The sequence below is a fragment of the Engystomops pustulosus genome, chromosome 8 (assembly GCF_040894005.1).
Source record: "Engystomops pustulosus chromosome 8, aEngPut4.maternal, whole genome shotgun sequence".
In the NCBI taxonomy this organism is placed as follows: domain Eukaryota; kingdom Metazoa; phylum Chordata; class Amphibia; order Anura; family Leptodactylidae; genus Engystomops; species Engystomops pustulosus.
In genome coordinates, this window is record NC_092418.1 from 122,922,096 (window position 1) to 123,051,450 (window position 129,355).

The 129,355-nt window shown below is 48.4% G+C and overlaps 1 protein-coding gene and 1 pseudogene across 2 annotated transcripts; both read left to right on the top strand.

Annotated features, from left to right (window-relative positions):
* Positions 1–44,458: 44,458 nt before the first annotated feature.
* On the top strand, positions 44,459–104,935 carry ACVR1 (activin A receptor type 1). Of its 2 annotated transcripts, none has more exons than XM_072122463.1 (10): positions 44,459–44,717; positions 87,363–87,438; positions 89,501–89,758; positions 90,428–90,642; positions 93,057–93,156; positions 95,418–95,564; positions 96,725–97,000; positions 99,476–99,673; positions 103,414–103,544; positions 104,226–104,935. In XM_072122463.1, exons 1-10 carry the CDS (start codon positions 44,655–44,657, stop codon positions 104,358–104,360), a joined length of 1,599 nt encoding a protein of 532 aa, XP_071978564.1. In that variant the 5' UTR covers positions 44,459–44,654; the 3' UTR covers positions 104,361–104,935. The 2 variants fall into 2 exon arrangements, with proteins under 2 accessions (XP_071978564.1, XP_071978563.1); XM_072122462.1 differs by having other exon boundaries at positions 44,460–44,717; positions 89,501–89,764.
* On the top strand, positions 104,617–114,738 carry LOC140076202 (uncharacterized; annotated as a pseudogene).
* The last annotated feature ends 14,617 nt before the right edge of the window (positions 114,739–129,355 follow it).

Sequence of the window (129,355 nt, forward strand, 5' to 3'; positions counted from 1 at the left end):
ATGTCACAGTACAGAGATAATACACACAGTGATGTCACAGTACAGGAGATAATACACACAGTGATGTTACAGTACAGAGATAATACACACAGTGATGTCACAGTACAGGGGATAATACACACAGTGATGTCACAGTACAGGGATAATACACACAGCGATGTCACAGTACAGGAATAATACACACAGTGATGCCACAGTACAGGGGATAATACACACAGTGATGTCACAGTACAGAGATAATACACACAGCGATGTCACAGTACAGGGATAATACACACAGCGATGTCACAGTACAGGGATGATACACACAGTGATGTCACAGTACAGGGATAATACACACAGCGATGTCACAGTACAGGGATAATACACACAGCGATGTCACAGTACAGGGATAATACACATAGTGATGTCACAGTACAGGGATAATACACACAGCGATGTCACAGTACAGGGATAATACACACAGCGATGTCACAGTACAGGGATAATACACACAGCGATGTCACAGTACAGGGGATAATGCACACAGTGATGTCACAGTACAGGTATAATACACACAGCGATGTCACAGTACAGGGATAATACACACAGTGATGTCACAGTACAGAGATAATACACACAGTGATGTCACAGTACAGGGATAATACACACAGTGATGTCACAGTACAGGGATAATACACACAGTGATGTCACAGTACAGGGATAATACACACAGTGATGTCACAGGACAGGATAATACACACAGTGATGTCACAGTACAGAGATAATACACACAGTGAAGTCACAGTACAGGGATAATACACACAGTGATGTCACAGTACAGAGATAATACACACAGTGATGTCACAGTACAGGAATAATACACACAGCGATGTCACAGTACAGGGATAATACACACAGTGATGTCACAGTACAGAGATAATACACACAGTGATGTCACAGTACAGGGATAATACACACAGCGATGTCACAGTACATGGATAATACACACAGTGATGTCACAGTACAGAGGTAATACACACAGCGATGTCACAGTACAGGGATAATACACACAGTGATGTCACAGTACAGAGATAATACACACAGCGATGTCACAGTACAGGGATAATACACACAGTGATGTCACAGTACAGGGATAATACACACAGTGATGTCACAGTACAGAGATAATACACACAGTGATGTCACAGTACAGGGATAATACACACAGCGATGTCACAGTACATGGATAATACACACAGTGATGTCACAGTACAGAGGTAATACACACAGCGATGTCACAGTACAGGGATAATACACACAGTGATGTCACAGTACAGAGATAATACACACAGTGATGTCACAGTACAGGGATAATACACACAGCGATGTCACAGTACATGGATAATACACACAGTGATGTCACAGTACAGAGGTAATACACACAGCGATGTCACAGTACAGGGATAATACACACAGTGATGTCACAGTACAGAGATAATACACACAGTGATGTCACAGTACAGGGATAATACACATAGTGATGTCACAGTACAGGGATAATACACACAGCGATGTCACAGTACAGGGATAATACACACAGTGATGTCACAGTACAGAGATAATACACACAGTGATGTCACAGGACAGGGATAATACACACAGTGATGTCACAGGACAGGGATAATACACACAGTGATGTCACAGTACAGGGATAATACACACAGTGATGTCACAGTACAGGGATAATACACACAGTGATGTCACAGTACAGGGATAATACACACAGTGATGTCACAGTACAGGGATAATACACACAGTGATGTCACAGTACAGGGATAATACACATAGTGATGTCACAGTACAGGGATAATACACACAGCGATGTCACAGTACAGGGATAATACACACAGTGATGTCACAGTACAGAGATAATACACACAGTGATGTCACAGGACAGGGATAATACACACAGTGATGTCACAGTACAGGGATAATACACACAGTGATGTCACAGTACAGGGATAATACACACAGTGATGTCACAGTACAGGGATAATACACACAGTGATGTCACAGTACAGGGATAATACACACAGTGATGTCACAGTACAGGGATAATACACACAGTGATGTCACAGTACAGGGATAATACACACAGTGATGTCACAGGACAGGGATAATACACACAGTGATGTCACAGTACAGGGATAATACACACAGTGATGTCACAGTACAGGGATAATACACACAGTGATGTCACAGTACAGGGATAATACACACAGTGATGTCACAGTACAGGGATAATACACACAGTGATGTCACAGTACAGGGATAATACACACAGTGATGTCACAGTACAGGGATAATACACACAGTGATGTCACAGTACAGGGATAATACACACAGTGATGTCACAGTACAGGGATAATACACACAGTGATGTCACAGTACAGGGATAATACACACAGTGATGTCACAGTACAGGGATAATACACACAGTGATGTCACAGTACAGGGATAATACACACAGTGATGTCACAGTACAGAGATAATACACACAGTGATGTCACAGTACAGGGATAATACACACAGTGATGTCACAGTACAGGGATAATACACACAGTGATGTCACAGTACAGGGATAATACACACAGTGATGTCACAGTATAGGGGATAATACACATAGTGATGTCACAGTACAGGGATTATATACACAGTGATGTCACAGTACAGAGTTGTTATTATTATTATTAATACATATATATATATGCTAACAGGATTTAAACGTAACACAGCTGGATGAAGTCATGTGATTAAAATAAAATTTTAAAAAACCTACCAGGTCTGACAAGCTTATTGGACTGGGTATAATAGTTACTTTGTCTCGTAAAGTTCAACAAAATGAGTAAAAAAATATTGTAAAACTTAAATTGGTCATTTATGACATTGCCACTAGAGGGCGCTCTCTGCTTGTGATCTTTTGGAGCCCATTGCCCATTGCAACAATCTTTCTAGATGAGTCAGAAATATGTTCTTAGACTTCACTTCTACCTGAGAACCTGAGTATTAGACACCGGACCTGTTCTATGCGGAACTAGAAGCAACTAATGACCAGACCTAATCCAAACACTGCATCAGTTCCCCTACATGTGGAAGGAGGGTCACTTATCCCCTTAGACGCCAATACGAGAGGTCAACCACAACTCCCTCACCCCCTTACAGAGTCAACAGAAAGTTAGATATATAGATAGGTAGGAGATAGATAGGAGATAGGAGATAGATGGATAGATAGATAGATAGATAGATAGATAGATAGATAGATAGGAGATAGATAGATAGATAGATAGATAGATAGATAGATAGATAGGAGATAGATAGATAGGAGATAGATAGATAGATAGATAGATAGATAGATAGATAGATAGGAGATAGATAGATAGATAGATAGATAGATGGATGGATGGATGGATGGATAGATAGATAGATAGGAGATAGATAGATAGATAGATAGGAGATAGATAGATAGGAGATAGATAGATAGATAGATAGATAGATAGGAGATAGATAGATAGATAGATAGGAGATAGATAGATAGATAGGAGATAGATAGATAGGAGATAGATAGATAGATAGATAGATAGATAGATAGGAGATAGATAGATAGATAGTCAGGAGATAGATAGATAGATAGATAGATATATAGATAGGAGATAGATAGATACAGAGATAGATAGATAGGAGATAGATAGATAGATAGATAGGAGATAGATAGATAGGAGATAGATAGATACAGAGATAGATAGATAGATAGATAGATAGGAGATAGATAGATAGATAGATAGATAGATAGATAGATAGGAGATAGATAGATAGATAGATAGATAGATGATAGATAGATAGATAGATAGATAGATAGATAGGAGATAGATAGATAGATAGGAGATAGATAGATAGATAGATAGATAGATAGATAGATAGGAGATAGATAGATACAGAGATAGATAGGAGATAGATAGATAGATAGATAGATAGATAGATAGATAGAAAGATAGGAGATAGATAGATAGGAGATAGATAGATACAGAGATAGATAGATAGATAGATAGGAGATAGATAGATACAGAGATAGATAGATAGATAGATAGATAGATAGATAGGAGATAGATAGATACAGAGATAGATAGATAGATAGATAGATAGATAGGAGATAGATAGATAGATAGATATATAGATAGATAGGAGATAGATAGATAGATAGATAGGAGATAGATAGGAGATAGATACAGAGATAGATAGGAGATAGATAGATACAGAGATAGATAGATAGATAGATAGGAGATAGATAGATACAGAGATAGATAGATAGATAGATAGATAGATAGATAGATAGATGGGAGATAGATAGATACGGAGATAGATAGATAGGATATAGATAGGTAGGATATATGCAACATCCCCCACCGGGGCCTTTTCTTGGGGCCTGGAGTCAGCCGGGCCCGCAGTACCTGAGTGGCTGGCGGTTGCGGCCTAGGCACGCTTGTGTCACGGTGCTTGGTATGGGGGAACCGGAGGGCTGTCCTACAGCCTGGCAGGTCTCCAGCAGGGTGGTGTTGGCAAGAAATGATGAGGGAGAGGCTGCTATAGCGGTTCTCCCTGGGGCCACCCTTTGGGGTCTAGAGTATGAGTCTCTGTGTGGTGGACAGGGTGCCTGTGATGGTGACAGCCGTAGTAGCAGGGACCAGACGGAGGCAGAGGTTGAACAAAAACAACTTACAGTTCTTTATTGGAACCGACAGGAACCGCAGCAATGTGCCTTTAACAGAGTAGTGGAGTGCTGAGATGCAGTTGGAGGGAGCCACAGGATGTAGAGCGCCAGCCTGGATGCAGATGGCAGGCTGGGCGGTAGCTGTGTCCTAGTAGGATGCTTCAGCTTGTCCTGGGTGGCTTCAGGTGTCACCCTTAAAGGTAGGATGATACCCCTTTCCTCACTACTAGCTATTAGTTCCACTCTTCAGGCAGGGGCTAGGCTCTTCCTGCTCTGGTCTGGTATGCTAGCTGTACAGAGTCTGTACTGGAGTAACTCCAGTCTGCTTCTGCAGACTCCTAGGTCTGACTGCTCTCTACTCTCTTCTGAGAGAACTCACTTCTAGAAGTTTCCTGTCCAGGGTTTTGTTACTCCACTGGTCAGGTGGTGGCTGCTCCTCCAATTACATCTCAGCTCACAGAAACAGTGTGTAACACATGTGATTGGCTGACACATATTACATCACACAAAACACTTAACTCCTGCCTTACCAGGCAGGATCTACCACTGCAATGTTCCCCTGTGTCCTATAAGGATGTAGTGTGATGTAGTGACATGCTGTGGGGCTGAGTAGACCCTACACAGGCCGCAAGCTACATGATGGGACGTATTCTCAACCACTCCTCTGCCTTGCATCGGCGAGGGTGTTGCAGATAGGAGATAGATAGGAGATAGATAGGAGATAGATAGATAGATAGATAGATAGATAGATAGATAGGAGATAGATAGGAGATAGATAGATAGATAGGAGATAGATAGGAGATAGATAGATAGATAGATAGATAGATAGATAGATAGGAGATAGATAGATAGATAGGAGATAGATAGATAGATAGAAGATAGATAGATAGATAGATAGATAGAAAGGAGATAGATAGATAGGAGAGAGATAGATAGATAGGAGGTAGATAGATAGAAGATAGATAGATAGATAGATAGATATATTAAAGAAAAAGCAGCAGCACTCCGGTGGTGAATCAAAGCTGGGTGATCTTTATTTCAAGGGTGCTCCTTGAAATAAAGATCACCCAGCTTTGATTCACCACCGGAGTGCTGCTGCTTTTTCTTTAATATATCAAGAATCCTTTGCCACGGATTGCGGATCCTGCACCCGGCTACAGAGGTTGTGCTGCCTTGAATCTCCTTCCTAGATAGATAGATAGATAGATAGATAGAAGATAGATAGATAGATAGATAGATAGATAGATAGATAGATAGATACAGAGATAAATGGGAGATAGATAGATACGGAGATAGATAGATACAGAGATAGATAGATAGATAGATAGATAGGAGATAGATAGATAGATAGATGAGAGATAGATAGATACGGAGATAGATAGATACAGAGATAGATAGATAGATAGATAGGAGATAGATAGGATATAGATAGGTAGGATATATGCAACATCCCCCACCGGGGCCTAGCCTTTTCTCGGGGCCTGGAGGCAGCCGGGGCCCGCAGTACCTGAGTAGCTGGCGGTTGCGGCCTAGGCACGCTAGTGTCACAGTGCTTGGTATGGGGGACCGGAGGGCTGTCCTACAGCATGGCAGGTCTCCAGCAGGGTGGTGTTAGCAAGAAATGATGAGGGAGAGGCTGCTATAGCGGTTCTCCCTGGGGCAACCCTTTGGTGTCTAGAGTATGGGTTTCTGTGTAGTGGACAGGGTGCCCGTGATGGTGACAGCCGTAGTAGCAGGGACCAGACGTAGGCAGAGGTTGAACGAAAATAACTTACAGTTCTTTATTGGAACAGACAGGAACAGTACATAACGTGCCTTAACAGGATGGTGGAGTGCTGGAGATGTAGTTGGAGGGAGCCACAGGATGTAGATCATCAGCCTGGATGCAAAGGGCAGGCTGGGAGGTAGCTGTGTCCTGGAAGGATGCTTCAGCTTGTCCTGGGTGGCTTCATGTATCACCCTTGAATGTAGGATGATATCCCTTTCCTCACTCACTAATTCACTACACTCAGGCTGGGAGCTGGGCTCACCTGCTCTGGTCTGGTGTGCTGGCGGCACTGATTCTTCAGAGTCTCTAATCTGCTCTGTACTGGATTAACTCCAGTCTTCTTCTGCAGACTCCTGGGTCTGACTGACTTCTAGAAGTTTCCTGACCAGGGGTTTTGTTACTCCCACTGGTCAGGTGGTGGCTACTCCTCCAATTACATCTCAGCTTACATCTCAGCTCACAGAAACAAAGTATAACACATGTGATTGGCTGCTGGAATTACATCACAGAAAACAATTAACTCCTGCCTTACCAGGCAGTTTCTACCACTGCAGTGCTCATCTGTGTTATGTAGTGACCTGCTGTGGGGCTGATCAGACTCTACACAGGCTGCAAGCTACATGGTGGGATGTATTCGCAACAACCACTCCGCCTTGCATTGGCGAGGGCGTTGCATACCCTCGGGGAAGTTGAAAGAGCCGCCCTTGGCTCGACTACGGACTTGTTGGGGCGCAGAGGACCAACCGCTGGCCAGCAGCAGGGAACCTCTGGGGGGTCCGTGTAAGCAATGGCCAGTAGAGGTAAATAAGGGCACTTCTGTGAAGTGCAGGCTATGTGATCTGTAGGGACAAAATTGATTAATCCTCCGCCTCTACGTTCATCCACTCCACATTTAGGAAAAAAAGATGCAGTACCTTTCCAACCAGAGATTTTTGGTACTCACGGGGACAGTCCTTAGTCCATACCCAATGTTCTCAGCGTTGCATGCCTAGGGCATGAAAAATCCTCATACAGGGTACGGTAGCTCGGCACGGCGTCCCTACTGGGGATTCTCAAGGTAGCTCGTAGCTTCTGTGCTACTCCTAATTGTTCCCACCTGGGAACTTGTTCCTCCACTACTCGTTCCACTGTCTTCGTTCCTTCTTCTAATTACTATTCGATTTGGGAAGAGAAAGGAAAAAAACGATGGTGCAGTACTTTTTTGATCGTTAAAATTGTTTTAATGGCAATACTCACAAGAGTAAAGATTAAAAAGGCCTTATGGATAAAACAAACACGGAAGGACCATCAGGAAATTGAAGATCTGTAGGGACAAACCGCTCATGGTCCTGAAGACAGGCACCTGGGTTGGTGTCGGACTAAGACAAAGACATGTGAATGCGAAGTGAGACAGTTGGTCGCTGACGCCATTAAACCAAACTGTACAGTAGGAAAGGTGTGGTGTCATGTACTGTAATCCACTCCTTGCACCAGGGCCTGTATATTTGTTATATAAACACTTCTTCCCTAGCGACGAATATATAGTGTAGATATGCATTACATTGGCATATGTGACACAATAAGACATTATACAATGTAGAAGTACCTGCCAACTGACATTCTTACCCTTGTATGAGTGGCATCCAGGTGCTAACTCTGTAACACCCCCGGTCCCCTAAGGACCCGCAGTTTACGGACTACCCCCACTTACAAACTTCGGTTTGAGGCATAAGATGCGGTCAGGGTTTTACATAGAGACGGTCCGACACAGCCACACTACAATCTGGAAAGCCTATAAAAGGTTAGTGCAAACTACTGGCATAACATTGACAGTGTGCAAACATGTTGTAAACCCACAATGGCTTAGGAGCCCAATGGGTACACTTCTTATAACATAACGTTGCAGATGTTACAGAGATAGGCTACTCAGGGTAGCTATATAGCAAATGTCTCTTGACCTAAAAAGGAAAAGGCAATAAGAGTGCAAGCAAAATGTCCGTACCTGAAAAGGAAGGCATTAGTGCAATATAATAATAAGTCATTAGCAATAAAGTAGCAACTTTTCCTTGTAGTTGGCAAAAGTCTCTCAGAAGGTCTTTAATAACAAAGTCCATCTTCTGGGCACAGCCCTTGATGTGGGGAAAAGTACAATGAAGAAGCAAAGGGTCTCCTCTAGGTGTAGAGGGACAGAGTCCTTTGTAGGAATCTCTGCTGTGGCAGAGGAAGGGGTGCTATCATAGCACATGACAGTGGGCAGTTCAAGGAAAGTCTCTTGACTGAGATAATTAAATAGGGGGAGAGTCTCAGGACAGTTTCTGGCTCTATGGGTTAGGGGCGCTCAGCCCAATTGGGATAGCAATAATAAAGAAATAAGCATATTTACAATATTCACAGTACCTGGTAAGGCTTTCAGCCCATCAGGGGTTAATCTTGCTGCTCAAGAGCAATGGCTGCAGGCATGGGAGCAGGAACTGCAGCAGGGACATCATCAGCCTGGGTGAAGAAAGCAGTGTTGAGATCTGTCACCTGAAGACATCTGGTGGTAGAAACTGGAACTGCTGACATGGGACACCCAGAAGCTGGAGCTGGAACAGCAGGTAGGTCATCTGCGGCGGCAGGCATCTCAGCAAAGGAAGGAGACAGGCACTTCTCTGGCTGACCTTCTGTAGCAGGGGGCGCTGTGGAGCGCATGATGATGACCGCAGGAGCTGTAACTTCTTCATTGCTGACAGCTGAAGGATTGCTGTTCCTGGACTGACCTGTAGCTCTTGGGGGCGCTGTTGCGCTGGCGGTGGTAACCTCTGTAGCTGGCAGGGCGTTCTCACCAGACAGCCTGGGCCTCTTAGCAGGTGGTCCTGGATACTCCGCAGGACGGTCAGCAGCATTAGATAAGGGGTCAGGCCCCTTTAAGAGAGTCCCTTTTGTAGCCGGGCCTCCTATGGGGAGATGTTGGCCCTCTGCAGGGAGGCCGGACTGTACCCCAGCCGGGGCTAAGGGAGATATAGTAACAGTCACTGTGATATAGGCCCTGGGGGCCATGGTACTCACATCCGCGGTGGTCCTCTGGAGGTCCGGAATCGGAGGAGGCAGCCGCTGTGGAGAATCCGCCATTGAAGACTGCGTACAGGAGACAGCAGTAAGCGGTGCAGCAGCTGGAGGTGCCCGAGGCTCGTGGGCAGACCATGTGACACTGGGTTCCTCATTTCGGCGGCTGTACGGCATGTCGGCGGGACAGGAGACAGCCCGTGGAGAAATCCAAGATGGCCGATTAACCTCTCTGATGCTGGATGGTGGCTGCGCAGACTGAGGTACCTCGTGGGCTCTCACTGGCGTTGCAGCGCGGGAGAGTTTTGTGCCAGAGGGTGGAGCTTGATTTTTTCCCGCCAGGAGCTGTGGCGGGCTGAATTTTCTCCTGCGCCACAGCGGTCTGAGGCAGGATTCGCACCATAAGCGCAGGGGGCAGAGCTTAGCCTGTGCAGACTGTGGATTCCCGCCAGTGACTTTTGGCGGGCTGGAATTACTTGCTGCGCCACAGTTTCGTGAGGTAAATGCTTCAGGCGCGGCAGCGCCGGATGTAGCAGAGCTGACAAAGTTCTTTGCAGGGTTTAACCTCCTGAGTGCTGGAGCGGTGCTCGACAGCACGTGGCAGCAGTATAACAGTTCAATGTGAAACACACAATCACTTGGGCCTAAACCCGGATGGCAGCAGGGTTAGGCAGCACAGTCTTTGTAATAAAGTACAGTCTATAGTGCCAGTATAAGGCACAGAAGTATAAATCCTGTTCGTGACGCCACTTGCAACAACCCCCACCGGGGCCTAGCCTTTTCTTGGGGCCTGGAGTCAGCCGGGGACCACAGTACCTGAGTGGCTGGCGGTTGCGGCCTAGGCACGCTAGTGTCACAGTGCTTGGTATGGGGGACCGGAGGGCTGTCCTACAGCCTGGCAGGTCTCCAGCAGGGTGGTGTTGGCAAGAAATGATGAGGGAGAGGCTGCTGTAGTGGTTCTCCCTGGGGCAGCCCTTTGGTGTCTAGAGTATGGGTCTCTGTGTAGTGGACAGGGTGCCCGTGATGGTGACAGCCGTAGTAGCAGGGACCAGACGGAGGCAGACGTTGAACGAAAATAACTTACAGTTCTTTATTGGAACCGACAGGAACATTAGCAACGTGCCGTAACAGGATGGTGGAGTGCTGGAGATGTAGTTGGAGGGAGCCACAGGATGGATCATCAGCCTGGATGCAATGGGCAGGCTGGGAGGTAGCTGTGTCCTGGAAGGATGCTTCAGCTTGTCCTGGGTGGCTTCATGTATCACCCTTGAATGTAGGATGATATCCCTTTCCTCACTCACTAACTCACTACACTCAGGCAGGGAGCTGGGCTCACCTGCTCTGGTCTGGTGTGCTGGCTGCACTGACTCTTCAGAGTCTCTAATCTGCTCTGTACTGGATTAACTCCAGTCTTCTTCTGCAGACTCCTGGGTCTAACTGACTTCTAGAAGTTTCCTGACCAGGGGATTTGTTACTCCCACTGGTCAGGTGGTGACTACTCCTCCAATTACATCTCAGCTCACAGTAACAATGTATAACACATGTGATTGGTTGCTGGAATTACATCACAGAAAACAATTAACTCCTGCCTTACCAGGCAGACTCTACCACTGCAGTGCTCATCTGTGTTATGTAGTGACATGCTGTGGGGCTGATCAGACTCTACACAGGCTGCAAGCTACATGGTGGGACGTATTCGCAACCACCTCTCTGCCTTGCATTGGCGAGGGTGTTGCATATAGATAGATTGATAAATAGATAGGAGATAGATTTTCCGAATGGAAAAGGCAGGCAGCACTCCAAGGTTCAAATCAAACGTGAGTGATTTTTATTGAAACGGGTAGCGACGTTCCGGTGTTGGACACCTAGTGCTATATGCACAATGTATTTCAGACCCAGTGTATATATACTTTCATTTTGATGCTGAGATATTTTTCGGACACCTTTTGGATGCATTTCTATTGACCGGCTTTACTCCGTGTTGCTGGGGGGGGGGCCATGATATCACTAGCAGTTGTACAGACTGCCAGAGGACTAACACCGTGGTACCTCACTCTTAATACAAGTACTCCTCACACATTGTCACGGACGTTCTGTTTTTATAATCGTTTGTAAACAAGGTTGTAAATATTTTGCAAACATGTAAACATTTTCGTTTGCCACTCGCTACTTTTTGGCGCGCCCACAGTCACTTTTGCGCATGCGCCACTTGATGCAGATATCCAATCATAGGTGAAATCAACACTTCCACCCTGTATGGGGGTGTTGCTGTATGGGGGCGCTGCTGTATGGGGGTGCTGCTATATGGGGGTATTGCTGTATGGGGGCGCTGCTGTAGGGGGGCGCTGCTGTATGGGGGAACGGCTGTATGGGGGTGTTGCTGTAGGGGGGCGCTGCTGTATGGGGGTGCTGCTGTATGGGGGTGTTGCTAAATGGGGGCGCTGCTGTATGGTGGGGCTGATGTATGGGGGCGTTGCTGTATGGGGGCACTGCTGTATGGGGGTGTTGCTGTAAGGGGTGCTGCTGTATGGGGGTGCTGCTGTATTGGTGTGCTGCTGTATTGGGGGTGCTGCTGTATAGGGGTGTGGCTGTAGGGGGGTGTTGCTGTATGGGGGACTGATGTATGGGGGTGTTGCTGTATGGGGGCGCAGCTGTATTGGGGGCGCTGCTGTATGGGGGGCTGATGTATGGGGGCGCTGCTGTATGGGGGTGTTGCTGTATGGGGGCGCTGCTGTATGGGGCTGCTGCTGTATGGGGGCGCTGCTGTATGGGGGTGTTGTTGTATGGGGGCGCTGCTGTATTGGGGTGCTGCTGTATTGGGGGTGCTGCTGTATTGGGGGTGTTGCTGTATGGGGGGCGCTGCTGTATTGGGGTGCTGCTGTATTGGGGTGCTGCTGTATTGGGGTGCTGCTGTATTGGGGGTGTTGCTGTATGGGGGGCGTTGCTGTATGGGGGTGTTGCTGTATGGGGGGCTGATGTATGGGGGCGCTGCTGTATGGGGGTGTTGCTGTAGGGGGGCGCTGCTGTATTGGGGTGCTGCTGTATGGGGGCGCTGTATGGGGGTGTTGCTGTATGGGGGGGCTTCTGTATGGAGCGCTGCTGTATGGGGGTGCTGCTGTATGAGGGTCAGGGGCGTTGTTAGGGTAGTAAAAGATCTGGGGCACGGGCCCAAATTCTGGGTACCGGATTCTCAGTAGTGTCCAGTCCTGCATCTATCATCATCATACGTGGTTGCATCAAAAACTGTTCTTATGTACAACTACAGAATACCCAGGAGAACATTTAGTGACTGCCTTATGATGCCCCACATTTATTAAAGCCCCTGCCACAGTCAGATCGTGCGCCACATTTATAGATCAGATTCTGTCCAACAGAATTGAATTGCACGCCCTATATTAAAGGTGCACCAAAAAAAAGTTGTGCACTCTGTCGGGGCAGTGCAGGAGGCACCAGATTCATGAAGAACGTGCACCAGAAATCCTGAATCTGGCGCCCCCTGCGCACTACATAGGCAACTGCACATAGCACAGATTGCACTGTTCTTAATAAATGTGCTGCAGTATGCTCTTCACTTTCACATTGTTCCATACATCCTGGTCCCCTGGTAGTGTTATCCTGCAGCTTTCCCCAACACCGCCCCACCAACTATTGCAATTCTGCTACAGAGAGAGCCTCCTGAAAATAGTAGTAACACACAAATAATGTTCCTTAGCATAACATGTTGTAACACCCCCCCCACCCCCCCATTTTATTCCCCACACTGTAAAATGCTCTTTATCATTCCTTTCCTATATAATATCTGTTGTGGCCCTACACAGTATTCTGTCCTGATTTTGACCCCAAGACTTTGTAATGGCCCCTAAATATAGTATGCATATATACTTCACATTCTGGTTTGTGTATAGTACACTGTTCTGTTTGTGGCCCCCACAATTTATAGTGAACCTGCTAGATAACAGCTCCCACACAGCCAATGGCGCCATACTTTACGTTACACCATTACAGTGCCACACATCTAATAACATCTCTAAATGTGGCCTGACATGTAATCATGCCACCCACCACTAATGCCTATGACCCCTAATATGGCCTCTACTAATTCCCACTCATGTGCCCACTCATCCCCTATGTATGATTAAAAAAAATAAACCCCAATACCCCCTTCTCTTCGTCTTGCTGTGCGGGTCAAGGTGTGTTGATGTCATTATATGGCGGTTATGGAGAAGTACTTGAAGCAGGAGATCACATCACCAATGATAAATTCTATAATGTATATGCAATACTAGGCAAAACATCTCCCGGTTTAACCCAGTGTACTTCTGCCTAGAAATTATGCAGGCATGGGGGAGGAATGCCCCTTACATACCCACTCTGCCGGCAGCCTCGCCACATGGCGTCAAGGTGGTGTTTTGCCGGAAAAATAATCACGATTTCTTGCAGTGTGCAAGGACTTGTTATTTTAGTGCTTCTATGACAGAAACTGGCACAGAAGCGCTGATTAATGTCCCCTGTGCATACATGTATGTGTGACATCTCGGGTCACTGATGTGAGGGAGTGCTGAGCTGTAGGTTACACCTGTGCCTGCCTCTCACTGACCTGGAGTGACTTATTTCATGTAGCTGTGAGCAGGGGGTCTGCCTGCAGACTGCACTCACTATCCTGCTCCTTGTTCTGCTCCTCACTATCCTGCTCCTTGTTCTGCTCCTCACTATCCTGCTCCTTGTTCTGCTCCTCACTATCCTGCTCCTTGTTCTGCTCCTCACGATCCTGCTCCTTGTTCTGCTCCTCACTATCCTGCTCCTTGTTCTGCTCCTCACTATCCTGCTCCTTGTTCTGCTCCTCACTATCCTGCTCCTTGTTCTGCTCCTCACTATCCTGCTCCTTGTTCTGCTCCTCACTATCCTGCTCCTTGTTCTGCTCCTCACTATCCTGCTCCTTGTTCTGCTCCTCACTATCCTGATCCTTGTTCTGCTCCTCACTATCCTGCTCCTTGTTCTGCTCCTCACTATCCTGCTCCTTGTTCTGCTCCTCACTATCCTGCTCCTTGTTCTGCTCCTCACTATCCTGCTCCTTGTTCTGCTCCTCACTATCCTGCTCCTTGTTCTGCTCCTCACTATCCTGCTCCTTGTTCTGCTCCTCACTATCCTGCTCCTTGTTCTGCTCCTCACTATCCTGCTCCTTGTTCTGCTCCTCACTATCCTGCTCCTTGTTCTGCTCCTCACTATCCTGCTCCTTGTTCTGCTCCTCACTATCCTGCTCCTTGTTCTGCTCCTCACTATCCTGCTCCTTGTTCTGCTCCTCACTATCCTGCTCCTTGTTCTGCTCCTCACTATCCTGCTCCTTGTTCTGCTCCTCACTATCCTGCTCCTTGTTCTGCTCCTCACTATCCTGCTCCTTGTTCTGCTCCTCACTATCCTGCTCCTTGTTCTGCTCCTCACTATCCTGCTCCTTGTTCTGCTCCTCACTATCCTGCTCCTTGTTCTGCTCCTCACTATCCTGCTCCTTGTTCTGCTCCTCACTATCCTGCTCCTTGTTCTGCTCCTCACGATCCTGCTCCTTGTTCTGCTCCTCACTATCCTGCTCCTTGTTCTGCTCCTCACTATCCTGCTCCTTGTTCTGCTCCTCACTATCCTGCTCCTTGTTCTGCTCCTCACTATCCTGCTCCTTGTTCTGCTCCTCACTATCCTGCTCCTTGTTCTGCTCCTCACTATCCTGCTCCTTGTTCTGCTCCTCACTATCCTGCTCCTTGTTCTGCTCCTCACTATCCTGATCCTTGTTCTGCTCCTCACTATCCTGCTCCTTGTTCTGCTCCTCACTATCCTGCTCCTTGTTCTGCTCCTCACTATCCTGCTCCTTGTTCTGCTCCTCACTATCCTGCTCCTTGTTCTGCTCCTCACTATCCTGCTCCTTGTTCTGCTCCTCACTATCCTGCTCCTTGTTCTGCTCCTCACTATCCTGCTCCTTGTTCTGCTCCTCACTATCCTGCTCCTTGTTCTGCTCCTCACTATCCTGCTCCTTGTTCTGCTCCTCACTATCCTGCTCCTTGTTCTGCTCCTCACTATCCTGCTCCTTGTTCTGCTCCTCACTATCCTGCTCCTTGTTCTGCTCCTCACTATCCTGCTCCTTGTTCTGCTCCTCACTATCCTGCTCCTTGTTCTGCTCCTCACTATCCTGCTCCTTGTTCTGCTCCTCACTATCCTGCTCCTTGTTCTGCTCCTCACTATCCTGCTCCTTGTTCTGCTCCTCACTATCCTGCTCCTTGTTCTGCTCCTCACTATCCTGCTCCTTGTTCTGCTCCTCACTATCCTGCTCCTTGTTCTGCTCCTCACTATCCTGCTCCTTGTTCTGCTCCTCACTATCCTGCTCCTTGTTCTGCTCCTCACTATCCTGCTCCTTGTTCTGCTCCTCACTATCCTGCTCCTTGTTCTGCTCCTCACTATCCTGCTCCTTGTTCTGCTCCTCACTATCCTGCTCCTTGTTCTGCTCCTCACTATCCTGCTCCTTGTTCTGCTCCTCACTATCCTGCTCCTTGTTCTGCTCCTCACTATCCTGCTCCTTGTTCTGCTCCTCACTATCCTGCTCCTTGTTCTGCTCCTCACTATCCTGCTCCTTGTTCTGCTCCTCACTATCCTGCTCCTTGTTCTGCTCCTCACTATCCTGCTCCTTGTTCTGCTCCTCACTATCCTGCTCCTTGTTCTGCTCCTCACTATCCTGCTCCTTGTTCTGCTCCTCACTATCCTGCTCCTTGTTCTGCTCCTCACTATCCTGCTCCTTGTTCTGCTCCTCACTATCCTGCTCCTTGTTCTGCTCCTCACTATCCTGCTCCTTGTTCTGCTCCTCACTATCCTGCTCCTTGTTCTAGGATGGAGGCAGCTCACCCTCACTGCAAACCTGACCAAGAGCAGGACACATTCAGGCCGAGGAAAAAGAGGGGCGGAGCTAAACGGAGGGGCGGGCCAGCACGCTGAGCGTCCCAATTCACGCAGCGTAGGGCAGAAGCACTGAGTGACTAGAGCAGCGCTGTGCCAGGGCAAGTACTCTGCTTCCTCAGCCAGCGGTGCCTCTGTGCAGCTGCTGTGCAGTATATTCGGGGCACTGGGTAAAAGATCCGGGGCACGTGCCCCGGATCTTTTAGCCTAGCGACGCCCCTGATAAGGGCGCTGCTGTATGGGGGTGTTGCTGTAGGGGGGCGCTGCTGTATGGGGCGCTGCTGTATGGGGGTGTTGCTGTAGGGGGGCGCTGCTGTATGGGGGCGCTGCTGTATGGCAGTGCTGCTGTATGGGGCGCTGCTGTATGGGGGTGTTGCTGTAGGGGGGCGCTGCTGTATGGCAGTGCTGCTGTATGGGGTGCTGCTGTATGGGGGCGCTGCTGTATGGCAGTGCTGCTGTATGGGGTGCTGCTGTATGGGGGCGCTGCTGTATGGGGGGGCTTCTGTATGGGGGCGTTGCTGTCTGGGGGTTCTGCTGTCTGGGGGCGCTGCTGTATGGGGGCGTTGCTGTATGGGGGGGCTTCTGTATGGGGGCGTTGCTGTATGGGGGTGTTGCTGTATGGGGGTGTTGCTGTATGGGGGCGCTGCTGTATGGGGGTGTTGCTGTAGGGGGGCGCTGCTGTATGGGGGCGCTGCTGTATGGGGGCGCTGCTGTATGGGGGTGTTGCTGTAGGGGGGCGCTGCTGTATTGGGGTGCTGCTGTATGGGGGCGTTGCTGTATGGGGGGGCTTCTGTATGGGGGTGTTGCTGTATGAGTGTGCTGCTGTATGGGGGGGCTTCTGTATGGGGGTGTTGCTGTATGAGGGTGCTGCTGTATGGGGGCGCTGCTGTATGGGGGCGTTGCTGTATGGGGGTGTTGCTGTATGGGGGCGCTGCTGTATGGGGGCGCTGCTGTATGGGGGTGTTGCTGTAGGGGGGCGTTGCTGTATGAGGGCGCTGCTGTATGGGAGGGCTGCTGTATGGGGGGCGCTGCTGTATGGGGGCGCTGCTGTATGGGGGCGTTGCTGTATGGGGGGGCTTCTGTATGGAGTGCTGCTGTATGGGGGCGCTGCTGTTTGGGGGCGCTGCTGTATGGGGGTGCTGCTGTATGGGGGGGCTTCTGTATGGGGTGCTGCTGTATGGGGGCGCTGCTGTATGGGGGGGCTTCTGTATGGGAGGGCTTCTGTATGGGGGCGCTGCTGTATGGGGTTGTTCTGTATGGGGGTTCTGCTTTCTGGGGGCGCTGCTGTATGGGGGTGCTGCTGTATGGGGGTGCTGCTGTATGGGGGTTCTGCTGTATGGGGGCGCTGCTGTATGGGGGCGCTGCTGTATGGGGGTTCTGTATGGGGGCGCTGTGGTATGGGGGGCTTCTGTATGGTAGGGCTTCTGTATGGGGGTGCTGCTGTATGGGGGCGCTGCTGTATGGGGTTGTTCTGTATGGGGGCGCTGCTGTATGGGGGCGTTGCTGTATGGGGGCGCTGCTGTATGGGGGTTCTGCTGTATGGGGGTGCTGCTGTATGGGGGCTCTGCTGTATGGGGGCTCTGCTGTATGGGGGTGCTGCGGTATGGGGGTGCTGCTGTATGGGGTTGTAGCTGTATGGGGGTGCTGCTTTATGGGGGTGCTGCTGTATGGGGGTGTAGCAGTGAAATGACATTACAGGTGACATTAGGGACAGTCGTCCATATAATTAGCCTGTAAAATGGCGGCCGGCAATAAAACTTTCCTCAAAACTTTTAACGGAGAATAAAGTTTCCGTCTGAGTCGCCTGTAACCACAATCATCCGGAGGGGAAAGTTCTGGAAGGAGAATCTCTGAGGACCGAGCGACGTCTCTTCTCAGTAGGGACACAAGAGGCTTTTATAATGCAGATGACTCACCGTGACGCTGAACGTGACACATGGCGGCTGCCGGGATGTCACTACAAGAAGCCCAGTCAGACCTTATAATAACCGGACGGACGCTAATCGGGGGCTTCATCCTATATGTTCCCGGCACAATGGGGCATTCATGGGGTCCAGGCTTGTGCTTGTCTCTAACTCTAATAAATCCTGACGAGGTGCCTGGTGTCGGAGCTCTGGGTCCTCAGATACATTGTCAGACCTTCCGATTATAGTGATGAGGGTCAGACCAGGGGGTGTCCCCTCCGGAGCGGCAGAAGTTATTAGGATGGGGCTAGAATCATGGCAGATCTTGTCTATGTGGAAATTCCCAATTAGGTTTTTTGTGTAAGTAATATTTATCGTCGGGATCGGGGGTAATGGACCCTCCGGACCCCCGTGGACCATGACGTAAGCCGACACCTGGTAGCGGAGTCTAAGTGCTTCACCAGAGCCGCCGTAAAGCGGGTCGGACTTGTTGCGGCTTGGTACCACCAGGTCGCTTCGTGAGGCAGAGTCGTGGTCAGGGACAGGCAGGAGGTCAGGACAGGCAGCACAGGATCAGAGTCAGGAGCTGATTGTAGCAATCAATTTCTGAGACAATTCTGTTCTTCTCTCATAGGTTCCATGAGCTCCTTCCGATTGGCTACAATCTGGACATTGCCTAAAAGATAAGCCCCTCCCACATTACTTGCTGGGGTATTAGATGTGTTTTTGGCTACTTCTTCTTTTCCCATGATGCAAATCAGTAGCTGATTCTGATTCACTTTCCAACAAGTTGGTGAACACAATGGTGCAACATGATACCAGATTCAGTGGAGATTAGAGAAAAAAGAAATTGAAGTTTTATGAAGTTAAGAAATGTGAAAAGAAGGTTTTTAGGACACATTTAAAATATTGTAGTTAGATATTAGTCTGATAGTTCGGGGTAGTGCATTCCAGACAATAGGTGCAGCTCGGGAGAAGTCCTGGAAACATGAATGGGAAGTTTGAATTAAGGAAAAAAGTTTTCTTAGATCCCTGGAGGATGGAAGAAGCTCGGAGACTGAGATGAGCTCGGAGAGGTAGGAAGGTGCGGCATTGTGCAGAGCTTTGTGGATGAGGGTTATTCATTTAAATTGAATACGGAAGGAGATGGCATCTATTGTTACTTCTATTATCTCTGGATATGTTAGAAGATAAGACAGAATTAAGCAAAGTTTTATTTTTTTGTGATAAATTGTGATTTTTTAAAATATTTGTTGTATTATTAATGTATAATAAATTCTTTGGAAAAGTCAACAACCGCTTAACCCCTTGTTGACCGCTTAACCCCTTATCTTCCAGCTCCAGTGGAAGTGAAAGAACAGTCATCCCCAAATTGATAGTTTTTTGCTACCTTTAGACTTTTAGCTACTCCCAGACGTACCGGATCGTGTTGCTTTTATCTGCATTGGCCTCGGCGTCTGATTTACTCCCCTCGTCTTACGCTGCTCCATTTGGCGCGTCCTGGCTCTTCGCCAGCCTCTGCGCTTCTCTGTGTTTGCAGGTTTTTAGTGACTCCCATCTGAGTCTAATCGTCTTTTCCGAGTATTTTCCTCCTCTATTAAACACATAAACATCGGAGCTTGTCGGGTGCAGGATAAGTGTTATTTCTGCATCATTTGTATCGTAATAACTCAGTCACTCAGCGATGCGCAATATAAAGACTAATTCAGACTGGAAATCGGAGCGATGCATTTTCACATCTCTGCTCCGTGAATTTCCAAGATTCCTTCTTCAACATCAGGAAAGACCAAACAAAAGATTACAAGGTAAATGAAAGCGGCTTATACCAGGAGGGGAGCAGAGGTTCAGTAAGTGGCAGAGGACGTGCACCTACCGCCCATCCCGCGCCAAAGACACAAGCGAGTCCAGGCAAGTCAGCAACAAATCAAGAGACGTAATGATATTCCTGCAGAGGGACAGGTACAATATCTAATCGCTAGCGATCTGTCATTATAAATGAGCCGGGAGGGGGATGAGCTAACACCTGGATCCAAGGAGTGCTGGATCATCTTCTGGGATCAGGATGGGGTACGGAGTGTAAGGGTTGGAGGGACGGACCTCATGGTCACACCAAAATCTGGTCACAGTTATCGTAAGAAAAAAATCTGCCGAGCCCCAAGGAGTTAATGGGTTTGGCCGCCCTCATGGAATCCCATATAGTTCCTAACCACAAGTGATGGTTTTCTTGTGCTGATGCTGCTGTAATCACAGGGCTGTACAACCCCACAGCTTCCAAGTAATAATTAGCTACATATTAGATTTCCAGAGAAGCTTATGGATCTGGAAATCCTTGCCTACGGAAGAGAATTTGAGGCCAATCGGCTCCATTCCAGTCCCAGAAGCTGACCTCAGCGAAGCCTTGGCTTTCTCATAAATATACAGAATTACAGTGTGTGCTCAGCCCATCCCCCACCCGGCTTATTTATGTTATATTGGATTTGCAATTTAATGATATACTGACAGATCGGTAGAAAGCCGAGGGTGTGCTGAAAGTCAGATCCTTGGATTGTGGTGGGGGCAACAAGAGCACAACATCGGATTCTAAGTACCTTCCTTATGCAAGGATTTCCGGATCCATGAGCTTCTCTAGAAGACTAAAATGTAACTAATTATTACTTGGAAGCTTTGGGTTTGAATAGTCCTGTGATCACTGCAGCATCAGCACAAGAAAAGGATCATTTGGGGTTAGGAACTATATGGGATTCCACAGCTAAAAATCTAAATGATCTCTGCTTCTGGGATTGAGGTGGGGTCCATAACATTGGACGATCTTCCCTATGCAAAGATTTCCAGAACCAAAGGCTTCTCTAGAAAACAAGTGATGGGTGGACTGACCTGATCGTCATGGATATTGTCAATAAAGATATGTGCCAAGCCCCAAGGAACTTATGGGGTTGAACGTCCTCATTGACCATTTAGAATTTTTGCTGTGGAATCCTATGTAGTTCCTCTTCTTGTGCTGATGCTGCAGTGATCACAGGGCTGAACAATCACATTGCTTCCAGATTCCAATGAATAATTAGCTAAATATTTGTTTTCTATAGAAGCTTATGGATTTGGAAAGCCTTGCACAGGGCAGAGGATTTCAGGCTGTGCTCCAATCCCTGGGACTGGCTTCATCATACCCTTGGCTTTCATATTCCATTATCCTCTATGCGCAAAACACCGAGAAGTTTCATCTTTGGTTTGGAGGAGAAGGAGCGGCGCGAGGTCTGAAGCTTCTTTCAAAAGAAGGTGACATCTGAGGACCATGATTTATGGGAGGCTGCCCTCCATAGCACATGTTACCCCACATGTATATACTGTGTGTGTGTATATGCTGTCTGTATGGGCTACTGTATGTATATGTGTATATGTGATGTGTATATACTGTATATGTATGTGTGTGTATATGCTGTATGTCTGTGTATGGTATTGTATGTGTGTGTGTATATGTGATGTGTATATGCTTTATGTATGTATATACTGTATATGTGTGTGTATATGCTGTATGTATGTGTGTGTGTGTATATGTGATGTGTATATGCTTTATGTATGTATATACTGTACATGTGTGTGTATATGCTGTCTGTATGGGCTACTGTATGTATATGTGTATATGTGATGTGTATATACTGTATATGTATGTGTGTGTATATGCTGTATGTTTGTGTATGGTATTGTATGTGTGTGTATATGCTGTATGTTTGTGTATGGTATTGTATGTGTGTGTATATGCTGTATGTTTGTGTATGGTATTGTATGTATGTGTGTATATGTGATGTGTATATACTGTATATGTATGTGTGTGTATATGCTGTATGTCTGTGTATGGTATTGTATGTATGTGTGTATATGTGATGTGTATATGCTTTATGTATGTATATACTGTATATGTGTGTATATATGCTGTATGTATGTATATGTGATGTGTATATGCTTTATGTATGTTTGTATATGTGATGTGTATATGCTTTATGTATGTATGTATGTATATGTGATGTGTATATGCTTTATGTATGTATATTTGATGTGTATATGCTTTATGTAATAATAATAATAATAATAATTCTTTATTTATATAGCGCACACAGATTACGCAGCGCTGCACAAGCATGTCAAATTGTATGTATATACTGTATATGTGTGTGTATATGCTGTATGTATGTATGTATATGTGATGTGTATATGCTTTATGTATGTATGTATGTATATGTGATGTGTATATGCTTTATGTATGTATATACTGTATATGTGTGTATATGCTGTATGTATGTATATTTGATGTGTATATGCTTTATGTAATAATAATAATAATAATAATTCTTTATTTATATAGCGCACACAGATTACGCAGCGCTGCACAAGCATGTCAAATTGTATGTATATACTGTATATGTGTGTGTATATGCTGTATGTATGTATGTATATGTGATGTGTATATGCTTTATGTATGTATGTATGTATATGTGATGTGTATATGCTTTATGTATGTATATACTGTATATGTGTGTATATGCTGTATGTATGTATATTTGATGTGTATATGCTTTATGTAATAATAATAATAATAATAATTCTTTATTTATATAGCGCACACAGATTACGCAGCGCTGCACAAGCATGTCAAATTGTATGTATATACTGTATATGTGTGTGTATATGCTGTATGTATGTATGTATATGTGATGTGTATGTGCTTTATGTATGTATATACTGTATATGTGTGTGTATATGCTGTATGTATGTGTGTATATGTGATGTGTATATGCTTTATGTATGTATATACTGTATATGTGTGTGTATATGCTGTATGTATGTATATGTGATGTGTATATGCTTTATGTATGTATATATGGTGTGTTTGTACTATGTGAATGTATACATATGCATATTTTTTAAGGGTGAAGGGGGGCACCAATCAGAAGTCTGCTGTGGGGCCCTTCATCTTCTAGTTACGCCTCTGATTTGATCATCAGACTTACCGGACCTTGGGTGGACGCTCTTATTCTACAGAACAGATTTCCTTGGCTTCCCTATAGAACAGAAATTAGGAAAACCGAATTGGCTGAATCTTCCCCCCAGGAGATGCAAAATGATTGTACCCGGAGAAGCCTCCAGCATCGCACACGACATCCCTGCACCTTCCACGACGAAACCCCCGGGAAATAAACATTCTTTCTTTTGCATTCCGGGAAATGAGTTTTATTATGTCCCCCCCCCCCAGAAATGTTAAACATAACGATCCCTGAACAAAGGGAAATAAAAGCTTTTGTCTGAGACGAGGTTCATAAAACCTCAGGTCTATTTCTGCAGCATCTAGAATCGGATGAGACGTCTGCAGCGGATGAGACGTCTGCTGCGCATGAGACGTCTGCTGCGGATGAGACGTCTGCTGCGGATGAGACGTCTGCTGCGGATGAGACGTCTGCTGCAGGTGAGACGTCTGCTGCAGATGAGATGTCTGCTGCGGATGAGACGTCTGCTGCGCATGAGATGTCTGCTGCGGATGAGATGTCTGCTGCGGATGAGACGTCTGCTGCGGATGAGATGTCTGCTGCGGATGAGACGTCTGCTGCGGATGAGATGTCTGCTGCGCATGAGACGTCTGCTGCGGATGAGACGTCTGCTGCGGATGAGACGTCTGCTGCGGATGAGATGTCTGCTGCGGATGAGACGTCTGCTGCGGATGAGATGTCTGCTGCGGATGAGACGTCTGCTGCGCATGAGATGTCTGCTGCGGATGAGACGTCTGCTGCGCATGAGATGTCTGCTGCGGATGTTCAGTGTTATCTCTGCGGCTCAAAAAGCGCAGATAACACGCCAGCAGAAAACGTGCCGAGCATTCACCCTGCAAAACACCAGCATCTGCTCCGCGCCAGGACAATGCGGATGGAGCAATGTACATGTCTTATATGTGACCTGTAACCCCTCAAAGCGACCTCTCACCTCCAGCGCCAGGTCTAATACAGGAAGCGACAGCTGCTTTATAGCATCCAACCTCAGCAGGAACAACTCCTGCGACCCCCCCCCCCCCCCATCAAGCAATGCAAGATAAGCTACAGGGAATTGTCTGACCATAGTCAGATTTACGGTCGTATCCAAGGGCAAACAAAATTACATATGCAACACCACTGCCAATGCATAGGCAGGCTGGTAGTTGTGAATAGCGCCCTCTCCAGGTCAGGAGCTGTTAGGGAGGTTGAGCACCTCTCTAGGAAGTTTCTAGAACCTGGGATATAGTGTAATTGCAGCTGTAGCTACTGCCTGGCGAGGCAACAGTTAATTGTGAAATGTAATTATCCAATGGTGTTTCTGTAACACAAGCTGAAAGGTGATTGGAGAGATACTACCACCTGACCCGGGATATATACACCCCTGCGGGGCGGAAGCACATGGTCTGTCTCAAGGTCTCAGTCTGTTCCTCAGTGAGAGGATAAGAGTCTGCAGACAGAACCAGACCTCCAGGACTGTCTCCATGCCACAGCCAGGGTCCTAACTTCAGGAACTTCTAGTGCCTCAGGCCTACTGCCTGACACCCAGGACAAGTCTGGAGACTTAAGCCCAGAACTGCAGCTCCATCACCCGGACTCAGCTCTATCTGCACCAGTCCAGCCTAAAACTACTACCAGGCTGCGTGTAACCTTCCTGCGGACCCCTCTCCATGACTCTTCCAGCTTAAGGAAACTGCTGTTTGACCATTCTGGACGTTCAGCTGCTGTTGAATAAAGAACCGCAAGTTATTTGCACAACCTTGCCTCCGTCTGATCCCTGGATACAGCTGTCACCACCACGGGCATCCTATCCATTACACAGGGACTTATCTTACAGACACTCAGGGGCTGCCCCAGGGAGAACCAGTACCTCAGCCTCTCCCTCCATATTTCTTGCACACACCACCTGCTGGAGAGCTGCCAGGCTGTAGGACAGCCCTCCGGTCCCCATACCAAGTACTGTGACCACAGCGTGCCCTAGGCCGCTACCGCCAGCCACTCCGGTATTCTGGGCCCCGGCTGACTCCAGGCCCCAAGAAAAGGCCTCGGTGGGGGATGTTGTAAAAGTCTCCAAATAATTTGCTTAAGAACTTTCAGGACACCCCGTGATCAGACGTTTATCCCGTATCCTGTGAATAAATGTCATTTATCTGTAAATCCCTTTACCTTTTACACCCTGAACTACCCGCCTCCTCCAGTCGGGTATAAAATCTACTTCCCAGAATTCTCTCTTGTAAGTTAAAACTCTTATTAAATATAAAAAAACTGAAAAATCACTCTTAAAGTCAAATAAAAATATTGTGCGGTGAGTCACTTTTCTGCCTGAGATGAGTCACTTTGAGAGGCCCGTTTGGCTGTGCAGAACCCTGATACTGGGTCAATGTAAGGATAAAAATCTCAAATCAGATTCATAGGGGGGATTTATCATAAGGCGGCGCTCGTGTATAAACCTGTGATTGTGCGCAGACACGCGGCAGGAACACCCAGCGCCGGCCCACTCCATCTGCGACTGAGCCCCCTCATATCCGTTCCACGTCCGCATGTCGTGGAGAGGGCAAAGTCGCAAGAATAATCCCAATTTCTTGAAGTGAGTAAGAGATAGCGATTACTGTACAATGTTACTCAGAGAGTCCCCGCTCACAGCACAGAGGGATCATGAAGTGTCTGCTCAGAGAGTCCCCACTCACAGCACAGAGGGATCATGAAGTGTCTGCTCAGAGAGTCCCCGCTCACAGCACAGAGGAATCATGAAGTGTCTGCTCTGAGAGTCCCCGCTCACAGCACAGAGGAATCATGAAGTGTCTGCTCAGAGAGTCCCTTCTCACAGCACAGAGGGATCATGAAGTGTCTGCTCAGAGAGTCCCCGCTCACAGCACAGAGGGATCATGAAGTGTCTGCTCAGAGAGTCCCCGCTCACTGCACAGAGGGATCATGAAGTGTCTGCTCAGAGAATCCCCGCTCACAGCACAGAGGGATCATGAAGTGTCTGCTCAGAGAGTCCCCGCTCACAGCACAGAGGGATCATGAAGTGTCTGCTCAGAGAGTCCCCACTCACTGCACAGAGGGATCATGAAGTGTCTGCTCAGAGAATCCCCGCTCACAGCACAGAGGGATCATGAAGTGTCTGCTCAGAGAATCCCCGCTCACTGCACAGAGGGATCATGAAGTGTCTGCTCAGAGAATCCCCGCTCACAGCACAGAGGGATCATGAAGTGTCTGCTCAGAGAGTCCCCGCTCACAGCACAGAGGAATCATGAAGTGTCTGCTCAGAGAGTCCCTTCTCACAGCACAGAGGGATCATGAAGTGTCTGCTCAGAGAGTCCCCGCTCACAGCACAGATGGATCATGAAGTGTCTGCTCAGAGAGTCCCCACTCACTGCACAGAGGGATCATGAAGTGTCTGCTCAGAGAATCCCCGCTCACAGCACAGAGGGATCATGAAGTGTCTGCTCAGAGAATCCCCGCTCACAGCACAGAGGGATCATGAAGTGTCTGCTCAGAGAGTCCTCGCTCACAGCACAGAGGGATCATGAAGTGTCTGCTCAGAGAGACCCCGCTCACAGCACAGAGGAATCACGAAGTGTCTGCTCAGAGAGTCCCCGCTCACAGCACAGAGGAATCATGAAGTGTCTGCTCAGAGAGTCCCCGCTCACAGCACAGAGGGATCATGAAGTATCTGCTCAGAGAGTCCCCGCTCAGAGCACAGAGGGATCATGAAGTGTCTGCTCAGAGAGTCCCCGCTCACAGCACAGAGGGATCATGAAGTGTCTGCTCAGAGAGTCCCCGCTCACAGCACAGAGGGATCATGAAGTGTCTGCTCAGAGAGTCCCCGCTCACAGCACAGAGGGATCATGAAGTGTCTGCTCAGAGAGTCTCCGCTCACAGCACAGAGGGATCATGAAGTGTCTGCTCAGAGAGTCCTCGCTCACAGCACAGAGGGATCATGAAGTGTCTGCTCAGAGAGTCCCCGCTCACTGCACAGAGGGATCATGAAGTGTCTGCTCAGAGAGTCCCCACTCACAGCACAGAGGAATCATGAAGTGTCTGCTCAGAGAGTCCCCGCTCACAGCACAGAGGGATAATGAAGTGTCTGCTCAGAGAGACCCCGCTCACAGCACAGAGGGATCATGAAGTGTCTGCTCAGAGAGTCCCCGCTCACAGCACAGAGGGATCATGAAGTGTCTGCTCAGAGAGTCCACGCTCACAGCACAGAGGAATCATGAAGTGTCTGCTCAGAGAGTCCCCGCTCACAGCACAGAGGGATCATGAAGTGTCTGCTCAGAGAGTCCCCGCTCACAGCACAGAGGAATCATGAAGTGTCTGCTCAGAGAGTCCCCACCCACAGCACAGAGGGATCATGAAGTGTCTGCTCAGAGTGTCCCCGCTCACAGCACAGAGGGATCATGAAGTATCTGCTCAGAGATTCCTCGCTCACAGCACAGAGGGATCATGAAGTGTCTGCTCAGAGAGTCCCCGCTCACAGCACAGAGGAATCATGAAGTGTCTGCTCAGAGAGTCCCCGCTCACAGTACAGAGGGATCATGAAGTGTCTGCTCAGAGAGTCCCCGCTCACAGCACAGAGGGATCATGAAGTGTCTGCTCAGAGAGTCCCCGCTCACAGCACAGAGGGATCATGAAGTGTCTGCTCAGAGAGTCCTCGCTCACAGCACAGAGGGATCATGAAGTGTCTGCTCAGAGAGTCCCCGCTCACAGCACAGAGGGATCATGAAGTGTCTACTCAGAGACTCCCAACTCACAGCACAGAGGGATCATGAAGTGTCTGCTCAGAGAGTCCCCGCTCACAGACTCTCTGAGCAGACACTTCATGATCCCTCTGTGCTGTGAGCGAGGAATCTCTGAGCAGACACTTCATGATCCCTCTGTGCTGTGAGCGGGGACTCTCTGAGCAGACACTTCATGATCCCTCTGTGCTGTGAGCAGGGACTCTCTGAGCAGACACTTCATGATCCCTCTGAGCTGTGAGCGGCGACTCTCTGAGCAGACACTTCATGATCCCTCTGTGCTGTGAGCGGGGACTCTCTGAGCAGACACTTCATGAACCCTCTGTCCCTCTGTGCTGTGAGCGAGGACTCTCTGACCAGACACTTCATGATCCCTCTGTGCAGTGAGCGGGGAGTCTCTGAGCAGACACTTCATGATCCCTCTGTGCTGTGAGCGGGGACTCTCTGAGCAGACACTTCATGATCCCTCTGTGCTGTGAGCAGGGACTCTCTGAGCAGACACTTCATGATCCCTCTGTGCTGTGAGCGGGGACTCTCTGAGCAGACACTTCATGATCCCTCTGTGCTGTGAGCGGAGACTCTCTGAGCAGACACTTCATGATCCCTCTGTGCTGTGAGCGGGGACTCTCTGAGCAGACACTTCATGATCCCTCTGTGCTGTGAGCAGGGACTCTCTGAGCAGACACTTCATGATCCCTCTGTGCTGTGAGCGGCGACTCTCTGAGCAGACACTTCATGATCCCTCTGTGCTGTGAGCGGGGACTCTCTGAGCAGACACTTCATGAACCCTCTGTCCCTCTGTGCTGTGAGCGAGGACTCTCTGACCAGACACTTCATGATCCCTCTGTGCAGTGAGCGGGGAGTCTCTGAGCAGACACTTCATGATCCCTCTGTGCTGTGAGCGGGGACTCTCTGAGCAGACACTTCATGATCCCTCTGTGCTGTGAGCAGGGACTCTCTGAGCAGACACTTCATGATCCCTCTGTGCTGTGAGCAGGGACTCTCTGAGCAGACACTGCATGATCCCTCTGTGCTGTGAGCGGGGACTCTCTGAGCAGACACTTCATGATCCCTCTGTGCTGTGAGCGAGGAATCTCTGAGCAGACACTTCATGATCCCTCTGTGCTGTGAGCAGGGACTCTCTGAGCAGACACTTCATGATCCCTCTGTGCTGTGAGCGGCGACTCTCTGAGCAGACACTTCATGATTCCTCTGTGCTGTGAGCGGGGACTCTCTGAGCAGACACTTCATGATCCCTCTGTGCTGTGAGCGGGGAGTCTCTGAGCAGACACTTCATGATCCCTCTGTGCTGTGAGCGGGGAGTCTCTGAGCAGACACTTCATGATCCCTCTGTGCTGTGAGCGGGGAGTCTCTGAGCAGACACTTCATGATTCCTCTGTGCTGTGAGTGGGGACTCTCTGAGCAGACACTTCATGAACCCTCTGTCCCTCTGTGCTGTGAGCGAGGACTCTCTGACCAGACACTTCATGATCCCTCTGTGCAGTGAGCGGGGAGTCTCTGAGCAGACACTTCATGATCCCTCTGTGCTATGAGCGGGGACTCTCTGAGCAGACACTTCATGATCCCTCTGTGCTGTGAGCAGGGACTCTCTGAGCAGACACTTCATGATCCCTCTGTGCTGTGAGCGAGGACTCTCTGAGCAGACACTTCATGATCCCTCTGTGCTGTGAGCGGGGACTCTCTGAGCAGACACTTCATGATCCCTCTGTGCTGTGAGCGAGGAATCTCTGAGCAGACACTTCATGATCCCTCTGTGCTGTGAGCAGGGACTCTCTGAGCAGACACTTCATGATCCCTCTGTGCTGTGAGCGGGGACTCTCTGAGCAGACACTTCATGATTCCTCTGTGCTGTGAGCGGGGACTCTCTGAGCAGACACTTCATGATCCCTCTGTGCTGTGAGCGGGGAGTCTCTGAGCAGACACTTCATGATCCCTCTGTGCTGTGAGCGGGGAGTCTCTGAGCAGACACTTCATGATCCCTCTGTGCTGTGAGCGGGGAGTCTCTGAGCAGACACTTCATGATTCCTCTGTGCTGTGAGTGGGGACTCTCTGAGCAGACACTTCATGATCCCTCTGTGCTGTGAGCGAGGCCTCTCTGAGCAGACACTTCATGATCCCTCTGTGCTGTGAGCGGGGACTCTCTGAGCAGACACTTCATGATCCCTCTGTGCTGTGAGCGGGGAGTCTCTGAGCAGACACTTCATGATTCCTCTGTGCTGTGAGTGGGGACTCTCTGAGCAGACACTTCATGATCCCTCTGTGCTGTGAGCGAGGACTCTCTGAGCAGACACTTCATGATCCCTCTGTGCTGTGAGCGGGGAGTCTCTGAGCAGACACTTCATGATTCCTCTGTGCTGTGAGTGGGGACTCTCTGAGCAGACACTTCATGATCCCTCTGTGCTGTGAGCGAGGACTCTCTGAGCAGACACTTCATGATTCCTCTGTGCTGTGAGCGGAGACTCTCTGAGCAGACACTTCATGATCCCTCTGTGCTGTGAGTGGGGACTCTCTGAGCAGACACTTCATGATTCCTCTGTGCTGTGAGCGAGGATTCTCTGAGCAGACACTTCATGATCCCTCTGTGCTGTGAGCGGGGACTCTCTGAGCAGACACTTCATGATCCCTCTGTACTGTGAGCGGGGACTCTCTGAGCAGACACTTCATGATTCCTCTGTGCTGTGAGTGGGGACTCTCTGAGCAGACACTTCCTGATCCCTCTGTGCTGTGAGCGGGGACTCTCTGAGCAGACACTTCATGATTCCTCTGTGCTGTGAGTGGGGACTCTCTGAGCAGACACTTCATGATTCCTCTGTGCTGTGAGCGAGGCCTCTCTGAGCAGACACTTCATGATCCCTCTGTGCTGTGAGCGGGGACTCTCTGAGCAGACACTTCATGATCCCTCTAGTGCTGTGAGCGAGGCCTCTCTGAGCAGACACTTCATGATTCCTCTGTGCTGTGAGCGGGGAGTCTCTGAGCAGACACTTCATGATCCCTCTGTGCTGTGAGCGGGGACTCTCTGAGCAGACACTTCATGATCCCTCTGTGCTGTGAGCGGGGACTCTCTGAGCAGACACTTCATGATCCCTCTGTGCTGTGAGCGGGGACTCTCTGAGCAGACACTTCATGATCCCTCTGTGCTGTGAGCGGGGACTCTCTGAGCAGACACTTCATGATCCCTCTGTGCTGTGAGTTGGGAGTCTCTGAGTAGACACTTCATGATCCCTCTGTGCTGTGAGTTGGGAGTCTCTGAGTAGACACTTCATGATCCCTCTGTGCTGTGAGCGGGGACTCTCTGAGCAGACACTTCATGATCCCTCTGTGCTGTGAGCGGGGACTCTCTGAGCAGACACTTCATGATCCCTCTGTGCTATGAGCGGGGACTCTGAGCAGACACTTCATGATCCCTCTGTGCTGTGAGCGGGGACTCTCTGAGCAGACACTTCATGATCCCTCTGTGCTGTGAGCGAGGCCTCTCTGAGCAGACACTTCATGATCCCTCTGTGCTGTGAGCGGGGACTCTCTGAGCAGACACTTCATGATCCCTCTAGTGCTGTGAGCGAGGCCTCTCTGAGCAGACACTTCATGATTCCTCTGTGCTGTGAGCGGGGAGTCTCTGAGCAGACACTTCATGATCCCTCTGTGCTGTGAGCGGGGACTCTCTGAGCAGACACTTCATGATCCCTCTGTGCTGTGAGCGGGGACTCTCTGAGCAGACACTTCATGATCCCTCTGTGCTGTGAGCGGGGACTCTCTGAGCAGACACTTCATGATCCCTCTGTGCTGTGAGCGGGGACTCTCTGAGCAGACACTTCATGATCCCTCTGTGCTGTGAGTTGGGAGTCTCTGAGCAGACACTTCATGATCCCTCTGTGCTGTGAGTTGGGAGTCTCTGAGTAGACACTTCATGATCCCTCTGTGCTGTGAGCGGGGACTCTCTGAGCAGACACTTCATGATCCCTCTGTGCTGTGAGCGAGGACTCTCTGAGCAGACACTTCATGATCCCTCTGTGCTGTGAGCGGGGACTCTCTGAGCAGACACTTCATGATCCCCCTGTGCTGTGAGCGGGGCAGCACGTTATAGAGCAGGAGGAACAGAGCAGATTGTACATAGTGTCCTATCTGCAGGCAGCATGTTATAGAGCAGGAGGAGCTGAGCAGATTCTGTGAACTCCATTGGACTGGTAAGTAAATGTCCCCAGTGATAATATCGGACGCACGGGATATATTTAGTGGCTTCTCTGGTTCTGGGTCTTCAGAGCGGAGATGAGTGACTGTATTATGAACGCACCCAGATCCTCCATTATTTCCTATCTCTGATTAGAGGATGCAGGAGGGAGCGCGGCGCGGCGTTAGGTGGGGCGACTTTCCGCTGACAAGATCTTCTACACAGATGGAAGTGAATGTGTCACAGCGGCTCAGCCTGAGCTGAATGATGGATGGAGTCAATGGCCGCCACATCAAAGCCTCTCCCCCCATTCAGGGAGTCGGCTCTACGAGACGCCAGGTGACGGACTCCGCGGCCATTAACTTTGTGTGGGAATAAGGAGATTAACAAAGGGAATGTCCAGGACGAGCCGCGATCCCTACAATATCCCAGGAGCCGCCGCACAAGACTATAGACTGAGATATACAGATGTAACGACCCGGGAAAAGCACAAATAACAGATCCATAGATAATAATCCGGATAGAGCGCCACAGCTGGGTGTGACTGGTATTACATCTCAGACCAAGCTGCAATACCACGTCTTACCTGGGAATAGTTGTGGTGCTGTGCTGTGTGTTTATCTACAACCTCATCCAATGGATTATAATGATGGACATAATATCCCTCACAGGAGATGTCAGTCAGTGGGGGACAAGCATCTTTATTGTGATCAGCAGTTTTCTCTTCTTTTTGCAGTTTCTTTTTTAAAAAAAGAAAAATTGGGACTTTTTAGGTGAATTTTTGCGACTATGCCAGGGTCTTAAAGGAAATCTATCATTTATTATTATGCAGTATGAAGCAAACTTACCTTGAGAATGCTGAAGCTACACTGATGCAGAAACATATCTTGTTTAGTCCCTAAACTGAGTGGCTTTGCTGAAAACAAATCTGAAACTATGCTTAGTTCCATACATGCACCTAAAAAGTCGCAAAAATTTTTTAAAAAAACCCACAAATCAGAGACAGAGAAAAAAAAAAAACAGACGTGTATCCCAACAGGAAATTTAGAAGATCCACAGCACTGCTAAAGTATCCGAGCTGCTAAAGGAAAACCAATGATACTTGTGCCCCCATGGCTGTCAGTGTTTTATTTCTCATATAAGTTGTCTTATATATGAAGTGTCGGCCATGAATAATTACTATTAACCCCTTAGCTCATTATGATGTACGTAATCTCATACTTGGTGGGGATTGGCTGCATCATAAGATCTTTATTTATCCCCACGGGAAAATTATTGCACAACAACTCAACACATAAAAAAAAAACAGAAAACATTAAAAAAACATTAAAACAGCAGACAAATAAATACATCCGCACTATTATTCAAAGACAAAGTTATGCAGCAAACACCCACCGCTGACACCCTTGATTGTTAACCATTTACCTACCATCAGAGTGAGGCCGCCGCCTATGATGGGACGTCATCGGGGAGCGACAATCCGTTCTCATGGCAGTCTGGGGTCTGTACGAGTCCTGTGGTATTGCACTATATGGGAGGAATGATTAGATGCTCAAGGGTTAAAGTACACCCAGGGGTCTAAAAAGTAGTAAAATAAAAAATAAAAAATATATACTCAAGTATAAGCCTAGTTTTTCAGCACAAAAAAATGTGCTGAAAACTCAAATTCGGCTTATATTTGAGTAAAAAAATATCAAAACTCACCTTTCTGGCTTCCCCCGCTGCTGGCTATTTACTGGGGCAGGGGGCTGGCTATATACTAGGGCAGGGGGCTGGCTATATACTGGGGGGGGCAGGTGCTGGCTATATACACTGGGGCAGGGGCTGGCAGGCTATATTCTGGGGAGGCTGTGACCAATGCATTTCCCTCGGCTTATACTCAAGTCAATAGGTTTTCCCAGGTTTTTGTGGTAAAATTAGGGGCCTCTGCTTATACTTGAGTATATACGGTATATTATAATAAATATATATTTCACAACTCACCTCCTTTTTCTAGAACTGATATGAAAATAAATCAATAAAATCATAAACACGATAGGTATCACCGTGTCCAAAAAGTCCAGGTCTATCAACCTATACGTTTATTCCCAGTTGCGAACCCCATAATGGTAAACAGCGCCTGAATGTCCGAAACGCCACTTTTTTGCCATTTTGCAACTTGAAATATAAAATGATGAAAAGTTCATAAGTCCCCAAAATGGTAGCAATTAAAACGGCCTCCCGTCCCGGTGTCACATCTCTTATTCTGGCGCACAGGACACATTGGGGGGCTTTTATTCATTTGGGCGTCGGGGGGTGTTGAAAACATAATAAATCTTTCCGTGAAATGTAAGTTTGTGGCGCAAGGGATTAACGATTTGGCGCATAAACCAGAAGGATAAGAACTGTCTCGACAGTCATGGGGTAGCAGAGCTTAAAGGGGTTGTCCGAGAGTTCCATAAACTCAGGAGCGGGGCTGGACGGACAGCGACATCAGGAGCAACGGAGGAGGTGAGTACACAAGCCGCCCATAAGGTGTCACTTTCCCATATGAGAAGACTATTACTATAAACCATACATTATAGTCGGGGGCCCGGCACAGAGTTTGCACTGGGGCCCCTCAGCTTCAGGTTACGCCACTGGTATCTGGGATCACAGTTGGGTTTCACTGCGATGTGTGGCTAAGCTGCAATACCACCCGCAGCCTGTGGAGAGCGGTGGCACCCTGTCTGGATGAGCAGCCGTGTTTTGGATAATCCTGTGTGACCCCTTTAATTTAAAGCCAGAATTTAATTTGAAGGTGTGAAATGTGATGACACGAGGCATTTGTAATGTGCTGAGAGCTACAATTATCATGCTGCTGTGTCGTTACTCGGCTTTCTCACACTTTCCGCTCCGCTTTGCGATCCTGCAGCCTTTGGTATTTGATGTTAGAGTTTTTACGAGCGCCTAATATCTCCAAGTCACAGTCTTCTAGGTCTCTGCTAGGACTCGCACAAACTTGTTGTTACCAAGTTTTCCCTTTCAAGTTAAGGCAAACAGTAGTTACCTACGTAAAATCTGATTATTCGAGAGACATGCCAGACGTGCTTCCCATGAGCGTCACAACGCCCAAAACAAGAAACAAACACTCCGAAGGTTATTGGGTAGAAATGGGGATTATAGGAAATCTCTCATCACAATCCGTCCTGATGCTCATAGATCCAGGCACCGGGACTGTGGCATCTTCTCACGTGTGGTATTCGTGGTCTCCTTCCTTCAGAAACCAACTTATCAAATTATGCTAAAGAGCTAGAAGTCTCTGTTGGGCATTACCAGAGCCTCTCCATGCAGTAGTTTCACAAGCTGTTACACTGTCTCCCACTCCCCTCTGCTTCCTCAGCACCTGCCGGGGGAGACCACCATCAAGGGCTGTAGACCCCTGCTCTGCACAATGGTCAGTGCTGAATGCCTGAAATGTTTTCGGACGAGCTACAATTATCCCCCTCCTATCACCTCCTGTCTGCATTATGATATTTCCTTTCTGGTTCGGATAAAACTTTTTATCTTGATTAATATTTTTCTTCTTGTCTTGTGTCTTCATCCATGTTGTGACTCTTCTCCAGTCATCTGATCTTCCCACTATCCTCCTATGGGAACATTGTATCTCATTGTGCTGGAGGCAGCGGTGGTCAGTTGTCCCCAAGTGTCAGACCTCTGCCGACCTGATAATTTACATTACGGATGGGGCCAATATAGATCCAGCCAATGGGTGTGAATATTACATTTATGTGAGAAATCTGAACGGATTTTACCATTGATTTGGCCTCGTACTACCAGAAAATACTAATCATGTTCTTATAGGTTTTTCAGCATTTGGCAAAACCCATCAGAAACCAGAATCTATACATCTCATCCTTATGGAAGGGGCTACTGCAATGACTCCTCTCCAGCCTCCGTCTCTGATGGACACCAGGCACATCATGTACATGATACTCCTAATGTGAAGCCGATCACTGGTCTCAGCGACAACATCTACACGAACCACACGACAAATGAGGCTGGTGACTCAGCCATCGAGTTCACAATGTACATGATACTCCTAATGCGAAGCCGATCACTGGCCTCAGCGACGACATCTACACGAACCACACGACAAATGAGGCTGGTGACTCAGCCATCGAGTTCACAATGTACATGATACTCCTAATGCGAAGCCGATCACTGGCCTCAGCGACGACACCTACACAAACCACATGACCACTGAGGCTGGTGACCCAACCATCGAGTTCACAATGTACAATCACAATGACCAGTGAGGCCCTCTGGATGGGAGAAGGTGCGCTGTCAGTATTGTTCTGGGTGGTTTTAAATGGTTTTTCCAAATGCTGAACGAGCTTTTCCAAGAATTATGGAAAACCCTTTGGGGGTTGGAGCAGAAGTGGCAAAATAAACAAAAATAATGTACTTGTACCTGCCCCGACTCTTGGTGCACGTGTTGCACTTGTACTTGGTCTTCGGCTGTTGTGCCCTCTTGGACATGCCAGTTGGTCATTGGACCCACTTTGTGTTCCCATTGTCTCTTTGGACTTCACTTCCTCTGATATCACAAATCACAAGGTGGAGGAGGTCTTCCATTTACCAAATCAGGTTCTGCGATACTCTGGCCCTCCGACTGGAGATCAGATGTTCCAGTGCAACACGAGAACCTGAAGACAGCGGAGGGAAGGTGAAACTTTGTGGGTTTGTAGCCAACCCAACATCTAAGTGGTCTACCACACTTCCTTGGGAAAGGGAACCTGTCATGGTGATTTGGGACACTAAACCACCCACAGGTCATTATGGACCGATGGTTTAGTCTCCCAATTCGCCCTGTATCATTTTTAGGCATTTGGGTTAAAAATAAAAGTACTACTTACCTCGGTACCTTGACACCTGTGTGTTACACAAGGTGAAGCCGGAGCCTTACACCCCGGGCTCAATGCACAAGCGCCGTAGTCATGGATACTGCCCCGGCTGCACTTCCCTCATCTCGAGATCAGGTGCCAGCGCGGGGGCTCCCGATGTCAGCCGATGGGCCTCACTGGACTCGCATCCAGGTCAGTATTTTAGTTTATTTTTTTATTTTCCTGTCAAACTTCAAGAAGGTTGGGATATTTGGGGTACAGGCAGTCCCCGGGTTACATACAAGATAGGTTCCGTAGGTGTGTTCTTAAGTTGAATTTGTATGTAAGTTGAAACTGTATATTTTATCATTGTAGATCCAAACAAAAACATTTTTTGCCCCAGTGACAATTGGAGTTTCAAAATGTTTTGCTGTAAGGACCAAGGATTATGAATAAAGCTTCATTACAGACTCCTTAGGCCCGTTCCCCACTTGCGAGTGTGATGCGATGAACTCGCATCACACCCGCAACGCAAGCTGCCGGGAACGCACGGCCTGAACGCTGCACCGCGGGAGTGAACTGACATGCTGAGTTCACTCCCGCGGTGCAGCGTTCAGGCCGTGCGTTCCCGGCAGCTTGCGTTGCGAGTGTGATGCGAGTTCATCGCATCACACTCGCAAGTGGGGAACGGGCCTTACAGCTGATCATTGCAGCCTGGGACTATAGTAACATCCAGAGAGGTCACCAGAGGTCACAGGGGGCAGAGGGGTCTGTCTGTAAGTCTGGTGTCCTTAAGTAGGGGACCGCCTGTATTTGGGATCCTAAACCGCAGGACCTGTAGGTGGTTTAGGGTCACTAATCGACCTGACAGATCATCTTTACGTATATAAAGTATTATTATTCTGCGTGTAGACAAGTAGGTGACGCGGATGAGCGGAGGTTTCGTTTTCCTCGCGCCTCTTTGTTCTGTCCTTACGCACTCGGGTTGTACATGGAGGATGTTATTTGTTTGCTCTGGCAACACTTGGGGATTCATTCTGTTACTTTTACTTCCTGTTCCCGATTCCCTACAGATACATCAAAGAAAACGGGACACACAAAAAACCCCCCTAATATTAACCCTTTCTCAGCAGTGACAATGATTTGCGTCTCCGCTGACGTATTACCTGATAATCCTGCAGGAACTTGGACGTCGCATAAATTCTGCTTTTACTGTTCTTCATTTCACGTCTGCAGCCAAAACATGAATCATTCTTCGTATGCAAATCCGATTTCTATGCAGCTCAGCCGATGGTCTGTGAGAAAGCGGCTGATAGGATCACATCTCCGGGCGCCGCTGATTACATCCAAACACTCAGGGGCTCATTCACAAAGTGCAAAAGGAATGGATTATTTAAATGTTTATTTAGTTTTTTTTATTGTGTTTATTTGGGATCCTTTCCTTAAGCGTCAAAAATATTCAAATACTGACCTTTTGACCTTTTTTTCCATTTGAACCTCGGGCCAACGAGTCACCATGTACGGATATGGTAACGCTGGGTCTTTCCTCTATTCCAATTCCCAGTACATTGCATGAAATATTAAATGATGTCACAAGAAAACAAAATTTGGGCCTCAAAAAATGGCTTTGTTATTGGAAAGATTGAAAACTTTATGGCATTTGAAAGAGGAGTAGTTAAAAAGTACTGTAGCTTCACATGCTGTTACACTGTCTCTCCCCCCCCCCCCCCCTGCTTTTTTGGCACTTTCCCATCCATATTATGTAATCTCACACAGTGGAAAGGATGGAGTGCTCCTGCACAGTGTAACAGCCTGTGAAGCTACAGAACGGATTGTCTCTACCATCAGTGGGACTGGCGGTAGGTTCTATTACTGACCTGCCCGTTTTGACAATCTGCATATCCTAGAAATAGAAGTTTATAAATTGTGTAAATGAGCCGGAGGTGTTACGTCACATGGCGCCTCTTGGCTGCGCCGGCTAATAATTTAACCACACCCCCACTCTGTTTATTGTAGTCTAGCCCCGCCTGTCAATCTTACAGCCAATCAGTGATGGGCGGGGCCAGACTACAATGAACAAGGTAGACACACAAATAACGTGGGTTTCCATAAAAGATTTGATAGTAAAGATACAATTTTGTAGATTTGCACTAATGATGACTCGGGTCAGAGGTTCCATTTCAGTAAGGTGCGTTTGGTGAACCTGGAATAAAAGTTCTGGAAAACCCCTTTAAGGTGTCAATGCAGGAAGAGTGAGAAGGTGTGAACAGGGCCCGATTATCTTTGGAGGTCCCCTTGCTGGCCCCATGATTCTTCCTGTATAGAGAGACCCTGGAGAGAAGCTACAATGATGTCAGAATTTGTCCTCCTGCTTTCAGCTGTATTGGTGGCCTCAGGGGCCGATACGATTGAATGTTACTAAGTTACTGTTTACATTGTTATGTTGGCGTTTGATGTTAATTACGTGGGTTTTGGTTGTAGTTTGGGCACACGGTCTCTATAAGGTTCCCCATCACCGTCCTAGGGGTTAATGGAGAGATTCCCCAGAATGATTTTATCTTATGGGCCCAAAGAATGGGGAGATGATAAATCTGTCCAAGGTGTCACAGTCTATGGGAATAGTCCCTTGGGACTAAAGTCTTGTGGACTCCCTGGGCCACCGCGGGGGATAAAGATGCCTGCCGCAATCCGGGAGCCTAAGTGGACTCCTGGGAATCTTGCTGCGGCGGGGAGCCACCAGGTCGCTCCACGGGTGCGACTAGACCTGTGGAGGCAGCCAAGGTAGGGACACAGGGCAGGGAGGAACACGGGAAGGCAGGACCATCGGAAGGCAGGACCACGGGAAGGCCGGACCACGGGAAGGCAGGACCACGGGAAGGCAGGACCACGGGAAGGCAGGACCACGGGAAGGCAGGACCACGGGAATGCAGGACCATGGGAAGGCAGGACCACGGGAATGCAGGACCATGGGAAGGCAGGACCACAGGAAGGCAGGACCATGGGAAGGCAGGACCACGGGAAGGCAGGACCACGGGAAGGCAGGACCACGGGAAGGCAGGACCATGGGAAAGCAGGACCACGGGAAGGCAGGACCACAGGATGGCAGGACCTCGGGATGGACGGCTGTTAGGACCTCGGTTGACCACTAGGATACCGGACCGCCAGAAAATTACAGGACCGCCACAGGAGTACAGGGCCGCCACAGGAGTACAGGACCGCCACAGGAGTACAGGACCGCCACAGGATTACAGGACTGCCACAGGAGTACAGGACCGCCACAGGATTACAGGACTGCCACAGGAGTACAGGACCGCCACAGGATTACAGGACCGCCACAGGAGTACAGGACCGCCACAGGAGTACGGGAACACCAGAGGAACACGGAGGCATCTGGAAACGCTCAGGAAACTCGGAGGCGTCTGGAAACGCTCAGGAGGCTTTCCCTTCAGAAGAATAACCTGAAGATCCGGCAGGGGATGCTGGGAGCCGCTGGGCTATATAGCAGAGCCGGGAATGCCAGCGCCAATAAGGAGGACACTGGCCCTTTAAATTCTTGAAGAGTCTGGTGCGTGCGCCCTAGAGAGCGGGGGTGCGCGTGGCCTAGCCACGAGCAGGAGCGGGACCGGAGCCAGGGACTGGAGCCATCAGGAGCTGGGACAGGTAAGTACAGGCGAGGGGAGCAGGGCAGCACAGCGGAGCACGGGGGCACCTGTGACACATGTATGGAAGATACAGAAGACACAGTCGCCATTATCAGTCCCTGCGTCTTTCCATGTTTGATAATAGGGGAAGTGACTTTACGCTGCAGGTGGCGGCGGCTCCGGTATAAACGGATCAGTCTTATTATAGTTCAGGAGCCTTTCTGGCCACTTTGGAACAGGAACCTTCCGTGAGATTAGAAATTGAACCTAAGAAACCACTAGCAGTAAGTTGTCAAGCAGCTGAGCAGCTTCTACATGATGTTTCTTCCATGTCCTGGTGCGGTGGCATCATCTGGAAAATCGACATGTAAATTGGTTTTATGAGGTCGAGGAGGCGGAGAGTTTAACACTGAAGTCAAGCTCTCCCTGCCGTCACTGTAATTATGGTCCTGCGTCCAGGGACATCATTGACCAGATCTCCTGAAGTCCAGCACATGGGAGGAGGTGTTTAGAGACAGGAGAGCTTGACTTCAGTGCTAAACCCCGCCTCTGTGACTTTATACAGCCAATTAACATCTCACTTCAGAGTTGATTTTCTGGATGATGCCACCGCATTGGGTCATGGAAGAAACATCATCTAGAAGCTTCTCAGCCGTTTGACAACATACCGGTAGTGGTTTATTAGGCCAATTTTTGATGACGGGTTCCCTTTAACACATATTGGATGACGCGTCCTGTTCATTGATACCATTTTGAGGAAAAAAATTCTTATGTGGAGAAATGGGGGGAAAAGTGACTATTGGGACGTTTGCATTTTGTTTTTCAGTTCAGATTTTTATATTATCTTTTTTTATTATCTCCGGCAGCGGCTAATGCAGATCCTGCTCTGACAGTCATGGGTTCCTACTCTCATAACGGTGCTGCATGATGATGTCACATGTCGTGCCAATCAAAGATGGCGGTACTGTCGCCATTTAAGCGATGCAATCATGCTTGACTATTGCACTTATAGAGGATCTTTCTCCACCTCACACTTAAGGTAACAAACTAAACCTAATGATTGAGGGGCTCCTACGATTTAGGGGGACTTTGAATTCTCCTTCTAGCCCTCATGGTTGCTGAGGTATCAGTCCCAGTATCTGACCATTGTTATCCTCTTCTCTGTCAGAGAGGAGGTGCAGGAGCAGAGGAGGAAACATGTGCTCCAGCACTTCCTCTCTGACAGTGGAGAGGATTACAATGGTCAGATACTGGGACTGATACCTCAGCAACCATGAAAAATCAACCAGAAAAATCAAAGTGCCCCTAAATCTGTGTAGGAGTGTCTGTCGCCCTCTTTTATCTGTAATCTCATCCGTTTACCTATAAATGATTGAAGGCTTGTGGTTCTATGATCTACAGAATCAAAGATACAGAAATGGACAAGAACTGGAACTTTATCTGGTGCTTGCATTTTCAACTATGTTTTTAACTGCCTGCAATCAAAAAGAAGAGATTCTTACCTTTAAAATGACACCAGCACCATGGTACTAGGTAGGATAGACCTGGAGATAGGGACGTCTGAAGTGACACATTGGGGGTCATTTACTAAGGGCCGATTCACATTTTCCCGACCTGTTACCCGAATATTTCCGATTTGCGCCGACTTTCCCTGTATTGCCCCGGGTTTTTGGCGCACGCGATCGGATTGTGTCGCATCGGCACCGGCATGCACGTGACGGAAATCGGGGGGCGTGCGCAAACAAAAACCCGACGGATTCAGAAAAACCTTTGCATTTTAAAAAAAAAAATTGTCGCTCAGCACGCACTTACCTGCACTCAGCCCGGGCCGGTGAACTCCAGCGCGTTCCGATGCTCTTCAGCGCAGCAGCCAAATCTGGTGGACGGCGGAGGAACTGCCTTAGTGAATCCCGGCCGGACCCGAATTCACCGCAGAGAACGCACCGCTGGATCGCAAATGGGCCGGGTAAGTAAATCTGCCCGGCACAGTACTCAGACGCCGCATGGATGCGAAAACTGCAAAGAAAACGGATACGTCATAAACAGCCACACGACAGACATGAGAATAAACCCTCAGAGATAGAGGACTGTGCCTAAGGAAGCAATAAAACCCAGCTTTCCCTATTCCTGAAAGGAAGATGTGCCTAATGACTCTGCAGTGCTATAACGCTCTCCCCCTGGGAAAGCTGGGTGACACTTCCCATCCTCAGTGTCAGGGATGGAGGCTGCACATGTTCTTGTGTCACCCAGCTTTCCCTATTCCTGAAAGGAAGATGTGCCTGATGACTCTGCAGTGCTATAATAGTCTTTCCCTGGGAAAGCTGGGTGACACTTCCCATCCTCAGAGTCAGGGATGGAGGCTGCACATGTTCTTGCTGTCACCCAGCTTTCCCTATTCCTGAAAGGAAGATGTGCCTGATGACTCTGCAGTGCTATAACAGTCTTCCCCTGGGAAAGCTGGGTGACACTTCCCATCCTCAGTGTCAGGGATGGAGGCTGCACATGTTCTTGTGTCACCCAGCTTTCTCTATTCCTGAAAGGAAGATGTGCCTGATGACTCTGCAGTGCTATAATAGTCTTCCCCTGGGAAAGCTGGGTGACACTTCCCCTCCTGTGTGTCAGGGATGGAGGCTGCACATGTTCTTGCTGTCACCCAGCTTTCCCTATTCCTGAAAGGAAGATGTGCCTAATGACGCTGCATTGCTATAACAGTCTTCCCCTGGGAAAGCTGGGTGACACGTCCCATCCTCAGTGTCAGGGATGGAGGCTGCACATGTTCTCGCTGTCACCCAGCTTTCCCTATTCCTGAAAGGAAGATGTGCCTGATGACTCTGCAGTACTATAACAGTCTTCCCCTGGGAAAGCTGGGTGACACGTCCCATCCTCAGTGTCAGGGATGGAGGCTGCACATGTTCTTGTGTCACCCAGCTTTCTCTATTCCTGAAAGGAAGATGTGCCTGATGACTCTGCAGTGCTATAACAGTCTTCCCCTGGGAAAGCTGGGTGACACTTCCCATCCTCAGTGTCAGGGATGGAGGCTGCACATGTTCTCGCTGTCACCCAGCTTTCCCTATTCCTGAAAGGAAGATGTGCCTGATGACTCTGCAGTGCTATAACAGTCTTCCCCTGGGAAAGCTGGGTGACACTTCCCATCCTCAGTGTCAGGGATGGAGGCTGCACATGTTCTCGCTGTCACCCAGCTTTCCCTATTCCTGAAAGGAAGATGTGCCTGATGACTCTGCAGTGCTATAACAGTCTTCCCCTGGGAAAGCTGGGTGACACTTCCCATCCTCAGTGTCAGGGATGGAAGCTGCACATGTTCTCGCTGTCACCCAGCTTTCCCTATTCCTGAAAGGAAGATGTGCCTGATGACTCTGCAGTGCTATAACAGTCTTCCCCTGGGAAAGCTGTGTGACTCTTCTCAGCCTGTGTGTCAGGGGTGGAGGCTGTGACCCAGCTTTCCTCTGTGATGCGGGGGCTGACACTGACCTCATAGCAGGGATCGTAGTATTGTAGTGAGCGCCCTCCATCCCCGCCCCCTGGAGGCTGGCCCTCCCTCCCGCCGCAGCCCCGCTCCAGCCCCGCCCCGCTCTCTTTCCCTCCCTCCCCTCGGCCGCCCCGCCCTCCGCTCGGCCGCCCCTCCCACCCCTCTTGCCGCCCCGCCCCCTGTGAGGAGGAAATGATGTGTAATGTCTGGGTAATTACAGCGCAGGAGCCATTGGAGCGGCCGCCACTTCCTCCTCCGTCTCGGGCGCTGTGCACACTAGAGCCGCCGGTGTCCCGCCTGGAAGATGAGGATTGCTGCAGGGGGACATTCCGCCCGATCTGATCGCTCTGCCCCGTCCATGGCCGCTCTATGGGATTGTTAGGAGCTGCTGCACCACACGACACTCACAGGGCGACATTGTGTCCACCACAGGTGAGAGGCTGCAACATTGTATCCAGCACGGAGGTTCTGCAGCGGCTGAGGCTGCGCTCACTGCAGGGAGGACCCCGGGGCTGTGTATAGAGGAGGCTTCCCGGTGTATATAGGATCTATAGGAGTATATATGTATACAGAGTGTGTGTATAGCTGGTTACTATATACACTGCCTCTTGTATGCTTCCCTGCTGTGTATAGAGGATCTATAGGAGTATATATGTATACAGAGTGTGTGTATAGCTGGTTACTATATAAACTGCCTCTTGTATGCTTCCCGGTGTATATAGGATCTATAGGAGTATATATGTATACAGAGTGTATGTATAGCTGGTTACTATATACACTGCCTCCTGTATGATTCCCTGGTGTGTATAGAGGATCTATAGGAGTATATAAGTATACAGAGTGTATGTATAGCTGGTTACTATATACACTGCCTCCTGTATGCTTCCCTGCTGTGTATAGAGGATCTATAGGAGTATATAAGTATACAGAGTGTATGTATAGCTGGTTACTATATACACTGCCTCTTGTATGCTTCCCTGCTGTGTATAGAGGATCTATAGGAGTATATAAGTATACAGAGTGTATGTATAGCTGGTTACTATATACACTGCCTCCTGTATGCTTCCCTGCTGTGTATAGAGGATCTATAGGAGTATATAAGTATACAGAGTGTATGTATAGCTGGTTACTATATACACTGCCTCTTGTATGCTTCCCTGCTGTGTATAGAGGATCTATAGGAGTATATAAGTATACAGAGTGTATGTATAGCTGGTTACTATATACACTGCCTCCTGTATGCTTCCCTGCTGTGTATAGAGGATCTATAGGAGTATATAAGTATACAGAGTGTATGTATAGCTGGTTACTATATACACTGCCTCCTGTATGCTTCCCTGCTGTGTATAGAGGATCTATAGGAGTATATAAGTATACAGAGTGTGTGTGTATAGCTGGTTACTATATAAACTGCCTCTTGTATGCTTCCCTGCTGTGTATAGAGGATCTATAGGAGTATATATGTATACAGAGTGTGTGTATAGCTGGTTACTATATAAACTGCCTCTTGTATGCTTCCCTGCTGTGTATATAGGATCTATAGGAGTATATATGTATACAGAGTGTATGTATAGCTGGTTACTATATACACTGCCTCCTGTATGCTTCCCTGCTGTGTATATAGGATCTATAGGAGTATATATGTATACAGAGTGTATGTATAGCTGGTTACTATATAAACTGCCTCTTGTATGCTTCCCTGCTGTGTATAGAGGATCTATAGGAGTATATATGTATACAGAGTGTGTGTATAGCTGGTTACTATATAAACTGCCTCTTGTATGCTTCCCTGCTGTGTATATAGGATCTATAGGAGTATATATGTATACAGAGTGTATGTATAGCTGGTTACTATATACACTGCCTCCTGTATGCTTCCCTGCTGTGTATAGAGGATCTATAGGAGTATATATGTATACAGTGCGGACTATATGCAGAGTGTATATATAGCTGGTTACTATATACACTGCCTCCTGTATGCTTCCCTGCTGTGTATAGAGGATCTATAGGAGTATATATGTATACAGTGCGGACTATATGCAGAGTGTATATATAGCTGGTTACTATATACACTGCGTCTTGTACGGTTTCCTGCTGTGTATAGGATATAGGGGCTGATGAGTGATCTATATATATATATTAGTATAGAAGTACAGTATATGATTCTGATGTCCTCATGTGATTGTTTGTATATACAGTTAATGGTCTCTGCAATGTAGGAGTGTATATATATATATTTATTACAGTATGGAGTATATAGAAGTTGTTCTTCTTAGTTCGGTCTATGAGTTTGATATCTTTATGTGATATATAATCTGGTTGGTGGTCTCCTCTACCTGAGAGTGTGTATGTGTATATATATATATATATATACACTTTTCTTGTATGTGTAGTGTACAGTGATCTGTATAGGGGTCTGATAGGTGGTCTCCACTTCTCAGGAATAGACTATATATAGTAAGTGTGTATATATAATGCTGTTACACTTTTCTGGTATGTATCTAGGATTATATACGCTCCTGTGATTTAGGTTGAGGTGCTGTATCATTGTAACACCATGGACTATCTATAGAATATTTGTCCGCGCTGCTTGTATGTATATGATTATGTTATGCTGCTGTGAGATCTATAGGGGGGGATATAGGTGGTTCCGGCTCTGACTCCTGGTGGTCTATGACCTTGTATACATGGTGTATTATTATAGCTTGTACCTATATAATATTCCCATGTGACATCTATAGGGTGGGGCTCTGTGTGTGCTCAGTCCTTTTCCATACTGTGACGTCTCCTGAGATGTTGGTGGAGTCTCTGGACGTTCCTGGACCTTAATGACCTCTGACATGTTGTAGGGTCAGACAATATTGTGCATCCTGTAGGAGCTTGGATAAGGTCCTTCCCTGCTGGGGTCGTGTCATGTGTTTGGGGGTCTCCAGTGTCCCGGGGACAGATCCTCAGCTCCCCGGAATATTCTCCCAGCATGTTGTGGCCGGGAGCCAGCGCTCCTCCCGGGAATGTCTTGTCTGCTGCTCGCTATGTTTATCTGTGTGGGTGGATGGAGGTCTGTGAACTCCCAGGCAAATACATTTCTGTCGCTTTATTTCTGGAGCCGGGATGTGATGGAGGGTGGAAACGCTGGAGACAAACATCCATGAAATCTGATGCTTCCCAGACCTGGTGTCCGTCTGCTCCGGAGACAGGAATGTGACTCCCATCTTCATGGCCTGCCCCCCCCCCCCCGCAGACACTGGAACTTGTAGGGTCCCATTGTGGTGTAACCTGCTGGGGGTTGTAGTTCCACAATCTGGAGGATTCCCTGTAGAATGTGCAATGCTGAGGATGTTGTGCCTCCATGTACTTCCTGTCCCGTTCCATACAATGTTATGGAGATGTTATTTTGGATGGGAACATGGAGCCGGGTGGAGGTGTCCCAGTGGGTGCCTATGGCTCCTCGATCTACAGGCTCCGGTCTATGGGGGGATTCATGAAAACCTAAAATATCACTAAACTCCCAACTCGCTCAAGAATTTTTTTTTTTTTGCTTCAAATTTTGGTAGTTAATTTGCCGAACCTGATGATTGTAGCGGATCTCGTCCAATGTCGATGGCGCTGGCTCTGTTATACTTGGGTCTCCTTTAGGTTCCGGCAGATGAACAAAACAAATCTCGCACCTTTTTGTTCCGTTGTTTTACGACCAGTTTGTATCAGTTTGGCTTTTGTTTTCCTTTGTGGAACGGAAAGTCGCCAAGTCCATGGGGCAGGAATTATCTCCAGATTTTACAATCTGCAGCAGATTTCTCTTCTCTCCATGAGGATTTTGTGAAATCAACAGGAAAATTGGCAGGAAAAAACACGTTGAATCAGCTGAAAATCTACATAATACGTCCCCGTACTCGCCTATATTCTGCAGCGGGGGGCGCGCAGTATAGATTTGATGTTGCATGTGGTTAAATTTGGTAACGGATCATCCACTATTCTACCAAGTGGATTGGCCGCCAACGCCTCCACTTCTGCGCATTCGTCTTGTGTGGCCAGGGACGCGCTGAATCACGAGCAGATGAGCTGGACGGATTTCACGGACTGAACACGGCAGCGCTGAACTTTAGTCATGATCCTGCAGGGAAGAAGGGACTCCTTGCATCATATATCACTATGGCGCTCCGTCCCCAGCGCTGTAGTCGGTCCGTGAAATCCAGGGCAGCGCATCTCCTATGTGTGGCCGTGTCTCTGGCCTTAGTGAGCGCTCACACTAGATAAATGCGCATATCCGGAGCTGTTCTTGGCCAAACCATCCATTACCCTCCTAGGGGATGAGCCATATCGTATCCACAAGCTGCAGCACTGACCCGCGGTGCGGATGTATTTGGCGGCTTTTGCGGCTGCGTTCACGCGTTCGGTTTTTTCAGATGCGTTTTTTGAAGCCAAAAGCAGTTGTGGATCCTATTGGGTGAGAACGTATCGGTGAGAGGAGATTATTCTCCTCTTTTCACTCCCCTCCTGGTTTGGACATCAAAAACTGTGTCTGAAAAACTGAACGTGTGAACGCGTCTTTAAGGTTCAAAGGTCCAAAATACCTGCAGCAATTCCTGCACGAATTCTTCGGAGAAAATTGCTTTTAGGTTTTTTTATGCATTAACCCTGCACCAAAATTTCCTTGTAGCCCCCCCCCCCCCCCCATTACTCCATAGGCTGCAGCATCTTCTCGCTCCGTTACGAGCCTTTATGTCGCCTTGCGCCGCAGAGTCACAGAGCGGCCAAGTTTACAGCCGGAGACCTGATTACCTTGCAGATGTCTTGATTTGTCATCCAGAGGACACAAAGGGGTTAAGTCAATGAATGTACATACTAATAGCCCCCCCCCCCATATCCCCTGATGATGATGAGCCTGAGACATTTACATATTAATGACTCCTGCAGGGATGAGCCTGTCCCCCTCCTCCTTTGGTTTCCCCTGGAAGGTGGGTGCTGGGTGCTGGGGATCTCTTTGTCATGCAGAACGGGCTGTGAACGTGACTTGCACTTTCCTGTTGATTTGAGGCCAGACGCGCTGGAGATAAGCGGCGCACAATAGACGCCGTGTCTGGGGCTCTTCTCTTCGCCTTTGATGTCGCCCACCGCTAACTGCTCCGAATCCAGGACACTCATTGATTTCTGATAAAGTTGTGGAGTTATCAAGGTCACAGCACAAACGCCTTCATTAGATTTCTCTACTTTTATTCTTTGCTTTATTTATTATTTTTTCCCCACTGCTGTCTATTATTATTTATTGTCGCTATTATGACACAGAAATTGATAATTGTGTCTGCATTCCACATCAGAATGATGTTTCCATCCTGATAAACCCGGGACGTTACTCACAGATCCAGGCACCGGGACTGTGGGATCTTATTAGATGTGCTATCCATGGCCTCATTCATTCTAAAATCAATTGTTAAAATTATGCTATTCAATCCGTTATTCTAATAGCCGCACTGTGCTCTAGCTTTACAGACTGTTACACTGTCCCCCCCCCTGCTTCCTCAGCACTTGTTCAGTGAGTACTTCCTTCTGTATTCTCAATGCTGAGGAAGCTGGCAGGAGGGTGAGACAGTGTAACAGCCTGTGAAGCCAGAGCATAATTTTAATCAGTCATTAAAACCAGTTCAGACTAGGACATTCTGTACCTCCTAACACAATTGTGGGCATGAGCCCCCTGGCCTTGGGGTCTCTGCTTACCCCTGGGGCTTCTTGCATGATACAGTAGCTTCCCTCATTGTTAAATGGTAGTGGAAATGATGTGGCTATAATTTAAGGTCCTGCCTGAAGCTGCTGAATAGAGGTCTGAACTAGGACCAATGTCGCCAGCCGCATCCTTCACGCCCCTTGTCACGGAGGGGGAAATGGTCACAATTACTGGCGGGTCACTAGAGGTTCGATTATTTCGGGGAGCACCAGTCCTGATACCCCCCCCATGTGCTTGAGGACTATGGGCCCAGTAGTTGCTCCTGATCTTTGAGATTTACATTAAAAGGGATGTCCAGGATTTGGACATAACTCCGCCCCCCCCCCCCCCCCAATCACTGGTTGTATCTGCACAACTCAATAGTCAATAAAACCGTTTTACAACCCAAGGAAGGGGGGGGGGGGCGGCCTGAAAAAAAAAGTAGACAGTATTTCTGAGACATCCCCTCTAAGCAAAGAGATGATGTAACAGTTTAGTTTATACTTTAGATCATGTTCCTGGATGTTACATCATCTTCCTCTCCTCCGCACCATCCGCCTCCCCCTCCCCACCAGAAGGGGAGGAGACTGAGACACAGACACACACAGGCTGCCCCTCCCCCGGGACTCAGACGCTGCTGTCAGGTAATGTGAAATAAATTTGTATAAAGTAGTGTCAGTACTCAGGATGCGTATTTATAATGGGCAGAGCTCAGGCTATTGGAACCTGTCACCGGCTAAAAATCCCACTCCTGCTGACGGGTTCACTTTAAATTCTGCCTCTTCTGTGAAGGAGGAAACCTATCTGTGTCTGTAACGTGTGTAATGATTTATTACCAGCAGGAGAGACACCGCATCTATTTACTGAATAAACAATGTCCTGACTCCACCTGTCTGCGCCTCGGCGCGGCATGAGAGGAGCTCGGGACAAGGTGTAGATTGTCAGCCACGCTGGACTAGGGGGAGAAACAGCGCCACACCTGAGCATGGCGTGTGCCGGTACTGCAGCTCAGCGCTATAGGAATGCAGTACCGCACTCTACCTGTGGGCAGCTGTAGCGCTGTATTGGGAAGAAAGTGGCCGTGCATGTCACCCCATGGAGGGTCTAGGTCACTGGTTACAGAATTGATTGAGATGGTTTCATTACAGTGAAATGGTGGATATCGAGTTATTACTGCAGGACCCTCAGAACAGGTCAGCGGGGGCTTCATCTCTGCTGATCAGACATATTGAAATGTCATGTCCGATCCTCCCCATAGGACGGCAGCAGGTTGCTCTCAGCTTTTAGCTAAACTTGTGTGAACATTGGGGGGATCAGCTGCTAAACAAGAGTTTCAAGGCGATAAGTGTGAACATGGCCCCACAAACAGGCGCTAATGGATCCGCAAACAAATGTTACGAGTCCCTGCAGTCCTTATTTCCATGTGTCAAACAGATTATCAGAGGGGGGGGGGGGCATGTGATGGTCCATATGCAATGGATTTTTTTTGCGGGACCATGTGAGGGCGGCAGGAATCTCACGTCAGGTCGTATTCCAGTGTTTGTGCTTTGAGCCTCCCCATAGAAGTGAAGAATCTGGAGGATGCGCCATTGTTATCCGTGTGCGATCCGTATTCCGGGAGCTGGACGTATATTTCTGAAAACTGTTCAGCCAACAGCTGTGGGTCCTGATGTCCATCTTATCTGTGCCGAGCATGCATGTGCTTGTGAAAGATGAAGGGAGTAACTTTCTACCAATCTCATATCCCATAATGATGAGCTGGAGACATGTCCCTCCCCCACCCAGCGGTGACCATAATCTAATGACAATCATTATAGAAGATGGACCTGGAGGATCCTTTCGGCTCCGTCCTATTGGTTGATCAGTAGTCGCGTCCGTTATTCGGCTTTTGGACCCTCGATGGGTCCTGCCTGTGGTTGTGGCTTATTCCGGGCCCTTCCATGAGACCCTCGCTCCTCGTCCTGGGGGAGATGTTCTGCTTTCTCCATTATCCGTCTTTTGTTGCACTTCATCTCCGAAATGGCTTTTAGTGCTGGAAAAAAAGAGGCTGTAGACGATGGCTTCCCTCCAGCGCAGGAAGAGACGTGCGAGCGCAGGCGGCGCAGAGAAGTGCGGAGAAAGCTCCGGATGTCTCCATCTGAACCTGTCAGCGCTGGAGCCGAGCCCGGAAAGTCTTACACGTGTCCCTCTGTGTCCCCTCCATCCAGAGGCCGGAGAGGGGCCGGAGAGGGGCCGGAGGTGTCTGAAGTGCGACATTCCTGCGCTAATGTGTCGGCCCGGACGCTGCAGTGGACGACCAGGAGGAGCCGGATGGTTCTTCAATCTTTTCCTCTCGGCCAAGATGACTTGTTACAGGACAATGAAAAGTGGAAGGAGAAGTAAAGCCAAGACCAGAGAACATGGAGGATGTCCGGGCGTCATCTCCACCGCACACAACGTGTAATGTCACTGACCCCACAATCGTGGGAAGCTATACATACATTTATAGGGGGCAAAGCCGGAGACGCGTCCGGGTCCAGGCCTCTTCTTCCTTTTTTTTTTTTTTTTTTTCTTTTAGAAAGACGAATTTTACAGAGCGAAGGCTTCACTGACTGATAGGTCTTCTGTGTTCCAACAGCATGTTATAGAGCAGAAGGAGCTGAGTAGATTGTACATATTGTGCAATCTGCTCAGCTCTTCCTGTTCTATAACATGCTGCCTGCAGATAGGACACTATGTACAATCTGCTCAGCTCTGCCTGCTCTATAACATGCTGCCTGCAGATAGGACACTATGTACAATGTGCTAGCTACTCCTGCTCTATAACATGCTGCCTGAAGATAGGACACTATGTACAATCTGCTCTTCTCCTCCTGCTCTATAACATGCTGCCTGCAGATATGGCACTATGTACAATCTGCTCAGCTCCTCCTGCTCTATAACATGCTGCCTGCAGATAGGACACTATGTACAATCTGCTCAGCTCCTCCTGTTCTATAACATGCTGCCTGCAGATATGGCACTATGTACAATCTGCTCAGCTCCTCCTGCTCTATAACATGCTACCTGCAGATAGGACACTATGTACAATCTGCTCTGTTCCTCCTGCTCTATAACATGCTGCCTGCAGATCCTGTAGGTGATTGTGTATAATCTGCTTAGGTTTTCCTGCACTATTACATGCTGCCTGCAGATATGGCACTATGTACAACCTGCTCAGCTCCTCCTGCTCTATAACATGCTATCTGCAGATAGGACACTATGTACAATGTGCTCAGCTCCTCCTGCTCTATAACATGCTGCCTGCAGATGGGATACAATGTACAATGTGCTCAGCTCCTCCTGCTCTATAACATGCTGCCTGCAGATAGGACACTATGTACAATCTGCTCAGCTCCTCCTGCTCTATAACATGCTGCCTGCAGATAGGACACTATGTACAATGTGCTCAGCTACTCCTGCTCTATAACATGCTGCCTGCAGATAGGACACTATGTACAATGTGCTCAGCTCCTCCTGCTCTATAACATGCTGCCTGCAGATAGGACACTATGTACAGTCTGCTCAGCTCCTCCTGCTCTATAACATGCTGCCTGCAGATAGGACACTATGTACAATGTGCTCAGCTCCTCCTGCTCTATAACATGCTGCCTGCAGATCGGACACTATGTACAATCTGCTCAGCTCCTCCTGCTCTATAACATGCTGCCTGCAGATCGGACACTATGTACAATCTGCTCAGCTCCTCCTGCTCTATAACATGCTGCCTGCAGATAGGACAGGCTGATTCCGGACCCTGTTTCTTTATTGAGTGAAACCTTTGTAAATGTTGTGGGGAAACGGAGAGAAACCTTTGCAGTCGCCTCCATCATCCTCAGGATATAGTCTAAACAAAACCTCCAGGAATGTCGCACGGTCAGCGAATCGAAACCCACCCCGGCAGGTCTGCGTCACCCGGTATCACCTGGAAATCACAGCCGCCGCTTGTCCGGTCAACTTCCTACAACTTCCCATATTCCCAATATTCCCCCCCCCCCCCCCCATAGACCAAACATGTAAAACTGTAGCAAAAAAAAAAAAACCCTCAATGTATCTTGTCAGATGCTAAAAAGACATTCTGAAGGTTTAGCAGAGATTTGGGTCTTGCAGGGGGTGTAGAAATATTGGGCAGAAGGAGGAGAAATAATAGAATTTATTCCTAATAATAATCCGGGAATAAATCCGTCTCCTCCGTGGATAGAACATTCCGGACCTGAAGGCTTCATTGAGGTCAAGTGTTGATTTGGATCAAAATCGCTTTACACAAATATTTATTTTATGGCATTTTTCCTAAACTCCAGGGGGGGGGGGGGGGGGGGGGTAATTGCCGTCATCCGACGCTCGGAAGGCAAGAAATCTCCGAGCGGAGACTGGAATTAGATGCTGTAATATCTGCAGCGGTTTCTTACAAAGTCTGGATTGTGTCATCAGAGGAAAATAGATTCTGCATCACACGGCAGGTTGCACTGATCAAAAGAAAGGCGGCAATGGAGTGTTTTTTGTTTTTTAAAGGGGGCGGCGGGTGTTTTGATTGTACTTACGGTGGCTCAGTGGTTAGCATTACAGCCTTGCAGTGTGGTGGCTCAGTGGTTAGCACTACAGCCTTGCAGCATGGTGGCTCAGTGGTTAGTATTACAGCCTTGCAGCGCTGAGGTCCTGGGTTCAAGTCCCATCCAGGTCAACATCTGCAAAGAGTTTGTATGTTCTCTTCGTGTTTGTGTGGGTTTCCTCTGGGTCCTCCGGTTTCCCCCTACACTCGATACATACTGGTAGGTTGATTAGATTGTGAGCCCCTGGGGACAGGGACTGATGTGATGAGCTCCGTGTAGCGCTGCGGTATCTGTAGGCGCTATATAAATAAAGAATTATTATTGTATATTATCTAAATATTTTCCTTCTCCCCAGTGAATCATATTTGATATTCACATTCCCCCCTGATATTATATTTGTGGGGCAGTTACTATTATTCTTCCTTTTATAAACCATAAAAATTGCATATAAAAGCCGCCAAACACCATAATGTAAATGTGACCCTGAGACCGTCAGAGGGGGGAAATATCCGGACCCATTGATTGTTATGTTTTCGGGAGCCTTTCGACTTTTGACCTGATCTTTTGATTGAAGGAAGAATCCGGAATCTGAAAGCCAAAGCTTTTTATACTTCACAACTGACCTGAATATACCAAGTTTTACAGATCTTCCTTACAATTTTTGGACTTTTCTGGTATGAAAGGGGTTAGATTTGTAGCCCAACCAACCCAGGGGCGGGGACCGATTATCAGAGCAGTCAGAGCTATAAACTCCACTTCATGTTTAAAGGGAATCGCCAACCAAACCAATCCTGATAAACCGGGGACATTACTTATAGATCCAGGCACCGGGACTGTGGGATCTCCTTATATTTATCAACTTTTATAGTTATGCTAATAAGTATGAGTGCTGCAGATTCAAAGGCTGTTACAATGAGCAGAACATGTCTCACTCACCCCCCTGATCTCTCTTTCCTCTCTCTGTGTGATCCAGCCGCTGCATCAATATTTTTTTTTTCTCCTTGCACCCCACTTTTACAAAGGAGGGGGGAGAAGATGGTGGTCCAGGTGAGGCCTACGGAATTAAAGGGAACCTGTCAGCAGAAATTGACCCAATAAACCACTAGCAGTATGTTGCCAAGTAGCTGAACAGTTTCTAGATGATGTTTCTATTATGACCCAGCATGGTGGCATCCTCCAGAAAATCCACTTTAAAGTAAAATGTAAACTGGTTGTATAAAGTCAAGGAGGCGGAGATTTAAACACTGAAGTCCAGCTCTCTCTTCCTCAGAAAGCCCCCATCACTGTAATTGATGGTCCTGCACCCAGAGACATCACTGCAGATCTCCTGGAGTGCTATGCTTGATGTCAGTCACGGAGGAGGAGGCGATCACAGCTCCCACCTTGACTTCAGTGTTATACTCTCCGCCTCCGTGACTTTATACAATCAATTTACATCTCACTCTTAAGTAGATTATCTGGATGATGCCACCGCACTGGGCCACGAAAGAAACAAAAACCTGAAGGTGTTTCGCTGTCTGACTATATACTGATACGGGGTTAAAAGGCCAATTACTGATGACAGGTTCCCTTTAAGTGTTGCGGGCTGATATTTATGGTAAGTTGGACGTGGCTTAATTTTCAACTACTGCTCAGCACTTGCAGTAGAAGTGGAAACAGGGCCCATATGTCGGCCCGGTCCCACTGACTGCTCACCTTGAACAGAAGGGCCAAAGGGGAGTCCTTGCATTATACCGAAAACATGATGCAAGGACTCCCTTTCTGCCAGTGAATTGCGGCACCGGCACTGTATTAACTGGTTCAGCCGGCAGACGGAAAGTCCTTCTTAATGTTTTCGGTATAACGTCTTCTGTACAAGGTGCGCAGTCTCTGGGATCGGGCCAATATAGGAGGCAGCGCACGATCAGGAGCGCAAGAGGTCCGAGATGTTGGAATCGGTAATTGTGGCTCGTGCTTTGGCCCATTGGGTTTTCATCTCAAACCAAAGTCTGACCCGGCTTAAAGGGAATTGTCTTATTTTTCATTCAGTGGCGCCACCGTTATCCCTGGTCACGTCAGGTATTGCAGCGAATTGCATCTAATATTTGTGTCTAATAATCTCATTCATGTTCTTTCTCTTCGTTGTGACCCGGATTTGATACTTTTGTCCTTTTCCTCTATAGAACGTTCCGTCCACGTCTAATGTGCGTTGAGTTGGAACATATTGCCGCCTGGTTCTGCGCGCACGGACGCCCAATGTGAGGTTGTTTATTAATTTGCCGGCGCTCAGGATGGCGGCCGCGCTTGTCTAGACAGAAGTAGCCGTGGGTGATTAAGCGCCCGCAGTGTTTGCTCAGGTGAATTGTTTGCTCTTGCGGGAGGTGGACTATCGGGACGCCATGTTTCCAGCTTGTTTTTGTCTGGCTGCGTCTGGGTTGAGTTTTTCCTCTTATTGATTCTCGTGGACTGCGACGTCTGATAAAACGCTTTCCTGAATGACACCAGAGACGGCGTCTATCTCGCCAGGACTTATCTGTGCCTGGGTAATGGCGCCAGGACCCCCCTTCCCCGGCTTTCGCTTCCTCAATACTAATCTGTCCTGCTAGAAACAGCGACTTCTTTCCATAAATTCTATTATCTCGTCTCAGAAGTCGCATTTTGTGTTTTTTGTGGTGATTTTTATGCATCTTCTAAAATCCTTGTGAATTTCTAAGCCGCGGCTTTCACCTTTTCTATGCGCCGTAATATACAGAATATAAAGGGAATGTTTCAAGCCGAGGGAATCGTCATACAACTTCAATGGTTTCCCATCGGCTGGAAGAAGCTACAAATCGCCTGGAGACCCATTCAGAAATTTGCCCCTGAAGTGACGTTTCTAGTCAGTTCTTTGTGCTGTAGTTTCCGTCCAGTGGTTTTTATACAATGGTTTTACTTGTATAACTACACGTGTAGGGGCTGCTGGCCCATAGAGTGGGTTTGGCTTAGTCCGTGGGGGTTCGCCCAGACCTGCTCGTGACCAGAAATGCCAAGGTATTCAGGAGGGGGGGGGGGGGGGCACGGGGTTGTTTGAGACCTGCTGTGCTCATTATAACATCTTGTGAATCTGCACTACTAAGGGGCTCTGATATTGCCTCCAGAGACCTTCAGGCTCATTAGCATAATGTTAAAAGTTGATTTTAGAAGGGAGGAGGCCATGGATAACAGATATAAGAAGATGCCACAGTCCCGGTGCCGGATCTATTAGTAACGTCCCTGGTTCTTCATGCTCGATTTGGAGGGTAACTTTTCTTTATCCCCTATAACTAGCTGATTGCTGAGGGTCCAACTTCTCCGACCCCACAATCTGGAGAATGGGGATCCGGTCTCACTGATGGGTGGAGAGGCAGGGGGAGCTTGTGCCCTGCTGCTCCGCTCATTATTTATGGAAGAGGTTGGAGATACCGGAGCGCTGTGCTCGGCTATTTCTGTCATACAGCGGCATAGCGTGGTAAGGCCGCTTCTCTCATCGGTTACAGCAGGATTCCCGTTCTCCGGATTGTGGTGGGTTGTTCCAGCTGTGGGACCCTCGTGGATCACCTTGTTATCCCTATTCTGTGGATACTTGGCACTTCCCCTTTAAGTTTTCCTGCCTGATCCTTTGTTGTGAATGAGTTTCTGCTGTGCCCAGAGGTGTCTCTTGTTCTTGTCTAGACATTGCAAACATACGCGCGCGATACGTGGAGGCTGCGAGCGATGGCGCGGATCCCTCTGGGCAGAAACCACCGCGTGCGAACCAGAAGCAGAACAAATGAACCTGATTGGATTTATTCTCTTCTCTATGTGCAACAATTTTGTTACAATTTTTAAAAAATAAATAAAAGAAACCAAATTATTCCACAATATTTATTGTTGAAGGAAATAATATAAAATCCCAGTGTTATTGTAAGGTGCATTGTCCGCTCTTCCCCTATAGCTGGGACTGGTTTATGGAGATAAGGCCGGAGCCGCCGGCTGCTCGTCTCTGCGAGGAAACGCGATAAAGCGTCTGCAGAACAATATATACGGGATTGTAGGAGACGGAGGGGTCAGCAGGAGGACGTTCTGGGGTCTGTTATATAACTGACGTGTTCTGTGACTCCTGGTGAAACACACAGAGCACGGAACCGTCTGCGCTAACAATACACGGCGAGCCGGAGGTTATAGAATACGTCTATTATAGGACGATGCGTTTTCTAATGGACCTTATGGGATTTTTCCACCTAAATTAAGTAAAAAGTTCAGTGCGGGTCATGGATGGGGCGGATAAACCCGTAATTGGGGATGATTGGACCCGATAAAGCTCATGGTTTGCTGTGTTCAGCCGCTCTGGAAAGTGAAAGTTTGGACCAGGTGCCGAATCCAAACGCTCTCCACATCGTTAACCGCTGTGACCATCGCGGGTGTTACGCTTTAAGTGCTTGAAGAGTTAACACCCGTGACCGGCGCTAACCGCAGTGATGGGTCCGTGGGCGAACAGAACATCAAACCCAAACTCCGGTTCATCACTACCCAAAATGCAACACGTGTAGGGGGTGGGGGGTTACGTAGTGGGAATGAGACCTTAAAAACGAACTCAGGACTGGATGAAACCTTCCGTGGCCCAGGATGCAGGATGAGGGGCCCCAGAAATCCCAAATACGAGTAGTCCTGATTCTATTATTGGTGACTCCTCTCTAAAAATAAGATGGCGGCAGTTGTAACGTCTTGAACTGTTACTTAAAGTAGCGGATTATGATCTGGGTGTGAACCCCAGCCCCCCCCCCCTCCCCTCGATGTCTGATTCTGCCCTGGTGAGATCTGATGCTATTGACACCCAGGTATACAAGAACCTTTAAGACCTCCAAAGGTACTTAAACCGCAGAACTGGAAGAAAAGATCCGGCTTGGAATAATATTTGTCGCGGTATTCCGGTTTCTTTTTCGGACGCGCATTGTTGATCGTGGTAAGTGAATAATTTCCTATTTCGCAGCTGTTTCCCCGGGAGGTTAATATTGTGAGTTTATAAACCTCCCGCTATTCGCTATCCATGTCTCCAGCGTTTTGTGTGTTGCTACATTTCTCGCCATTTTTGGGCTGGTGGTGCCGGCCCCTCGTATCAATGTTTTTGGCCGGATTTATGTAAATGAGCAGCTGTGCGTCTGTTCCCGCGCCAAGACGTGATTAGTTTTTGATTCGGCTTCAACAAAAACGGGAAAGAAAAACATGTTTTGGGCTGAGTAATAGATCTTTCCATTGATCGCGGTCCAGATATCGGGGGGTGGGGTGCGGGGGTGCGGGGGGGGGGGGGGGAAGCGCTCGCAGACCCTGATCATAGAGTTTTACATGATCTTCTACCGGAGGAGCGAGAACAGGACCGGATCCTCGTCCTTCATAACAATTCTTCATCTCTCGGCATGTGATTAATGGCTTCTACGTCTTATGGGAAATTAGATACAACTTCTTATCAGACGCTTTTCCTCAGCTCCTCTTAACCCAAAGTGGTCACGTTTTTTTAAGAATACAAAAAACATTCACCTCTCTGATTGGCAGGGGGTAGGGGCAAGCAGAGTAGGGGGGGGGGGTGCCAGCAGGGGGTCCCCATTGGGGCATAGGAGGAGCTAGCAGGGTGTTCCCAGTGGAGGGGGGGGGGCAGCAGGGTGTTCTCATTGGGGGGGGGGGCAGCAGGGTGTTCTCATTGGGGGGGGGGGGCAGCAGGGTGTTCTCATTGGGGGGGGGGGCAGCAGGGTGTTCTCATTGGGGGGGGGCACTAGCAGGGTGTTCTCATTGGGGGGGGCACTAGCAGGGTGTTCTCATTGGGGGGGGCACTAGCAGGGTGTTCTCATTGGGGGGGGGGCACTAGCAGGGTGTTCTCATTGGGGGATGGGGCGCTAGCAGGGTGTTCTCATTGGGGGAGGGGCGCTAGCAGGATGTTCTCATTGGGGGAGGGGCACTAGCAGGATGTTCTCATTGGGGGAGGGGCACTAGCAGGGTTCAGTCCCAATCTTCTGCTGCAGCTCCTCCTATTCAGCAGAGCTCAGAAATGTAAACAAAGACCCATTTAGAGTCTGCAGACTGCACTAAAGTAAGTAGCAGGACTGCTGAATCACTTGAACATTCATGGATTATTATTAAGGCAGTAAAGACACCTGGGCAACTTGTGTAAAAGAGCGGCCAACCCCTTTAACCATTTCACTTCTCTTTCTCGCCTGATTACGTTGATGTCCTATGTGCTTCTTCAGACTGAATGGGAGACGGGTTGGGATCTAATCCCCATTTATTCTCCATGTGCTGTGTGTGGGGGACATGATTGTTACTGGTCTCCGCAACAGAGAAAACCAATTTATTATAGAACAACCGGGGACCGAGAGAAATATTAGTGAAATAATCGAAACCGAAGTATTCAGCAATTTATCTGAAATGTTCAAAAAGTGGAACTAAAAAACATAAAATTAATAGAAATGATGGAAATGGCAAAGTTTATACTAACATGAAATAAATTGCAGAGCAGGTTAAAGGGGATGTCTAAATAGAATTTTTTTTTTCTTTTTTTGACCTTCCTGTAGCTTTTTCGGGTCTGAGCTTCGCTCGCTGCCACAATATAACCCTAAGTCTGAGGCGACTTCCCCTCTCGCTGCTGATCTTCTCCTCTATAAATAGACATCTTCTAATTTAGGCCGGACCGTAACTCGTCTGCAGATTGTGAAATGGGACAACACGGATCGAGTCGCTAGGAAATAGTTTCATGACGACTCGGGTGCTCTGCATGACCGGACACATTGATCCAAACCCGACAAAGGAAGAGCAGACGAGAGCCTCCAGATACTGTCATACCCGAGATCGTATGAATTATGGCTTTAGACTTAAAGGAAACCTGCCCCATAGACACAGCGGCGTAGCCTACAGGTGACATGTTTTAAAGGGATTGTCTCCAGATTTACCCCACTAAGCTCTCTCAGGTTGGGGATGAAATGTCGCCCCTTTACCTATAAATAACCTCTTCCAATATTATTTGTCGATGAGCAGAGATGAGTCAGATTTTTCCTGAGATGAGTCAAGTTTAGAAGCTACAGAGGAAGAGTAGTTTTAGATGCCCTGATCTTTGGTTCTTTAGCACCTAGAAACATGGTGTCATTTAAAAGATGAGAAGCTCCTCTTCCATCAGGATTGTGGTTCTGTGAGCTACAGAGGTTACAGGTCAGACATGGTTGGAATTGTGAGCCGGGATAAAGAACCAGTATCTAGAACCACATGTGAAGTCACTTGTAACATGGACCCTTGTCTTACCTACTGGAGACTGTCAAGCTGACATTTAGGGGCTTTCCAGGGATCGGGTGAGGCCATACAGAAATACCGTGCACTTGCTTTGGTATCCGCATTGTGCTGCTTCTTCCAGTCTTCGGCACGGATGGATCAGCGGGGACTCTTTTTGGCCCAGACCTTAGGACTTCCTCTTACATCACCAGTGACGTCTCGTGGAAGCTACCGATTGGCTGAAGCGATCCAGTGACATCCGGCAGTCAGTACTGGAGACCATAGGTAGACGTTTCGGATGTCTAATACCGGAACTTTATCATATTTCTGCCAACATCCGACTCCTGCTGCTCCCGGCAGATGGACGACTGCAGATCCCTCATTCCATGACTCTGTTACTTTATACGGTACAAATATTCTGAAATTCAATAATAAGTCGCCCTTTAGGGATGACACCTCCTCCTTCAGAAAAATCCTTTACAAATCTATTTAAAAATAAAAATGCCTCTACTGGAAGATCTTGCCCCGCCGCCGCCGTCGCCCTCTTCTTGCCCCGCCGCCGTCGCCCTCTTCTTGCCCCGCCGCCGTCGCCCTCTTCTTGCCCCGCCGCCGTCGCCCTCTTCTTGCCCCGCCGCCGACGCCCTCTTCTTGCCCCGCCGCCGACGCCCTCTTCTTGCCCCGCCGCCGACGCCCTCTTCTTGCCCCGCCGCCGACGCCCTCTTCTTGCCCCGCCGCCGACGCCCTCTTCTTGCCCCGCCGCCGACGCCCTCTTCTTGCCCCGCCGCCGTCGCCCTCTTCTTGCCCCGCCGCCGACAGTCTCTAATTACCTTTTGTGATCTTCTAATATATTTTTATTTGGGCTCTTACAACTTTCCAGCCCCGATAAATCACATGACCTCTCCTCCTTATGTTGAGTATTGAGGACATCTCCTGGCTCCTCCCAAATGAAGAGTTTGCCCCTTTACAAGACCCCCCTCCATTCTGATTTATGGGAGCGCAGAGTCCATACCCCGGACTATTTTCGTCTCTCACCCCCACTGTGGGCAGGTGGCGCAGACTAAGCCACTGATCGGAGGTGGAAAACGTCATGAGGGGTCAAATATAAAGGAGGTGAACCTGTCCTGCTCTGGTACTTCCAGTCCTCATGGGACCCGCTTGGATAATCGGTGGCTTCTTAGGACAGTCGGATGTCCATTCCTCTTTTGTCATCAATGATGCCCCATGGTCCAAGGAGGCCAACAATTGTCACTATGTGGTCCCTAGCACTTCCCGCTGGGCAGAGGGGCTATAGAGTGATGGTACGTAGGCTTTGTTTCTCTTGGAGGTCTGACTAATCCTAGTTTGACCAACGTCCCATGGGACCGGTACATGATAGGCCGCCTCCAGTAGTGGCCGCCCAGACGTGATCATGTGCATGGTCTGTCGGGCTTTGATCAAGGCTTCTTGGTGTGACCCTTCTCCGCCCCTGGCTGGTCAGACAGCAGATCAGACACACACACACACACACACACACACACACACACACACACACACACACACACATACAGGCACACATACAGGCGCACATACAGGCGCACATACATGCGCACATACATGCGCACATACATGCAGATCTAATTCTCCCAGAATATAGAAGGACGTCACTGTGATCCGGTCCTGGATAATGGGCAGATTGTGGCCCTAGATCCTTATGACGGGTTCCCTTTGCAATGTAATGTAGTATCTATCACCCTAGTGGGAGGGATTCGGAGTAGATCTTTCCTGACAGCCCTGAACCCCCACATAAAACACTATGAAGCCGCTTGTTCTCTTCTCTGCAGTTTTTTGTGAGCCACCTCCTCCTCGCTGCAGGAATATTTTTAGCTCGGTCTCTACTTCTTTCTTTTGGTGACGCGCGGCCGGCGCTGACATCCCAGACGTGTTAGAAATGGTCGTCTGTTTGTATTTACCGCACATCTAAACAAGACAATGGGGCGACGTGTAACGGCGGGAGGGGGAGGGGAGGCCGCCCGGATTCATTGTGCTGGAGGGTGAGGCCAGAACCGCAGATGTGGAGGGAAACCACAAAAATGTCTAATCCTTCCAGGTGAGATCTGAAGTGCTCCGGCGTAGCCCCTCCTCGCGGCTCCCACTCTTCAGGTAACTTTGAACAAGCGGCACCATTGTGTGACGGCGACGCGTTATCTGCCGGAGAAAGACGTCACTCGGAAGATGGAGAAGAATAGGAAGTTCTTATCCGGTGCTCGGCCTGACGTGGGAGATAAATGGAAAATCACACGGGGCCCCGCTCCTTGTAGGCCCCAGTCAGTAGGACGAGCCGTGTGTGAGGGGAGCGCATGGGAGTTGTAGTACCTGCGCCATTATCTAGGCCCCGAGTCCTCGGACCTGTCCCGGAAGCTGCTTCTCGTCTCTGGTTATGTCTGGGAGAAGAAATCCCAGGAATGTCCAGAGATTCCTCCGCCGTGTGACCTAAGGGCCTCAACACTGGGAGACGCAGGAAATTACACTCTAACTACAAGTTGTTAGCAGATGAAGAGACTCCATGGCTGACGGAGATCTTCAGGCCCTCAGAATGTCAGGAATTTACAGTTCTGCCGCTCAGCATGGAAGAGGCGCTCATTATTATTCTCTATCTACGACCATCTCACTGTCCAGAAACACTGAGTATAGTGGTGTATGTTATAGAGCAGGAGGAGCTGAGCAGATTGTACATAGTGTCCTATCTGCAGGCAGCATGTTATAGAGCAGGAGGAGCTGAGCACATTGTACATAGTGTCCTATCTGCAGGCAGCATGTTATAGAGCAGGAGGAGCTGAGCAGATTGTACATAGTGTCCTATCTGCAGGCAGCATGTTATAGAGAAGGAGGAGCTGAGCAGAATGTACACAGTGTCCTATCTGCAGGCAGCATGATATATAGCAGGAGGAGCAGATTAGATTGTACATAGTGTCCTATCTGCAGGCAGCATGTTATAGAGCAGGAGGAGCTGAGCAGATTGTACATAGTGTCCTATCTGCAGGCAGCATGTTATAGAGCAGGAGGAGCTGAGCAGATTGTACATAGAGTCCTATCTGCAGGCAGCATGTTATACAGCAGGAGGAGCTGAGCACATTGTACATAGTGTCCTATCTGCGGGCAGCATGTTATAGAGCAGGAGGAGCTGAGCAGATTGTACATAGTGTCCTATCTGCGGGCAGCATGTTATAGAGCAGGAGGAGCTGAGCACATTGTACATAGTGTCCTATCTGCAGGCAGCATGTTATAGAGAAGGAGGAGCTGAGCAGATTGTACATAGTGTCCTATCTGCAGGCAGCATGTTATAGAGCAGGAGGAGCTGTGCAGATTGTACATAGTGTCCTATCTGCAGGTAGCATGTTATAGAGCAGGAGGAGCTGAGCAGATTGTACATAGTGTCCTATCTGCAGGCAGCATGTTATAGAGCAGGAGGAGCTGTGCAGATTGTACATAGTGTCCTATCTGCAGGTAGCATGTTATAGAGCAGGAGGAGCTGAACAGATTGTACATAGTGTCCTATCTGCAGGCAGCATGTTATAGAGCAGGAGGAGCAGATTAGATTGTACATAGTGTCCTATCTGCAGGCAGCATGTTATAGAGCAGGAGGAGCTGAACAGATTGTACATAGTGTCCTATCTGCAGGCAGCATGTTATAGAGCAGGAGGAGCTGAGCACATTGTACATAGTGTCCTATCTGCAGGCAGCATGTTATAGAGCAGGAGGAGCTGAGCAGATTGTACATAGTGTCCTATCTGCAGGCAGCATGTTATAGAGCAGGAGGAGCTGAGCACATTGTACATAGTGTCCTATCTGCAGGCAGCATGTTATAGAGCAGGAGGAGCAGATTAGATTGTACATAGTGTCCTATCTGCAGGCAGCATGTTATAGAGCAGGAGGAGCAGATTAGATTGTACATAGTGTCCTATCTGCAGGCAGCATGTTATAGAGCAGGAGGAGCTGAACAGATTGTACATAGTGTCCTATCTGCAGGCAGCATGTTATAGAGCAGGAGGAGCTGAGCAGATTGTACATAGTGTCCTATCTGCAGGCAGCATGTTATAGAGCAGGAGAAGCTGAGCACATTGTACATAGTGTCCTATCTGCAGGCAGCATGTTATAGAGCAGGAGCTGGTGTACATCTTGGTAAATGTGCCTCAGTGGACTGAAATGGTCAGACTGGTCTGGTTCTCGCTTTACTCTATTACTGCACTTGCTCAGCACCTCCTCTGACAAGCCTAGAAGATGCTGTATGCACAGAACTGAGCATGTGCGTCCAGCTCAGCACCGTTACATAGGTGGACGCTGTAAGGCTGTTAAATAGAATCAGCAGATGGCGCCACTCGAAAGTTATTACTGGATTTTTTTATTTTTTAATGGCTTAGATGTAACAATTTTTTTTCTTTATGTGACACCCCCTTTAATCTGCTCCACTTCAAAGGTTTCTTGTATTCTGAATTTTTGGAATTTGTCAAGCAAGAGTTGTGGCTTCTTCTATTAAAGGATGAAACATTTTTATTATTTTTTTTTTAATCTATGTGTTTTTCTCATTATATTAAGAGGCGTTGGCACGGCGCTGCTCTATATGATCCTGATGAGTGTTTCTCAAGCATTTCAGAATTTCGAGCATTCTTGCAGGGAGAGGGTGTTGCGAGCCTCGAGACGGCGTCCTACTTTTTTTTTTTTTTTTTTCCTTTCAGGTCCAGCCGATCGCTTCAATCTTCCTGAGAAATGAACGGTTAAGTTGAATTGAAAACCCCAAATTTTGGGCTGCACCTTCCCCGCTGGAGCTTGTATTAATAGATGTAGACAGTTATCGCTATTCTGAGTCCTCTGGTGTTGTGATGGTCTCGCACCTGTCCCTCATGGACCTGCCCGCACGTGTCCTGCAGCTGCTGAGGGAATGACTGCGCGCCAGGGCATCTCCGATCACCTAATGAGCAAATTTGCAGGAATTTTTATTTTTTGTTTTTGGTCTGAACTTCTAATGTTGGAGGGTTAAAGTTTCTGTTGTCGAATAAGAAAGTGAAAACTCGACTTTGTAGAAGTGTTTTTCCATGCAGGTAACGGCTGTGGTGTATGAAACACTAATGTACAACCCAGAGGTCCGTACTATTGACCCACTGGGGTCCCACTATGGCTTTAGCTGCACCTTTCTGCGTCGTGCACCCATAAATTAGAATTTGCCTGTTATCTATATTATCTACAGGGTGGTCTGTGCTGCATAGACACATTTTTAGTAAGTTTTATTTATTTTTGTTTGGAAAGTTTTCCGTGATGGGGTTTCTTGTTTGTTACTCTCTTTATTTCGGTGATTGTTGCTTTGTGTGTGGAGGGGCTCATTGTTTTTGCGTTCCCATTGACTGGACTGGGAGATTCTCGCATCATCATCGTCATCTTGTGTGATGTAGAATGTGCCCCGTTGAGTAAGGACCTTTGCGTGTGTCCATGTTTGGTACATCGATGCATCGGCGCGTTACCGGCCCCAGCCCAGTACAGCTGAACTGAGTGGAGCGAGTCCGTTTAGTTCAGTTTAGTTTAGATTAACTGTGCTGAAACCAGTACAGATGATCTAATCTGGTCAACATACACTCAGCGGCCACTTTATTAGGTCCACCATGCTAGTAACGGGTTGGACCCCCTTTTGCCTTCAGAACTGCCTCCATTCTTCGTGGCATAGATACAACAAGGTGCTGGAAGCTCCTCAGAGATTTTGCTCCATAGTGACATGATGGCATCACACAGTTGTCGCAGATTTGTCGGCTGCACATCCATGATGCGAATCTCCCGTTCCACCACATCCCAAAGATGCTCTATTGGATTGAGATCTGGTGACTGTGGAGCCATTTGTGTCCAGTGACCTCATTGTCATGTTCAAGAAACCAGTCTGAGATGCTTCCAGCTTTATGACCTGGCGCATTATCCTGCTGAAAGTAGCCATCAGATGTTACAGGGTACATTGTGCTCATAAAGGGATGGACATGATCAGCAACAATACTCAGGTAGGCTGTGGCGTTGTACCAAGGGGCCCAAAGACACCATGACACCAGCACCACCAGCCTGACCCGCTGATACAAGGCAGGATGGATCCATGACACCACCACCACCAGCCTGACCCGCTGATACAAGGCAGGATGGATCCATGACACCACCACCACCAGCCTGACCCGCTGATACAAGGCAGGATGGATCCATGACACCACCACCACCAGCCTGAGCCGCTGATACAAGGCAGGATGGATCCATGACACCACCACCACCAGCCTGACCCGCTGATACAAGGCAGGATGGATCCATGACACCACCACCACCAGCCTGACCCGCTGATACAAGGCAGGATGGATCCATGACACCACCACCACCAGCCTGAGCCGCTGATACAAGGCAGGATGGATCCATGTCACCACCACCACCAGCCTGAGCCGCTGATACAAGGCAGGATGGATCCATGACACCAGCACCACCAGCCTGAGCCGCTGATACAAGGCAGGATGGATCCATGACACCACCACCACCAGCCTGACCCGCTGATACAAGGCAGGATGGATCCATGACACCACCACCACCAGCCTGAGCCGCTGATACAAGGCAGGATGGATCCATGACACCACCACCACCAGCCTGAGCCGCTGATACAAGGCAGGATGGATCCATGACACCACCACCACCAGCCTGAACCGCTGATACAAGGCAGGATGGATCCATGACACCACCACCACCAGCCTGAGCCGCTGATACAAGGCAGGATGGATCCATGACACCACCACCACCAGCCTGAGCCGCTGATACAAGGCAGGATGGATCCATGACACCACCACCACCAGCCTGAGCCGCTGATACAAGGCAGGATGGATCCATGACACCACCACCACCAGCCTGAGCCGCTGATACAAGGCAGGATGGATCCATGACACCAGCACCACCAGCCTGACCCGCTGATACAAGGCAGGATGGATCCATGACACCACCACCACCAGCCTGACCCGCTGATACAAGGCAGGATGGATCCATGACACCACCACCACCAGCCTGACCCGCTGATACAAGGCAGGATGGATCCATGACACCACCACCACCAGCCTGACCAGCTGATACAAGGCAGGATGGATCCATGACACCACCACCACCAGCCTGAGCCGCTGATACAAGGCAGGATGGATCCATGACACCACCACCACCAGCCTGACCCGCTGATACAAGGCAGGACGGATCCATGACACCACCACCACCAGCCTGAGCCACTGATACAAGGCAGGATGGATCCATGACACCACCACCACCAGCCTGAGCCGCTGATACAAGGCAGGATGGATCCATGACACCAGCACCACCAGCCTGAGCCGCTGATACAAGGCAGGATGGATCCATGACACCAGCACCACCAGCCTGACCCGCTGATACAAGGCAGGATGGATCCTTGACACCACCACCAGCAGCCTGACCCGCTGATACAAGGCAGGATGGATCCATGACACCACCACCACCAGCCTGACCCGCTGATACAAGGCAGGATGGATCCATGACACCACCACCACCAGCCTGACCGCTGATACAAGGCAGGATGGATCCATGACACCACCACCACCAGCCTGAGCCGCTGATACAAGGCAGGATGGATCCATGACACCACCACCACCAGCCTGAGCCGCTGATACAAGGCAGGATGGATCCATGACACCACCACCACCAGCCTGAGCCGCCGATACAAGGCAGGATGGATCCATGACACCACCACCACCAGCCTGACCCGCTGATACAAGGCAGGATGGATCCATGACACCACCACCACCAGCCTGAGCCGCTGATACAAGGCAGGATGGATCCATGACACCACCACCAGCCTGAGCCGCTGATACAAGGCAGGATGGATCCATGACACCACCACCAGCCTGAGCCGCTGATACAAGGCAGGATGGATCCATGACACCACCACCACCAGCCTGACCAGCTGATACAAGGCAGGATGGATCCATGACACCACCACCACCAGCCTGAGCCGCTGATACAAGGCAGGATGGATCCATGACACCACCACCACCAGCCTGAGCCGCTGATACAAGGCAGGATGGATCCATGACACCACCACCACCAGCCTGAGCCGCTGATACAAGGCAGGATGGATCCATGACACCACCACCACCAGCCTGAACCGCTGATACAAGGCAGGATGGATCCATGACACCAGCACCACCAGCCTGAGCCGCTGATACAAGGCAGGATGGATCCATGACACCACCAGCACCAGCCTGAGCCGCTGATACAAGGCAGGATGGATCCATGACACCACCACCACCAGCCTGAGCCGCTGATACAAGGCAGGATGGATCCATGACACCACCACCAGCCTGAGCCGCTGATACAAGGCAGGATGGATCCATGACACCACCACCAGCCTGAGCCGCTGATACAAGGCAGGATGGATCCATGACACCACCACCACCAGCCTGACCAGCTGATACAAGGCAGGATGGATCCATGACACCACCACCAGCCTGAGCCGCTGATACAAGGCAGGATGGATCCATGACACCACCACCACCAGCCTGACCGCTGATACAAGGCAGGATGGATCCATGACACCACCACCACCAGCCTGACCCGCTGATACAAGGCAGGATGGATCCATGACACCACCACCACCAGCCTGACCCGCTGATACAAGGCAGGATGGATCCATGACACCACCACCACCAGCCTGACCCGCTGATACAAGGCAGGATGGATCCATGACACCACCACCACCAGCCTGAGCCGCTGATACAAGGCAGGATGGACCCATGACACCACCACCACCAGCCTAAGCCGCTGATACAAGGCAGGATGGATCCATGACACCACCACCACCAGCCTGACCCGCTGATACAAGGCAGGATGGATCCATGACACCACCACCACCAGCCTGACCCGCTGATACAAGGCAGGATGGATCCATGACACCACCACCACCAGCCTGAGCCGCTGATACAAGGCAGGATGGATCCATGACACCAGCACCAGCCTGAGCCGCTGATACAAGGCAGGATGGATCCATGACACCACCACCACCAGCCTGACCCGCTGATACAAGGCAGGATGGATCCATGACACCACCACCACCAGCCTGACCCGCTGATACAAGGCAGGATGGATCCATGACACCACCACCACCAGCCTGAGCCGCTGATACAAGGCAGGATGGATCCATGACACCACCACCACCAGCCTAAGCCGCTGATACAAGGCAGGATGGATCCATGACACCAGCACCACCAGCCTGAGCCGCTGATACAAGGCAGGATGGATCCATGACACCAGCACCACCAGCCTGAGCCGCTGATACAAGGCAGGATGGATCCATGACACCACCACCACCAGCCTGAGCCGCTGATACAAGGCAGGATGGATCCATGACACCACCACCAGCCTGAGCCGCTGATACAAGGCAGGATGGATCCATGACACCACCACCACCAGCCTGACCCGCTGATACAAGGCAGGATGGATCCATGACACCACCACCACCAGCCTGACCCGCTGATACAAGGCAGGATGGACCCATGACACCACCACCACCAGCCTGACCCGCTGATACAAGGCAGGATGGATCCATGACACCACCACCACCAGCCTAAGCCGCTGATACAAGGCAGGATGGATCCATGACACCAGCACCACCAGCCTGAGCCGCTGATACAAGGCAGGATGGATCCATGACACCAGCACCACCAGCCTGAGCCGCTGATACAAGGCAGGATGGATCCATGACACCACCACCACCAGCCTGAGCCGCTGATACAAGGCAGGATGGATCCATGACACCACCACCAGCCTGAGCCGCTGATACAAGGCAGGATGGATCCATGACACCACCACCACCAGCCTGAGCCGCTGATACAAGGCAGGATGGATCCATGACACCACCACCACCAGCCTGACCCGCTGATACAAGGCAGGATGGATCCATGACACCACCAGCACCAGGCTGAGCCGCTGATACAAGGCAGGATGGATCCATGACACCACCAGCACCAGCCTGAGCCGCTGATACAAGGCAGGATGGATCCATGACACCACCACCACCAGCCTGAGCCACTGATACAAGGCAGGATGGATCCATGACACCACCACCACCAGCCTGAGCCGCTGATACAAGGCAGGATGGATCCATGACACCACCACCACCAGCCTGAGCCGCTGATACAAGGCAGGATGGATCCATGACACCACCACCACCAGCCTGAGCCGCTGATACAAGGCAGGATGGATCCATGACACCACCACCACCAGCCTGACCCGCTGATACAAGGCAGGATGGATCCATGACACCACCACCACCAGCCTGACCCGCTGATACAAGGCAGGAGGGATCCATGCTTCCATGTTGTTGACGCTAAATTCTGACCCTACCATCCGAATGTCGCAGCAGAAATCGAGACTCATCAGACCAGGCAACGTTTTTCCAATCGTCTACTGTCCAATTTCGATGAGCTTGTGCAAATTGTAGCCTCAGTTTCCTGTTCTTAGCTGAAAGGAGTGGCACCCGGTGTGGTCTTCTGCTGCTGTAGCCCATCTGCCTCAAAGTTGGACGTACTGTGCGTTCAGAGATGCTCTTCTGCCTACCTTGGTTGTAACGGGTGGCGATTTGAGTCACTGTTTCCTTTCTATCAGCTCGAACCAGTTTGCCCATTCTCCTCTGACCTCTGGCATCAACAAGGCATTTCCGCCCACAGAACTGCCGCTCACTGGATGTTTTTTTCTTTTTCGGACCATTCTCTGTAAACCCTAGAGATGGTTGTGCGTGAAAATCCCAGTAGATCAGCAGTTTCTGAAATACTCAGACCAGCCCTTCTGGCACCAACAACCATGCCACGTTTAAAGGCCACAAATCACCTTTCTTCCCCATACTGATGCTCGGGAGAACTGCAGGAGATTGTCTTGACCCTGTCTACATGCCTAAATGCACTGAGTTGCCGCCATGTGATTGGCTGATTAGAAATTAAGTGTTAACGAGCAGTTGGACAGGTGTACCTAATAAAGTGGCCGGTGAGTGTACATTCCATGTGCAGTGCCGCTTATGGTGATGCCACATATGGAGTTTTTGGTCCGTTTTTAAGCATGTGTCCTTTTAAAACCGTTTTTGACCATTTGGCTACTTGGAACCTGTTTATAATAATAATAATAATAATAATCTTTATTTATATAGCGCCATCAAATTCCGTAGCGCTTTACAAATCATAGGGGGCATATACAACTATATTACATTACAAAGAACAAACAGTCATATAGAACAATAGGAGTGAGGGCCCTGCTCACAAGAGCTTACAGACTATGAGGATGAGGGGGTGACACAAGAGGTTGTATAATGGTCCAGCCATTCTTTATAAGGGAACAATATAAAATAATTTAATAAATAATTGACTAAACAACGATGTTGCTGCTTGGACCAGCCATCAGCCGCCATCTTATTTACAGGGTCCTAGGTGAAAAAGACTGCAGAGAAGCCTGGAGCTTGGTATATATCAGCTGTTTGCCAGATAACAGATGGGAGATAGGATGAATTAGTAAAGGGAGAGTTGACATTTCAAGCAGTTAGCGAGTGTGATAGGCTTGCCTAAAGAGATGGGTTTTAAGAGCACGTTTGAAGCTTTGGAGGGTAGGCATTAGTCTCAGAGTCTGGGGAAGGGCATTCCAGAGAATTGGTGCAACTCGGGAAAAGTCCTGGATACGTGCATGGGAGGTTCGAATTAAGGTAGAGATTAATCTAATGTCACTGGCAGATCGAAGAGCACGGGAAGGGCGATAGACTGAGATGAGAGAAGAGAGATAGGGAGGTGCAGCATTATTCAGAGCTTTGTGGATGAGGGTTATTATCTTAAAGTGAATACGGAAGGAGACAGGTAGCCAGTGCAGTGATTGGCACAAACTGGAGGCATCCGTGTAGCGTTTGGCCTGAAAGACGAGCCTGGCTGCTGCATTAAGAATAGATTGAAGAGGAGAGAGTTTAGAGAGTGGAAGACCAATTAGTAGAGAGTTACAGTAGTCTAGTCGAGAGTGAATAAGTGCAACAATTAGCATTTTAGAAGTTTCAAATGTCAGAAACGGCCGGATTCTGGAGATGTTTCTGAGATGCATACGGCAAGAGCGAGCAATAGATTGAATATATGGTAAAAAGGAGAGGTCAGAGTCCAGCACAACCCCAAGACAGCGGGCCTGCTGCCTCGGTGCTATAGTGATCCCACAGACCGAGATGGAGAGGTCAGGGTTGGGTTGGTTAGTAGATGGTGGAAAGACAAGAAGTTCAGTCTTAGAAAGATTAAGTTTCAAGAAGAGAGAGGACATGATGTTAGAGACAGCAGAGAGACAATCACTAGTGTTCTGGATTAAGGCAGGAGTGATGTTACGTGCAGAAGTATATAGCTGGGTGTCATCAGCATAAAGATGATACTGGAAACCAAATCTGCTGATGGTTTGTCCAATGGGGGCAGTATAGAGAGAGAAGAGAAGAGGACCCAGGACTGAGCCCTGAGGAACCCCGACACTGAGAGGAAGATGAGTAGAGAAAGATCCAGAAAAGGAGACACTGAAAGTGCGGTCAGAGAGATAGGAAGAAAACCAGGAGAGTGCAGTGCCCTTTAGGCCAATGGAGTGAAGCATCCTAAGGAGGAGCTGGTGGTCCACAGTATCGAACGCTGCCGATAGATCCAGGAGAATGAGGAGAGAATAGTCACCTTTGGATTTTGCAGTGAGGAGATCATTGGAGACTTTAGAAAGAGCAGTTTCAGTGGAATACATAGAGCGGAAACCAGATTGTAGGGGGTCAAGGAGGGAGTTAGCTGAGAGATAGCGGGTTAGTCGAGAATAGACCAAGCGTTCCAGGAGTTTGGAGATGAAAGGGAGGTTAGAAACTGGTCGGTAGTTTGTAGCATTGGATGGGTCCAGTGAAGGTTTCTTTAGTAAAGGGGTAACAATAGCATGCTTGAAAGAAGAGGGGACGACCCCAGAAGAGAGAGAGAGATTGAAAATTTTAGTTAGGTGAGAAGTGACTGCTGGGGAGAGAGACTGTACCAGATGTGAGGGGATGGGGTCACTGATGCAGGTAGTGGGGCGAGCAGAGGAAAGGAGCCTAGACACTTCTTCCTCTGTGACTGGCTCAAAGGAAGAGAGTGAACAAGATAAGGTATCGGAGGGAAGGGGATTAGTGGGGTGAGTGGATTGAGCAATTATTTCCTGGCGGATACAATCAATTTTGTCCTTAAAATAGGCGGCCAGATCTTCAGCCCCAAGGTCTGTGACAGGTGGCTGCACCTTGGGTGTTAGTAAGGAGTGAAGGGTATCAAAGAGCCTTTTGGGGTTGTTAGAGAGAGAGGATATGAGATTAGTAAAATAGACCTGTTTAGCGAGGTGGAGGGCAGAGTTATACGTTTTTAGCATAAATTTGAAGTGAAGAAAGTCTGCAGATGTGCGCGATTTTCTCCACAGACGTTCAGCAATCCTGGAGCACTGCCGAAGGAAACGAGTTTGTTCAGTGTGCCAAGGTTGCCTGCGTGTGTGTTGAAAATTTCGGATAGTGAGCGGTGCCATCTCATCTAGGGCGCTTCTGACAGTGTGATTATAGTGGTTAGTAGCCAGGTTTGGACAGGTGAAAGAGGAGATGGGGGACAGTGCAGACTGTAAGTTTTCTGTGAGTTTATGAGTATCTATTGCACGTGGGTTCCGGTATGAGTGATGGGTGGAAGGATTCTGAGAATGAGAAGGATTATTGAAAGTAAAAGAAAGGAGATTATGGTCTGAAAGTGGAAAGGAGGAATTGGTAAAATCAGATATTGAAGATGGTCGGGAGAAGACCAAATCGAGGATGTTTCCCTCATTATGAGTGGGGGAATCGCAGAGTTGTGAAAGACCGAGAGAAGTAGTTAGTGCTAAGAGCTGAGAGGCAGGAGGGGAAATGGGAGAGTTAACAGGGATGTTGAAGTCTCCCATGATGATAGTTGGAATGTCACAGGATAAAAAGTGAGAGAGCCAAGAGGCAAAGTGGTCAAGAAACTGATAGGGTGAGCCAGGAGGACGGTATACTACAGCCACACGAAGAGAGAATGGGCGGAAAAGTCTGAGGGTGTGGACCTCAAAAGATGGGAAAGTAAGAGAAGGTACAGGAGGAATTACCTGGAAAGTGCATTGTGGAGAGAGGAGTATGCCTACCCCACCTCCCTGCCTATTCTCAGGTCTGGAACAGTGCGAAAAGTGTAAACCGCCATAAGACAATGCTGCAACGGAGGCGGAGTCATCCTGCTGGATCCATGTTTCCGTAATGGCAAGCATGTCAAAAGACTTAGAAAGAAAGAGGTCATGAACTGATTCTAGTTTATTACACACAGAGCGGGCGTTCCATAGGGCACATTTAAAAGGGGTTACGGGTGGAGAAGGAGAAGAGGGGATACACTGAATCTTTATAAGGTTAGCAGGGTTTCTGTGTGAAGTGTTAAAATAAGCAGAAGGTGGGCCTGGGTTAGGAGAGACGTCCCCTGCAGCGAGCAGAGGGGGGGCCTGGGTTAGGAGAGATGTCCCCTGCAGCAAGCAGAAGGAGAGAGAAAAGAGACAAAAGATGCTGCAGAGTTTTATAAGAAGTTATTTCTTGCTTCACGGCAGAAGATTGTGATAAGTTAGTCTGGTTACATAACGTATAGAGTGTGTGAGTGGTAAAGAAAGGTGAGTGAAGAAGGGAGGCATTGATATGGATAGTTGGTACTGGTGGAATAGATGGACGGTAGGCAAGTAAAACAACCATGGCAAACAGGGAGAAAATGGAAAACATTTTGAGACAAACATAATTGTTCATTTTTCTCTGCCTTCTTACCTGTCTCCTGCCCTGTCAAACTGCAGTTTCATACTTCTCAGAATATTATTATACTTAGCAGAATATTATGCTAAGCAAACAAAGAATGCAAGCAACCTGGAATGCAAGCATCCTATACTATCCCTAAATTTATACCCAGAGAAGACAAGAGACCAGGCCCTCATTTAGCTCATAAAACAATTAATCTAGGAGACTTAACACATGTGGATCAAGTTCTGAACAGAGAAAAACAAACTCATTGAGGGGCAGAGATGAACATTAAATCAGGTAGGACAGAAAAGGGTCAAATGTTACAGAAAGAAACAAGACACATGCAATACGAGGGCAATTAACAGATATATACCATTGCAGAGAGTGAGACTGGATTTAAAGACACAGTAGATGGGTGAAAAATGATTCAGCAATCAGAGATATATACCATTGCAGAGAGTGAGACTGGATTTAAAGACACAGTAGATGGGTGAAAAATGATTCAGCAATCAGAGATATATACCATTGCAGAGAGTGAGACTGGATTTAAAGACACAGTAGATGGGTGAAAAATGATTCAGCAATCAGAGATATATACCATTGCAGAGAGTGAGACTGGATTTAAAGACACAGTAGATGGGTGAAAAATGATTCAGCAATCAGAGATATATACCTGTGGAAGAGAGGAGAGTTTGATGTTATATCCATTCAATGTCAAACTGCAGTTTCATACTTCTCAGAATATTATTATACTTAGCAGAATATTATGCTAAGCAAACAAAGAATGCAAGCAACCTGTTTATCTTAATAGATGGCTTCAAAGCAGCCAAACACATGGAAAAAAGTAAAAAACTGATGCTTAAAAACTGACCAAAAGTGCCATGTGTGGCATCACCCTTAGGCTAGATGCTCAAGACGGGGCAAATACTCAGATGCGAAAAAAATAACGGATGGCTTTAGTGTTTAATGGCGAGACACATCTGGTTCTCATGGATCCTCATGAACTATAGTCTGTGAGTGATCCATAAATAATATTTCTAGCGCCATTCATATTCCGTAGCGATTTACAAACAATACTCAGACTAGGATATGCTCTAATCTTTCTGTTGCGTTTTTGGGCACAAGTTCCTGACTTTAGAATTGGATGTTTTCTACTTTGTACTTGATGAAACAAATGAACCCGGGATTCTAAGCCTGGATTTCACCTTTCACCCCTCTGGCTCCGCACGGTAACCTGATGCCATTGCGGCAAAAACTCTATAAAAGAAGAGTGATTGAAAATATTTTATAAATAATAAAAGGTATAAAGTGCAGGACTCCATGTGTAGCTGTCAGGCCGCTCGGAGCCGCTCAGCGCGGAGCCGGTTATTGCAGTAGACAGAAGCGTTTTGTGGACTATCGTTATTTGCACATTAAAATGATTAAGGTTTATTTTTGCCTCGGTGAATTACAGCCGAGCCCGGGGAAGATGGAGTCCGTCTGCAGACATCACTTAGAGCTTTCTTGGCAGGGATTCAGAGATCTGAGCCATTGGGTATACGCCTAGAATAGCAGAGCTGCAAGGAAAAATTGATTTGTATTTTCTTGTTAGGTTTTTTTATTGCACTATAGAATGAAAGCAGAAATGCTGAGCTCATGGCTTTATGATCCTTTCTAGTTACTTGTCTATTTATTCATCTTTTTTATTTATTTTAGTTGATTGTCAGGATTTATCGCTTTGTTGCTGTTTCTTTTCTCCATTCGGCGATTTGCACTTTACCAGTTTAGTTACTATGTATCTTTCTATATTGTAGCTGCTGTTTTTTCTTTATTCTGTGATTGTTCTTCACCAGTTTAGCTATTCTGTATCTTTCTATATTGTAGCTGCTGTTTTTTCTCTATTCTGTGATTGTTCTTCACCAGTTTTGTTATTCTGTATCTTTCTATATTGTAGCTGCTGTTTTTTCTCTATTCTGTGATTGTTCTTTACCAGTTTTGTTATTCTGTATCTTTATATATTGTAGCTGCTGTTTTTTCTCCATTCTGTGATTGTTCTTTACCAGTTTTGTTATTCTGTATCTTTATATATTGTAGCTGCTGTTTTTTCTCTATTCTGTGATTGTTCTTTACCAGTTTTGCTATTCTGTATCTTTTATATATTGTAGCTGCTGTTTTTTCTCCATTCTGTGATTGTTCTTTACCAGTTTTGCTATTCTGTATCTTTCTATATTGTAGCTGCTGTTTTTTCTTTATTTCTGTGATTGTTCTTCACCAGTTTTGCTATTCTGTATCTTTTATATATTGTAGCTGCTGTTTTTGCATTTTTAAGCTCCTAGTGATTTCCCTTTTAATTCTTTTTGATTGTCGGTATACATAATTTATTAGCAGCCAAAGTATCTGTGTCTGGATCCTTCCCAGACTACTTATCTGGCCCAGTCGTCCTGGGGATGACAGCGCAGCTGTAAATGATGATCAATCCAGACCGTATCTGTTTCGCGCACACAGAGGAGGCAGCCATTTTATTGTCGGCAGGATTGAATGACCTCATTAGACGCAGGTTGGGAGTGGTGCATGAGGCTGCATGGCTACAGCTCTGGGACGGGGCCAATCCATGATGGATGTAGTCCAGGCCCTTCTCTTCTCCCGCTTGGACCACTGCAATGTTCTGACTCTCTAACACTCCCTCCTCGCTTCTCACAGTCTCTCCACTGGTTACACATTGTACAACTTATTCGGTTTAAAACGTTTAACCATGAACTTCAAAGCCGTCCTCAACCTGTTTCCTCCATCTGAGATACTGCCCCACACGTAATCTCCGCTCCTCACAGGACCTTCATGACCATCCGCTCTTCTCACAACCATCACCAGGACTTCTCCCGTGCTTCCCCCAAACTCTGGAACTTTCTACCAAAATGTGTCAGGCTGTTCCCTACCTTCCAAACCTTCACACGTAACATGACAACGGATCTACAAGACGCCATAACTGCTCTGCTCCCTCACCTCGTGTCCCCATGGTGCTCCGTAAATAACATTGGCTCTGGTGGTTTTGGTGTAGCCACTTTTGGGCTTATTAAAATGACTTAGCCCCAAGACTATTGAGCTTGGACAGAATAAGATGAGGTTCACCTTTGGTTACCTAAAGTCATGTTGGGTCAAGTTGTGTGACCAACAACGTTTCATTATTTGTGACTTGTTACCTCTGTGTTTCGCACCTGTTTTGGGCAGCGATCTCCCCCCGAGCCTAATGGCAGTTCATCACATTAAACGTGTAATTACAGATAAACTTTCTTGTCTAATAACTCGCTCGCGCACATTTCCATGTATGTTTCTCCGGCTCTGTTAATGTGTATTTATTTTGATTTATGTTGACTACCTTTAGCTTCGAAACCATGTAATTATTAACTCATTACATCCAACCAAGTCTACAGGCCCCGACACATCCGACTTGGATGTTCCCTGTATTTGCAGAGATGCCGCGAGGGTGAATGTTATGAAACGGTTTTGACGGCGTTTGACTAATGACCTCACTGGATGATGGGGCTCAGGACGGAGCAGGGGTCGGTGCGCGTCTCTCAGGGGTCTCTCGGGTCTTTTGTAGTGGAATTCAATAGAGAAAGCTGTAAACGACTTGATAAAAGTTGGTTATTCTGTTCTTCATCAGGAAAGAGGTGGTTGTGCATTCTACAATGTTGCAGTGAATAGTGGCTAATGATCGGGTGTGGAGATTCTTGGGTGTTATGTCATTTTAGGTGCCCATGAACCTGAAGCCTTTGGGGAAAAAAAATGGGCGCCTGCTCTATTCTGGTCAAATGTGCTAAACAGAGAGTCCGTAAAAATTAGACTCCTCCTGTGCAAGTGTCAATAGGATGGTATGTGGTCCATGAAGAAAAGGTGGCACTCGTATGTGATAAACTGATTTGGGAATAAGACTTTAGGCTTCATCCTTCATCCTTCTTCGCTATCTGTTGGTTTAATATACAATGCTCCGACAAATACATCTGCAAAACTCCGAGCAGGTTGTATTCCTGCCTGTGTGGCTCCGGTGGTCTTCATTGCTCAGGTTCTCATTGTTGTGTTGGAAGTGTCGCACCTCATGATGGATAAGCTCAGACCTTAGAGTTACACGGGCTTCCCGGCATTGTGTTCCGATCATTTGGTACCGCAGCACAATCCTTTTCATCAGCAATGCGTGTTTCATGGGCCTCCGACCTACTGGAGCCATGACAAATCCACCCTTTGCCAACAAGACCTCCCAAACCCCCCCCCCCCCCCCCCCCCTCCATACACACTTTGATTTCAAGGCTCACAGACCTGAAATTAGCCATAAATTAGCGAAATCTTGAGCAATGGTGGACGTCTCCTGGTAAATGGTTGTTGTCTTTGCATCAGAAAAGCCGGTGTATATCTGTACAGGCCAGTTTGGGAATAAAATATGGTAAATGTAAAGTCTCTTGTTGTGTTGAGGCTCAGTCCTCATGGTTTCCAGTTTAGTGTTTAACGTATAAGACAATAATTGTACATTTTCGTAGTTGATGTAAATAAACCCCAATAAGTTTCTATCTGCCGGCACTCGGTTATGGTCTCTCATTGCTTCAGTCTTGGCCTCCTATTCACATTGCGCATGGATGGACGTCCCTCATGCGGGCTGTGGGGATGGTATTTATGAAAGCCGGGACGCGTTGGGCACTTGTGTAACCGGAGAAGCCTGCAGGACAGCGCAGGAGAGAGGGATCCTTTATGTAGTGCAGACGAGGGATGTTATGTTTTGTCTATGGCGCATACTTCAGTACAGCCTGAGCCTTTGTCATCTTCTCTGGAAGTGCGGTCTGTCTGTGAGTGTTTGCGTCTGCTGCTCCAGAAAAGGGCCTCTTTGTAACGTGTGCCAAGCTCCCTTCAAAGCGAAACCACAAACAAACGCTTCATTTATTCGCTGTCTCCGTCCAGGTTAGCTGCTCCGTGAATGAGAAGGGCAGGATATGAACAACAAGAACATTCGGCAAATAATAATTCCGTGTTTGGCTTGACACCTCTTTGCTGTCATTGCCGTGGCCAATTTTATACTCCCAGCATGCACTTCTTCAGAACTTGGAGGCGAAGCTCCTGTGGCTACAATAAAATAACCATAAATTGAAGCCAAATTTACAGCAGAGACTTTCACATGACAGACCCAGTTGTGGTACCGTAGGGTCCATCATGTTCGGTCACAGGGAATAACATTGGAGGCGTCTCTGAGCTACATCTGATGTAGAAGCCACTGGTGGCCCCGTGAATGGCTCCTAATGTCTATAATCTTCACTGAGCTTTCACAATGAAAAATATGGAAAATAAAAGCCAAATCCTGGATACTGTGATATCAGCCGCTTCCTAGGCCAAAGCTCTGAAGGGTTTTTCTGCTTGGACCTGAAAGAAACCAGGCAGAGCACAGGCTTTTACTCTAGCTAGGCTTTTGGGCCTACCATGTGAAAAGTGGCTTTCTCCATGGCAACCAATCAGACTTCAGCTTTTATTTCCCCCGCTGTGTTGACAAGATGAAAGCTGAGCATTGATTGGTTGTGGTGGACTATGGACATCTTCATTGTATATGCTCAATATGGACACCACTTTTTTTTTTGTTATATTACAAATTTTGAGTTATTTTTGCGAATAACTAATGTGATGAGACAGAAGAGTCTCATCCTCTGTTTTCCTGATGTTGTCTCGTTTTTCTGGGCACAGATTCCTCGCGGTCGCCGCCGGCTCTTGGCGTTTTTTCGTGTGGTGTTTTTTGTAGCTCCATCGCTCAGCGTCTCGTGTGTTTTATTGAGCTCTTACTCAGATGAGTTTTCATGATTCACTTTGTGTAGGAGGCTTCTCGGCGATGTCATCGTTATTGGAGGATCTATAGGGGACGGATGTTGGCGCTCGGCTCGTCGTGTGTTTATATGAGATCGTTGCGAGGCAGACGAGGGAGTTATTGGAAATGTCTCGGGAGCAGAGGAGGGAGATGGCTGGAAATTACACAGACTGATGGGGAAAGCCTGGCGGGGGGGTCTTTGGGCAGCAGAGCTTGCAATTAGAAGACACAGCTGGTAAATTGGGAAAAGTTTGAAGATAGGGGTGAGACTTTATGTCATGAATTTAATATTAGAAGTCTCACCCCCCGAAAATAGTGACATTTTTTTGAAGTATAGACATCAAGAAGACAGAATTCTATGGACCCTTTAGACTGGTGTCACATCCTCCGCCATAATTACATCTGTTTTGGAAAAATTGGTGAAATTGTTATGGACAATAATATTTCCCAGCAGGATTTGCTTCCAGGGATTCCCAATGAGGCTGAGCATTTCTAGGAAGGTTTCCTATTCAGAAGCCTGGAAAGCTTCAGTTTCTTAGTCCCTTTTCCATTTGCTTCCTTTATTGACTCTTTGGGTTTGTGATATCAATCACTTTCAGGAGGAATGGAGTTTTATAGGAAATCTACCAGAAAAATCCTTCATATTAAACCAGGGACATTACTCACAGATCCAGGCACCGGGACTGTGGTATCTTCTTATATCTGTTATCCATTGTCTCCTTCCTTCTAACATCAACTTTTAACATTATTGTTAATGAGTCTGGAGGCTTCTGGGGGTGTTACCAGAGATCCTCCTTGCTGCAGCTTCACAGGCTGCTACACTTTCACCCTCTGCTCCCTCAGCACTTCACCCCTCCTTCTGCGTAATCTCACTGCTACAGAGGAATTTTTAGCACACAGTGGGAGGATTAAAGGGAACCTACCACCCCGATTCTGCCTATAAAGGTAGAAGGGGTGGTAGGTGGATGAATGGGACGTGAGGATAGCCCTTTTTGGGCTAATCCTCACGTCCCGGCTATCTTTATATAAAGTTTATTGCGGGCATATGCAAATTTATTTATGCGGCTACTGGGGCGTGGAGTAGCCGGACATGAGGCTACTAGTCGCGGCTACTCCACGCCCCAGTAGCCACATTACTCCGCCTACCATTTAATCTTCAGCGCGCAGCTCTTCATAGCTGCGCGCCCTCGTCTGAGTCCCCTGCGTTCTGCGCATGCGCAGAACCCCGGCCTTTGGCTGCGCAGCCGCGGCTCCGGGGCCGGAGCTACTGCGCATGCGCAGTAGGCCGCAGATGCCGGGGGACACGGACGGGGGACAGGGACGCGGAGTAATGTGGCTACTGGGGCGTGCAGTAGCCGCGACTAGTAGCCTCATGTCCGGCTACTCCACGCCCCAGTAGCCGCATAAATAAATTTGCATATGCCCGCAATAAACTTTATAAAAAGATAGCCGGGACGTGAGGATTAGCCCAAAAAGGGCTATCCTCACGTCCCATTCATCCACCTACCACCCCTTCTACCTTTATAGGTAGAATCGGGGTGGTAGGTTCCCTTTAAGTGCTCCTGTACAGTGTAACAGCCGGGGTAGCTATAGCATGGGGGAGCTCTGGTAACATCCCAAAAGCCCTTCATGCTCATTAGCATGATTGTAAAAGTTGGTTTTATAAGAAATAAGAAGGGCCCGGATCTATGAGTAATGACCCTGGTTTATCATGATGGATTCTGACGATAGATTTCCAAAGTAGAGGGGGGGATACAATAGATTCCCCCCAAGAGGTTACACATCCCATTGATTTCCATGTCCTTTATTTCTTCTGGCGTTTCATTTGCTGAGTACAGGAGATCGGACCCAGCACTGGAACAGCTTGCGCTCAGCACATATCCGGACCCCGTCTAATGACTTTTACAAAGTAACAAACCCACTTTACAAGAATTAGGAGTAAAGCTGAGGACCAAACCCTTAAGGTGGAGCCCCCCCCTCCCTCCTGCTTTGGGGAAGAGTCACATATGTAGTGAAAAATCACAATCAATACCACCATGAATTTCTAATGAAGAAAAATGTTTTGATTTGGATTCAGGGAATGTATAAACAAAAAGTAAAAACAACTGATCCTTCTTGTGGATTTATCCATTACTAAGCCTGACTCCACTGGTTAATCACTGTTCATCTAACTCTCTTGGTGAACTTCTCACTGTCTTTCCAGCAAGATGGAGCTGAGCAAAGATTTTGAGTGAAAGGTTTGAAGAAGAATGAAAAAAGCCAAAATCGGTTTAGAAAGCGGCACTTTCCTTTTATCAGGAATTTTCCAGAGTTTCCGGCACAGTCTGCTGATCACTTGTGATATTGATTTATGAAAAGTTGGTGACGTCTTGTGTTCTCTGAGTGCAGCCCAGTAGGTGTCGGGGGCGACTGGAAACGTTCCTGATCTGTGTCTGAGCTTTCGTGCTCTTCTCTACTATTATTCCGAATTCCTCAGCTATTACATTAATGCTTATTCAGTTTCAAAGAATTTTGGCCCACGTTCCAGGTCCTGAGATGTGACGGCCGGGCTCCGGCTTTTTCCAGCTTCCATGGGTTACACTAACATTAGACCTCATACGGGGTGTAATATCCTCCGAGACTGCGGGGAAATACGGGGAGTAATATCCTCCGAGACTGCGGGGAAATACGGGGAGTAATATCCTCCGAGACTGCGGGGAAATACGGGGAGTAATATCCGGGGAGTAATATCCTCCGAGACTGCGGGGAAATACGGGGAGTAACATCCTCCGAGACTGCGGGGAAATACGGGGAGTAATATCCTCCGAGACTGCGGGGAAATACGGGGAGTAATATCCTCCGAGACTGCGGGGAAATACGGGGAGTAATATCCTCCGAGACTGCGGGGAAATACGGGGAGTAATATCCTCCGAGACTGCGGGGAAATACGGGGAGTAACATCCTCCGAGACTGCGGGGAAATACGGGGAGTAATATCCTCCGAGACTGCGGGGAAATACGGGGAGTAATATCCTCCGAGACTGCGGGGAAATACGGGGAGTAATATCCGGGGAGTAATATCCTCCGAGACTGCGGGGAAATACGGGGAGTAATATCCTCCGAGACTGCGGGGAAATACGGGGAGTAATATCCTCCGAGACTGCGGGGAAATACGGGGAGTAATATCCTCCGAGACTGCGGGGAAATACGGGGAGTAATATCCTCCGAGACTGCGGGGAAATACGGGGTGTAATATCCTCCGAGACTGCGGGGAAATACGGGGAGTAATATCCTCCGAGACTGCGGGGAAATACGGGGAGTAATATCCTCCGAGACTGCGGGGAAATACGGGGAGTAATATCCTCCGAGACTGCGGGGAAATACGGGGAGTAATATCCTCCGAGACTGCGGGGAAATACGGGGAGTAATATCCTCCGAGACTGCGGGGAAATACGGGGAGTAATATCCTCCGAGACTGCGGGGAAATACGGGGTGTAATATCCTCCGAGACTGCGGGGAAATACGGGGAGTAATATCCTCCGAGACTGCGGGGAAATACGGGGAGTAATATCCTCCGAGACTGCGGGGAAATACGGGGAGTAATATCCTCCGAGACTGCGGGGAAATACGGGGAGTAATATCCTCCGAGACTGCGGGGAAATACGGGGAGTAATATCCTCCGAGACTGCGGGGAAATAGGGGGAGTAATATCCTCCGAGACTGCGGGGAAATACGGGGAGTAATATCCTCCGAGACTGCGGGGAAATACGGGGAGTAATATCCTCCGAGACTGCGGGGAAATACGGGGAGTAATATCCTCCGAGACTGCGGGGAAATACGGGGAGTAATATCCTCCGAGACTGCGGGGAAATACGGGGTGTAATATCCTCCGAGACTGCGGGGAAATACGGGGAGTAATATCCTCCGAGACTGCGGGGAAATACGGGGAGTAATATCCTCCGAGACTGCGGGGAAATACGGGGAGTAATATCCTCCGAGACTGCGGGGAAATACGGGGAGTAATATCCTCCGAGACTGCGGGGAAATACGGGGAGTAATATCCTCCGAGACTGCGGGGAAATACGGGGTGTAATATCCTCCGAGACTGCGGGGAAATACGGGGAGTAATATCCTCCGAGACTGCGGGGAAATACGGGGAGTAATATCCTCCGAGACTGCGGGGAAATACGGGGAGTAATATCCTCCGAGACTGCGGGGAAATACGGGGAGTAATAACCTCCGAGACTGCGGGGAAATACGGGGTGTAATATCCTCCGAGACTGCGGGGAAATACGGGGTGTAATATCCTCCGAGACTGCAAGGAAATACGGGGAGTAATATCCTCCGAGACTGCGGGGAAATACGGGGAGTAATATCCTCCGAGACTGCGGGGAAATACGGGGTGTAATATCCTCCGAGACTGCGGGGAAATACGGGGAGTAATATCCTCCGAGACTGCGGGGAAATACGGGGAGTAATATCCTCCGAGACTGCGGGGAAATACGGGGAGTAATATCCTCCGAGACTGCGGGGAAATACGGGGAGTAATATCCTCCGAGACTGCGGGGAAATACGGGGTGTAATATCCTCCGAGACTGCGGGGAAATACGGGGAGTAATATCCTCCGAGACTGCGGGGAAATACGGGGAGTAATATCCTCCGAGACTGCGGGGAAATACAACACAATTACTTTCTAACATTGTATAAAGAGTCGCAGAATCCGTACAAATGGACCAGTTGATGGAGACATTGTAGCATGGGAAACAATAGGGAGCGCGTTGTATAGAAGAATTTAGCAATTTGTTCCTTTTTTTCCTTATGGAGAGAAGTGGCTTTTGTAAGTCTAGAAGCTGCAAATTATTCCTCATTATGTCTGCAAAAATGAAGGCGCCTGAATGTGAGGTTTTGTCTTTTTGTCTGCTGCAGCTGTAACGTCTGCTCGCACCGCTCCTTACATGTGTTACTGTTGTTTTCTCTAGGGCTGTACAATGGTGGATGGTGGTGTCATTATTCCTATACTCATAATGGTCGCCTTTTCATCTCCGAGCATGGAAGGTGAGTAGTACAACTGCTTTTAACCTTTTCTTTTCCTCATCACAATTGCATTTTATAGAACTTTACGGATGGATTCACATCGCCAGTGACACGCTGACCGTAACGTCTGGTTTTCATGGCTGGGATTGGCGCATCATGGACTGACTGCACGGCCAGGGGCGGAGCTTTGCGTCATCTTGATACATGGAGTCCCTGCTTCCCATGATATGTAGCAGAGCCGATGCTGTAATCATTAGTGCCGCTTCTGTGTTGTATTGATACGTGGAGTTCCCACTTCCCTGAGATGGCACTAATGATTACAGTGCCGGCTCTGCTGCATATCAGGGAAGCAGGATCTCCGTGCATCATGTATCCATATGACACCGCGTTCCGTCCCCGATCGTGTGGTCAGTCCATGGTGCAGCATGTAGCCCTTTGAATCCATATGATTGCACTCTGAGTGTTTTTTTATTTTAGTACCGAATTTTCTTATTAGGTTCTACCATCAGGTGGATGGTGCCAGGTTATCATTTCCATCCCAAGACCTGACAAAATAAATTGGGGACCTACACAGATTGTCCCAGAATGGAAGTAAATTTTTCAGATTCAGTGGAGAGACCTATAAGAGGATGCAGAGAATTGGAATTGGTGGAATCTGTATTCATTAGTATGCGGCGAGCTCCTTGGCTCCCTCTAGTGGCCTTTATAGGAAGCCAGAATGTTGTGTCTATGAAGGATCTTTGCGCTTCTTCTATGAGTGGGTGACTTTGCTGCACAAGTTGTGGTGGAGACGAATGTCCATGGGGGAATGTGGCAAATACTTGTGGGTACAGCTGGAGCCCATGACCTGTCCGCATGTGGTGCAGGTGCTCCGCTCGCTAATGACACCTTGTAGGCAGTCGGGATCCTGCGTAATAATGGATGATACATAATTCATTTGTGGCCTCAGAAACCAGTCTGAACATCTGAGAAGCTCTCACACCCTTGTTATACGACAGCTCAGTGCCACCCCCTGAGACATGTCTGCAGCTCATAAAACCCGCGCATCTGAGAGCGTTTAGTCTCTTACGGACTCCCCTGCAGACAGATGATGGCTCCGGGGGAAACGCTCGGCCTCTTCTCCCTGCGTCGCATATTTCACATTCCAGTTGTAAAGGTTTTAATGGCGGCACAAGACGGGCGGATAATCCGGTGTTTTCATAAATAAGGATTGATAATAAGGAGAGGAATCTGCAGGGTGAGATCTGCCGCCGCCCTCCCCTCGGGCGGGTTACGCTCGGATCGCACTGTTGTGTCTGCTGCTGCCGCACAATATGAGGGGCTTTCAAACAAACGAAAATACTTTGTGATTTGTAGTTTTTTTTTCCATGTAAAGTACAAAATAAAGACAGACAGAAGGTAAATGGCAGAATCTGTGAATAGAATTACAAGTTTTATCGAATAATCTACAATATATGAATGTAATGTAATCTAAATATCTTGGCGAGTATTTTAGATGAACATAAAGACATAATAGTGCAAAATATTACATTTATTATAACATATAATAATATTTACATTAAAGGAAATCTCCCATCAGACTCCATCCTGATAAACTGGGACATTACTCTTAGATCCAGGCACCGGGACAGTGGGGTCTTCTTTATATGTGTTATCTATGGCCTCCTTCCTTCTGCTTCCTACTGTTAAAATTATGCAAATGAGCCAGAAGGGTTCTGGGGATGTTACCAGAGCCGCTTTGTGCGGTAGCTTCATAGGCTTACACTGTCTCGCCTTTGTTTTCTCCCTCTGCACAGTGTAACAGCTGATGAAGCGATAGCACAGAGGGGCTCTGGTAACGCTCACTATAGCCTTTCAGGCTCATTGGTATTATTTTGAAAGTTGATGTTAGAAGGAAGGAGGTCATCAATAACAGATATAAGAAGATCCCACAGTCCCGGTGCCTGGATCCAGGAGTAATGTCCCTGGTTTATCAGGATGGATTTTGATGGGATATTTCGGATCTGTTTCGTGCGTCCTGATAAGAAGACGCCATCTGCCGGACTCTATACGTGGATGATAACACTTTGCTCTCTGCCCACAGATGAGGAGGTGAAAGTGACTTCGGGCCACTATAAATGTGTGTGTGAGGGGATCTCGTGCGGCAGCGGCGACCACTGTTACGGGCAGCAATGCTTCGCCTCCCTGAGTATAAACGACGGTCACCTGGTGTATCAGAAGGGCTGCTTCCAGGTGTACGAGCAAGGCCGCATGACCTGCAAGACCCCCCCATCCCCCGACCAGGCCGTGGAGTGCTGCCAGAGCGACCTCTGCAACATGAACATCACCGCCTACCTGCCAAGTAAAGGTTATCTCCTCTCTGCTATATGGGTTTTCTGTATTAAAGGGGTTGTCCTAAGTCATCACCAGACAAGCGATGGGGGTCCAATAATTAAGACTGCCCATTGGCTTGTGTATTGGGGTCCTTTGCCCTCACCCCCATATTTTAAAATGATTATTAATAAGTGAGGTTGCATATGCATCCAGTTATCCAGGCAAATTGATACATTGTATAGTGGCCATGCTTGGAATTGCAGCTCAACCCCATTCACTTTAAAGCTCCTTGTGTGTGTTGTTAGTAGCAGCAGGACTGTGAGTCTTACTGACTCCTCCCCCGCGCTCACATTCCCTGCAGTGGCCTCTATTTGGGATATGGAGTATTACACGGAACCATTGATTGATTGCTTTGGTCTGTGTAGCAGTTCAGTATTACAGTGACTTGGATTTTTAGGACCACGGATTTTCTTTCTGTAGAATTGGCTTTTGCTCGCGGAACCAAAGTCATTAAATGTTTAATTTCACCATAAAAGCCGTAGTCACAGCAGATTAGTGGATAATTGCGCCAATGTATTGGAGGTGACCGCGCGCTCGGTCAAGGACTCTGCTTCTCCGTAGAGATGTGCCACATGAGAAGATTTTGGCTTCATCATGAACCTTCACTCAATATTCACTTTATTTTTCTGTAACGCAGGGAAGCCGTACGGCGAGGGCTTACACTACAGCGTGGAGACCCTGGCGATATTCGTCCTGGCGCCGGTGATTGTACTGATCATTCTCTCTGTTGTGGCCCTTCTGGTGTTCCGAAAAATTCAGCAACGGCACATGGAGCGCCTGAGTACCCGGGACGCGGAGTACGGGACTATAGACGGGCTCATTGCATCCAACGTGGGGGACAGCACTCTGGCCGTAAGGGTCTCCTCATATTCCTGACTTATTACTGTAGGGTAAACGCTTTGTAAGAGCTCACGCAACTTCTGCCCCTGCAACCTCCCGGTGGGCTGTAGTCACAGGTACACCCCCCTCTCCGCCCCCCTTCCCCCCTACCCTGGTGGCCAGCAGTCACAGGTATACCCCCCTCTCCGCCCCCCCCCCCCTCTTCCCGGGTGGCCAGCAGTCACGGGTATATCCCCCTTCCTGGTGGCCAGCAGTCACAGGTATATCCCCCTTCCTGGTGGCCAGCAGTCACAGGTATATCCCCCTTCCTGGTGGCCAGCAGTCACAGGTATATCCCCCTTCCCGGTGGCCAGCAGTCACAGGTATATCCCCCTTCCCGGTGGCCAGCAGTCACAGGTATATCCCCCTTCCCGGTGGCCAGCAGTCACTGGTATATCCCCCTTCCCGGTGGCCAGCAGTCACAGGTATATCCCCCTTCCTGGTGGCCAGCAGGCACAGGCATATCCCCCTTCCTGGTGGCCAGCAGTCACAGGTATATCCCCCTTCCTGGTGGCCAGCAGTCACAGGTATACCCCCCTTCCTGGTGGCCAGCAGTCACAGGTATACCCCCCTTCCTGGTGGCCAGCAGTCACAGGTATATTCCCCTTCCTGGTGGCCAGCAGTCACAGGTATATCCCCCTTCCTGGTGGCCAGCAGTCACAGGTATATCCCCCTTCCTGGTGGCCAGCAGTCACAGGTATATCCCCCTTCCCGGTGGCCAGCAGTCACAGGTATATCCCCCTTCCCGGTGGCCAGCAGTCACAGGTATATCCCCCTTCCCGGTGGCCAGCAGTCACAGGTATATCCCCCTTTCCGGTGGCCAGCAGTCACAGGTATATCCCCCTTCCCGGTGGGCAGCAGGCACAGGTATATCCCCCTTCCCGGTGGCCAGCAGTCACAGGTATATTCCCCTTCCCGGTGGCCAGCAGGCACAGGTATATTCCCCTTCCCGGTGGCCAGCAGGCACAGGTATATTCCCCTTCCCGGTGGCCAGCAGGCACAGGTATATCCCCCTTCCCGGTGGCCAGCAGGCACAGGTATATCCCCCTTCCCGGTGGCCAGCAGGCACAGGTATATCCCCCTTCCCGGTGGGCATCAGGCACAGGTATATCCCCCTTCCCGGTGGGCAGCAGGCACAGGTATATCCCCCTTCCCGGTGGGCATCAGGCACAGGTATATCCCCCTTCCCGGTGGGCAGCAGGCACAGGTATATCCCCCTTCCCGGTGGGCAGCAGGCACAGGTATATCCCCCTTCCCGGTGGGCAGCAGGCACAGGTATATCCCCCTTCCCGGTGGGCAGCAGGCACAGGTATATCCCCCTTCCCGGTGGGCAGCAGGCACAGGTATATCCCCCTTCCCGGTGGGCAGCAGGCACAGGTATATCCCCCTTCCCGGTGGGCAGCAGGCACAGGTATATCCCCCTTCCCGGTGGGCAGCAGGCACAGGTATATCCCCCTTCCCGGTGGGCAGCAGGCACAGGTATATCCCCCTTCCCGGTGGGCAGCAGGCACAGGTATATTCCCCTTCCCGGTGGCCAGCAGTCACAGGTATATTCCCCTTCCCGGTGGCCAGCAGGCACAGGTATATTCCCCTTCCCGGTGGCCAGCAGGCACAGGTATATCCCCCTTCCCGGTGGCCAGCAGGCACAGGCATATCCCCCTTCCCGGTGGCCAGCAGGCACAGGTATATCCCCCTTCCCGGTGGCCAGCAGGCACAGGTATATTCCCCTTCCCGGTGGCCAGCAGGCACAGGTATATTCCCCTTCCCGGTGGCCAGCAGGCACAGGTATATCCCCCTTCCCGGTGGCCAGCAGGCACAGGCATATCCCCCTTCCCGGTGGCCAGCAGGCACAGGTATATCCCCCTTCCCGGTGGCCAGCAGGCACAGGTATATCCCCCTTCCCGGTGGCCAGCAGGCACAGGTATATCCCCCTTCCCGGTGGCCAGCAGGCACAGGTATATCCCCCTTCCCGGTGGCCAGCAGGCACAGGTATATCCCCCTTCCCGGTGGGCAGCAGTCACGGGGTAGAACTTTTTGGTATCAGCGGTGATGTGTCGCTGCTTATCGGAGAGGGATCTGGCTGTTGGACTCACTAGAATAGTTTAAAAAAATCCTCCTTCTATAGTCATTACGTGTCTGTGTGCGACATGTGGGGTCACCTCTAAATGTAAAGGATTTTGTATATGATAATTTTTTTTTCCAAAAACATCCAAAGATTTGTTACTATTTTGTATTCCCTTTATTTTCCGTGTTTCCATGTAATGTGCTGCCACCTAGTGGTGAACGGGAATAACTTCTATATTTCGTGTTCTCGGCTGGTTGAGTCTGATGAGGTCTGTAGATCTGGGTCGCGTTTATGATGCGTCTTTCCTCCTTACGATTTCCAGGATCTGCTGGATCACTCGTGTACGTCCGGCAGCGGCTCGGGGCTTCCCTTCCTGGTGCAGAGGACTGTGGCGCGACAGATCACCCTGGCCGAGTGTGTGGGTAAGTAGCTGTATGTATTTGTCTCCTTATGGTTTAGTATTTCCCAGGTATAAGTCTTCTATTCTGTCCTAGATTTTCGTACTATATTTGGCTTTTGGAAGGGTCAATTGCATTGGAATATGTATCCGCACATATTTTTCGGAATTTCTTGCCAGTAGGTGGCGCTATTTGATGTGTTACCTACAATAACGCACCATGGAGATGGTTTCCATTTCAGGGCAGGTTAACTCTAAAGTGAAGTATTAACAGGAAAACTTTCCCTTCGTTTGGATTTCTGCAGCGACTCCTATGAATTCGTGACGCAGGTCCTAGTTTTAAGCAGATAAATTTAGCCTGTGGAAGGGGCTTTTATCTGCCCGAACAAGCGCTGACACAAAAGCTGCATTATATTCCGCGTGAAGGACGCGCTGAGCAGCCAAGTCGTGTAACAAAGCGCTGGCAGGGTCCGGGCCTCTCTCTACCTGCAAGGATTTTCCTATTGTGTAAAAGCTCCGACGTTTTAATGAGTCGGTTTATAAAATTCTTGGCAGTCGGGTTCAGGGTTTACTGACACGGAGCGATAATGTAAGGCGTATTAGCATTCAGCGCCTGCAGGGAAATGGGGCAGCGCCAGGAGGTTCGGGTTACAGCGCCGCAGCCCCATTAGTGCTCATCAGGTTGTTCATATTTGGCTGAGGTTTTTCTTTCCGGTCCCTGCGGATCATAGTGTGGGGGGGGGGGGGTCACTTACTTTGCAAAAAGGGAGATTCTAACCCCGATCCTCTACCTATGGGGCTATAAAGTACACCCAGAATCACACATGAGGGTAACTACATCATATGAGGCAGGACGACAGCTAGGAGGGTGATTGCATATGAGATTAGCAAAGCTTCCCGATCCCACCCACTGGGTTATATAGACCTACCCTGAAAGTCACCAGTGCCCCATGCTTAACCCTTTCCTCCTAAACGGGAAAGAAGGATCAGGCATATCGGAGTTTAACTTGCCCCGTCACATGCCCCCTTCAGAAAGGACATTTATAAAAGTCACAACATATTGACCAACATGAGAGGGCTGTATCTCCTGATCCCTGGCACCTAGAAACACAATTCTGGTGTCATATTAAATAGGAATCTCCTCTTTTAATATTTTAATATGGAGGATCCTTTCAAGTTAAAGTGTCGCATTTCGTGAAAAACGAAGTAAAAATGTTTTGATATGTAAAGTGTTTAAAGAAGCGCAAAGCAGAACTGCGTTAATTGTCCCGGACCCCTAGTCACGAATGGGATAAAGGAAATCTCCCATCACAATCCATCCTGATAAACCCGGGACATTACTCATAGATCCAGGCACCGGGACTGTGGGATCTTCTTATATGTGTTATCCATGGTCACATGGTCTAAAATCATCTTTTATAATTATGCTAACAAGCCAGAAGGGCTCTAGGAGGTGTTACCAGAGACCCTCAATGCTTTAGCTTCAAAGGCTATTACACTGTGTGAGATTACATCGGACAGAGGGAAATGAAGTGCTGAGGGGGTGACAGTGTAACAGCCTGTGAAGCTGCAGCATGGAAGGCTCTGGAAGCCCCTCTAGACTCATTAGCATAATTATAAACTTTGATTTTAGAAGGCAGGAGGCCACGGATAACAAATATAAGAAGATCCAACAGTCCCGGTGCCTGGATCTGTGAGTAATGCCCCTGGATTATCAGGATGGATCCTGAGGGGAGATTGTATTTAAGGTAAACACCTGCTTTCAGTTGAACTTGTCAAAGGGGGATGTGTAGAAGTTAAAAAAAAACCTATTTTCATACAAAAGCCGCTCCTCTCCTGCCGGTGGTGAGTATGTGGTACTGCACCCTGGTCTATAGCGGCTCCACAGCTGCTGCGGAAGAAAGCGGCCTTGTCTTCATCCTTCGGACAGGGCAGCTGTTCAGCATCACTGAGCACCCAGTATGTGTCGCCCTCTGTGGGTGCTGCAAAGCCTAGACCCAATCCTGGCCCCGGAGCAGCGGCTCATTAGCATAAAGATAAAAATAGAACCCGAATCTGCTAAAACTGCCAATCACTGGTAAACGGGAAAGTCTGGGAAGTTTGTGACAAGTTGTTGTAGTTCCGTGCGATGGATTGGGGGGGGGGGGGGGGGCTCCATTTAAGTTGCAACAATCGATATAAATATAAAACCTGGATCCATTCCAAATCTTTTTCTGTTTTATATTTAAAGATAGAAAATCGTTTCTAAAATATTTGGAGTTGATCTTCTGTGTCTTCTCCTTCCAGGTAAAGGTCGTTACGGAGAAGTTTGGCGCGGCCACTGGCAGGGGGAGAGCGTGGCGGTGAAGATCTTCTCCTCCCGGGATGAGAAGTCCTGGTTCCGGGAGACGGAGTTATACAACACGGTCCTGCTGAGACACGACAATATCCTCGGTGAGATCCCGGAGCGGCTGTGCACGGAGCGGGGGCTGCCCGGTTCTTGGCCGCCCTTGGGGTTGAGCGTTCAGCGAGGATTTAATTAGCAGAAGCGGCTCCTGGATTCTTCCCGGATGGTTATATCTGATGGGAATGTGCGGCAGCGACTTGTTGTAGTAACTGTGTAATAGCAACTACTGAAGATGGAAAATTACCAATATACACCCCCCCCGGGCCCCGGCGCTGTCCATCTGCTGCGCTGCTTGTTCAGTGATGTGCAGGGGCGCTGCCTTCTTCTTACATTTTAGGGCAGCACGGTGGCTCAGTGTTTAGCATTGGAGCCTGGCAGCACGGTGGCTCAGTGTTTAGCATTGGAGCCTGGCAGCACGGTGGCTCAGTGGTTAGCATTGGAGCCTTGCAGCACGGTGGCTCAGTGGTTAGCATTGGAGCCTTGCAGCACGGTGGCTCAGTGGTTAGCATTACAGCCTTGCAGCACGGTGGCTCAGTGGTTAGCATTACAGCCTGGCAGCACGGTGCCTCAGTGGTTAGCATTACAGCCTGGCAGCACGGTGCCTCAGTGGTTAGCATTGGAGCCTTGCAGCACGGTGGCTCAGTGGTTAGCATTGGAGCCTTGCAGCACGGTGGCTCAGTGGTTAGCATTACAGCCTGGCAGCACGGTGCCTCAGTGGTTAGCATTACAGCCTGGCAGCACGGTGCCTCAGTGGTTAGCATTGGAGCCTTGCAGCACGGTGCCTCAGTGGTTAGCATTGGAGCCTGGCAGCACGGTGGCTCAGTGGTTAGCATTGGAGCCTTGCAGCACGGTGGCTCAGTGGTTAGCATTGGAGCCTTGCAGCGTTGGGGTCCTGGGTTCAAGTCCCAGGGTCAACATCTTCAAAGATTTTGTATGTTCTCTCCATGTTTGCGTGGGTTTCCTCCGGGTCCTCCGGTTTCCTCCCACACTCCAAAACATACGGGTGGGTTGGTTAGATTGTGAGCCCCATGGGGACAGGGACTGATGTGACAAGTTCTGTGCAGCGCTGCAGTATCTGTGTGCGCTATATAATTAAAGAATTACGTTTTTTTTTTTTTCAGGAATGTAAGATTGTAGGGGAACTTTCACATGTTAGTGACCTGTAATAACACGTGTGTCTCCCCCATGGGCTGCTGTTCTCTTCCAGGTTTCATTGCCTCGGATATGACTTCCAGGAACTCCAGCACGCAGCTGTGGCTGATCACGCACTACCACGAGATGGGATCCCTCTACGATTACTTACAGGTCACCACATTGGACACTGTGACCTGTCTGAGGATCGTCCTATCCATCGCCAGCGGATTGGCACATCTACACGTGGAGATATTCGGGACGCAGGGGAAACCGGCCATCGCTCACCGCGACCTGAAGAGCAAGAACATCCTGGTGAAGAAGAATGGGCAGTGCTGCATCGCCGACCTTGGTAACGACCTCAGACTCTTCTTCTAATAGTGGGAGGGACAGGCTCAGAGGAATTCGACCATAAAAATGCATCATAACTCAGGGACATTACTTATAGATCCAGACACTGGGACTGCGGTAATTTTCTTCTATTTGTTGTCTATGGCCTCCTTCCTTTTAAAATCAACTTCAAAAATGATGCTAATGGTTCAGAATGGCTCTGGGAGGGTGTTACCAGAGCCCCTCTGTGCTGTAGCTTCACTGGCCTTTACACTGTACAAGAACACTCTTTCCCCCTCCCACTGTGTGATAAAGGGGATGGAGGAATGCTCTGAACAGTGTAACAGCCAGCGAAGCTGCAGCATGGGGGGGCTCTGATTTCGCCTCCAGAAGACATATTTGGATAACATTTGGTAAAGTTTTTTTTAGTTATTGGATGATTTGCTCCTCTCCTATGGCCCAGGTCACATCTCTGTTAGGTCTTCAGATATTATGAACCAAAACCCGGAGTGCCTGGACACGGAGCCGGGGCGCGTCTTCCCATTACACCTGAACCTGTGCTGTGTCTCACACTCCTGGATTTGTCTTAAAATAACTGAAGACCCAACAGAGACGTGACCGGGGCCTCGCGCTGCGTCCGGGATCCCAGGTTTTCTCTACGTTATCTATTTGTAATATAAGAAGTGTCCAGCAGGTGGCGCTGCGAGCGTTACACATGGAGGAGCCTGATAGGTCGGGTATAGATGTCTGGGATCTGTCATGTAGGATTAGACGGCTATTTCCACCCTCTCCTAAAACATAAAGGAACAGAAGTGCTGCACCCGGCGCACAAGTTACTCCTCCTAGGAACGTGCGAACAGCGTCCAGAATCGTCATTTCACCGGAAATACAAGTAGATCGCAGCTCCCCAAATAACGTTTGGCATTTTTTGCATTTATGTGACATTTATTCTTCTCCCGGTCCGGTGGAGTTTTCTTCCTGCTGCTCCGTTCATTATCTATGGCGCCGGGGGCGGGTCCCTGTACAGTCTCATAGACGGTGACCGGAGGGACTGCGCATCTGCAGAATACGGGGATTGGGGGCCGCTGTGATCTCCATACCAGCAGCCGGACCCTCGCTATTCCTCATGATGGCCGGACCCTCACTAATCCTCATGATAGCCGGACCCTCGCTAATCCTCATGATAGCCGGACCCTCACTAATCGACCTCACGGTAGCCGGACCCTCGCTAACCAACCTCACGGTAGCCGGACCCTCGCTAATCCTCATGATAGCCGGACCCTCGCTAATCGACCTCACGATAGCCGGACCCTCGCTAATCGACGTCACGATAGCCGGACCCTCGCTAATCGACCTCACGGTAGCCGGACCCTCGCTAACCGACCTCACGATGGCCGGACCCTCGCTAATCGACCTCACGGTGGCCGGACCCTCGCTAATCGACCTCACGGTGGCCGGACCCTCGCTAATCGACCTCACGGTAGCCGGACCCTCGCTAACCGACCTCACGATGGCCGGACCCTCGCTAATCGACCTCACGATGGCCGGACCCTCGCTAATCGACCTCACGGTGGCCGGACCCTCGCTAACCGACCTCGCGGTGGCCGGACCCTCGCTAACCGACCTCGCGGTGGCCGGACCCTCGCTAACCGACCTCGCGGTGGCCGGACCCTCGCTAACCGACCTCGCGGTGGCCGGACCCTCGCTAACCGACCTCGCGGTGGCCGGACCCTCGCTAACCGACCTCGCGGTGGCCGGACCCTCGCTAACCGACCTGATGGCCCTTGCACTTGGCCTCAATAATAAATTCAGATTAAGGAAATGGTGATGAGGGGTCCGGTCAAAATTTGCGTTTAGCCGAATTTGGATTCAGGACCCAGACTCTGATCAGTGACAATGACGATGGAGCTAACAAGCTGCCATTGCTCCGTGCCGCCATTCTGGTGAGGGACGTCCTTCCCGGTGATGTCATCGGGGATGGATGATCCCCCCATAACGATGTTTCCCGCTGTGAGACCCCAGACCTGTCAGTGCCGCTGGTGACTTTACACCACAAAGGACCCAATAATATGAATGCTTCTCACTAATCTGTTTCGAGGCTGCAGAAATCTTGGGGTGTCACCCGGGTGCTGCCTGAATTTGGGGAGCGGTTGCTTGGTAACACGATCATGTGACCTGGGAGAGGTTGGGGCGATTTAGTGACATAATTTTCCAGCCTTCCATAATAAGGGAGGACGCACGGACGGTTTTGTGGACAAGCGTCTCAACAACGGATCACAGAGTGCAAAATGGACTGCGGATCCGTAGTTTGCGCCCCGCGGTCCGCACTGGTTTGGGTACATGGAGGCTAATACTCTAGATCTTATTTTGTAAATCACAGGTCAACCCCTTAACCCCCTTTTTAATCTGGGAAATGTAAGGCTCCCCAATAATCCTCGGCCCCCGATAACCTTATGGTGCCGTGCGCTGTCCGTAACGGCGATCTCTTCTCTTCCAGGGCTGGCGGTGATGCATTCCCAATCCACAAACCAGCTGGACGTGGGCAATAACCCGCGAGTAGGAACCAAGAGGTACATGGCGCCCGAAGTCCTGGACGAGACCATCCAAGTGGATTGTTTTGACTCCTACAAGAGGGTTGATATTTGGGCGTTCGGCCTGGTCCTCTGGGAAGTCGCCAGGCGCATGGTTAGCAACGGTAAGATGTTTGTGTGTTCACACGTTCTCGCCCCTCGCACATTCCCAGCCTCGGATCTATCGGCTATTTCCAACTTAGAAAATGTTCCTTGTGTTTTATTTGGGGCTGAACTATCGGCCAGTTCTGCGGATTGTGTTTCTGTTTTTGTTGTGTTTGTCTGGCTCCGGGGTCCTGCTGACCTGGACGAGGGGGGCACCAAGTTATAACAGACATAATATATATATATGTATAACATGTACTACTCAGCTCCTCCTGCTCTATAACATGCACCGTACAAGCCATGGAACGTGCATCTTCTTATAGGGGAGAATCACAACTTCTAAAGGGATGACCCTGTAGTAGCTACAACCCTCACTCCCATTCACTCTCGGTGGTGACACAAGGACCCAGCGGTAACTGCTCCACGTGCCAGGGGTCCTTGTACACAAACTATTAGTGGTCTTTCCCAGGTTCCTGTACAGTCTATGCAGATCCTGCTTTGCCATAATCATACCTGTAGATAGTAGGAAGCTTTATCTCATCTGCTCAGCTCCTCCTGCTCTATAACATACTGCCTGCAGATAGGACACTATGTACAATGTGCTCAGCTCCTCCTGCTCTATAACATGCTGCCTGCAGATAGGACACAATGTACAATCTGCTCAGCTCCTCCTGCTCTATAACATACTGCCTGCAGATAGGACACTATGTACAATGTGCTCAGTTCCTCCTGCTCTATAACATGCTGCCTGCAGATAGGACACTATGTACAATGTGCTCAGTTCCTCCTGCTCTATAACATGCTGCCTGCAGATAGGACACTATACACAATCTGCTCAGCTCCCTCTGCTCTATAACATGCTACCTGCAGATAGGACACTATGTACAATGTGCTCAGCTCCTCCTGCTCTATAACATGCTGCCTGCAGATAGGACACTATGTACAATCTGCTCAGCTCCTCCTGCTCTATAACATGCTGCCTGCAGATAGAACACTATGTACAATCTGCTCAGCTCCTCCTGCTCTATAACATGCTGTCTGCAGATAGGACACTATGTACAATGTGCTCAGCTCCTCCTGCTCTATAACATGCTGCCTGCAGATAGAACACTATGTACAATATGCTCAGCTCCTCCTGCTCTATAACATGCTGTCTGCAGATAGGACACTATGTACAATGTGCTCAGCTCCTCCTGCTCTATAACATGCTGCCTGCAGATAGGACACTATGTACAATGTGCTCAGCTCCTCCTGCTCTATAACATGCTACCTGCAGATAGGACACTATGTACAATCTGCTCAGCTCCCTCTGCTCTATAACATGCTACCTGCAGATAGGACACTATGTACAATCTGCTCAGCTCCTCCTGCTCTATAACATGCTGCCTGCAGATAGGACACTATGTACAATCTGCTCAGCTCCTCCTGCTCTATAACATGCTGCCTGCAGATAGAACACTATGTACAATCTGCTCAGCTCCTCCTGCTCTATAACATGCTGCCTGCAGATAGGACACTATGTACAATGTGCTCAGCTCCTCCTGCTCTATAACATGCTGCCTGCAGATAGGACACTATGTACAATCTGCTCAGCTCCTCCTGCTATACAACATACTGCCTGCAGATAGGACACTATGTACAATCTGCTCAGCTCCTCCTGCTCTATAACATGCTGCCTGCAGATAGGACACTATGTACAATGTGCTCAGCTCCTCCTGCTCTATAACATGCTGCCTGCAGATAGGACACTATGTACAATGTGCTCAGCTCCTCCTGCTCTATAACATGCTGCCTGCAGATAGGACACTATGTACAATGTGCTCAGCTCCTCCTGCTCTATAACATGCTGCCTGCAGATAGGACACTATGTACAATGTGCTCAGCTCCTCCTGCTCTATAACATGCTGCCTGCAGATAGGACACTATGTACAATCTGCTCAGCTCCTCCTGCTCTATAACATGCTGCCTGCAGATAGGACACTATGTACAATCTGCTCCGCTCCTCCTGCTCTATAACATGCTGCCTGCAGATAGGACACTATGTACAATGTGCTCAGCTCCTCCTGCTCTATAACATGCTGCCTGGGGCGATACAGATTGCATACTCAGTGTGACACGTTTGTCTTGGGGCACATGATGTGGATCTTGATAAAGGAAAACCCCCATAAAGATTTGTATCAAAAACTGAACTAAAAACGTGCACAAATCACTTCCAAAGACTAAATGAACGATAAATAATTACTACCCAGAGACTATATATATATTCTCACACACAAGGTTTCTCATATAACTTTATCTATACACACATGAGATCACTATGATGTATACGGTATATACACCTGTAAGTGTCTGAGAGCAGAACGGTTCTAGTTTCCTGCAGCAACCAATCGGAGCTCAGTTTTCCTTTCTGAATTCTAGCGGCTCATGACAAGCGTTCTGCTCTGACACGTCTGATACATCTCCCCCTGCAGAATAAGAATGGATACAGTTTAGATTTTGTTTCCATTTGGTGGGAAACCTTTGTACCGATCCTCCTTTATTCCACGTAAGAGCGGCGAGTAATGATCCCTCCAGGGCGATGGAAGCTGCGCGAACACAAACCGACCCCCGAGGATGAGGCCGGCCCCTGCCCCTGTGTATAGGAAATGGTTAATTGCAATGGAATCTGCAGCCGGGGGTCATACACATGTGAGGCACTTATACACATGGCGCCTCGCGTCTCCTGCCTCAGACCTCGTCCTGCAGGGATTGTAAGATATTTCTCTTTGAGTGACCCCAAATCCACAAAGTGTAACCCCCCCCCCCCCTTTGTCCCATCAGTGAGGTCCCTCCACTCACTGCCTCACGTTCTGCGTGTCCCTGGGAGGTCGCTGGATTACAGTTACCTGAAAATATTTGTACAATTTTAATATAATTTGTATCAAAACTAATACATTTCAATAGTATTAAAATAATTTTAGTGCCTCAGATTCTGCTTGTTGAGTTTCCTACAGAACCGAGTTTTAGGAAGTCGGAGAAGATATCGTACATATAGTGTAAACAGCCGGAAAGTTTCTATTATTACCCCCTTATTACCCCATATTCTATATGACCCTATATTATACCCCAAGTAATGGGACCCTGGTGAACTTTAAATCATAACCACGATTTGAGGTCATTTCTAATATTTTGTGTCCGGGAGGGGGGGGGGGGGCGATTGTGAACATTTTTGTCCAGCCTGTACAGTGTTTGTCTATGGAGCTGACTATGATCGTACATATAAACTCCTTGTGTATTTTTATACAGCTCTGAGCAGTGAGGATTAACCCTTTCGCTTTCAGCCTGATGTTTGAAAATACTGCATCCAGCATGCTACTGCCAGGGAGAGGGAAGAAGGGGTTAAAGATCACTGCTCGGAGCTGGGTAAATGGAGGGGAGTCCTGCCTTCAGCCGGTTAGTTGGGTCTGCCTGGACAACAGAGAAGTAACATTGTTACTAAGGGGCAGTTATCTGTTTCTTTACGGACTAAGCAGAATTAATTTCATAAATTAGTAAAAAATTTCTCAAAACTCCACAATTCTTAAGAATGAATTGGTTATCATGGAGGGGTCAGGCAGAAAGTAATGATTGTACCTCCATCTGCTAGAATCCGGCAGGACGCGGGGAGTCCCGAGTTCTGATGGTGGAGGTGACAGGTCCCCAATCAGAGCCTTTTTTTCGGTCCCTGTAACATTGTGTTCCCTGATTTATCCTCTAATGGGAAATGTCTCTTGCTCTCCAGGTATCGTTGAAGATTACAAACCTCCCTTCTATGACGTTGTACCGAATGATCCCAGTTTTGAGGATATGAAGAAAGTTGTCTGCGTGGATCAACAGCGACCAAACATTCCCAATAGATGGTTCTCAGACCCAGTAAGTGTTTATCTTTTGGGTTTTTTTGGGGCTTGTGATTTGGGAAGATTTACTGAACCGAGTGACTGCAGATGTCCTGACCTGCAGTAACCTGGTGTGACCACTACATGGAGAATCGGGCTGTTTGCTGTCCAGGACTGCCCCCACATAAACATAGATTCTCTTAAAGACAACCTGTCAGGGACCTAAACCAACTACGGGGTATAATCATTTATCTGGCTTGAGGTGCGTCCGCTGAGGCTCATCTGAAGATGTCGGCGCCTCCTCTCGCGTTGGTTCATTGAAGCCGGTGTAATACCCTTGTCTTATTGTGCATTGAACCAAGGGTGTACTACATCGGCTTCGCTTGCCGCGACACTCGGACACCAAGAGCTCCGGGATGAGAGGAGTGTAAATCTTTGCTGCCCACAGAGAAAATTCTTACAGGGCAATTTGCGGCAGGAAACAACCAGCCCACAGGGACCTGTAGTGGTTTAAGGTCCCGGATCGCCCTGACGGGTTCCTTGTAAGTGTATACGGTGCTGTGATAGGGGCTACAACAATAATTTCAGCTGCAGAGATTGGCTTATTATATATACTCGAGTATGTACGGTATTGTATGTCGTGGGTTGCGATGTGATGGATATAGGATCATGGAAGCAGAACCCCCTTACTAAATGTTCTTTCCCCCTCTCCCCACAGACGCTGACGTCGCTGGCTAAACTGATGAAGGAATGCTGGTACCAGAACCCATCGGCGAGGCTCACCGCTCTGCGCATCAAAAAGACTTTAACCAAAATTGACAATTCCTTAGATAAACTGAAATCCGATTGCTGAACCTCCGTGGAGTGATCCGGACGTGGACGCGGTGGTCGCTCGCCGAGGGGTAGACTCTTTATTTCCTCTTCTTCTCTTCCCGCCTTGAGAAGACAATCCCGCAGCGGGACCTCCGGATACGGATCATAATTCCTACCGCAGTCACCCGGAAGGATCCAGGCAAAGTTCTCCAATCACCTGCGAGGACTCGGACCCGTGTACATGAGCATCTGTGGGGACGGGGCGAGAATTTTGGACACATCTCGGGCATTAAATGATGAATTTTTGGAAAGAGGAAGAAGAAACCGGTTTCATCACGACTACAAGCTCCACCCCTGACTTTCTTACCCGTTCTCGAGGAATCCACCCGGATCGCGGTGGGTTTTACCCAGCAATATTTCGCGTGCGTCTCCGTTCTATTGCACTAGAAATTCCTTGCATTCCTCGCTTGCACCGCAACGGTTTCCTTTCGGACAGATGCCAAATATATGGATGGCCGCCTACAGATCTGCGCTACCGATTTCACACCCGTGTGGGGGGAGTGGTCTAAAAAAAAAATAAAATAAAAAGCCTGAAAGTGGTCAGCATTGGCTGGATTTTACACGTGTACTGATGTTTACATTGATGCTGAACATAAGAATTATTTTTTTTTTTTGTAATCTATAAAAAATTTCAAATTTATTTATTATTGGTGCACTTAAAGTTTCCAAAAATAGAGAGAACTGTACAGTGCACCTGCTGCCGCTACGTTTTACTTCCTTCCAGCTCTTCACCCGTTTTGTATCACGACATGATGAGGAATAGACTTTTTTTGTTTTCTGTCTGATCACGTTGCAGTTTCACACTATTATTACTCTTCTTACTCCTTGTCCATCCCGAGAAGCGTCAAACTCGCGTCCTAACCCGCCGCCGGCGCCTCCTCTCTCCGCTCTCGTATTGGACTGACATAGGAAATAGGGCAACGTTATGTTTAAATTTCCATAGAAAAAATTCTGGGGGGGAGGGGGCGGGGCCAGGGGAGGAGTTTGGGCAGTTGCCTTTTCTTTGAAGCGATTATAATATGTTGCATTGTAAACTCTGCCAGAAAATAACTATTTTGTTTTAATCTACTTTTTGTATTTAGTAGTTATTTGTATAAATTAAATAGAATGTTTTGAAGACTAAATTAGTTTTTTTTTTATTTGCTGTATTAAATAAGAAATATTATAGAAGTTTTTGTCTCATTCCGATGATATTTTTGTCCTAACGTTTGCCTCTAGCGGTGTAACTGGGTAGAGATGAGCGGATCACCAGATTGATGGCTCTAATGCCACATCCGTAGCAGATCCATCGCTACAATGTATTGTTTATCGCATGTTCTCCTTTATATTGAGGAGGATCCTGAGCCTGGGTGCAGCCGCGCCCTCGCCGCGCTTATCTTGCGTTTTGCAGTGCGGATAATTTTGGATTAATGACCCCCGGGACGGACTCGCCTCTTCTGCGGATGCGGTTACACGTGTCTGGTTTGGTCTCTTATTACACAGAATATTTTCTTTTTATACCAAGATGTTTGAATAAAAGTAAAATCAATTTTTATCAAGCAAAACAACAATAGTTTTTCAGGAGCACGCCCGAGTTCCCATAAAGTTTCCGGGATGTTAAAGGGAACCTGTCATCAGGTTTTTACCATCAAACCTAATGAGTGGCTCCCACAGAATTCTTCATACTGTGACGTGTGCTTTTATTTTTGTATGAAAATCCATAATGGCTCAGATCTGGGCAAAATTACTTTAAGAAAATAAATGGTTGCTGGCACCAAGAGACACAAGGGGCATGACTGCTCTTTAGCTGAGTCACGGTCTTACTGCTCAGCTCTCTCCTGAGTAATGAGGGAGTTCAGAGAGACTTGGCTGTATGTGACTCACTGAAGAGAATTCCTGAGGAGGAGGGGGGAGGAGGAAGTTGAGAGAGACCTTTTCTGCGTGTGACTCACTGAAGAGAATTCTGGAGGAGGAGTTGAGAGACTTGGCTGTATGTGACTCTCTGAAGAGAATTCCTGAGGGGGAGGAGGAAGTTGAGAGACCATTTCTGTGTGTGACTCACTGAAGAGAAATCCTGAGGGAGGGGGGAATGAGGGAGTTGAGAGAGGCTTGGCTGTGTGTGACTCTGAAGAGAATTTCTGAGGAGGGGGTGAATGAGGGAGACCTTCGCACACAGTGACTCCGTGAGGGATCTCTTGCAAAGTTTCAGAAAATTTTTAAAATTAATTTTGGCTATATCTGCGCTATGGATTTATAGGTGCAGGCGCCGCATACAGACTGTTATGGGAACCTGTCATTATGTTTAACGGTGAAAACCTGATGATGGGTTCCCTTTAACCTCCCAACCTTGATTTCATTATTTACTTGCATGAAGCCCATTGGGGACAATGTATTGCAGATCTCAATTTAGATCAAATTAAAGAAAAGAGTAAATGAGCTGACAACGATTTCTAAGATTGTATACGCTGCCACCCCAGGGGGCGGGACTATGCTAATGCAAAGTAGATTTCTTAAACCAACAGCAATTGAAGATGTACGACCGCCTTTAAAGGGAACCTGTCACCACATGTGCACATATACAGCTAGTGGCAGGTTCCCGCGGGAAGCCCATGGTATGAGATCCATTAGATCCTTCATTACTCCTCTGCAAACTATAAAAATAGACAAACTATAAAACACTATGAATTTTTCTATTTTTCCCTTAAAGGGAACCTGAGGTATATTTTTCACTGGGGACAGGTTCCTACAGACACCATACACTAGATGGCAATGGGTGAGTTTTGTTAGAGAAACTTTACCGGGCTCCCTGCCGCCAGGTTGTGCATTTCAAAAAGTTACATCCCCCAATGATTTGCATAATCAGTGCCCTGTGCACCCCCTCATCAATATGCAGCTTAACCCCTCCCACATCATCCCGGTCTTCCCCCTCCTAATGATGTCGGCTCACGACTAAGCAGCGAGTTCTGTATCTCACATGCACAGGAAGCAGCAAGGCTTCTCTCCGAGCCTCCAGCGCATGCGCCGCTTCCCTGCGCATTGTTGCTAAACAGTGGGGCGCATCTACTAAGCCGTCTGAGCCACAATTCTGGCGTAGACTGCACATAAATACCTGTGCAAACTGGTTGTGCGAGTAACACGCTGCAACACAACCCAGTCCACAGAGGGGCGTTCCGGCGTGTTCTCGCAACGACCGACACTTTTATGTTGGCAAGTCTGAAAGAAATGTGGCGCAAGCCCCTTGAACCGAGATCCAGTCCTCATGAAAGTGTCGCCCACTGCACGTAGGAAGGCAAACTGCATGTAGCACTGGCTGCCGCACTATTAGTAACTGTGGCCCGTGCGTGCACGGAGATACACACACTCCATACGGCCTCGCTCTCTAGTAACAATGCGCAAAGTCCATAGAGAAGCTTCTAGAAGATCAGGATTATTAGTGACCGAATACCCAGGAACGGGAATATTCCTCATGCACCTCTGATCTATACAATATGAGGAGGTCGCGTCGGCTTGAAGTTGCACCAGAAGATTCTTCTAGAAATCTACACAATGGGGGTCATTTACTAAGGGCCCGAATCGCTATTTTTTTGTCGGGCTTCCCGAATTTTTCCGGTTTGCGACGGTTTTCCCTGAATTGCCTCGGGGTTTTTGGCGCACGTGATCGGAATTGTGGTGCATCAGCGCCGGTATGCGACGGAAATCGGGGGCGTGGCCGTCGGAAAAACCTGACGGATTCGTAAAAATCGCCATATTTATAAGAAGAAACAACGTTTCGCGTGACACGCACTTACCTGCACCCAGGATAGGATGGTGAACTCCAGCGGACTTCAGCGCAGCAGCGACACCTGGTGGACATCGGGCGCACGACCTTAGTGAATCGCTGGAAGACCCGAATCAGCGCCGGAGAACCTACCGCTGGATCGCGACTGGACCGGGTAAGTAAATCTGCCCCAATGTGTATTATTTGTTTCCTAAATCTTTCTTCTATGTTGTTCTTTGTTACGGCTCTTCTTACTGGCTGAGCAGCTTTTCGCCTTCTGCTCCACTACAACACGGACCTGCCAGGGATTTATTAGCAAACAGCAAATTATTCCTAATAATGGAGACACGGATTCTGTTCTCGTTACACAATAAAGAAACGAATGTTGTGTCCTTGTAGATTGAGAAATTCGGATCCTTCTACAGACGACTTCTGAAAGTTTCTGGCTGATCTAACTACATTGCAAAACGCAATCCGAAAAACATTCCCTCTAAAGCTTTGTGTTTATTGCTTCTATGTGTAAGTTCACGGGGGGGGGGGGGGGATCCGTTTTGTTGCTAATTTTATGTTTAAATTTAACATTTTAAATTAAAAAATATTATATTGTGATTTTATATAATATTTCCGGCTGCTAAACCATCCAATGCCCTTGATATTTCCACAGGAATGACTTCATCCTTTACCTTTATCAAGACCGACTTCATTTTGGTCAATACAGTTTTTAATAAAATGACATTTAATAAATTAGTCAAAAATTTGTAAAAATGCAGCCACAATTTGGGCTCCAATTTATTTTATGGTTTAAATATAACCTGTCACATAAAATAACCCACGCTACCTAAACAGATCTTTGAAAACTGCTAATATACAGCGGAACAACTATCCCCATATTGTTCGTCCCCATGCCTGTAAAATTCTGCACTCCATTTGTTAAGTTGATTCACCAAACAGGACAAAAAAAAGCTTAAAGAAGAGCAGATCCGACCATAGAGTACACACCAGGATGTCAGTGTTCTTGGTTTACAATCCTTAATCCTGGTGGTAGATGTCTTTACATTATTAAATTAAATCTACCATCAAAAGCCATCATTATAAAATCATCTTTTAAAATTATTCTAATAAGCCAGAATGGCTCTGGTGATAATTACCAGAGCCCCTCCTCGCTATAGCAACACAGTTTTCACCTTTCCCTCTGCCTTTGGGAATCTCACATAGTGGGAGTGGGGAAATGCTCCTGCACAGTGTCACAGTGTGTGAAGCAACAGCACGGGGAGCCCAACACCACGAGTCACAGGGAGCACAACACAACGAGTCACGGGGAGCACTACACAACGAGTCACAGGGAGCACAACACAACGAGTCACAGGTAACACAACACAACGAGTCACAGGGAGCACAACACAACGAGTCACAGGGAGCACAACACAACGAGTCACAGGGAGCACAACACAACGAGTCACAGGGAGCACAACACAACGAGTCACAGGGAGCACAACACAACGAGTCACAGGGAGCACAACACAACGAGTCACAGAGAGCACAACACAACGAGTCACAGGGAGCACAACACAACGAGTCACAGGGAGCACAACACAACGAGTCACAGGGAGCACAACACAACGAGTCACAGGGAGCACAACACAACGAGTCACAGGGAGCACAACACAACGAGTCACAGGGAGCACAACACAATGAGTCACAGAGAGCACAACACAACGAGTCACAGGTAACACAACACAACGAGTCACAGGGAGCACAACACAACGAGTCACAGGGAGCACAACACAACGAGTCACAGGGAGCACAACACAACGAGTCACAGGTAACACAACACAACGAGTCACAGGGAGCACAACACAACGAGTCACAGGGAGCACAACACAACGAGTCACAGGGAGCACAACACAACGAGTCACAGAGAGCACAACACAATGAGTCACAGAGAGCACAACACAACGAGTCACAGGTAACACAACACAACGAGTCACAGGGAGCACAACACAACGAGTCACAGGGCACACAACACAACGAGTCACAGGGAGCACAACACAACGAGTCACAGGTAACACAACACAACGAGTCACAGGGAGCACAACACAACGAGTCACAGGGAGCACAACATAACGAGTCACAGGTAACACAACACAACGAGTCACAGGGAGCACAACACAACGAGTCACAGGGAGCACAACACAACGAGTCACAGAGAGCACAACACAACGAGTCACAGAGAGCACAACACAACGAGTCACAGGTAACACAACACAACGAGTCACAGGGAGCACAACACAACGAGTCACAGGGAGCACAACACAACGAGTCACAGGGCACACAACACAACGAGTCACAGGGAGCACAACACAACGAGTCACAGGTAACACAACACAACGAGTCACAGGGAGCACAACACAACGAGTCACAGGGAGCACAACACAACGAGTCACAGGTAACACAACACAACGAGTCACAGGGAGCACAACACAACGAGTCACAGGGAGCACAACACAACGAGTCACAGAGAGCACAACACAACGAGTCACAGGTAACACAACACAACGAGTCACGGGGAGCACAACACAACGAGTCACGGGGAGCACAACACAACGAGTCACAGGGAGCACAACATAACGAGTCACAGGTAACACAACACAACGAGTCACAGGGAGCACAACACAACGAGTCACAGGGAGCACAACACAACGAGTCACAGAGAGCACAACACAACGAGTCACAGAGAGCACAACACAACGAGTCACAGGTAACACAACACAACGAGTCACAGGGAGCACAACACAACGAGTCACAGGGAGCACAACACAACGAGTCACAGGGCACACAACACAACGAGTCACAGGGAGCACAACACAACGAGTCACAGGTAACACAACACAACGAGTCACAGGGAGCACAACACAACGAGTCACAGGGAGCACAACACAACGAGTCACAGGTAACACAACACAACGAGTCACAGGGAGCACAACACAACGAGTCACAGGGAGCACAACACAACGAGTCACAGAGAGCACAACACAACGAGTCACAGGTAACACAACACAACGAGTCACGGGGAGCACAACACAACGAGTCACGGGGAGCACAACACAACGAGTCACAGGGAGCACAACACAACGAGTCACAGGGAGCACAACACAACGAGTCACAGGGAGCACAACACAACGAGTCACAGGGAGCACAACACAACGAGTCACAGGGAGCACAACAAAACGAGTCACAGGGAGCACAACACAACGAGTCCATCCGCCGCCTATTGCCCTTAATTGGACAGTGTACATTGCTCATAATATCAGGAGCAAATATTTCCGAAGCAAATAATCTGCAGGTTCAGTCGCACAATAGAATATAACAAATGGCAAATTAGAAACAGAACATGAAGCGAGGAAACAGGTTGTAACGTAAACCTCCGAGACATTCTCTCCAGCGAGTTCAATTAAGGCACAAAGAAAAAAAAAAAGTATAAAAAAAAAGTTACTCTAAAAGAGAAGGTATCACAAGGACACAGAGCCCTAGGAAAAGGATAAAACTGGATGAACATGGAAAGGATTCACACTGGGAGGTAGAGCAGTTACTGTCGCAGGGGAATAGGACCCCCCATTGTTAAAGGGAACCTGTCATCAGAAATTGTCCTAATAAACCGCTGCCAGTGTGTGGTCAGGCAGATGAGCAGCTTCTACGTGATGTTTTTTTCGTGGCTCAACTTGGTGGCATCATCCGAAAAATCAATTCTGAAGTAAGATACATAAAATCAGGGAGGCGGAGAGTTTAACAGTGAAGTCAAGGGGGTGGAGCACAACATTGTAAGGAATTGTGCACATAGTTGATAAATACATTGGAGAGAGGGTAGAGAACCCCATTTTAATGTGAAGCAGCTCCCAATTCTTGGGCAGGATCAGAGAGGAGTAAACTGGGAGCTTGGAGCAGGATCATCTTTTGGTCACCATCCAACCTGAGGAGCACAGACGCACAGGTAGCTGCTGACTGTAAATCAGGAAGGGCAAGCTTCCGAATATTGTGTAAGTCTTAATCAGACTGCGGAGCCCAATCAGGTGCATCGCGCTAGAGGTCCACCCCAAACCATTGGAAGAAGGGGCACTATTTGTAGAAGACACATCGGGGCAGATTTACTTACCCGGCCCATTCGCGATCCAGCGGCGCGTTCTCTGCTCTGGATTCGGGTCCGGCCGGGATCTATGAAGGTAGTTCCTCCGCCGTCCACCAGGTGGCGCTGCTGCGCTGAAAGTCATCTGAACGCGCCGGAATGCACCACCTCGGACCAGGTGAAGGTAAGCGCTCCCCAAGCGGCACTTTTGCGGTTTTTAAATGCGGCGGTTTTTCCGAATACGTCGGGTTTTCGTTTGGCCACGCCCCCCGATTTCCGTCGCGCCCATGCCGGCGCCGATGCGCCACAATCCGATCGCGTGCGCCACAATCCCAGGGCAATTCAGGTACAATCGGCGCAAATCGGAAATATTCGGGTAACACATCGGGAAAACGCGAATCGGGCCCTTAGTAAATGACCCCCATAATGTCTTTAGCCGCCCCTTTTATGGTCAGTTTGGGAAATGTGATACATCGGATCATCATCCCTTATTACAGTGATGGCGAACCTTTTAGAGCCTCAGTGCCTAAACTTCAACCAAAAGCCACTTAATTATTGCAAAGTGCCAGGGCAGCAATTTAAGGAGTAATTTATTTTTCATTGTTCTTTGACAACTGTCAGTCGTTCAGCCTCCTAAAGACACCAACGCAGCTGAAAGGAGGAGGGCAAATTCTCTTATCATTGTAGGAAGATTCTTTGAGTCCTGTCTGGGGAACTTCATGCTGGGGTGATGTCCTGGGTGCCCACAGAGAGGGATCCGAGTGCCACCTCTGGCACCAGTGCCTTATACCATAACAGACAGTGGACAATTTTTGCAAAGATTAGGGCGAATTCTTAACTCTAGAAAATTTTTTTAGGAATATTTAGAAGAATTTATTACATGTTATTACATTGTGTTATTCCCCCCCATCCGTTGTGCTGGATATAGCAAGAGGCTCCAACCTCCGATGCCTGGACACTTCAGGAAGGGCCAGGAACCGGTGCAGGTTAGAGCTCATGGCCCAACATGGGGCACCCACGGCCTCCTCAGTCTGACGCGTCCCACTCGATACTCCCCCGAGCCTACTCGATGTGAAGGCTTTGGGGAACATAGTTGCAATTCTTGGCTGTGGGCCAGGGACTGTGACTATGCAGTAACGATTATCTGCATCCATAAGCTACACAATAAAATATCCTTTAATAAAAGTTCCTCTCTATATTCCAGGTGATGGGAAGGGCCACTATCAGCCTAATTCTCCAGAGTTTTTAGGGGACGTGCCGGATGTTTGTTATAAAAGCTATTTTTGCAGATGACTCTTGTTCCCTAAGGATTCTTGCAGGTTTCAGAACATCTTGTTTGTCTCTCCATGTCCACTAGTAGCGGCTCATACGATACAAACATCACCCGTCATTCCCCTTATTTTATTTTTAGTAATTTCAGTCCTGAAAGTTAATGCTCATAAATTATATTGCGTCAATTGGGGTCATTTACTAAGGGCCCGATTCGCGTTTTCCCGACGTGTTACCTGAATATTTCCGATTTGCGCCGATTTCCCCTGAATTGCCCTGTGATTTTGGCGCACGCAATCGGATTGTGGTGCATTGGCGCTGGCATGCACGCGATGGAAATCGGGGGGCGTGGCCGAACGAAAACCCGATGGATTCGGAAAAACCGCCGCATTTTTAAACAAAAAATGTGTAGCGAAAATTGCACTTACCTTCACTCAGCCCGGCTCGGTGTATTCCAGCGCGTTCCGATGCTTTTCAGCGCAGCAGCGCCACCTGGTGGACGGCGGAGGAACTGCCTTAATAAATCCCGGCCGGACCCGAATCCACCGCAGAGAACACGCCGCTGGATCGCGAATGGGCCGGGTAAGTAAATCTGCCCCTGAATGTTTTTCTAATGTTTATTCCTGTTGATGATTATTGCTACAGGCAAGGAAAACTCAAAAGTCGTCATTAAAGGGAACCTATCAGCAGAGGGCTATATTTCGTTTGGTACTGTTCCTATACACGCTGTACAGTACACACGTGCTTTTATCATACCTTATACCTTCATCTAATAAAAGAACTTTAGCGGCTCCATGGCAGCTTCTTCCTGAAAGTCCTGGGGGCAGCTGAATTTCATCCTAATTACCATATTTTATTTCCTCAGCCTCCGCTCATCTTTATTCAACACAACTCCTCCCCCATCCTTCCTCTGCCCATCCCTTCCCCCTCATGACGTCGGCTCACGGCACATGAAAAGCTTGTGCGGTGAGCCTTCTATATCAGTCATGTGCTCAACACATTAGCATAATTTTAAAAATAGACATTAGAGGGAAGGGGCCTGGTTGATCGGGCTTGATTTTGAGTAAATTTACTTTAAACTTTGTGGGCATTTGAATTGCACAACTCTCTTAAGGTTTTATGTAAGGTACGGCTCAGGATGTTCGTGACTTTTTTTTGTTGGTGTGAACACTGGTGTATTCCTTCCCCTGACACCTTTAATTGAATGTCACCACACCTGTCAGTCACCTGTAGCTCTGCTCCAGTTCAGTTAAACCAATGTAACTGACAGAATCTCCCTCCACTCACATGACTCCCATGCTCTTTTGTCTTGTCTGGATTTCAAGGTTCTCTCGGACGGGACTCTCACTTAAGATGTTTGCATGCCCTTTATTCTATGCCCACTATACTATAAGTACTTATTAAGCTCCTGTTACTCTGTATTCTGGTATCTTGACCTTTTGCTTGTATTCAGACTATCCTTTTGTCTTGTGACTTTGTACGGTGTTTGCCCTCTTCATTCTGACAACTATCTCTGTTTCGTCTTGTCTTCATCTCTGTATTTTGCACCTTGGTACAGGAAGGGAACATTGACTAGTTGTCCCCTTCCACTTTGGGCAGGCGAGGCAATCGGGCAGGGACAGATGGAAAGGAGGATTAGTCTCTGTCTGTGTCGCGTGTACATTCCCAGACTCTTCATAACATCCACCACAGATTCTCAAGACCCGCCCGGTCTTTTTCCAATTTTGCTGCCATGACTTTCAATATTTAAAGAGGACCCTTCCACAACTATTAATAGACAATGTTCCACTGATTGTGACATACTTAGAATTTTAAGCTCTTAAGCTCCCATTATTCCCAATTAATGATTGCCACTAGTTTTTGTTCCCTATTGTTAGATGGGCTAAACCACAAGCTGCTGCACCCCAGGGCCACCCATCTAAGACAGAAGAATGCTCCAGCCAGATCACTGCCAAAACATCTGCTTTTATAGAGGTGGTCACACTTACCGATGGTCACAAAATCGAGGACAACTACTAACCATCTGAATCTCTAGGGCGCATCTAATGTTACACAAGTTTTTGGACTATTTCTGATAAATAAATCACATCCATCTGTGTTTGTATTTACCAAACTTTAAGATTTTCTAAGGACCATCATTTATTTTTCTCATTTTTGATATGTATTAGTGTTGTAGAGGGTTATTTCCGTTTTCTCGTGTCAGATAGACGCATATATAAAAGCTTTGCAAAACAAATATCTGCTTAATTCCAGTATTGATGTAAAAGTATATTCTGGGAAGTTTTGGTGTTTTGGAATAACACAGATAATTCATCTTAACAAATGAAGTAAAAGCTTTTCCATGAAGCTAATAGTTACCAGGGAAACAGCCTTCTCCTAATACGTATAAACTGCAAAAAAAACAAACTAAGAAGCACGATATTCCCTCTAAAAGGACCAATGGCTTAAAAGTGCGACGCTCCGGGCATGTAAAATACAGGTACAAATTAGCAAAAGATATGAGCTCCGAGGTGCATCAAGGATACATCAATATAGTTACAGGCCTGAGATAAAGAGGCATTGCAGACACTTTCCACCGATTTCTCATCCGCCCTCCGACCCCTGGCGATACTTTTATGCTTTTGAAACTTTTTAACAAGGTTTTCAAAGTTTTCTAATGACCTTATTAGGCAGAATGAAGTAAACAGGTTGCAGAAGTAAAATAAAAGTATAAAAGCAAAATAGAAAACAGAGAAATCAAAGCAAGAAAAAAAATCCACAACACATTCTGTTCTCCACGCGGAGGATGTAAAGTGCCTAAAATGAACATTTATCTTACAGTTAAGACTGAGAACCATAGAAAACTGGAAGGTTCCCTGACAGCAGCGGCAGTGAATACCTCCATATGTGAACGGAGCTTTGTAAATCTTGTCAGAGAGACATGTTAGATTATCCTAAGAGGTAAGTACTTCAGAAACCCCATCGATTGTTATAAAGAAGGGGCTCCCCTGATCACCTTGCACCTTTCTACAGCCATATTGTCAATCATTTTATGTCCTGTCTGTCAGGGCTCGGGGTCAGTGAACCCCCTGGACCACCGCGGACGATGACACAAGCCGACACCTGGGAGCGCAGTCTAAATGGCCCCCGGTCTTCACCAGAGCCTGACGCAAAGCAGGATGGTCTTGCTGTGGTGCACCAGGTCGTTCCATGGGTGCAACTTGCCCACGTTGGCAGCCAAGGTTGAGGTACAGGAACAGTAGGGAATCTCGTAATCGGGGACATGCAGATGGTCAAGGCAGGCAGCAAGGATGCAAAGTCGGGAACGGAGCAGGAGATCAGGGCTGGCAGCAGAGATACGGAGTCAGGGTCAGGTTCGAGGTTACAACTGGAGATCAGAACATCGCAGGTAAAGCTTTCTCATTGGCATGCGCTCAAAGAGCCGGCAGGGGTTGCTGGGAGAAGCCGGCTTATAAAGAAAACCCGGAAGTGTCCAGAACCAATCAGTGGTTCACTGGCCCTTCACATCTGCGAGTGCCGGCTTGCACGCCCTAGGTAACAGGGACGCGCGCACTGGCCAGCCGGGACAGGTGCAGGAGCTTGAAGAGGTAAGTGAGCTTGGGCGCCGCCACAGAGAGGGGAACGGGGGTGCCTGGGATCCGAAATGTGGACACCAGTGCCAATAACCCCCTTCGGCCTCTCCCTCTTCTTGGTCTGAAGAAATCTTTAGAGGAGACTACGATACAGAATATTCTTTTCAGTCGCCCTGGATCTCTCCTAAGGACCGAACCCCTTCCAGTCAACAAGGAAGAACCACTTACCTCTCACAGTCTTCATGTCCAGTAACAACCTTAACCTCGTAGATATCCGTAGAATCAGCATCTGGGGCAGGAGGAGGAGATTGCTGACAGAAGCGGCTCAAGATGACAGGCTTCAGGAGGAAGACATTGAAGGAGTTCAGGAGGCGCATCGGAGGAGGAAGGTGGAGCTTGTACGCCGCCGGATATATGCGTCTAATCACCTCAAAGGGACCTAGGAAGCGTGGACCAAGCTTGTAGCTACGAATCTTCAGCTGGACGTATCTGGAAGATAACCACACCTTGTCACCCGGAGAGAAGACAGGAGGAGTCCTGCGCTTCTTATCAGCCTGGGTCTTTGTGCGGGCAGTGGCTCGGAGGAGAGACTGACGGGTTTGCTCCCACATAGATTTGAGGTCCTGTACCAGTTCCTCTACAGCAGGGACATCCGAGGGAATGGACAGAGGAAGAGGAGGGGCGAGGAATACGTCCATAAACCACAAAGGAAGGAGCTGTCCCAGCAGAACCAGGGTCCAGTGAATTATAGTAGGACTCAGCCCATGGTAGCAGATAAGAGCAGTCATCTTAACGGGCAGAGACGAAGTGGCAGAGATAACAGCCCAGAGTCTGATTCTCCCTTTCTACTTGACCATTCGACTGTGGGAGGTAAGCAGAAGAAAAGTCCAGATTGACTTGCAGCTGGTGACAGAACTTGCACACAAACTGGACCCTTCGGACAAAAAGTGTTGAGGAAGTCCATGCAGCCGGAAGATACGCTGGAAGAACAAACTGGCAAGACATGCAGCAGACAGATGACGGTATTGATAGAGGAAGGTGGAAGTTCTGTGACAAAGTCCATAGCCACGTGAGACCACGGGCGACTGGGTATAGGCAACGGAAGCAACAGGCCGGCCGGTTTGAGGCGAGAAGGCTTATTACGGGCACAGGAGGTACAGGATCCAACGAAATCACGGACATCTTTGACCAGGTCAGGCCACCTGTAATAGCAGAGATCAGGGCCACAGAGAGTTGCACCCAAAGGTGCCCAGCCAGACGTGAAGAACGTTCCAAAGACAGGATCCTCTTCCGGAGTGCAGATTGGACATAAGTCTTGCTGGGAGGGAACTGCCGGAGATCCACCGGCGCGGCAACAACTAGTTGTTCAGGAGAGATAATATGCCGAGGGACCGGCTCTTTTCCAGTGACATCCGAGGGAATCAGCCTTAATATTCTTCTCTGCTGGACGGAAATGGATCAAGAGGTAGAAGCATGAGAAGAAGAGCGACCAACGGGCTTGCCTGGGATTAAGGCGCTGGGCTGTCTGGAGATACAGGAGGTTCTTATGGTCTGTGTATACACAAACCGGATGGTGAGCTCCTTCCAGTAGATTCATTGATGGCCAACAGTTCTCTATCTCCAATAGAGTAATTCCTCTCAGCCGGGGAAAAGTCTTAGAGAAAAAACCACAAGTGAGAGTTCAGCCTTTAGGCCCCTTCTGGGTGAGCACTGCCCCAGCACCTACAGAGGATGCGTCAACCTCAAGATGAGGTTGTCGGGTCTAGAGAGAACTGGAGCTGAGGCACTTGAGAAGGCCTCTTCAGCTGCCGAGGGCCAGAGGCGGGGATTGGCACCCTTCTTGGTGAGTGCCACGATGGGAGACACTAGAGTGGAGAAATGCAGAGCTGTTGATAATAGTTCACAAACCCCAAGAACCTCTGAATGGCTCGTAGACCTTCTGGGCGCGGCCACTGTAGACCTGCAGACAGTTTAGCAGGATCCATCTGGGGACATCTGTCGGAGATTATATAGCCGAGGAATGGGAGGCTCCGTTGGAGAAACTGACATTTCTCGAGCTTGGCGTAGAGACGATTAGCCCAAAGGTGGCCAAGAACTTACCGAATGTGGGTCTCGAGGTCTGGGGAGAACACCAAGATGTCGTCTAGGTAGACCACAACACGTATACCGCAGATCCCAGAAGATGTCATTAACAAATTCCTGGAAGACAGCTGGAGCATTACACAGTCCAAATGGCATCACAAGGTACTCGAAATGTCCATCACAAGTGTTAAACGCCGTCTCCCACCCTTGCGGATCCGGATGAGACTGTAGGCCGTACGAAGATCCAGCTTGGAGAAGACCTTGGAAGCGCACAGGCGGTCAAAAAGCTCTGTGATCCACGGCAGGGGGTAGCGATTCTTAACAGTGACCATGTTAAGCCCGCGATAGTCTATGCAGGGACGCAGGCTACCATCCTTCTTGGTCATAAAAAAGAAGCCTGCGCCAGCCAGAGAGGAGGATTTGCGTCTGAAGCCTCTCTGCAGGTTCTCTTTAATAAACTCAGACATAGCAGCAATCACTGAAATGGAGAGAGGATACACACGACCTCGGGGAGGAGAGGCACCCGGCAGGAGATCCGCAGGACAATCATAGGGGGGGTGCGATGGCAAAGTCCTGGTAACACTAGGTAGACCCTCCAAGGGCTTGGGGGTCACTGAGGAAGCCAGGACAGGTAGAGACACCACCACGCAGCGGGACTGACATTCTGGTCCCCAACGAAGGACCTCCCCCGCCATCTAGTGAAGGACCGGTGCGTGGAGTTGCAGCCACAGGAGACCCAGCAGGAGAGTGGAGCGTGGCAGCACATAAACGGACAGTCTTTCCTTATGAAGGGCTCCGACCCGCAAAGTGAGGATAAGATTTATCCGCTAACTGAGGAGATGAGAGATCCACCGGAATGTGATGCCGGGAGATCAGAGCGGCATCCACAACGTGCCCTGCAGAGTCCAAGAAAGCTGAAATCTGAATCGGAGTGCGGGAGATGTGCCCATATATACAGGATAGGAGTAGTAGTACTGTGCCCATATATACAGGATAGGAGTAGTAGTACTGTGCCCATATATACAGGATAGGAGTAGTAGTACTGTGCTGTGCCCATATATACAGGATAGGAGTAGTAGTACTGTGCTGTGCCCATATATACAGGATAGGAGTAGTAGTACTGTGCCCATATATACAGGATAGGAGTAGTAGTACTGTGCCCATATATACAGGATAGGAGTAGTAGTACTGTGCTGTGCCCATATATACAGTATAGGAGTAGTAGTACTGTGCTGTGCTCATATATACAGGATAGGAGTAGTAGTACTGTGCTGTGCCCATATATACAGGATAGGAGTAGTAGTACTGTGCTGTGCCCATATATACAGGATAGGAGTAGTAGTACTGTGCCCATATATACAGGATAGGAGTAGTAGTACTGTGCTGTGCCCATATATACAGGATAGGAGTAGTAGTACTGTGCTGTGCCTATATATACAGGATAGGAGTAGTAGTACTGTGCTGTGCCCATATATACAGGATAGGAGTAGTAGTACTGTGCTGTGCCCATATATACAGGATAGGAGTAGTAGTACTGTGCTGTGCCCATATATACAGGATAGGAGTAGTAGTACTGTGCCCATATATACAGGATAGGAGTAGTAGTAATGTGCTGTGTCCATATATACAGGATAGGAGTAGTAGTACTGTGCTGTGCCCATATATACAGGATAGGCATAGTAGTACTGTGCTGTGTCCATATATACAGGATAGGAGTAGTAGTACTGTGCCCATATATACAGGATAGGAGTAGTAGTACTGTGCTGTGCCCATATATACAGGATAGGAGCAGTAGTACTGTGCTGTGTCCATATATACAGGATAGGAGTAGTAGTACTGTGCTGTGCCCATATATACAGGATAGGAGTAGTAGTACTGTGCTGTGCCCATATATACAGGATAGGAGTAGTAGTACTGTGCTGTGCCCATATATACACGATAGGAGTAGTAGTACTGTGCTGTGTCCATATATACAGGATAGGAGTAGTAGTACTGTGCTGTGTCCATATATACAGGATAGGAGTAGTAGTACTGTGCTGTATATACAGGATAGGAGTAGTAGTACTGTGCTGTGCCCATATATACAGGATGGAGTAGTAGTACTGTGCTGTGCCCATATATACAGGATGGAGTAGTAGTACTGTGCTGTGTCCACATATACAGGATAGGAGTAGTAGTACTGTGCTGTGTCCATATATACAGGATAGGAGTAGTAGTACTGTGCTGTGTCCATATATACAGGATAGGAGTAGTAGTACTGTGCTGTGCCCATATATACAGGATCGGAGTAGTAGTACTATACTGTGCCCATATATACAGGATAGGAGTAGTAGTACTGTGCTGTGCCCATATATACAGGATAGGCATAGTAGTACTGTGCTGTGTCCATATATACAGGATAGGAGTAGTAGTACTGTGCCCATATATACAGGATAGGAGTAGTAGTACTGTGCTGTGCCCATATATACAGGATAGGAGTAGTAGTACTGTGCTGTGTCCATATATACAGGATAGGAGTAGTAGTACTGTGCTGTGCCCATATATACAGGATAGGAGTAGTAGTACTGTGCTGTGCCCATATATACAGGATAGGAGTAGTAGCACTGTGCTGTGCCCATATATACACGATAGGAGTAGTAGTACTGTGCTGTGTCCATATATACAGGATAGGAGTAGTAGTACTGTGCTGTGTCCATATATACAGGATAGGAGTAGTAGTACTGTGCTGTATATACAGGATAGGAGTAGTAGTACTGTGCTGTGCCCATATATACAGGATGGAGTAGTAGTACTGTGCTGTGCCCATATATACAGGATGGAGTAGTAGTACTGTGCTGTGTCCACATATACAGGATAGGAGTAGTAGTACTGTGCTGTGTCCATATATACAGGATAGGAGTAGTAGTACTGTGCTGTGTCCATATATACAGGATAGGAGTAGTAGTACTGTGCTGTGCCCATATATACAGGATCGGAGTAGTAGTACTATACTGTGCCCATATATACAGGATAGGAGTAGTAGTACTGTGCTGTGCCCATATATACAGGATAGGAGTAGTAGTACTGTGCTCTGCCCATATATACAGGATAGGAGTAGTAGTACTGTGCTGTGTCCATATATACAGGATAGGAGTAGTAGTACTGTGCTGTGCCCATATATACAGGATAGGAGTAGTAGTACTGTGCTGTGCCCATATATACAGGATAGGAGTAGTAGTACTGTGCTGTACCCATATATACAGGATAGGAGTAGTAGTACTGTGCTGTACCCATATATACAGGATAGGAGTAGTAGTACTGTGCTGTGCCCATATATACAGGATAGGAGTAGTAGTACTGTGCTGTATTCATATATACAGGATAGGAGTAGTAGTACTGTGCTGTGCCCATATATACAGGATAGGAGTAGTAGTACTGTGCTGTGCCCATATATACAGGATAGGAGTAGTAGTACTGTGCTGTGCCCATATATACAGGATCGGAGTGCTGTGTTATAGTTCTGTACTTTATTATAGTGAATGATGGGTGTAGTAGTAGTGTAGACAACTAGAAACAACAAACACACAGATGCACAGAAAACACATACTACTTACCTCACGCATGTGCTTGGTCTCCCCTACAATGAGGACCCATGGATGAAGTCATATCACAGGTCCTAAAAGGTCAGTAGTGTTACATCCGTGTCAGAAGATGGCGCATGCATTACTACAGAGGGGAGACTAGGGCTGTGCTGCTCCCTGGAGACAAGTCTATAGGTGTTCCTCCTAGGGATAGATAGAGCTGAAAGCTCCTCAGTGGGCCCCTCAACGTCCAGGGGCCCCAGAGCCACTGCACCCCCTGCCCACCCCCAAGGTAGCTACACCTCAGCCCAGAGGTCCTTGTGAACTTGTGGTTATGTGTCCCAAATGGCCTTGGCAGGGGGGAAGGTGGGAAGGGGGGAGGGTGCCCTTGTCTGTGGCCTGAAAATCCCTCAGATTATCTCAATTTCCAGTTCCTGTTCTTGAGATTGTTTGAGTAAACAAAAGCCCCAAAGTAGAAGAATCTGCTAAGGTCCAGCGTAGACAGACAAGGGCCGAGTGATTCTAAGAAGAATAAATCCTGGTGCAAGATTTTTTGGTTTTAATTTAAAGTTTGGATTTTGATGGTGGATTTCCTCGAATGTTCTGGGAAGACGCCAAAGGTCCAAGTATCCAGAAGAGTTCTTCAGCGCTTCATAGTCTTCACAAAATGAAACATATGGAAGGCAATTACATGGAATTGATCTCAGCTTTGATCCGGACTCCGACCTTTCTCCATGTCCCTTCATCCCATTTAATTAGGGAATTGATTTACTTTGTGTAACTTCACAGCAGGAAAGTCTCGCGATGACCCGGACATCAGCAACAACACGAGATGTGGCATAACATGAAGACCCCAGGAGGTCCTGCGCTCCGAGGTTTGGGGTTAGCATTGGTCATACAGGATCGGGGCAGAAGACCCAAGAGGCCAAGGCAGAGTCCGGCAATGTAATGGATCCACCGGAGGCCGGACCGGGGTATATATATATATATATAGCTTCTAGGTTTTGGTTCTGTAAGGCTCTGGGGTTGTACGGAGCCATATTATGGATGTTGGCCTGAGCCCTGGAGCTCCTTATACATTGGCCGACAAATATCTTTCCTGACCCCATTGTGCACAACCACATAAGCTGAATGTCCATTATTGAGGTTGGGAGACGGCACGGACGGCCAACACGCCGATTCACCGATTTTTATGTTATGTGGGACCTTAAGATAAATGAATGATGTCCATGGAAGAAGCTTCCACAGTAACGAGGACAAGGTGTCAGCCTGGATGGTGGTAAAAGCTGAAGCATATGAGCAGCACAAGTGTCAGTTATAAATCCGTCTTGTGATTATGAGATGGACTGAGGGAAACAGAACCTGCATTCCTCCAGCTCCTTCATCTATCCATCTCATCCAGCATTAGACCGACACATTTCATCCAAGTATCTGCCTCTGGTGACACCACGCTGTCTGTGACAGGTTCTAGGAAGATCTAGAGACTCCACAGGCATCAGGTCTTGCTGTGTGATAGACTCCACAGACCTCAGGTCTTGCTGTGTGATAGACTCCACAGACATCAGGTCTTGCTGTGTGATAGACTCCACAGACATCAGGTCTTGCTGTGTGATAGACTCCACAGACCTCAGGTCTTGCTGTGTGATAGACTCCACAGGCATCAGGTCTTGCTGTGTGATAGACTCCACAGACATCAGGTCTTGCTGTGTGATAGATTCCACAGACCTCAGGTCTTGCTGTGTGATAGACTCCACAGACATCAGGTCTTGCTGTGTGATAGACTCCACAGACCTCAGGTCTTGCTGTGTGATAGACTCCACAGACCTCAGGTCTTGCTGTATGATAGACTCCACAGACATCAGGTCTTGCTGTGTGATAGACTCCACAGGCATCAGGTCTTGCTGTGTGATAGACTCCACAGACATCAGGTCTTGCTGTGTGATAGACTCCACAGACATCAGGTCTTGCTGTGTGATAGACTCCACAGACCTCAGATCTTGCTGTATGATAGACTCCACAGACATCAGGTCTTGCTGTGTGATAGACTCCACAGGCATCAGGTCTTGCTGTGTGATAGACTCCACAGACATCAGGTCTTGCTGTGTGATAGACTCCACAGACATCAGGTCTTGCTGTGTGATAGACTCCACAGACCTCAGGTCTTGCTGTATGATAGACTCCACAGACATCAGGTCTTGCTGTGTGATAAGACTCCACAGGCATCAGGTCTTGCTGTGTGATAGACTCCACAGACATCAGGTCTTGCTGTGTGATAGACTCCACAGACATCAGGTCTTGCTGTGTGATAGACTCCACAGACCTCAGGTCTTGCTGTATGATAGACTCCACAGACATCAGGTCTTGCTGTGTGATAGACTCCACAGGCATCAGGTCTTGCTGTGTGATAGACTCCACAGACATCAGGTCTTTCTGTGTGATAGACTCCATAGACCTCAGGTCTTGCTGTGTGATAGACTCTACAGGCATCAAGTCTTGCTGAGTGATAGACTCCACAGACATCAGGTCTTGCTGTGTGATAGACTCCACAGACCTCAGGTCTTGCTGTGTGATAGACTCCACAGACATCAGGTCTTGCTGTGTGATAGACTCCACAGACCTCAGGTCTTGCTGTATGATAGACTCCACAGACATCAGGTCTTGCTGTGTGATAGACTCCACAGGCATCAGGTCTTGCTGTGTGATAGACTCCACAGACCTCAGGTCTTGCTGTGTGATAGACTCCACAGACATCAGGTCTTGCTGTGTGATAGACTCCACAGACCTCAGGTCTTGCTGTGTGATAGACTCCACAGACATCAGGTCTTGCTGTGTGATAGACTCCACAGACCTCAGGTCTTGCTGTGTGATAGACTCCACAGACCTCAGGTCTTGCTGTATGATAGACTCCACAGACATCAGGTCTTGCTGTGTGATAGACTCCACAGGCATCAGGTCTTGCTGTGTGATAGACTCCACAGACCTCAGGTCTTGCTGTGTGATAGACTCCACAGACATCAGGTCTTGCTGTGTGATAGACTCCACAGACCTCAGGTCTTGCTGTGTGATAGACTCCACAGACATCAGGTCTTGCTGTGTGATAGACTCCACAGACCTCAGGTCTTGCTGTGTGATAGACTCCACAGACATCAGGTCTTGCTGTGTGATAGACTCCACAGACCTCAGGTCTTGCTGTGTGATAGACTCCACAGACCTCAGGTCTTGCTGTATGATAGACTCCACAGACATCAGGTCTTGCTGTGTGATAGACTCCACAGGCATCAGGTCTTGCTGTGTGATAGACTCCACAGACATCAGGTCTTGCTGTGTGATAGACTCCACAGACATCAGGTCTTGCTGTGTGATAGACTCCACAGACCTCAGGTCTTGCTGTATGATAGACTCCACAGACATCAGGTCTTGCTGTGTGATAGACTCCACAGGCATCAGTTCTTGCTGTGTGATAGACTCCACAGACATCAGGTCTTGCTGTGTGATAGACTCCACAGACATCAGGTCTTGCTGTGTGATAGACTCCACAGGCATCAGGTCTTGCTGTGTGATAGACTCCACAGACATCAGGTCTTGCTGTGTGATAGACTCCACAGACATCAGGTCTTGCTGTGTGATAGACTCCACAGACCTCAGGTCTTGCTGTATGATAGACTCCACAGACATCAGGTCTTGCTGTGTGATAGACTCCACAGGCATCAGGTCTTGCTGTGTGATAGACTCCACAGACATCAGGTCTTTCTGTGTGATAGACTCCATAGACCTCAGGTCTTGCTGTGTGATAGACTCCACAGACATCAGGTCTTGCTGTGTGATAGACTCCACAGGCATCAGGTCTTGCTGTGTGATAGACTCCACAGACATCAGGTCTTGCTGTGTGATAGACTCCACAGACATCAGGTCTTGCTGTGTGATAGACTCCACAGACCTCAGGTCTTGCTGTATGATAGAGGTCTGTATGATCAGGTCTTGCTGTGTGATAGACTCCACAGACATCAGGTCTTGCTGTGTGATAGACTCCACAGACATCAGGTCTTGCTGTGTGATAGACTCCACAGACCTCAGGTCTTGCTGTATGATAGACTCCACAGACATCAGGTCTTGCTGTGTGATAGACTCCACAGGCATCAGGTCTTGCTGTGTGATAGACTCCACAGACATCAGGTCTTTCTGTGTGATAGACTCCATAGACCTCAGGTCTTGCTGTGTGATAGACTCTACAGGCATCAAGTCTTGCTGAGTGATAGACTCCACAGACATCAGGTCTTGCTGTGTGGTAGACTCCACAGACCTCAGGTCTTGCTGTGTGATAGACTCCACAGACCTCAGGTCTTGCTGTGTGATAGACTCTACAGACCTCAGGTCTTGCTGTATGATAGACTCCACAGACCTCAGGTCTTGCTGTGTGATAGACTCTACAGACATCAAGTCTTGCTGTGTGATAGACTCCACAGACCTCAGGTCTTGCTGTATGATAGACTCCACAGACATCAGGTCTTGCTGTGTGATAGACTCCACAGGCATCAGGTCTTGCTGTATGATAGACTCCACAGACATCAGGTCTTGCTGTGTGATAGACTCCATAGACCTCAGGTCTTGCTGAGTGATAGACTCCACAGACATCAGGTCTTGCTGTGTGAAAGACTCCACAGACATCAGGTCTTGCTGTGCGATAGACTCCGTAGACCTCAGGTCTTGCTGTGTGATAGACTCTACAGACCTCAGGTCTTGCTGTGTGATAGACTCTACAGACCTCAGGTCTTGCTTTGTGATAGACTCCACAGACATCAGGTCTTGCTGTGTGGTAGACTCCACAGACATCAGGTCTTGCTGTGTGATAGACTCCACAGACATCAGGTCTTGCTGTGTGATAGACTCCACAGACATCAGGTCTTGCTGTGCGATAGACTCCATAGACCTCAGGTCTTGCTGTGTGATAGACTCCACAGACATCAGGTCTTGCTGTGTGAAAGACTCCACAGACATCAGGTCTTGCTGTGCGATAGACTCCATAGACCTCAGGTCTTGCTGTGTGATAGACTCCACAGACATCAGGTCTTGCTGTGTGATAGACTCCACAGACATCAGGTCTTGCTGTGTGAAAGACTCCACAGACATCAGGTCTTGCTGTGTGATAGACTCCACAGACCTCAGGTCTTGCTGTGCGATAGACTCCATAGACCTCAGGTCTTGTTGTGTGATAGACTCCACAGACATCAGGTCTTGCTGTGTGAAAGACTCCACAGACATCAGGTCTTGCTGTGTGATAGACTCCATAGACCTCAGGTCTTGCTGTGCGATAGACTCCATAGACCTCAGGTCTTGCTGTGTGATAGACTCCACAGACCTCAGGTCTTGCTGTGTGATAGACTCCACAGACCTCAGGTCTTGCTGTGTGATAGACTCCATAGACCTCAGGTCTTGCTGTGTGATAGACTCTACAGACCTCAGGTCTTGCTGTATGATAGACTCCACAGACCTCAGGTCTTGCTGTGTGATAGACTCTACAGACATCAAGTCTTGCTGTGTGATAGACTCCACAGACCTCAGGTCTTGCTGTATGATAGACTCCACAGACATCAGGTCTTGCTGTGTGATAGACTCCTCAGGCATCAGGTCTTGCTGTGTGATAGACTCCACAGACCTCAGGTCTTGCTGTGTGATAGACTCTACAGACCTCAGGTCTTGCTGTGTGATAGACTCTACAGACCTCAGGTCTTGCTGTGTGATAGACTCCACAGACATCAGGTCTTGCTGTGTGATAGACTCTACAGGCATCAAGTCTTGCTGAGTGATAGACTCCACAGACCTCAGGTCTTGCTGTGTGATAGACTCCACAGACCTCAGGTCTTGCTGTGTGATAGACTCCACAGACCTCAGGTCTTGCTGTGTGATAGACTCCACAGACCTCAGGTCTTGCTGTGTGATAGACTCCACAGACCTCAGGTCTTGCTGTGTGATAGACTCCACAGACCTCAGGTCTTGCTGTGTGATAGACTCCACAGACCTCAGGTCTTGCTGTGTGTTGGACTCCACAGACCTCAGGTCTTGCTGTGTGATAGACTCTACAGACATCAAGTCTTGCTGTATGATAGACTTCACAGACATCAGGTCTTGCTGTGTGATAGACTCCACAGGCATCAGGTCTTGCTGTATGATAGACTCCACAGACATCAGGTCTTGCTGTGTGATAGACTCCACAGGCATCAGGTCTTGCTGTATGATAGACTCCACAGACATCAGGTCTTGCTGTGTGATAGACTCCATAGACCTCAGGTCTTGCTGAGTGATAGACTCCACAGACATCAGGTCTTGCTGTGTGAAAGACTCCACAGACCTCAGGTCTTGCTGTGCGATAGACTCCGTAGACCTCAGGTCTTGCTGTGTGATAGACTCTACAGACCTCAGGTCTTGCTGAGTGATAGACTCCACAGACATCAGGTCTTGCTGTGTGAAAGACTCCACAGACATCAGGTCTTGCTGAGTGATAGACTGCATAGACATCAGGTCTTGCTGTGTGATAGACTCCACAGACATCAGGTCTTGCTGTGTGATAGACTCCACAGACATCAGGTCTTGCTGTGTGAAAGACTCCACAGACATCAGGTCTTGCTGTGCGATAGACTC

Coding starts and splice junctions, on each gene's coding strand:
- ACVR1 (XM_072122462.1), top strand. CDS start 44,655: ATGGGATTGTTAGGAGCTGCTGCACCACACGACACTCACAGGGCGACA. Junction 97,001..99,475: donor GTGCTGCATCGCCGACCTTG/GTAACGACCTCA, acceptor CTTCTCTTCCAG/GGCTGGCGGTGATGCATTCC. Junction 99,674..103,413: donor CAGGCGCATGGTTAGCAACG/GTAAGATGTTTG, acceptor CTTGCTCTCCAG/GTATCGTTGAAGATTACAAA.